The following is a 144,179-nucleotide window of genomic DNA, read 5'->3' as shown; positions in this document are numbered from 1 at the left end:
CTCGGTTGTGTAAGAAACTCCGGTGTCTGAGATACATTTAGAGTTAGAGTCATTATTGCACCTCATTGTTAGGACAAACAAGCTCCAAGGCACAGGCGATTTAGATAAAAGTCTTTAAGATTGTATCTGTTCGCTTGTTGCCTTGGGAAAGTGACATGACTTTGGAGAAAATCATCTTCGCCCCTCTCATCTCTTATCACAAGGATCGCTTTGTTATGTACCTATCCGAGCACATCCAGACTTCCATATGTCTTCAACCATGTGTGTACAGCATATACTCGTACATCCATTACGTACATTCTAGCACACGGGAGATATTTTACTTTAAAGGCGCTTGCGGATTAACACGATACTGCAGTGCCTGCATGCATCTCCGAAGGAACATTGCATCATAATTCGAAATAAGAGATGCTCCCCAACACCGTATTAATAAACAAAAATAGTGATCGAGACGGTGTTTTTCATTCACTGTAGCAACGGAGATCACTACTTCCGGAGGCATGTCGTCAGTTATTGAAACTTCTTAATAGATACTGACAATTCGTTATTTGTTTCTAAGTGACTTTATTCAAATGTGTAAATAAGTGAGAGATTTTTTATCTACTTACAAAGAAAGGCATTCTGTAAGCAGAGGGCTACGGTCGCAGGTTCGAATCCTGCCTCGGGCATGGATGTGTGTGATGTCCTTAGGTTAGTTAGGTTTAAGTAGTTCTAAGTTCTAGGGGACTGATGACCACAGATGTTAAGTCCCATAGTGCGCAGAGCCATTTGAACCATTTTTTGTAAGCAGAGGGAAGGTAAATATTGCGTCTCAGGACGCCTATGGTCTAGGATCTGCTATATCTTGCTTGGTAAGGAATATACATACACGGTACTACAATAATAGAGGGACGAAATCTGATTATCGAGTTGTCTTACACACTCTTGCCAAGATAAGTGGAGCACCCATAAGACATGGTTGACTCGCAAAGTAACACCGTACACGTACACACCATCTGCGGTTATTTAAAGGATCAGATATGCAGTTGTCTGTCACGTGTCTGTAACGTCCAAAGACCTAGGCAAGGTTCACTTCATATCGAAATTGCGTTGACTAAGCACGGAATGATAAAACAAGCTCATTCCAATCTGTACCCGGTAATCCATTTACAGACGTCGGTCGAGAAGGTCTGACCTTAAGGTCTTTTTTTCAGGTGATCTTGCATTTTCGTCATCGGTACAGCGAGTTTCGAAGGGCTTTTACTTGTCGATTTCACAGGAGATTGTTCATTCTTAGCAGCGACGCCGACACACGTTTCTGCTCGTATATGTTTCCTTTCACTCCACCGTCTGTCTTTAACACTGCCAACAGAAAAAGCCTGTCTTTCCCAACCCAAAAGTGTCAAGTTTCGCTGTGGAGCGTTATTAAATCTTTCCTGGAATGCTGGCACAAAAAAAAAAAAAAAAAAAAAAAAAAATGTTCAAATGTGTGTGAAATCTTATGGTACTTAACTGCTAAGGTCATCAGTTCCACTACGTAACCTAAATTATCCTAAAGACACACACCCATGCCCGAGGGAGGACTCGAACCTCCGCTTGGACCAGCCGTACAGTAATGCTGGCACAATCTCTCATTGTCTGCCCTCTGTGTTGTCGTTGATGAACCCACAAAATTGTCACTAAGCGCTCCTCAACAATGTAACTATTACGGTTCACATCTGTCTGCCATGGCTACAAATTAAATCTCTGCCGCACCGCCGGCCGATGTGGCCGTGCGGTTAAAGGCGCTTCAGTCTGGAACCACGTGACCACTACGGATGCAGGTTCGAATCCTGCCCCGGGCATGGATGTGTGTGATGTCCTTAGGTTTAATTAGTTCTAAGTTCTAGGCGACTGATGACCTCAGAAGTTAAGTGGCATAGTGCTCAGAGCCATTTGAACCATTTCTGCCGCACCGCGAAAACATGTAAACTCGAATTCCAGTAATCAATAAGAAGTAGCATAGCTAGCAGCAAGCTGCATAATAACATTGCACGCTAAACAGCCGCGTGGGGTAGCCGCTCGGTCTAATTTGCCTTGTCACGGTCCTTGCAGCTCCACCTTTCGGAGGTTCGAGTCCTCCCTCGGGCATAGGTGTGTGTGTTCTCCATAGCGTAAGTTAGTTTAAGTTAAATTAAGGCTTAGGGACCGATGACCTCAGCAGTTTGGTCCCGTATGACCTCACCAGACTAAACACGGTTGCAGAGGTACAAGGACTTCATGCCAAGCCTGTACTATGAAACTTGCTTCAGAACTGATAATTATGATGTTTGATTTGTGAGGCGCCCAATTGCGCGGTCACCAGCGCCCCTAAAAAGTCCCAATTTTTACACAGGCCATTTTTTTTTTGCCCAATCCACTCTAGCCATTGTCACGAATGATGATGATGATGATGATGAAATGATGAGGACAACACCCAGTCCCCGGGAAGAGAAAATCCCCAACCCAGCCGGAATCGAACCCGGGACACCGTGACCCAGAGGCAGCAACGCTCGCCACTAGATGCTTCAGAACAGATAATAATAAACTATGAATCTCAAAGAAAAAAGGTACCATTTTTGTCGTTGGATTTACTGTGTAGTGAGAAGCCACAAATAGCAGCATTTCCACAGAAGGCGAGCAGAATTTTCGGCTACCCGCGGGCACAGGCGTGACTAATGGTGAGGACCCAGCGGGTGCCCGCTGAGTGCGGCGCCGTCACCCGCTCTGGCTGGCTGGCTGGGGTCGACGTGACGCGGGGCTGGCGGGGAGCGCTCAGTCAGTGCGAGAACACGCCGTGTCGAGAGCTCTCGAGACAACCTGAGGAGCTTAAACGTCTCAGGGCCGTGTAATCCCCGGGAAGAAGTTTAAGCAGAAATTCCCCGCACGAGTGCAAACTGTGTTGCGGTATTTACGTAATGCTATTTGCCGAGTGCCTTGCATTCAGCGGAGATTACAGACAGCTAAAGCGGCTGCAGCGGCCCGACCCGACTCGACCGTAAAAGTAATTTCGTGAGGGACAAAGGGCTGCCAGCGCTCCCTCCCCTCTCGCCTTCCCTCCTGCGCCCCCCTTTCCCTTCCCCTCCCGCACCCCTCATGCTTAAAGCACGACGCACTGCATAAACGCCAACCCCTGAATAATTTCCACTCGCTCGATCGATGCCGTTTGTGAAACAGTTCATTACGCAGGGGCCTTTAACAGGTGAAAATCCTGATGAATGCATAAATAGTACATTTAGATTGACAGCTGTCTGCTTTAGTGATATTGTGAATAGAGAATACAGCAACCCATGCTGCGAAATGCAAACCCTCTTTAGCGAAAAATCCATCAAATACCTCGCTTCAGCACCTATGTGTCTTCACTACAGAAAAGCGGAATGAAAGAACTATTTACGATGCTGCCGACTTTGTAAATATTTTTTAGCCGAGCGATCAGGATATACTCTTTTCATTACACAATGTACTAAGCCACCACATATATTTTTAGATCCTGCATGATCAAAGGAATCTCCCATTTGCATTAGGTGCAACAGACTTCTTCCGTGACCATCCTTTTAATATTTCTTTTTCTGGCTCCCAGTCTCTGTTTATCCTCAGACAAGGCCCCAAAAGCTCTAGAAAACAGATCTCTTAAATAGGCGACTCACTGCAAAGACCTTGGCTGTAAAGTAGCTTACATTGATCTTTATATCTAACATAATCTTAAAAAAGTCATACGTGGAACACAAGAATGCTTTTTAGGAATAAGACTCAAGAGACAGGAACGTACTCTTAGAAAGTGATGTCTGCGTCAGTTTTGCTGTATGACTCAGACTCCAGAGATCTATGGAAAACTGCATGAGATGGATTAATTTATAAATAACGATGGCGGAAAGAACAATATTTTAAAACAGGATATCCATTCAAAGAAAATAAAGGATGACTGCTTTGACAGATCAGCGGAATGAAAGAAAGAGGAATGTGGAGAGCAATTTTATCTAATAAATCAAATGATAACGGAGTCTTCATATGACCAACCAAACGCTGATGTAAACTTCCTGTGTGAGAAGAAGGTGCTGCTTACGGTACTTTAGCAAACATATTTGTCTCAACCTAATAGTTTGACAAAATGCTGAATTTAGCATTTTTCCATTTCTGTGGACGTTATATAATATTTCAGGAAAATGAGAGACACAATGAAAAGCCGGCCGAAGTGGCCGTGCGGTTAAAGGCGCTGCAGTCTGGAACCGCAAGACCGCTACGGTCGCAGGTTCGAATCCTGCCTCGGGCATGGCTGTTTGTGATGTCCTTAGGTTAGTTAGGTTTAACTAGTTCTAAGTTCTAGGGGACTAATGACCTCAGCAGTTGAGTCCCATAGTGCTCAGAGCCATTTGAACCATTTGAACCACAATGAAAATGGAAACGAATGCTAAATCAAAGATTTTGCTATCTTTTATTTGAAGCAGTAATGGTCAGATTTTGTCATTTCTTATGGTCATTTCTTTTAAGTACTGGAAACTGAAATCATTCTTCCTGAATTTTCCAAAATAAAGCAGTAGTCCCATTGAACCATATTTCATCGTTATAATATTGCAGACTTGTACCCATGTATAACTGGACACTCAACACAATTCACTCCTTACAACTGCTACAAGATTGATTGCGCTTTAGCATAACTAGTACTTAAGTACCTTGTGGTACTAGATTATTGATTTACACTCTTTCTAAATTATGTGTTTTTAATTTTTGTTTGCATTTTAAATGCCATGAATTTTAAAAGATACTAAATGCTTTTATATTTGAACGATTTTATAGTATTACTATTAAATTTAATTCTCGTTCTTCTAATTATATTTGAATAACATGTTACAGATTATAAAATCATTTAAATATTGACTAAATACTAGAAAAATATTGTGTGATGTTATGTACTATACTAAACCATCGAAGTTAATTGTAAAATGTTTTCCCTTAAATATGACAGTTACATTGCTGAATGGCGTCTAGAAGAGGTAACTGGAAACATTGTTACTCGCCATTTACCCAATTCGTACGCAACTACTGCTCTGGACGAAAGACTGAATGAAGACGCTTCACAGCATTATGTACCAATTGTACTAATAGCAACGTTTTGATTACTGTTGTATGCTCCGCATTTCCTACACTAAAGAGGACGAAGTGAATATTTCAGAATTCGAATCAAGAACAGGTGCCAGGATCAGTAACGTACAAGTAGATTCCGTCTCTGCGGTGAATCCACTTAAATAACTTAATAAACCCAAGTCTTCTTTCCCAGATAATATAACAACTACATTCATTTCAGAGTATGCTGACACAATAGCCTCATACTTAGCAATCATATACAAACGCTCGCTCGACGATAGACCCGTATGTAAAGACTGGAAAGTTGCACAGGTCCTACCAATACTTAAGAAAGGAAATTGAAGTAATTCGGCGAATTAGAGACCCATATCACTGACGTCAATTTGCAGCAGGATTTTGCAACATATACTGCCTTCGGCCATTACTCATTACCTCGAAGGAAACGCTCTATTGACACACAGTCAGCGCGGTTTCAGAAAACGTCGTTCCTGTGGAACACAACTAGCTCTTTATTAGCATGAACTAATGAGTCCTTTCGACTGAGAATCTCAATTTTTTTTACATTTCTAGATTTTCAGACGGGTTTTGGCCCGTTCGTAGCAAGAGACTTCGAATCAGACTTCGTGCCTACGGAGTATCCCTTCTGGTGTGAGACTGGGCTCATGATTTCCTCTCAGAAAGGTCACAGTACACTGTAATCGGCGGAAAATCGTGGGTAAAACAGAAGTGATATCCTAAGTTCTCCAAGCAAGTGTTATAGGACCTCTGGTGTCCCTAATTTACGTACATTATTTAGGATACAGTCTCAGCAGCCCCCCTAGATTGTTTGTAGATGGTACTGTCATTTACCTTATAGTACAGTAATCAGGTGATCAAAACCAACTGCCAAATGATTTGGACACGGTATCTATATGGTCTGAAAAATGATAATTGTCTCAGAATGAGTAAAAATGAGAAATTATCCACATGAGTACGAAAAGAAATTCGTTACATTTAAGTTATACGGTCAATGAAACAAATTTAGTGGCTGTAAATTCAAATACAAGCATAGGAATTAGAATAACAAACAACTTGAACTGGAAGTCTCACATACGTAATGGTGTGTGGAAGGCAAACGAGAGATTGCGTTTTATTGGCAGAAAACTTAGATGGTACAAGAGACCAAATAAACTTTTCCGTCCTCTGCTAAAGTATTGCTGAGTGGTAAGGCATGCTTACATGACAGAATTGACGGAGAACATCGAAAAAGTTCAAGGAAGGGCAGCTCGTTTTCCGTAACAGTATCGCCAAATGGGGGAAAGAGTGTCACGGGTATGATAAGATAGCAGGGGTGGTAATCATTAAAACAAAGGCGTTTCTCTTTCCGTAGTGGTCTTTTCATGAAATTTCAACAACTAATTTTCTCTTCTGAATGTGAAAACATTTTAATACCGCCAACCCACTTAGGGAGAAATGATCATCCTAATAAAATAACAGAAATTAGGGAGCGGAGCGGAGGAGGAACAGGTGGTTCGAAGATTTATCTGCCAGCCATTAAGTGTGAATTGTAGAGTGATAATGTACAAGTAGAAATAGAAGCAACTTCTGCAATAAAGTTCTTCTGCATTTTTGTCCCATACACAGAATTAAGTTTAAAATGCAGTAACTTACACACTTCTTAAAGAGGAGAACGCAACAACTGAGGTGACGGTCGTTGTTTGTTGTCATTTCGGAAACTCGAAGATGCTTTTTTTGGATTCAAGTTGGAAACGCTGAATTCATGAGCAGGTGAAGAGCCACTGTGATCTGAGAGAATTTCGTGATGTCGTCAGGGAGTGATGACCCACATGTGACTGGAGATGCAGACATATCAGGCCGGTGCAAAAGTTGGGATTTTACAGAAATGGATAGAAGACAATTTATTTCATAAAAGTTATCAAAACATAAAGAAATATCTTATCTAAAATTTAGATGACGATGTTGTTTTTTTTTTTTTGCATCTGTACTTTGTTTCTTTGTTTGCTGTACATAGAAGTAGCTTTTACAGTCTCTCAAACCGAAGTCAAAATCCAAACGAAGCTTAGGAGAACAAAAGTGACTAGAGAAAGCTAATAAGTTGTAATTTTAAATACAAGTGACAGTGACCATAGTAATGAATGCTGTAAGCGAATTGAATGGACGTTAACGAAAGCCTAGACCAGAGTACTGTATACATATTGTTGGTAAGGTAAAAAGAAGCGCTGGACCAAAGAGAGTAATGGACACGCACTCTATATCTAACGGGCCTTAAGTTCCTTGGAAGACTAACATTTCTTAGACAAAGCGTTGCTTGCAGTGGCAGTTTTACATTGTGACAATGGTTTTATGAGGAACAGGGTGAGTCAAGCGATCGCTTTGCGAGTGGAGACAATCGGGAAACTGAGTTCTCCTGTGAATATTAAAAGTGATATAAAAGCAGCGTAAATGGAACAGGAAGAAGAATATTAACAACAGAATAATGAGGAAAAGATACCAATAAAAATTATGGGAGTTGCTTTGGAGTAAAATGTGGCTAGAGGGTTTGAGGTTCATAGTAGAGTGAGAACGATAAGAAACAGTAATTGCCCTGTACGATGTTGCACCTAAACTCTTATAACTATCACTGGGAATTTTCTCGAATGCCTATAAACACTGTGACTGCGAACGGAAGTTTGCTAGGATTGCCATTTTTGCCTAATAAACAAATTTTGTTCATCAGAGTAATTAAACAGAAGCCATGCATAGTCTTTTATTTATTAAATTGCGGTTACCTATAATGAAACCGTATAAAAATGAAAACCTTCCCATGTTTATTTGTACATCAGTAAGTAAATAACTTTGGCCTGCCTTTAATTAAATTGGCGATCACTCTATTTATTGAAATATAGGCGACAGACGTTGACAAAGTACATTCTGTTGCAAAAAGTCTAAGAAGAAAAATGTCTCTCAGCATCAATAATCTACAAACGGTTAGAGATGAATATGGATTTGCCAAAGAACGGCGGTTCGATTCCCTGTCGGGCCATAGAGATTTACATTTCTGCGGTTTCTCTAAGTCTAATAATCCAAATCACTAAATATAATTATACCAATCTCGAAGAAAACAGGTGCTGAAAAGTGTGAAAATGACCATACTATCAGTTTAATAAGTCACGGTTACAAAATACTAACACGAATTCTTTTCAGACGAATTTAAAAACTGATAGAACTCGACCTCGGGAAAATCAATTTGGATTCTGTGGAAATGTTGTAACATGCGAGGCAATACTAACCCTACGACTGAATGGAAGTGCGAAAGGGCTAAGCAGGAATGGTTAGAGAACAAACCTAAGGATGCGGAAGCTATATCACTAGCGGTAAGGTAGATTTAAAGAGACCTTTCGAGAAATGATAACAACACATATGAATAACAAAAGCTCAGATGGATAACCAGTCCTAAGCAAAGAAGGGAAATCAGAACTGAAAGAAATATATGGAGGGTCTGTATAAAGGCGATGTATGTACTTGAGGAAAAAATTATGGAAATGGCAGAGTACATAGATAAAGATGAATGGGAGATATGATACTGCATGAAAAATTTGACAGAGCACTGAAAGACCTAAGTCGAAACAAGGCCCCGGGAGTAGACAACATTCCATTAGAACTACTGATAGCCTTGGGTGAACAAGCAATGACAAAACTCTTCCATTAGGTGATCAAGATGTATGAGACAGCGAATTACACTGATAGCCTTGGGTGAACAAGCAATGACAAAACTCTTCCATTAGGTGATCAAGATGTATGAGACAGCGAATTACCCTTACACTCCAAGAAGAACATAGTTAGATTACATTAGATTAGTACTTGTTCCATAGATCATGAATACGACACTTCGTAATGATGTGCAACGTGTCAGATTAATAAAAGGTGTCTATACGTGATAGTGGATTACAGAAAGTATTGCATGCCACTTATTATTTTAAATTTTTTTTCTTTTTTTGTGGGGGTTGGGGAAATTACCCACTTACTATATCCAAAAATTCATCTAATGAGTAGAAGGAGTTGCCATTAAGAAATTCTTTTAATTTCCTTTTAAATACTATATGGTTATCTGTCAGAGTTTTGATGCTATTAGGTAAGACACCAAAGACATTTGTGGCAGCATAATTTACCCCCTTTCTGAGCCAAAGTTAGATTTAACCTTCAGTACTGAAGATCATCCTTTCTCCTAGTGTTGTAGCCATGTACACTGCTATTACTTTTGAATTCGTTCGGATTGTTAACAAAAAATTTCATAAGTGAATATATATATCGTGAGGTTACAATGAAGATGGAGAGAATACCCAAAACTGTATTTGTTGGGCTGACAGTGCTGAAGATTGGTGTAATGGATGCAATAATATCATTCAATGATGGTGCGACTTCAAGGATCAATTTTATGATGAATTTGATCATCCAGATGGGAAGGAATGTGCCTTCAGCTCTAAGTGCTATTGATAAGCGGCGGGTAACTGAAGCAGAGACAGCTGCACAAGCTGCTACCAAGGAGGCAAGGATAAGGAAAAGAATGAAGAGAATTAGTATGGAGGATAAGGAAACAGGAGGACAACTGGAGTATGCAGCTGGAATGTTCTAAACGAGCTTAGTGGTAAGTAAATAAATCTGTAAACCCTCTTTTGCAATTTAGCGAAAACTTGAATTTTGGTCATTCAAGTACACTTTTCTCATAAATGACTGAAGTTAAACTCACAAAAATTGGAACAGACATTTATAAAGACCTCCTCTACCTCCCTTGCCTACTATTTCCTGACAAATTTATAACATGATGATGTTGGCTGTGAAATTTGAACTATATTTTTAAATATTTTGTTGTACTATAATAAATCACTTGTATTTTTCATAGATCATCATCAGGGAAGGAAACTGGAAGCATAAAACACTTATGTGAATGTTGTCTGCACTCTTACACTATTTCCAAGCTGTGCAATCAGTGGTTCCAAAGAAAATAGTATCGCAGTGAAATAGTGTTCCGTTTTTATACTATTATAAATATTGTTGTCGTACCAAAATATTGTGGACTGATAAGGTAAGGAATGAGGAGGTTCTACGCAGAATCGGAGAGGAAAGGAATATGTGGAAAACACTGATAAGGTGAAGGGACAGGGTGATAGGACATCTGCTAAGACATGAGGGAATGACTTCCATGGTACTAGAGGGAGCTGTAGAGGGCAAAAACTGTAGAGGAAGACAGAGATTGGAATACGTCAAGCAAATAATTGAGGACGTAGGTTGCAAGTGCTACTCTGAGATGAAGAGGTTAGCACAGGAAAGGAATTCGTGGCGGGTCGCATCAAACCAGTCAGTAGACTGATGATAAAAAAAATATATATATATATATATATATATATATATATATATATATATATATATAATACGTCTCTCAATGATTTTTTGGGATATGCTTCGACTAAGGACCCTAATTATGTGTAAGAATTTTGAGCTATCTCTCATTTATAGATCAGTTGGATTGTGAGGGTGAAAGTAATGCTAAAAATGCAACCCGTTCATGGGCGTGTCTCCTTAAGGCACAGTATACAAACAGATCTTTAATTATTAAGTTGACCACCCAAACAATTTCTGAAACATCGGCATTTTGTACACAGTTCATTCATCGAATCCATTACAAGAAACGGTTAGTACGGAGATACGTGCCATGATTGTTTAAATGGAAAAGGGATGTTCTCTGCTTGTGGACTGTAACAAAATCGTACTGCACACACAAAAAAAGAAATGAAATAAAGGGGAAATTATACAACACGCAAAAGTAAAGAGTGCGTAAAGTCCAGAGCTCGCCGTTTACTTCTTTCTAGAGATATAATGAGAAAAAAATTAAAGAAAAAGCACAGGACACATTCCGCTTCGTGCGCATGGAGCATCTGGCTGAAAAGCTGAAAAGCAAATATAGGGAGAGTGGAGCTGTTAGAAGGTAGAGCAGGGTCGGCGTGGGATGAGGTTGGCGTGAGGAGGGGAAGCAAAACACGGGTTCCTAAATGTGCACTACACAGCCAAATGGAAGTTAAAAGGCCAGAACATTACCTAACTGCACTCGAGTTAGAGCGTCAAAAGAACGAAACACGCTGGCGCTGCTAGTATGAATAGTCAGGAAACGGGAAGTAATGGGTTGATCTACTGTATTTTGAACTTTAAATCTGGCGTTACAGATGTGAAGCCAATTTTTCTGCAGCGGAAGAAGTTTAATGAAAATCTCTCCTCGTTCGTACTAATGTCCATAGAGAAACCACCAGCAGGTTACCGAACATTTCAAGAGTGCCTTCCAACTGTGACGTAGTCACACAGAAAGCCTATGACCATACTGAAAATCAATGGGTGCAGAGCACAATTCCTGTACTGATCAACAGCTCATAAACCAATGACTTTATTTGACGCGTTTCGGGTAAAAACCATCCTTAGACCGTCATGAACATCTTGGTTATCAAACATATATAGACAATGTGTAAAAAAGCTGTAACGACGGCTCTATGTTAATTGCATACTGTTTCTATACATCTGATCACTGAGGCGTTCATGACAATCTGAGGATGGGTTCTACCCGAAACGCGTCAAATAACCATTGGTTTATCAGCTGGTGGCTACGCATTTAGTGACTAATGCAGCAACCGTGCAGTTCTTCTGCAGCGTTCGACAATGCGGAAAACTACATCACAGTAATAGCAAATAAATTATTTTTGAATATGGGAGGATATCAAAAAAGTAGTACAACAGATAGTCACTGAATTACGGTACTGGTCAAACATTTGTACTTCTGCTGAAACAAAACCTGCCTGGAGGTTTTATCGTTGTGTGCTGCTAATGATATTCCGTCTGCACTTATGTCACCGAAAATCGAGGTACCGTATAACGCTGTTGGTTCCTACAGCTACCCACAATAGACTTCTTAGTTGGCTACCAAAACGCCTTCATTGTAGTTAACCACCGCCGCCTAAAGAAAAAAATACGCATCTACGTAACCTCCCATTACATATGGGATCGGAATACAGTCTTCCTAAGAAGCAGAACAGTATGTCGTTCGTAATGGACAGGCATCGACAAAATCGTGTGTACCGTGTGGGATGCCTTGATGTGATGTGACTGCTGTTGTTAGCGATAGATACCGCTAACAGGTATTAGAGATGATACTGTTCTGGTGTAACCACGAGCACCGGAACCAAGACGAAGAACGAAAGACCAGAGAAGGCGGTGAAACGATGTCGGCCAATGGTTTGCTGATTAGGACAGTGCTGCGACAGGAGCGTCACCTGCAAGAAGTGAATCCAAGAGCCGCTCCTGCCAGCCTCGGCAGCTCAGATCGGACCCGTATGCGAGGCATACGGACATTAGTACTCAGCATCAGCTCAGTGCCGGGACTTCAGTGGACGGGATTCGCTGAGTACTAGCCCGGCCTAACAGAGAGTGCTGCGGTATCAGATTGTTGTGATCCATATCCATTGCTTGATTGAAAATTTTGTACAGCAAGGACTCGAATTTATGTTGCATGTCACCACTGTAAAGTCAAGTTTATAGAAATAAAACTACTAATGTTATTTGCTTGAATTGTTGTGTAGCTTTCCGGAAACGTAGCATCCCTTGGGCACCCTGTATGAAACGAGTGGGCAAGATCCAACAACTGGAGACGAGAATCCTCCAAACCCAGTGCCCGACGGTCACAAACTTTTCATTTATTTTGTGTTTGCAGGCACCTTAATTCTATCTTTCTTTACATTGCAAGGGCGCTTATTGCTTTAACAGTTTCTTATCGTGTTTGCTAGTCAATGTTTTCAGGTGGGCGCTTTCAGAAAATCTCTTTGTACATGTTTTTGCATTTTTGTTGCATTTGTGTCTTCCAACTCTCTCCCCCCCCCCCCCCCCCCCCCCCCCCACCTGTTCCAACCCCTGCATAGACGCCACAGCTACTAGAAATGTTTCAGTTTCAGACGCAGCTAATTTCCCACTTTTCGACTGTTCAAGACGAAGAATCGCATCTCATCCCCCACAATGTACCAGGTACTGTGAAACTTCGCCATCTATTATCAACGGTAGGAAGTGCAGTGTTCAGACTTATCCAGAAGTTAATTCTTAACGTCACTCCAAATGAACTGTCTAATGACCAAGTAGCAAAGTCCCTAACGGACTATTATGACCAACAAGTGAATGTGGTAGGCTCTGAATCAATTCTTTAATAGCAAAAAATGGTCAGAACAAACTTATCACGAGTAGGTAACAGATTTTCAGAGTATAACACCGAAATATCAACTGAACTGTGCTTGCGGTGCTTTATATTCAGATATTATGTTGCGTGATGCGATAGTGTACAATGTACCTGATATCAAACTCCAAGAAAAAATCTCGAAACAGTCCAATCCATCATTTCAGCAGGTAGTGCAAAATGCTAGATCAGTACGATTCTGGTGCCTTCTCGGCTCATACACTTGAAACGCCCGCTAAACCCACTGGGCACAACAAGTGATTAGGATTGTGGAAAGAGCCAAATAACGTGTCGTCGGTCAGGTTCACTCAAAATTGTAATTTATTGTTATTTAATAACACCTTTAAACCAAAATGGCACATAACCGAACCTTTAGAGCTACGAGTTTGAGAAAGACAATTATTTCACGGCAGAATGCCTCCAAACAAGAAATCTTAAAGCAACAAGATAAATCTCATATGGTATAAACATGCAGTTAAAATTGCAAATAATATATATATATATATATATATATATATATATATATATATATATATATATATATACTGAGGCTGAGAGCCTCAAGGGAAGGGTGTACGGCTAAAGGCCCACAATAAAATTTTCAAGATTTTAAAATAAATTATCATAACCATTCAAAGGCAGAAGGCCGCTATGTTTTTTTAAGTGAAGTGACTGAAGGCCCACAATTGATTCTCCAAAATTCAAAAATACATAAAATCCAGCAAAGCAAGAATTTTTTAAATCATTGGCTATGATGGACTATAAACAGACAATTAAACACCGGTGAGAAGCACAATAAAGAAAACGGCATTCAGAAGCCTCCAGGGCGGCCGGTCTACCCTCGGTCACTTAGATCAGACAGGTGGTGAGCCTAACTACACTTGATCCGTCGGAACCCAACCAGGGGACAGCCACGGATCGACCGACAAAACGACTTCCTTCCCACAAATCGGTACATGAGAACTCAAACACCAAAGTTTTGCGAATGTGATTATCAACAAGGAAATATGTATTAGCTGCCAAAACTACACACCATGTTGGACAGCGACAACAGGTGAGGAAAGGACGCTGCCTGAAATTACGTTAGTGGCCAGGGCAGGTAACCGGATCACTAATGGCCACAAGGCAGAAAATTCCGCTGGTACACTTGAATTTGAAATCGGTAATATAGTTAACTCCACCCAAAATTTACGTCAGTGGCCAGGGCAGGTAACCAATACACTAGCGGCCACAAGGCAGAAAATTCCGCTGGTGCACTTGAATTGTAGTGAACAAATATAGTTAATTGCACCGCATGGCGGCTAAATTTCAGCAATAGAAACACTCGGGGTTGCTCACAGGGAAACCTCCCCAACCGCGAACCACCAAAACGAAGCACACAACATAAATGGACGTAGCTTGGGTATTTGAAACCACTACTCAACTTTCACGTCCTGGGTGGGTGCACCACGAAGCTCGTAGCGATTGGACAGCTCCACACACGCTCTGACACTGTGCAGGGGCCTCCGGTGGACCCAGCCGACTGCACTGCGCGGAGATAAATTCCCTGTTCCGCAGCAACCGACCGACTGCCCTCTGAATGCCGACGACTTCTAAAATAGTCGTCAGTGTAAATAACGCGAACTACACACACAACCTAACAAACACTTCCACAAAGACCTGAACGATACCGAACAGTAACTAAGCACACATGAGGACAAATTGGGAGTCGATGCACACACACACACACACACAGCCGACTCATGAACGATTGGCGAGCCAAAACGCATCGTCCAGCAGGATGACCGACCGACGATCCACCAAGACCGTGGCCTGGCTCAAGTGATGCGTGGCGGCAATGGTCGGGCGAGCCATGTCGACGCAGTCCTCAGTGCTGCTCGACCCACCTGCACTAGTGCCGCAATACAACTCCCCGACTGGCAGGCCGGACTGCGCTCCAGACGCGTTCCAACTGACTGGCAGCGCGAACTCGCAACCCGAACTGCCTTACGACAGACAACGACCGGGAAGTAGCAGCAGTCGAGCAAAGATACTACGAGAAGAGATATATCGTTATGCACTACTAGCGCCAGTCACATTCAGGTAAATCAGCAACTCATTGACAGTAGTAATTAAAATTAACGTAGTGAAGTGGAAGTACATTAAAAACCGGGTGTAAAATACATGATTGTGGGAACATGAGCAACGCACGGCTGAATACTATGTGATCAAAACTATGCGGACACCCCCAAAAACACACGGTTTTCATATTAGGTGCATTGTGCTGCCTCCTACTGCCAGGTACTCCATATCAGCGACCTCAGAAGTCATTAGACGTAGTGAGAGAGTAGAATGGGACGCTCAGCGGAACTCACAGACTTGGAACTTCGTCAGGTGATTGGGTGTCACTTGTGACATACTTCTGTACGCGAGGTTTGCATACTCCTCAACATCCCAAGGTCCACTGTTTCCGATGTGATAATTAAGTGGAAACGTGAGGGGACACTTACAGCACAAAAGAGTACAGGCCGACATCATCTGTTGACTGACAGAGACCACCGACAGTTGAAGAGGGTCGTAATATGTAATAGGCAGACATCTATCCAGACCATCGCACAGGAATTACAAACTGCATCAGGACACACTGCAAGTACTATGGCACCTAAGTGGAAGGTGAGAAAACTTGGATTTCATGGTCGAGCAGTTGCTCATAAGCAACGCATCAAGGCAGTAAATGCCAAACGGCACCTCACTTGGTGTGAGGAGGGTAGCCATTGGATGACTGAACACTGGAAAAACGTTGTGTAGAGTGACGATTCACGGTACACAGTGTCGCGATTCTACGGCAGGGAGTGGTTATGCCGAATGCCCAGTGAATATCTGTCAGCGTGTGTAGTGCCAACATTAAAATTCGGAGGTGGTGGTGTTATGGTGTGGTCGTGTATTTCATAGAGGGGGTTTACACCCCTTGGTTTGCGTTGTACTATCACAGTACAGGCCTACATTGATGTTTTAAGCACCTTCTTGCTTCCCACTGTTGAAGAGCAATTCGGGGATAGCGATTGCATATGTCAGCACGATCGAGCACTGTTCATAATGCACAGCCTGTGCCGGAGTGGTTTCACGACAATAACATCCTTGTAATGGACTGGCCTGCACAGAGGCCTGATATGAATCCTATGGAACGCCTATGGGATGTTTTTCAACGCTGACTTCGTGCCAGGCCTCACCGACCGTCATCGATACGTCTCCTCAGTGCAGCACTCCGTGAAGAATGGGCTGCCATTCTCCAAGAAACCTTCCAGAACCTGATTGAAAGTATGGCTGGGCCAACACCATACTGAATTCCAGCATTACCAATGGGGTGCCACGAACTTGAATGCCATTTTCAACCAAGTGTCCAGATACTTTTGATTATGTAGAGTACATTTGAGCAGCCAGCTACTTGTCGGGTTGAGTCCCTTACCTGCGATCGGCCCATTCAGCTGCGGCTTGCACTACCCAACCCGAATAACCAACGCTACACGCCGCATAAGCAGTACGGAACGATCATAAGAATTCGGCCCACTCGCAAAATTCTAGTCGCTAGGCCCAGGTCTTTTTTTTTTTTTTTTTTTTTTTGGTCATCGGTCTACTGACTGGTTTGATGCAGCCCGCCACAAATTCCTTTCCTGTGCTAACCTCTTCATCTCAGAGTAGCACTTTCAACCTACGTCCTCAATTATTTCATTGACGTATTCCAATCTCTGTCTTCCTCTACAGTTTTTACCCTCTACAGCTCCCTCTAGTACCATGGAAGTCATTCCCTCATGTCTTAGCAGATGTCCTATCATCCTGTCCCTCCTCCTTATCAGTGTTTTCCACATATTCCTTTCCTCTCCGATTCTGCATAGAACCTCCTCATTCCTTACCTTATCAGTCCACCTAATTTTCAACATTCGTCTATAGCATCACATCTCGAATGCTTCGATTCTCTTCTGTTTCGGTTTTCCCACAGTCCATGTTTCACTAACATGCAATGCTGTACTCCAGACGTACATACTCAGAAATTTCTTCCTCAAATTAAGGCCGGTATTTGATATTAGTCGACTTCTCTTGGCCAGAAATGCCTTTTTTGCCATAGCGAGTCTGCTTTTGATGTCCTCCTTGCTCCGTCCGTCTTTGGTTATTTTACTGCCTAGGTAGCAGAATTCCTTAACTTCATTGACTTCGTGACCATCAATCGTGATGTTAAGTTTCTCGCTGTTCTCATTTCTACTACTTCTCATTACCTTCGTCTTTCTCTGATTTACTCTCAAACCATACTGTGTACTCATTAGACTGTCCATTCCGTTCAGCAGATCATTTAATTCTTCTTCACTTTCACTCCGGATAGCAATGTCATCAGCGAATCGTATCATTGATATCCTTTCACCTTGTATTTTAATTCCACTCCTGAACCTTTCTTTTATTTCCATCATTGCTTCCTCGATGTAATGATTTAAGAGTAGAGGCGAAAGGCTACAGCCTTGTCTTACACCCTTCTTAATACGAGCACATCGTGCTTGATCGTCCACTCTTATTATTCCCTCTTGGTTGTTGTACATATTGTATATGACCCGTCTCTCCCTATAGCTTACCCCTTCTTTTTTCAGAATCTCGAACAGCTTGCACCATTTTATATTGTCGAACGCTTTTTACAGGTCGAAAAATCCTATGAAAGTGTCTTGATTTTTCTTTAGCCTTGCTTCCATTATTAGCCGTAACGTCAGAATTACCTCTCTCGTCCCTTTACTTTTCCTAAAGCCAAACTGATCGTCACCTAGCGCATTCTCAATTTTCTTTTCCATTCTTCTGTATATTATTCTTGTAAGCAGCTTCGATGCATGAGCTGTTAAGCTGATTGTGCGATAATTCTCGCACTTGTCAGCTCTTGCCGTCTTCGGAATTGCGTGGATCATGCTTTTCCGAAAGTCAGATGGTACCCAGGTCTTTAGTGCAGTATATTCCAAGTCTGCAACTAGTAAGCAAGCAGTTTCGTTAGTGATATGCCAGTCAAACAAACTTTTTGTTCATTTACTTATTTGTGGGCGACATGTGAGATTTCAATTGGGCATGGGTGCCTCTGACACATTGCTTAATTGTCACACATATGAACTATTGGGCTCCCGATGCCTGTCTAAAACTAGTACGCAACTGACAGCTTAAAAAGGACGAGACATTCTCGTACTCGGAACATGTACTTTGCCTGCTATTTATCGCTTGCATAGGCGAACAGTGACTTTTACGGTGCTACAATCACGCGATTGTGAGAACTTTTTTGTCTTGATTCTTTTGATTTCTTCGGCTTTAACATTCAGTACAAGGTGTTGTCCATGTCTGCATTCAAGGCAAAAGACAGTGTAGCTATCTTGCTAAAAGAATTCCTGAAACTCTTTTCTGAAGGTTTTGGCATAGCTAAGAATTTTGTTGCACATATTACGCTGAAAGACAATGCTCAGCCGAAATTATGCTGTGCCACACCTGTTACCATTGCACTTTCTGCAAGTAGACCGAGTCCCTTCATCCAGGCATGTATTTCTTCATCATTACTAACTTTTCTACAGGAAGGGGTAAACAATGTAAATGGCATATTACTATACACGTAACTAGGTCTACCTTGAGTCTTCAGGTCGATACCACAATGTTACGTTTTGTAGGCGATGACATCTCGATCGACGAAAGATTTCAGTCCAGGAAGTGATGCATTTTCGCAACAGACAATGGCCAGTGTAAACCAACCACTACCGGAATTCCACGTAGCAACGTCCAAGGTAAAATTAACCCGGCATCCTTGAAAGAATCTGGGTCCATTCAGTTTAACAGCTTGTGCAGTTCCATTTCCTCCAAGTTTATTTTCCAAGCTAATAATATTTTTGGACACAGGCATGCAGTGGCGACGTTGACGATACATTCGTCGACGAGGCATAGTGCTTCAATGCTGTTGCAGATAGATCTCACAGCGGAATGGTTCCCTGGCGTGTACTGCCCGCTTTTATATAGAGCGGGTGACCTTGGTTACGTAAAGCTCTGATAACGGACTTTGCAGGCACTGACCGGCGATGCCTATCCCGTATGCGCGCAGTAGGCATACTAGCTCCGCACGCCAGTTGGTGCGCCGGCCTCGTTCCTATAATTTATAATAAAGTGTGATCCTTGACCTCTGTAACCGGGGAGCGTAAATGAACCGGGGAATCAAGGATGCAACAGTTTGAAAAACTTCGAAAGCATAGTGCCTTACAGCCCGCTCGCGCCTGGCGAGTCGGTGAACGCAACCCGCCAGACTTGGCTGGGCGCCAGGCCAGCGCACCAGCTGGCCCGCGCAGCTAGTATGACTACTGCGCGCGTACGGGATAGGCATCGCCGGCCAGTGTCTGCACGGTCTCAGTCACCTAGGTCACCGGCTCTACATAAAAGCGGGCAGTGCACGCCAGCGGAACCATTCTGCTGTGAGCTCTATCTGCAACAGCATTGAAGCACTATGCCTCGTCGACGTGTGTATCGTCAGCGTCGCCTATTATCTTGGAAAATAAGCCTTTAGGTCACATTCGCCTCTGTGTTGACTTTAAATCTACAGTCAACCCACAAACTGTGATAGTTACTTATCCATTGCCAAGCCCATAGGACATCACGGACAAATTAGGTGCTGGACGCCACTTTTACAAAACTAGACTTGCGCGATGCATATCTTCAAAAACCGCTCCATGAAGAATCTCAAACGCCGGCCGGAGTGGCCGAGGGGTTCTAGGCGCTACAGTCCGGAACCACACGACCGCTACGGTCGCAGGTTCGAATCCTCCCTCGGGTAAGGATGTGTGTGATGTCCTTAGATTAGTTAGGTTTAAGTAGTTCTAAGTTCTAGGGGACTGATGACCTCAGATGTTAAGTCTCATAGTGCTCAGAGCCACTTGAAGAATCTCAAAAAGTGTGTGTAATAAATACCCATTTGGGCTTGTTCAAATATTTACGTTTGCCTTTTGGTGGTGCTTCCGCTACCGCCATTTTTCAACGGTATTGGGAACAGCTGACTGCGCGAGTACCAAACTGTTCAAACTATTTGGACGATATTGTAGTAGCAAGTCGTACATCTGCAGAACATATTGCAACTTTACGTGCTTTGTTTCGTGTGTTGTGTGATGTAGGACTAAAGTGTAGACTGGACAAGTGTGATTTTTTAAACCTGAGTTGCAGTATTTTGGTCATGTGATAAGCAGTCTAGGTGTACATCCTCTTCAGTCACATTTGTTAGCCATACGAGATTTGACACTTCCTCGCAATGTTACAGAATTTCAGTCAGTCTTAGGGAAAATGAACTATTATATTCGGTTCATACCAAATGCTGCACAAACAGCGACTCCGTTGCACCGTTTGGTTCCCAAAAATGTCGCCTTTGTTTAGACCTATGGGTACCAAGTTGCTTTTCAAAAACTTAAGGATGCTCAGTGATCGATGCTTAGTTCACTTTGATCATGACAAACCAGTGGTACTGAAAGTTGAGGCTTCCTCGTACGGAATCGGTGTAGTGCTTTCGCACAGAATTGGTGATAAAGACAGACCTGTTGCTTTCACATCAAAAGTGTTGTCCAAAGCTCAGTGTAACTATTCATAAATTGAGAAAAAGGCATTGGCTATGGTGTTGCCAAATTTCACCACTATTTGTATGGCAGAAAATTCTATTTAGTAACGGATCACAAGCCTTTGGAGTCCTTGTTTCATCCGACGGAACCTGCCCAAAAATTGCAAAGATGGGCTTTGTTGTTATCTTAAGACCAGTAAGAGATTTCGTATTGTCTGAGAGCTCGACATGGTAATGCGAACGCGCTTTCACTTCTTCCGACTGGCTCTGATACAGACTTTGACGCTTCTGTTGCATCTTGTTGTCACATCGATGCTCATGATTCTGAATTGCTTCAATCCTTTCCGCTGAACTATGGAAAAATCGCACAGGCCATGGAAGCTGATTCAGATTTGAACATTGCGCTAACATACAAGGTTCATTCAAGTTCTAAGGCCTCCGATTTTTTTTCTCCGGACTGGAAAGAGATAGAAACATGCGCATTGTTTTAAAATGAGGCCGCGCTCATTGTCAATACGTCTCAGAGATGGCAGCACCGTACGGCAGATGGAATTTTACCGCCAGCGGCGAGAATGAGAACTGTTTTAAATACTTAAAATGGCGACGTTTTCCTTACTTTAACAGCGTGCAATCATTCGATTTCTGAATTTTCGTGGTGTGAAACCAATTGAAATTCATCGACAGTTGAAGGAGACATGTGGTGATGGAGTTATGGATGTGCCGAAAGTGCGTTCGTGGGTGCGATAGTTTAATGAAGGCAGAATATCGTGTGACAACAAACCGAAACAACCTCGGGCTCACACAAGCCAGTCTGACGACATGATCGAGAAAGTGGAGAGAATTGTTTTGGGGGATCGCCGCATGACTGTTGAACAAATCGCCTCCAGAGTTGGCATTTCTGTGGGTTCTGTGCACACAATCCTGCATGACGACCTGAAAATGCGAAAAGTGTCATCCAGGTGGGTGCCACGAATGCTGACGGACGACCACATGGCTGCCCGTGTGGCATGTTGCCAAGCAATGTTGACGCGCAACGACAGCATGAATGGGACTTTCTTTTCGTCGGATGTGACAATGGATGAGATGTGGATGCCATTTTTCAATCCTGAAACAAAGCGCCAGTCAGCTCAATGGAAGCACACAGATTCAACGCCACCAAAAAATTTTCGGGTAACCGCCAGAGCTGAAAAAATGATGGTTTCCATGTTCTGGGACAGCTAGGGCGTAATCCTTACCCATTGCGTTCCAAAGGGCACTACGGTAACAGGTACATCCTACGAAAATGTTTTGAAGAACAAATTCCTTCCTGCACTGCAACAAAAACGTCCGGGAAAGGCTGTGCGTGTGCTGTTTCACCAAGACAACGCACCCGGACATCGAGCTAACGTTACGCAACAGTTTCTTCGTGATAACAACTTTGAAGTGATTCCTCATGCTCCCTACTCACCTGAGCGTGCTCCTAGTGACTTTTGGCTTTTTCCAATGAAAGACACTCTCCGTGGCCGCACATTCACTAGCCGTGCTGCTACTGCCTCAGCGATTTTCCAGTGGTCGAAACAGACTCCTAAAGAAGCCTTCGCCGCTGCCATGGAATCATGGCGTCAGCGTTGTGGAAAATGTGTACATCTGCAAGGCGATTACGTCGAGAAGTAACGCCAGTTTCATCGATTTCGGGTGAGTAGTTAATTGGAAAAGAAATCGGAGGCCTTACAACTTGAATGCACCTCGTACATTCTCACAGCTAGGCCTCGTTCCTTCCACAGTACAAAGAACTTGTTAGTGCACAGGTACTTTGCACGTCGGCATAGCCTCGCTGTACAAAATGGTGTGATTCTTGTTCAAAATGAGAGTGGACAGTCACTTGTGTTGATTCCTAAAGATTTGCTAAAAGAAGTGTTGCAGTTTCTTCACCAGGGGCACATATACACGTCACATATTTTCTTAGCATAAACATAATACAGTTACACATAAACATGTTTACATCATCATTACATAGCTATAAATTATTACATTATGTCACATTTTATTACATGAATTGCAGATATTTACGTTCTCTTTAACGGTTTTGCTGGGATTTTATCGATGTTAAGATAGGTTAGACACAACATTCATTACATCAGTAGGCAAGACCAGGCGTTTTCACTACTCAATAAATATTCAAAATAATAAGAGACGGAAAACTGTTCGATTCCTCGCGTTTTGTGCGTGTGTGTATAGTGTCTGTGTGGCCTTGGCTACTGGTAGATGCTTTTCTTGCTGAGAGATGTGCGTCTAATCTATTTCTCAAAGTAAAAGATCGCTTCGCAGATGACGTCTGTCGGTTCGTCAGGTGTCATACCAAGTCAGTGGTACCTACAGTCACAAATGTTCCGTGAAAAATTAATATATCATTCACTGCTACGTAATCATAAATTTTACTTTAATATTCAGTCTTCTCGGTGGTGCCGCGGCGTTGAAAGAAAAGATCTTCTGTCTTCAACTGCGTCACTGGAACCGCTGAAATGAAAATTTCTATACTACTTATTATCTGTGTTGTAGCAAACAGAGTTTTGCGAGTTGCTTAGCAATGTTTTCATGGGTATGACTTTGACATTATTTAGCATGAAATGCTCTAAGATCTCGGTGTGCGTATAGCCCAATAATTTTGTTAGTTCTAGGATGTTGTAACAGATACGCACCAGGATGCGGTATGTTAACAATTATATAAGGTCCTTCATATAGCAGACGTCACTTAGCGTTGCGTCGTTTGCATTGCGTCGGGGATTGTTCGTACCAAACAATTAGCGCTTCGATACTGTACTTGGCGGGGTATGGACACCTAAATAGAACAGATGACGTCAAGTGTCACGCGTGTGCGGAAAATCAGTCCGCTCCGCCACAAAAACCCTCTACTTGGCATAAGTCACAATCGTCATGGCAACGTGTGCACATAGACTTTGCGGGACATCTCTGGAACTCTAGCTGATTGATAGTGGTTGACTCATACAGCAAGTTTCCTTTTGCTGTGCCAATGAACTCGACAACGTCGCGTAGCGCAATTCAGGTATTGTCATCGATTTTTTGCCTAGAAGGCTTACCTCAAGTAATAGTGCCAGGCAATGGCTCTCAGTTCACGTTAAATGATTCTGAAACATTCTGTGAACGCAATGGCATACAGCAGCTAACTAGTGCACTGTCCCATCCACAGTCAAACGGCGATGCGGAACATTTTAACAGAACATTCAAGCAGCAGATGGCCAATCTCCGCTTCGCACACTCCAGGGATCAAGCACTACAACGGTTTCTCGCATCATATCGTTCGCACCCACGAGATGGACCATCGCCGGCGGAATTGCTTCACGGCCACCTCCATTGGACACTGCCCCGTCTGCTCCACTCTCCACAGCATCCGGCGCCGAAGGAAGACCGCAAGTATCGCTTCGCGTCGCATGATATTGTCTTTTACAGGGGTTATAGCGGCGGCAGACGGTGGGCGCGAGGCAAGATCGTCCGTTGATTAGGCCATTGCACGTATCTTCTTTCAGGTCCCGATGGCTTGCAGCGCAGCCATTAAAATCAACTTCACCTCTGTCATGTACACGATGATCTTTCAGTCTCTTTTCCCCTTGATTCACTGATCCCGAGAACAGGGCGCCCACAGCAGTCGCCAAAGGGTATCATTACGACACCACGGGACGACCCCATGGAGCCTTCGCTTCCTCCGCCTCCTCTCGTCTTACCGATGGAGCTGGATCCGCCCACAGCTCAGCAGACGCCGCCTTCTTCTTCTGGTTCATGGCAGCAGGAGGTGGAGACGCGAACCCTCCTGGTCGTTTCCCAGGGTACGTTTCCGCCAGAGCGCAGGCCGGATGGCGGAGTAAGGCCGGAAGCTTGACGTCCCCTGCAGCCACAGCTTCCGACCCGACGTTGCACTCCCACTCCTGCATCCCCTCCCGTGGTCGCGTTCCCTACACGATGATGATCCGTTGTTTTGAGGGGGAGTAATGTTCTGGTATAACCACAAGCGCCGGAACGAAGACGAAGAACGCAAGACCAGAGAATGCGGTGAAACGACGTTGGCCAATGGTCCGCTGATTAGGACAGCGCCGCCACACGAGCGACACCTGCAGGAAGTGAATATAGGAGCCGATCCTGCCAGCCTCGGTCGCTCAGATAGCTCCGTATGCGGCCATTAGTACTCAGTATCGGATCAGTGTCAGGACATTAGTGGACAGGATTCGCAGAAAACTAGCATCGCCAAGCAGAGAGTCCTACGCTATCAGATTGTTGTGATCCATATCCATTGCTTGTTTAAAAACTGTGTGTAGCAAGGACTCGAATTTATGTTGCAAGCTAACACTGTACATTCAAGCTAAGTATTGTCATTGTCAGTGTCGAACTCTTACAGGACTCAGTAAGATTGTCTGCCGCGAGTAATGAGTGTAATGGACAGGAGCACTACGAAAGTAGTGGGTGGACATTAAGTTGGGAATGTGGGTCTCACTGGGAGCTTGCAAGGGATAAGTCCCTGCAGTCTCGCTATCCTCTGTGCCCTCAGTGGCTCAGAAGAGCCTGCCATGTAAGCAGGAGATTATGGGTTCGAGTCCCGGTCTGGACACACATTTTCAACTGTCCCCGTTCATGTATATCAATGCCTGTCGGCAGTGTAGGGTTTTGATTCAATTATCATTTCATTCCAGTCATTACTAAGTGCTCTGTGAGTGTTCTGGGAATAGCTCATCAGAACTACAACATATGGAACATTAGTTCACTTTATTATGAGAATAGTAAAAAGATTCACTTAGTCTTATACAATCCATCGCCACAGAAGTGAGTCAGATATTTATAACTGCCTTTCAACATTAAAGCATCACTTATACCAATTACAAACTCCTCTCTTGATGTACAAGTTCAACATTAAATAAAGTAAGATTCCATCTGAAATTTTAATAATTTTGGTATCTTAAATAGGTGATGCTGACTGCATCGTCGGAGTTCATGAATTGTGCTGAGCAAGTCCATGCTCGGCTCTATATTCACCCGGTGTGATGGTGCTGAGACAGTGTGTTTTCAGAAGCGCCTCGCATTCGTCGTTGCAATTGCAACGAGACATCGCTAGCATCTGTGGTATCGATGGACTTGCCGATTTTAGTATGCACTGCGATCTTTGGACAATACCACACTTGAGGATCTGCAGTGTATTGCATTTTAAGTGTTCAAGAGGAATGATGTTACACATAATTTTAATAGAGAGCCAAGAATGGCAGGAAAGGGGTGGATTGCAGGATTACACAAGAGGTTGTGGTCAAGTGTCCAGGATGTGCAGTGCTGCCCACGAACAGAACGCAGCAACTGGTGATGACAAAAATGACTGTTCACGTGAAAAAGTGTCAATTTTTTTAAATCGCCTTAAGTTATTTTTCTCAGTAGAAATTTATTCTGAAAAAAATTATGTATTCCATTTATTATTCTCAACATCTTCAATTTATTAGTTATGTGACCATTATGCGCTCCCCATGTGCACAATGGTGACCCAGGAATTTTTCAGACTATTATTTTGGCACTTCGATTTTTTCCAACAAGACTGAAAGAAATCACATCCGGTGATTTTTGAGTCTTAACTAGGTGATGCTGATTGCATCGTCGGAGTTCATGAACTGTGCTGACCAAGTCCCTGCTCGGCTCTATATTCAACCGATGTGAGTGCAACTTAGGTAAGGAAATAGTCAATGCTTAAGGCGGGCACTATGCCCGCCATACCCCTTCCTTAAAGGTGAACTATGGGTGAACTTCGTGCAACTGCGATGGTTAGTTTTTCACGTGCATTTTCCTATTTTGTATGTAGATGTTCGCAGTGTTTAGTCTTTCCCACTTGTGCAGATTCTTGTGAACTAAATGTGCAGTAATTGAATTCCTATTGCTGTTATTTCGGTAGCTAGTTAACCTTCGTCACCCCTAGTTTATGGACTAGCCAGGGCCATCAGCCTTACTTATATATGAGGCACATCAGGTTTTCACCACGCTGTTGAACAAACGACTGACAGGTTTCAATTATCATACAGGCTATAGAATAAATTTATTTTTAGTCAGTAATTAATGTTCAGGAGTCTGGCGACTCTTCATCATAGTGTTAGTAGAATAATGCATTTAACTAATCTTTTACATAACATTAGGCCCCTTTCAGCTCGTTTATCCTGCCATTAAAGTTTGTCTTCGTAGATCCCCCCCCAAGAATTACAAGGTACATTTCCACTAGAGGAAACAAGTTTCAGTACACCTTGCAATGGTGCTACTCTGTAGTAACATTGGCTGCCTTAAGTAAAACAGTCTCTGATCATTATGTGACGTTAGAACAGACAAGCTTTTGAATATTTCCCGTGTAACTCGTATTATTATACAGGTTGTTGGGGCTAGAGACATACAAAACAAATCCTTATAACGAAAGAACTCGATATTTTGTGTTAAATCGGTAGATACTGTCTCCAAGACGTGATCCGCACCATTTCGTGCGCGCCAGTGACAGGGCGCAACTATCTCGAACCTGCCGTTGTGGCCGAGCAGTTCTAGGTGCTTCAGTCTGGAACCGCGCGACCGCTACGGTAGCAGGTTAGAATCCTGCGTCGGGCATGGATGTGTGTGATGTCTTTAGGTTAGTTAGGTTTAAGTAGTTCTAAGTTCTAGGGGACTGATAACCTCAGATGTCAAGTCCCATAGTTCTCAGAGCCATTTGAATAATTTTGAACCAACTATTTCGACATGTTGGCGAACCATGCAGTTCCACAGATGACTCCTGACGTCATTTTCCAACAGGATGGTGTCCCTTCCCCTATCCGGCCCTCCTTTCCCCGAATACCATGGGATATTACCCCATTTCTCAATGAGACATTTCGTGAGAATTGGATTAGAATGGGAGACCCATTGCCTGGCCCCGCCAGTTTCCAGATCTCACTGCCGCTGGATTTCAGTGCATGAGAGCTTATCAGGGAAGTTTTTTGTGGAATTAGGGTTCTAAATCTGAAGAGGTTGAAAAAAATCGGCCAAGCAGTTGAAAAACAACGGTTAATTAGCCGTCAACCTAAGTTTCGATGTTTCTAAAAATACCTTCTTCAGAAGGAGTGGGCCTTGTTACATTACATGACGGTACATTAGATTATCTGAAGCCGAACGGCTCTTATAATATATAAAACGGCCAAAACAAGAATTATCCGAAGCCATGGCTTTAGATAACAGCCCGATTACATTTATCTTACTTCAGAATGAAATCTCATTAGTTAACGCCCACAGGTAAGGGCTCTTTTCGGTATAAAATTGTAACAGGAGCCACAGTCAAAAATATTTACGTAAGTTACATGCATATCATGCCAGAGACTGGCATGTTGATCGGATAGGTTTAAGACTAGTAGATATAAGTCGCAGTGGAGGCCATAAGGTCTGGCATGCTTGTGAACATGTGGCAATATGTGGAATACCGTTTCAATATCTGTCGAGCTGCTAACGGTGCCCGCGTTGAACTATACCAACGTGCATAAAAGTTTTTGAGCTCCTACGTACAATGTTGGACAAATAAAGTTATAAGCCTTAATAATTACTGAAATGCAAACAAGTGATTTTGTGGATTTTGTGAACCCCTAGGCTGGACACCCTGTATACTATTTTTATGTATATGTTAAATCTGTAATCATAACAAAATATGCTATGGAATATAGTGACAGTGGAATTGCTTTAAGATGTGACACAGTGATACAAAAAAGAAGTATGAGTATTTTAAATCTAAATTTACATAAAATTGGTATGATACGCCATAATGATGGCTTATATTACTACGAAATGGAATGAGTCTACTAAAATATTAGAAATTAATGCACCGTCGGGCTCTCGTGTTAGGCGGGATGTAGCCGTCGGACACCCTCTGCAGGACGGGTAAACATCGCTCTGCTGCACTCGCAGTGTTGCTGCACCAGCAAGTCTTGAGAGATGTTTCTTTTGTGCGTATACTTGTTCAAAGATTAAAGTAGAACGTCTAATCTGCTCACTCCTTCGAATGCAAGCTTCCGTGCAATGTAGCAGAGTGTCTGGGAGGTGAAAGGTAGATCAACCTCAAAACATGACCCTGCTCCCAACGACGATGAAACCGGGAGAGAAATTTCCAGAGCACGTGTGAGGTGGATGCCGAGCAATAATTTCGCAGCGGTGCCTGTTTCCCTAAAGGAGAAATGAATTTACGTAACTGGAGAGGGATGGCAAGGACTGAGCGTGCAGCAGCTGTCAGAGCAGCACCCGTCTAATTAAATGTGGCGAGAGATGTGGGGGCGGAGGCAGAGGTCGTGGGAACCGAGTAGACACGGGCAGGCGGCAGCCGGCTGCATAGGTAGCGAAGCAGGGCGGAACATGGCAGAGCGGGGCCGCTGCAGCGACTGCGCCTCGCGATCGGAATTCGATCCGTGCGCGCCCCAAGACGCCCCCCCCCCCTCCAGACTGTCCGATGTTTTAATTGAATTCCTCAGGCGGCGCGCGGCGCGGCTGCAGGCGTTCCCACGGCCCGCCGCTGCCCCCGCCGCCTGGGGCTGAATAAATTGCCAGCCACTTTGGCGCGCTTCCTTCTCCTGCTCGCGGCGGATGTTAACAGGCCGGCACTTTGCCGCAGCCGCTCTCACGCTTAATTTCCTCGGGCCGGTGCCGTAACGCGACAGACCACATCCGCTTGTGTTCCGTTACTCCGGCCGTCCAGCCCGCCATTAGCACTGCGAGGACCGCCTCCGGAGGTACTGCCAGGCTCAAAAGAGATGGAAAACACAGAGTGGCAGCACCGAGACGTCATTTGAGAAAATTGAACAACCTTCCACAGTGCTTTATGTCGTCGAAGCCACAGGGCTTGATGTTGGTTATTAACACACTGACGCCCATTAAAATTGTAACACCGTGACGATTTCAGGCTATTAGGGGCAGTCAAACGAAAACAAGACTGATGAAGGAAAGTAAGTAAACTGTTGACTGTGTATCTATGTTGACTAAAGCGACGCATGAAAATTCTAACTCGGATCTCGCGCTCACTCGTCATGTGCTGTAACCAATACGACCCTAGTGCAGCGGCTTTGCACAAGTGCACGGGCTGCTCTATCGCGCCTCCTTCCTCAGTCCAATTTCCCATTCACAACTTATCCCACTTGGTATCCCATCTAACCTGGAACAGCATTGCAGAGACTCCTAGCTGCATTGGGATAGCACGTAACCATCGAACCAAATGGGCGATCTTGCCTGAAACCCAAACATAGGTGCTTCAATCAAATGAAACTATATGGTTTCGTAGACCTTTACAATTCTCAATGCTGTTTGAACCGTGAATTTACTTCCAAAACCTTTTCTTACTTTATTTACTAGCGATTCATCAAGAACAATAACACATTTAGTCACATTATGTGAGCGTGGAAGTAGTTGCCAGTGGGTAACTGATGAAAACAAATTAAGTTTCTTTCAACAAATGGAAATTTTATTCCTGAAACACCCTTTTTTTTTAAACAGATTTAAAGTTATAATCAGAAAGCACCCTCAAAATATCAAGTTAGAATTTTGTTCAGAGGCAGAAAGAACAAATATTGACAGTATGAGCTTTCGGTTCAAAATGGTTCAAATGGCTCTGAGCACTATGGGACTTACCTTCTGACGTCATCTGTCCCCTAGAACTTAGAACTACTTAAGCCTAACTAACCTAAGGACATCACACACATCCATGCCCGAGGCAGGATTCGAACCTGTGACCGTAGCAGTCGCTCGGTTCCGCACTGAAGCGCCTACAACCGCTCGGCCACCGCGCCCGGCGCCATTGTCAAGTGGTGACTGTCTTCTTGGTGCTGCTGCCGTTCGTATACAGCCGCGCTGCATTCCGTGACGTTACTGATAACCGCTCCGGCACCAGATATGGGTGTCTAAGCCACAGCGTTTACCGGAAACCCACCCACACAGACCGATATCAGCAGGGTAACAGCTGTCACCATTCGTCGCAGAAAAGTTCTGAGGACTTTAGTGCATCGAGCCGAAACCGTCTCAGATTCCCATAACTTGCAGAAGGAACTGAGTCACACGCAAAGTATTCAAGTAAAACAGCTACAACAACCGCCAGGTTTCGCAAGCTATCTTTCCGAAAATACGTAAGCAGAAATACTCCAAGGAGGACTCGAAGGAGATAGCGTTCTTGCCGTTCTGTGGCAAGCCGGCTCCTAAAGAGGCATAAAATCGATTCGGTCTTCAACGCTCCAGCAAAAATTCAACTCTTGAGGCCTGTGAAAGACGACGTAGGCCTCAGAACACCAGGAGTATATAAAATACCATATGGGTGTGGACGGTTCTATGTCTGACAGACTGTGCGTACCATTGAACAGCGCTGTGTAGAACACGAGATATGTTTTCGAAAGTCTACGGTACCCAGAGAAATCAGCGGTAGCAGCGGATGCATTAGGAAACGGTCATCCTATTGCTTTCGACGAGAAATCTAATATCACATGGACTAACAGGTTTTGGGACAGCGTAATAAATGAAGCTATCGAAACAAAAATTTGTGACAACACGCCCAATAAAAACGGTGACCTGCAGCTAAGCAGAGCGTTGGACCCGGCCATCGGAAGGTTGAAGCGGGCGCGGCGACCGTACAGCGCAAACATTACCTTATACGGTGCCGGAGCGAGTACCAGTGACGTCACGGAAGGCAGCGCGGTTGTATAAGGACGGCAGCAGCAACCAGAAGACAGTCACCACTTGACAATGGCCGAGGAGCACTCAGCAGAAAGCTCGTGGATTTTAAACCACTTGAAGTGGCTGGAAGCTCGAGAAACCTTTATTATGAGTGTACATTATTGCACTGTGAGACACGATGGTCATTTACTTCATGGAAAAATGGTCGAGGTTGGCTACGGAACCATGATTGTATCCAGGCGGGCATTTCTTCGTTTCAAGCAAATCGAAGACTATGAATGGTTTTCTTCAGGGCTCCAAAAACATGGATATCGCATGGATAGAGACAGGGACTCTACCGAGACTATGTAAGAGCTTCCCAGCGAAACTTCTGCAGCGTAGTAGAAACAACAGGCACGGCAGCTGCGGGAAAGATAAGGTCACATTTTTCGTTGACTACAAGGGTCCGCTTCTCATTGACTTTCTGGAACATAGCTAAACAACCAAAACGTAATAAATGACAAACGTCTTTTCCTTTCACTATTACGTGAGTGGTGTCACAGTGAAAATGTTTCGTTTTGATTTGAAATTATGAGTAAGGTTTGATGAAATATGCGAAATAGCCTTGCTGTCAAAAACTTAATGAAAACGTTTTTGGTATTTACGCATGCCGAGTTGCGCTGCCTCAAGACATATACGCAGTTACTAAGTAATACATAAAAAGACAAGATTTTAAACATGGCTCAAACAGCAGCTGTTGAACTTCTTCACGGAAATGATGACAGCCAAAGCAGTTGCAGGATAAAGATTTATTAAAATTCTTGAGCACGGTTTTGGTACATATCTAAATATACCTTCATCAGAAGTAAAAGACACTAAAATCACATCCTGCAATGGAGATTCATAAAACAATTGTGCCAAAGCCGTTGTCAGTAGTGTACTTCACAAAGGCATATGACTCCATCGACAGACAGACTTTTGTTAGGATCCTGAAGAACAGAGGACTTGATGGAACTGCACAAGAACTCATAAAAGAAATTCTGACGGACACAAAAACAAGGGTGAGATTCACAGGAGCACTGTCAGAAGAATTTGAGATCAAGACTAGTGTTAAACAGGGAGATGGATTGCCACGATTGTTGTTCAATATAGCACTGGACGAAGTGATCAGGCAGTGGGGAGCAATAAACGAGGAAATGGGAATACCAAAGACCCATGTCGGGGACAAAAAGGACAACAGGGCTCAAGTGGGCTGCCTAGCCTTTGCAGATGACATAGCAATAGTAAGTGAGACGGAAGAAGACGCAGAGACACAACTCGACATCAAAAGTAAGGTAGCCAGAAAGGTAGGACTGATGATAGCCTATAACAAGACATAGACATTAAACACCACTGCAGGTTGGTAAACACCGCAAAGTACTGTGGAAATGGTGGACAGATTTAAATACCTGGGAGAATTTATAACAGGAAGGAACAGGAGCAAGGAGGGAATAACAGAGAGGATAAAGAAGATGAGGTCAGCCTTCTGTATGACGAGAGAGATATACAATAAAAAGATGATATCCACAGAGGCAAAGATAAGCCACTAGAAGGCAACAGTGAGGAATGCAGTATTATATGCTGCTGAGACGATGACACTAGGAAGAAATGGGGCAGAACAACTAGAGAAAGAAGAGGGAAAGATACTAGGTCCCAAAAGAGGTAGAGAGACGTGGATGCGAAAACCTAGGGAAGCATTGAACCGGAACATGAGAGCAATATCCGGGGAAATCAGACTCAAAAGGACAAGGTTTGCTGGGATGAGTATCGACAGAATGACGAGGAGAGTGCGGCACACAACAGGGAGGACAAGGGGAAAGACAGGAACCAAGTGGATTGTTGAACTTCGGAAGGACTGGTTGGAATTGGGGATCGAGGTCGAAGGAAAGGAAATATGGAGGAACAAATATACACCGACAAATATGCCGGAGATCAATGACAGAAAAGAATACAGGCAAATGTTAGAATGTCACCAGTGGAGCCGCCAGGAGAAACGGAAACTGAAGATCTCGGGAGAAGAGCGGGAGAGAAGAAGAGAAAGAATGAAGAGGTTCTGGGAGAAGAAGAGGAAAATGCAGTCCACGAAGGGGCTACCCGTGGTCCTACAGAGGCCGATACACAAGAAACAGAAGAAGAAGAGATGATGTTTTAACTACTGACGAAGCCTTTCGCACAATTGTTTTATGAATCTCCATTGCAGGATGTGATTTTAGTGTATTTTACCTCTGATGAAGGTATATTTAGATATACCGAAATCGTGGTCAAGAATTTTAATAAACCTGCTACTATTTTGGCTGTCATCATTTACCGTGAAAAAACATAAAAAGACGCCGCACCATCAGCGAATTGTTCGAATGGGATGGAACTCGTAAGTGTGGTGTACATATACAGCCAAATTACTGCAATTTCACAAAAATTCAGTGAATTAGTCGAGAGAAAGAGCTTCACAGATCCAGCAAGCCAATAACGCATCGGTCCATCTCTGGCCATTACGTAAGCTGTTTTCAGCTTGGCATTGATTTATAGAGTTGTTGGATGTCCTCCTGAGGAACATTAGGTCCAGTTCTCACCAACTGGTGCGTTAGATCGTCAAAATCCTGAGCCTGTTAGTAGGCCCTGCCTGTATTGCTCCATGTCCTCCAGATACTTCTTCGGCCTGGAGACCCATTCGCTGGAATAGAATTGTCTTCAGTGATGAGTCCCGCTTCGAAATTTGCCCCGATGACCAACAAAGACAAGTTTGACGACCTTTCGGACAGCGGTGCAGTGCCAACCTGATTGTTGCCCGCCATACGGCCCGGATTTGGTGGTCTGGCTAGCCACTTTCTTTTACAGTTAGGGCCCAATTGGTTGCCATCCACGACGCCTTTCCAGGACAGTGGCACGTAGACGATATTCTACGCCCCGTTTTGTTGACCTTCGTGGCAAGTCACCGTGGGCTTGCGTTTCAGCAAAATAATGCCCCGCCTGTAGACGAAGAGAGTTTGTACTTGTCTTCGTGCTTGCCAAACCCTACCTTTGCCTGCAAGGTGGCACGATCTCTTCTCATTTGAGAAAAAGATAGACCAACGTGTTATCACCTTGCTCAACTTGTATTCCTCTTTCTCTTGAATAATGAATAATCAAATTTCTCTGAAACTGTAATCATATGTTTGCCTGTACATATACAACCTATTTACCGATCTCTATCCCATTTGTATAATTGTTCCATCGTGCTGTTATTTTTAAGAGTCTGCCTGTCTTGCTGTGTTAAAGATTTAACACAATTCTGAACCCCTAAATGAGTAGTTTATGACAGTATCAGTAATTGCGTGAAACACTTTAAAACAAATTTTTGTTGCCCCTGGAAGCCATTAGATAGGTGACCTGCCACTGGGACTCGGTGCCATGAAATAGGTGAGCTATTTGATTATACAGGGTGGTCCATTGATCGTGACGGGGCCAAATATCTCACGAAATAAGCATCAAACGAAAAATCTACAAAGAACGAAACTTGTCTAGCTTGAAGGGGGAAACCAGATGGCGCTATGGTTGGCCCGCTAGATGGCGCTGCCATAGGTCAAACGGATATCAACTGCGTTTTTTTTAAACAGGAACCCACATTTTTTATTACATATTCGTGTAGTACGTAAAGAAACATAAATGTTTTAGTAGGATCACATTTTTCGCTTGGTCATAGATGGCACTGTAATAGTCACAAACATATTGATCACAATTTTAGACGAACAGTTGGTAACAGGTAGGTTTTTTAAATTAAAATACAGAACGTAGGTACGTTTGAACATTTTATTTCGGTTATTCCAATGTGATACATGTACCTTTGTGAACTTATCATTTCTGAGAGAGCATTCTGTTACAGCGTGATTACACGTAAATACCTTATTAAAGCAATAAATGCTCAAAATGATGTCCGTCATCCTCAATGCCTTTGGCAATACGTGTAACGACATTCCTCTCAACAGCGAGTAGTTCGCCTTCCGTAATGTACGCACATGCATTAAAAATGCGCTGACGCATGTTGCCAGACGTTGCCGGTGGATCACGATAGTAAATATCCTTCAACTTTCCCCACAGAAAGAAATCCGGGGACGTTAGATCCGGTGAACGATGACCAATCCACCTGTCATGAAATATGCTATTCAATGGCGCTTCAACGGCAAGCGAGCTATGTGCCGGACATCAATCATGTTGGAAATACATCGCCATTCTGTCATGCAGTGAAACATCTTGTAATAACATCGGTAGAACATTCCGTAGGAGATCAGCATACATTGCACCATTTAGATTGCCATCGATAAAATGAGGGCCAACTATCCTTCCTCCCATAATGCCGCACCATACAGTAACCCGCCAAGGTCGCTGATGTTCCACTTGTCGCAGACATCGTGGATTTACCGTTGCCCAATAGTGCATATTACGCCGGTTTACGTTACCGGTGTTACTGAATGACGCTTCGTCGCTAAATAGAACGCGTGCAAAAAATCTGTCATCGTCCCGTAATTTCTCTCGTGCCCAGTGGCAGAACTGTACACGACGTTCAAAGTCGTCACCATGCAATTCCTGGTGCATAGAACTAGTTGGTTGGTTGTTTGGGCAAGCAGACCAGACTGCGTGGTCATCGGTCTCATCGGTTTAGGGAAGGATGTGGAAGGAAGTCGGCCGTGCCCTTTCAGAGGAACCATCCCGGCATTTGCCTGGAGTGATTTAGGGAAATCACGGAAAACCTAAATCAGGATAGCCGGACGCGGGATTGAACCGTCGTCCTCCCGAATGCGAGGCATAGAAATATGGTAAGGGAACAGTCGATGTTGCCGGCCGGAGTGGCCGTGCGGTTCTAGGCGCTACAGTCTGGGCCCGAGCGACCGCTACGGTCACAGGTTCGAATACTGCCTTGGGCATGGATGTGTGTGATGTCCTTAGGTTAGTTAGGTTTAATTCGATCTAAGTTCTAGGCGACTGATGACCCCAGAAGTTAAGTCGCATAGTGCTCAGAGCCATTCGAACCATTTTTTGCAGTCGATATTGATGTAGCATTCTCAACATCGACGTTTTTGAGATTCTCGATTCTCGCGCAATTTGTCTGCTATTGATGTACGTATTAGCCACGACAGCAGCTAAAACACCTACTTGGGCATCATCATTTGTTGCAGGTCGTGGTTGACGTTTCACATGTAGCTGAACACTTCCTGTTTCCTTAAATAACGTAACTATCCGGAAATAGGTCCGGACACTTGGATGATGTCCTTCAGGATACCGAGCAGCATACATAGCACACGCCCGTTGGGCATTTTGATCTCAATAGCCATACATGAACATGATATCCGCAATTGGTAAACGGTCCATTTTAACACGGGTAATGTATCACGAAGCAAATACCGTCCGCACTGGTGGAATGTTAGGTGGATTAGTCGAAAACTCCAGTGCTCGTAAAAGGAAAGGTCCTGGTGGTATGGGACACAGTCATAAGCTCTATTCTTCTTGCAATGTCCCATTTCGAAATTTTAGCAGTAAACCTCACTTTGATACACAATGCCTTCTTTGTAGCGTCTGCCATAGTAGTTTGGTGTGGATCACAGTTACATTTTCTTGCTTACTTACGTTTGTGACTATTACAGCGCCATCTATCACAAAGTTAAAAAGGTGGTCGAACTAAAACATCCATATTTCTTTACGTACTACACGAATATGTAATAAAAATGGGGGTTCCTATTTAAAAAAAAACGCATTTGATATCCGTTTGACCTAAGGCAGCGCCATCTAGCGGGTCAACCATAGCGCCATCTGGTTTCCCCCTTCAAGCTAGACGAGTTTCTTTCTTTGTAGTTTTTTCGTTTGATGCTTATTTCGTGAGATATTTGGCCCGGTCACTATCAATGGACCACCCGGTATAGATTCATTACATGATGTAAGATTAGGCGTAGGGTTTCTCATTCAGAAGGAATATCTCAGTGTGGTTTGTTTATGAAATGATAATGTTACGCCTCGTGTCTGTATGAGGAACGTCTACCTCACGTGTCTGAGTTCGACAGGGGCAAGATAGTGGTTGATCGAAACTATGATTGGTGGTTCCACAATACTGCTGCTCCACTAGTCAGGACTCCACAAGTGTTATGGGTTCAACCCGTTGACGGTTCCGAGCACCCACGCCCGAATAGCTGACTCGAGAGGACACATAGTACTCGCCCACCTGTGCAGGAGTGTACAGCCCGTTACACACCATCGGTTTGTAAATGGACTTGTTTTCTGAAAGACTAACATCCACATAAAATACGAGACGACTCCTGGAGCAGCACGGACTATCAGCGCGGCGACTTTTGTTGGGGCCTCCCTTGACGCGCCATCATAGACGGGCGCGTCGACAAAGGTACGGCCAGCGGGCACACTGGACACTGCAGTGGCATCACGTTTGACTTCCAAACGAAATTCAGTCCTGCGGTCCAATCACGGTTGACGCAACCGTGTGCGGAGCGTCTGAGGAGAAGGAACGTTGTGGACCTCTATTCTTCATAATTATGTTGCCCTTGCATCTGATATGATGGTGTGAGGTGACACTGCGTGCACAATACTTCCGACTGCGGTTCACTTAGCCGGTAATCTGGACAGCAGCAGTTACTATTCTGACGTGTTGTAGCTCGTGCCTGTGCCCTATCATCGAAGTCCCCATGACGTTATCCTTCAATAATATTATGTCAGACAGCATATTACCTGTGCTGCCCTGATGTAGCTCGGCACGGAAAGGATTTTACAGTGGGTACGATCAGCATGTTCTCTAGATATATCACTTAATGAAAATATGTAGTTTTGGCTAGCTCTGACTCTGGCACAGGACCTAAGTTTCATGCACACTTTCGTACACTTGAAGCAGGTTGGCAGGTTGGAACGAAGTACTCGTCTCCCTCATCGAAACTCAGTTCTACCCATGGCAAGCAGGGTTGGAGCCCTTTCTGTTGCCAGAGGTAGTAGCCGTGTGTAGCAAATTTCCCACCTTGGCTGTCCCAAAAGCACGTATTATTCCTATGACACCTCACGTAGCGTCTGCCACAGTAGTTTGGTGTGGATCACAGTTACATTTTCTCGCTTACTAAATGTGTTTGTAAACATCCACTCATTTTTACATCGCCCTTATCGTCTTTATTAAGCTAACTGGAAAGAGTCTTACATGAACGAACAATACTCTAAAATCAATTGAATGTAGGTTTTGTATGTCAGTTTCCCAAGGATAAATTAAAGTGGTTACAATGAAGCACGGATTAACATCTATATTCCCTATAGGTAGTATAATACATTCCACGAAAAAAAAAACGCATCACGAAGAAATTATCCGAATGGGATGTACATGTTATGTACATGTACCGACAAACAAATTATTACAATTTCACAAAAATTTGATGATTTATTCAGGAGAAAGAGCTTCACAAAAGGAGCAGATCACTAAACCGTTGGTCCACCTCTGGGCTTTACGCAAGCAGTTATAGAGATTAGTATTGATTGATAGAGTTGTTGAATCCTCTGAGTGACGTGGTTCCAAACCCTACTCCATCGGTGTGTTAGACCGTCAAAATCTCGATCTGGTCAGAGGGCTCTGGCCATAGTGCTCCAAAACTTCTCAATTAGGGATGGATGAATCTGATCACTGCCCTTTATCCTTCCTTTGCACATACAGCAACAAGTTCTTTCGATTACCAGAGCTGCTTTAACTCGCAGGACATACACAAACGGCAGTAATTTTCATACTGAATTTGAGGTTATCATAGTCAAACGAGAAAAATTGTCAGTGACTAATTTCAAGCGAAAGCCGTCGTGAAATTGTCAGAAGAATAGGGTAAAGAACAGAGTACATTTCTTTTGTGATTTATTTTAGTATAGAAAGCCAACCATGATCTAAACGTTCTCTTTGATCGTACAGATCTATAGAAAGAGAAACAGCATCGAGACTGGAATTGACAATGTGTATTTCACGAATAATTTTTAAGTCAGGATAAACGACTTTGGTAAATGAAAGTCGAGATGAGACTTGGAGACTAGTAGGAAAAGATGATAATATGCGATGAATTTGATGACAGACGTTTCGTAATACAACGCCTAGACGTGGAAAAGTACCGGTAAATACAATGATTCCTCAACCGAAGCGTCTAAATTTTTCTTGCTAGCGGTAGTTAATAATGCGTAAACTGTGCTACATGGGCTTTATCTCCAAGAAGCTACTTCTGTAAGGGAGCATTAACTGTCATGTCAACATAATGTACAGCTCAAGTTAGCGAAGCCAAGAGACGCTAATCTCAAAAGTCCTTTATTAAACGATAAGCTGGAAACTTTACCAGCCTTTATGTGTGCGCCTTTGTTCTCGTGACTTTTTTCTTGCTTACTGTAGCAACAAAGATGTGTAAGAAATTTATTATGACACATCTAACAATAAGTGCTTTGCATCTTCTGAAGTAATGTGATAATGTCCTCATTTTGAACAAGGTATACTAATTACTATCTTCTTCGGTTAATATTTCACTTCAAAACAAGACGCTCACAGTGTACTATTCACAATGTAGCGAAAAGCGGACTGTCTGCAGCGTTTATGAACATCCATCCTTCAGCAAGAGAAGTTTCTTTGAGGTACTGATGATACTGCAGGTCTAAGCCCAAAATTGTCAAGAGGAAAGGTGTGGTTGTAAAATTCCATCGGTTGTTTTAAATTTTTAACTATCAACTACGAGATTATCAGAGCTCTTATTAAAACTATCATTCACATCTTTTTCTACTGCATATCCACTAACGGATGTTTGCGAGCACATTGGCTCAGTCTTCTCTATCTCTTCCAGTATGGATCAAGTTCCCCGCATTTCTTATTCCCGTCCACTGTCTGACGTTGCGGAGTCATGACATCCTCCTCCTACCAATTCCTACCTTGCCTTCAGTCTTCTCCTCTATTATCTGTTGAAGAAAGTGATGCCTTTCATTTCGTGTTATATGACCTAAATAAAACGCTTTCTTACGTTTGATTGTGGTTAGCATCCCTCGGTGTATTTTTAATATTTTCAAGATCAAATAAATGTGACTGACACCCAAAAAACAGGACTTACATGCATCGAGAATAGAAAATAGTGCATTGAGAATGGCTAGCCACTAGCTAAAATCTGGATTTGCGTAATAAAATCTAAAAAACGACGACTGATTGCTGCACTCTATAAGTTATAAATCTCTTAAGTTGTTTTCTTTGCAGTCCATGATATAGCCACATCTCTAATGCTTCCAAATTGTTTATAGTGTTTACTTTCATGTCCAGCTTTCTACTCCATACAAACGTACTGACTACCCATAGCTCTTTATAAATCCAATTCGAGATTAAGATCAAAGTCAGTGCTTGTAAACACTTCGATAAAATTCATGAAGGCGCTGTGGGCCTGTTCTGTTATACATCTAATTTCCATGTCGAACGACCAATTTTCGTATAACCACGTCCCGAAGTAGTTGAATCTAATCTCCTGTTCTATGGGTTGATCGTTATGCATTAGTTCTAGATTTTGATGTTCGTTTGAATTGCGAGTGACTATCATAAATTTTGCCTTTTTAGTGTTGATACTGAGGCCCATATTCCTACTGTATCAAAGACATGTGTGGTTAAAAAGTGTAAAGTAGAAAAAGAAGAAACTTATCAGGTGAAATTTCACTTAATATATCGTAAAATAATTATACTGGCCAGCGCAATCCCTCGCAAGTAAAACAGAATCGATGGCCTCCTTAGCAATCTGTTATGCAATGGGACAGAATGATTGAGTGAAGCACGGAATGCAAACAGAATTATTTCATCTTAATCATTCGAACAATTTTCGTTACTGCCCATATTAGTACTTTTGAACATCTGTTTTGTAAACTGATCTTTCATTTATTATGTATGAATGCTTACGCCTGAATTTCTAAAACCGTAGCACCTGTTACACACCGCTGTTCAAAGCGTAAGGACGAAAGTAGCTTGCGCATGATGTGACACTGGCAAGTAACGTAGCTCGACGAAACTTGAACGATACATAGAAAGAACTTCTACAGTATAATGTTGTACCTGGCAGACCATTTAAAGTGAATTCGCGCTGTTTACAATAATTCCAGCATACGTAAACAGTTGTGCTATTATATACTATGTTTGTGTGATGCAACACGCAACTGTGAACAATGCGTATAGGGACATCGACTGTTACACAATGTGTTTAATGTTTTTAAATATTTTGGAGATGGCAAACAATGCCGGACATCTTGTGCATGAGGTCAGCTTAAAATGAGCGTACTTTACAACATAAGATTTGAAGACCTGAAAATAACAGCTTACTCTGTTGAACTCAGTTGTCTTATATTAATTCGATCTTTGCTGTTCAGTAGTTTTTAACAACTGAACACGGCGCCCTTCATTTCCCGCAAAATGAGAAGTTTCAAACTGTATCATTACCTACAAATGACTTCCCTTGGGTATCGAAATGTAAGATAACGGAGTGTTTTTTTTTTATTTTTTATTTTTTTTTTATTTTAAGGGAACTAAGAGGACTGCGTCGATTCAATCAGTTTACGTCTCCTCACGTCCATCGTGTCCGTCGCAAACAATAGTAGATACGCACAAATTCCTGGGACAGGAAGCTAGATGACATGGCATTGGGAATGGGATATCTAAGAATGAGGGTGTCTTCTTTACACTGAAGAGAACGGGCTTTGTCTGACGTCTGATTAGCGTCGTAGGAGAGTCTGGTTGCAGCCAGGTCCAATACATGTCTTGGGCATGCAGTCCAACTGGTTCAAGAGGGAGATGGGTCACTTTTGTGTTTCGGGTCGGTATTTTGTACTAATATCTGACACCTCTCATCTGCATAGAAGGTTATTTACTGGATTTTCAGTAACGAAACGGAATTCTACAAGCTATTGCCCAGCACTACAGTTAACATTTAAGTGACTAATATATTCATACATGTCTCACGTTATGTTACCCTAATGTTACAATAATTTTATGTCTCGGCCGAAAACCTAAGTCTACAATTATTATTTATGTGATGCGCATAGAGACTACAATTTTACTATGGTTAATTTGTCTGCGAATAGTTTATACTTTAAGAGTTTAATTATTTCAATGAATCGGGCCATAGACTGATACTACCGGGCAATTAAAACATGATACAGAGTGTATACATTCGTGAAAGAGATATGATGGATGTGTGATACATGTAGGTGGGGCCTTAGGTATTGAGACATTAATGTTGGTAATTATTGAAAAATTTCAAATACGAACAAGATACATTACAATATCTTCGCAATCGAATGATGACGGATAAAATGAATTCATGGTGGGTAGGAAAACAGGATTAAGTGGCAAGGTGCAGGTCGTTAAAAGCACAATCGCACAAACAATTTCCTTAGACTTTTCTAGAAAAAAAATGAGAACATAGAATTTCCCAAGAAAGAAATCTCAACAATGAATAAGAGAAAAACATTTCATAAGCAATGAAGGCCTGCAGATAACTAACTGAATTAACAATGCAGGTTTAACTTGTTAGCATAACCTTGCACGGAAATGATATTCCGATGAAAAAACAAATCTCCTTTAATAAAAAAAAAAGTATTTAACAGTCAAGGAAAAGATCGTAGTAAATGCATAACCCTTACTTCAGAACAATTGTGAGGCTTCGACATAAAAAAGCCACTGGAGCCTTTAAATAGTAATAACAATTACTCAGGATAAAAGTTCTGCCTACAAGAAACAGGGGAGAAGTTATGAATGTCACACCTCCCCCCCCCCCCCTCCCAGTTGAGGTGGTAAACTAAAATGTTAAACGTTGTTCCCGACAGTTAGCAGCCGACAGAAAGACAGGAAGATGAACACATAAGTAAAATATTAACCACGACGGGCAGAATAAGTAAACGTTTAGTGTCAATTTTCGGGTGAGATCTGAAGCAATTTTATTATTAAGTTCTCAATTATTATTCTGTGATCGTGCTGGAATAACTGAGTCACAGCCTTTCATGTCGTGTGCCAAACTTGAACGGTTAACCTACCCTGCTTCTCAAGGCCCTCTATCTTTGCAAGACGATTCTCAGTTGTTTTTAGGCACAAATTGCACATACGCAACGATGTAGCATATACAGCGTGAATCAACTAAAACTTGCCGCGCAAATATCTCCATAATGGAAAGCGCTATTGATATGCGGGTTTCACAGCTTGTACTGACAGTCAGATGCTGTGTTTGCAGTACGTACACAGTGTCAAATGTGTACTTACTTAAAAAAGGTACAAATATTTTAAAGGAACAATGGCTATTGCCAGTACCACAGTCAGAGTAGTTGTAGGACTCTAGTGCAAGCTATTTACGAGATACCGCAGTTTGTGCTGTAGCACAAACGAATGTTAATTTCACTTGGGTGTGTATATGCAGCCCTACACAAATATTAAAGTCTCCAGAGGTGTGACTTTGTTAAATGGGAAAAACAAAAGAAGAAGAAAGGCAAATTCAGTGCCCCTGTGGGATCTGACAGGTAAAGAACCAATGTACCCTCAAAGCCTGTGCTCAAAGTGATCACCACCAACGTCAATATAAGCTTGCAGTCTGCCATGCAACGACTGCTGCACGCTGTCTAGCATTTCAGCGGAAATTGTAACGTTGGGACCAGTAATGCGCCTTTTCACATCACCAGTGACTGCCTGAAGAGGTTGAAGAGATTGACGTCTGTTGGGGTATATTCCGGCGAGCAAAATACACAAACAAACGGCAAGCTTCCTACATATTATATACCATGAGCATGTCCGATTTCTTCGCATTGGAAAATACCATCTTCTTACTACGTCCACGGTCGCCCAGTTAGTGACAGAACCGTCGCAATGCAGTCTCAGTGCACACAAAGTACAATCTCAAACACAATATCGTCGACTAGTATCTATACAATACGAGGAGACAATCAGCTGTTGGTGTTTACAATGTTCACGGTACAATGATTCGTAAACTATTTGCACTTGCTTCCTGAAACATACATCACTGAGATTCTGACTTACGCTACTTCTAGAATTTTACTGTCAGCAGTCCCTGTCCCAGTCAAAAGTATGTAACTGTTGTAATTTTTTTTTAAAAAAAAGCAGTTTCGCTGTCTCAAAATCTGTGTACTAGTTACAAATACGCGCCCTTCCCAAAAAATCAGTTCTGTGGAAACCGTGTATTGATAGCGCCTTCCATTATCGTATATATTTGTGGTTCAAGTATTAGGTGATTATAAACTTGTGTAGATGGATGATGCAGTCCACATTTGCACGAAAATAAAATTTATCGGGATCAAATGGGATTCAGGTAGCAGGGGTAGCTTGTATGTTAGAGAGACAAGGCAAAACAAGGCAAAAGTGCGAAACAAGGCAAAAAACTGTGGCCCAAAAGTGTCGTTACGTGGTAGAGAATGGGATTTTCACACATTCTATAAGGAAATCGAGGAAGTGGAATCTGCATTTTATTAATGTTTTAGAAAGTCGAAGCACCAATTTTTATTGAATTTCTTACTCCAAACTACACCCACAATTACTGAAAGGAACAATGTTAGCAGCTGCCATAACACCCCACGAAAAACTGGTTAGTTTAAGGTTAAGTTTACTTTCCAGTCCAGTGCAAATTTTTGGACAATAGCCATATATCCCTTAATACCTTTCCCTTTAAGATTTATAGATTTTCTTTAGATCTTGTGTTTGGCTTTTAATAGATCAAGAGCCTTATTTGTACCACTTAAACAGTGACCACTAAAGCTTACAAAACTGTTTCAGAGCTACTTAACAATAAATAAACCTTCCACGAAAGCATATTTAAACTAACAACTCTAATGCATTACTTGATGTAAACTTCACAGAAATGTATTTTACCAGTGCTGTTGTGTGTGCCCCTAAAAATCGGAGAATAAGCAATAATCAAAGGCGTGAATATGCAGAAGGCAATGAAAACAACTGCATTAAAAATACTTCCATTTATCTATGGCACATCAGGCATGTGACCGATAAAGTGTCACGATGATCTCTCCATTACCGTAATATTCCGGAATACTCACCTATTCGAATATCTGGAAGAGGACTACCAAAGTGGAAGTGATCATGAGGAAAAGATTTCATAACCAACCAAAGGATAGTGTTCTACGCGGAGAGTAGAATATCAGAAGTTTTAATGTGGTGGGGAAACTATAAAATTTTAAACTGGAAATGCTAATGCGAGTATTGATGAAGTGAATCGTAAAGAATACCGGTGAGACAAGTGTAGGGTAACATCAACCGTTCCTACCCCATAGACTTCCTTGTGGATCTGAACCATAGGCAGTAACTACACTACTGATTGAAGTCAAATATCACAAAAATATAACGGCTCCCATATCTAACCATGCACCTATATATATCCCACTACATACACCGACTTATAACGGGGCAAATCACAATTGCTATGCTCAGCAATTAACAAGGATGTATGTACACTATTATGTAACATTGTAGTGTCCTCTTTGAGTTTAAACCTTTAAATACAGTGTACTTGTTATTTCAGCCTTTTAGGAAACACGCTATCATGTTTGATTTGTTTGCACGCAACATTTATATTGCAAATCGTCCTTAGGTTAAGTGTAGTAGCTCTACTACGTTGCACTGTAGAGTTACACGTGTTTCTACAGATAGTTTACATTGGTATAATAGTTACAAATGCTCCCATCTACGTCAATAATTTATTTTCATTGTAATGTTCTTTGTGTGTACTGGATCACTGATTTCAAGAAATAACTTCGAGCGAGGTGGCGCGGTAGTGAGACACTGGAATCATATACGGAGGGTGACAGTTCATATCTCCGTTCGCCCATCCATTTTTAGGCTTTACGTGATTTCCATAAATCGGTTAAAATTCCAGCTTTACTCATTTGGAGGGGCACTGTCTGTTTCCTCCCCCATACTTCCCCAATCCAAGCTTCCGTCTGTAGTGACCTGGCCTCCGACGGGACATTAATACCTAATCTTCCTTTCGTACTTTCGAGAAACATCTAGACGTAATGAAAAACGAAAAGGTTACATTATTGCGCAGCTCGTAATTCATATGAATCTCTGTGAATAGAGGCATATAATGATAGTAGAGAGGGTGACGATGTATACTATCAGTAGCTCGTTGTCGATCGTCGGATCCAATGAGCCACTCACTTATTTCGAACACACAGAGAGATGCTCGCTAATGTTTCTTCTCAATTGTTTTCCACTTACCACACTCCGCTCACGATAGCAGACGCTAAATGGTAGCTCGGGAGTTTGATCAGAATTTGTGTAACTAGCCCAACCAGGTAAGCCGGGTAAACTAGAGATGACAACAGACAGTTAACCTTCATGTTTTGAAATGTTGTTCATGTGAGAGTCTTAACGTGTAAGTGAATTCCCTTACAAATAAAGGCGTTAGAACCCTTCTGCATGATCAGCAGTAGTCTTGCATCTGTAGTCCGCAAGTTGCCTCACGGTGCCTGGCCCAGGGTACATTTGTATCACTTCCCCTGTTTCCAGGATACAACCCCGAATAGCTCGCGGGAAGGATTATTACCAATAAGCCTCCATGTGAGCTCTAATGTCTCTGACTTTTCGCGAGAGAAACGTAGAAGGTAGCATTATTTTGGTTGACTCTTCCAGAAACTTTAACAGTAAACCACGCTATGACTTCCAGAAGGCTTTTGACACCGTTCTTCACAAGTAAGTTCTACTCACATTGTGTGCCTATGCAGTTTCCCCTAACTTGTGCGATTGGATTCGTGACTTCCTATTGGAAAAGTTTCGTAGTAACTGACGAAAAATAGAATACAACAGTAGTAGTATGTGGCATTCATCAAAGAAATGTTATAGGTCCTCTGCTGTACTTGATCTACATAAACGATTTTGGAGACAATCTGTGTAGCCCTCTTAGATTGTTTGCAGATTAAAATGGTTCAAATGGCTCTGAGCACTATGCGACTTAACTTCGGAGGTCATCAGTCCCCTAGAACGTACAACTACTTAAACCTAACTCACCCAAGGACATCACACACATCCATGCCCGAGGCAGGATTCGAACCTGCAACCGTAGCGGTCGCGCGGTTCCAGGCTGAAGCACGTAGAACCGCTCGGCTACTCCGGCTGGCTTGTTTGCAGATGACACTCTTATTTACCGTCTTATAAAGTCATCAGATGATGAAAACGAATAGCAAAACGATTTAGGCGAGGTATCGGTATGATGCAAAAAATGGCAATTAGCTCTAAGTAATGAAAAATGTGAAGTCATCCACATGAGTACGAAATGGATCCCCTAAATTTCCGTTACACAGTAAATCATACAAATATAAAGATTTAAATTGAGCTCAATACTTCGGAATTATAATTACGAATAACTTCGACTAGAAAGATCATATAGATAATATTGTGGATAAGGCAAACCTGTGACTGCGATTTATTGGCAGAACACTTAGAAAATGGGACTGCTAAAGACACTGCTTAGACACGCTTGTCCACATGCTGTGCTCCATGGGATTAGCAACAGATAGGAACGACGGAGGACATAGAAGAAGTGCAAAGAAGGCAGCTCGTTTTGTACTATCGCGAAACAGGGGAGATATGCTAGGCTAATTGGTGTGGCAGATATTAAAACAAATCCGTTTTTCGTTGCGGCGAGATATTTTCGAGAAAGTTGAACCTCCAACTTTCTCCTCTGAATGTGAGTATATTTTATTGCTGCCACCCTACATAGGAAGAATTGCTCATCAGGTCGTCCTGCATTTCGCTACAATCCTCCAGCGTTGCGACTTCTCTGCATACAACAGCATCAACCGCCTAAAGTCTGTGAAACTTTCGACGTTATTCACCATGTCCTTTACAAATATTGTGAAAAGTAATGGTCCGATAACAATTCCCTGGGGAACGTCCAAGTTACTTTTATAGCAGCAGACTTCTTTTACATTTGCAGACATCTACCCTTTGAGAATGACATAATGTTTTCTGTCCGCTAGAAAGACCTCACTGCAACCACATAGTTGTTCTGACATCTCGTACGCTCGTATTTTATTTTCATTAGGTACGAGGCGAAACATTTTAGCTTTTACTAGACAGTGGCATTTTGTTGAAATGTTTACAGCCCGCATCTCGTGGTCGTGCGGTAGCGTTCTTGCTTCCCACGCCCGGGTTCCCGGGTTCGATTCCCGGCGGGGTCAGGGATTTTCTCTGCCTCGTGATGGCTGGGTGTTGTGTGCTGTCCTTTGGTTAGTTAGGTTTAAGTAGTTCTAGGGGACTGATGACCATAGATGTTAAGTCCCATAGTGCTCACAGCCATGTGAACCATTTTTTTGAAATATTTACACATGTTTTACACACACCGTTACCACTCATAGTTCTTTGTCATCTTGATTAAATTATTTTAGGACAGGAAGGTCAGCATCGGTTGTTATGTAGTCTGCCTTTTTTATCGCATAGCAGATATATATTTCAACTAACAGTGCATCTATCATCAGTACTACAAATACAAATAATACAAGAACCAGACATAGAAGCACCATATTTATCAAACGCCATGTCACGGGTCTGCTCAGTTAGAATTACACAATTACACACCAGTACAAGTAGGCACGTAGACTGAACGTAATTCTTATGACACACATTCTAATCTGAATCACAAATGAAGAAGCATTAGTCGAACTAAGGTGCTGTTTACAAACCCATAAGGTTAACCTCGGCTTACGTCATAACGAATATACAACGCCTTCTACTTTTATTCTTCATATGAAAAGAATGGGTTACGATAAAAAAAAAATCCGACATTAAAAGGCAGGGTAATCAAATAGTAATTACTATAAAATACAGTGTTGGTTAAACGTAAAAGAGCAATTGTCATAATGATTGTTTTGGATTTATATGCATTTGTATGTTGTTATAATTACTAAGCGAACTCTCTGTATATTTATGCATTTTTTGAACATAACGCTTTACCTGACATCGGGCGACAGAGCCAGTCCGTATATACACTACTGGCCATTAAAATTGCTACACCAAGAACAAATGCAGCTGATAAGCGGGTATTTATTGGACAAATATATTATACTAGAACTGACATGTGATTACATTTTCACGCAATTTGGGTGCATAGATCCTGAGAAATCAGTACGCAGAACAACCAGCTCTGGCCGTAATAACGGCCTTGATACACCTGGGCATTGGGTCAGAGCTTGGATGGCGTGCACAGGTACAGCTGTCCATGCACCTTCCACACGATACCACAGTTTATCAACAGTAGTGACTGGCGTATTGTGTCGAGACAGTTGCTCGGCCACCATTGACCAGACGTTTTCAATTGGCGAGAGATCTGGAGAATATGCTGGCCAGGGCAGCAGTCGAACATTTGCTGTATCCAAAAAGGCCCGTACAGGACCTGCAACATGCGGTCGTGCATTATCCTGCTGAAATGTAGGGTTTCACATGGATCGAATGATGGGTAGAGCCACGGGTCGTAACACATCTGAAATGTAACGTCCACTGTTCAAAGTGCCGTCAATGCGAACAAGAGGTGACCGAGACGTGTAACCGATGGCACCCCATACTATCACGCAAGCTGATACGCCAGTATAGCAATGACGAATACACGCTTCCAATGTGCGATCACCGCGATGTCGCCAAACACGGATGCGACCACCACGATGCTGTAAACAGAACCGGGATTCATCCGAAAAAAAGATGTTTTGCCATTCGTGCACCCAGGTTCGTCGTTGAGTACTCCATCGCAGGCACTCCTGTCTGTGATGCAGCGTCAAGGGTAACCGCAGCCATGGTCTCCGAGCTAATAGTCCATGCTGCTGCAAGCGTCGTCGAACTGTTCGTGCAGATCGTTGTTGTCTTGCAAACGACCCCATCTGTTGACTGACGGATCGAGACGTGGCTGCACGATCCGTTACAGCCATGCTGTAACGATGCCTTACATTTCGACTGCTAGTGACACGAGGCCGTTGGGATCCAGCACGGCGTTCCGTATTACCCTCCTGAACCCACCGATTGCACATTCTGCTAACAGTCATTAGATCTCGACCAACGCGACTGCAATGTCGCGATACGGTAAACCGCAATCGCGATAGGCTACAATCCGGCCTTTATCAAAGTCGGAAACGTGATGGTATGCATTTCTCCTCCTTACACGAGGCATCACAACAACGTTTCACCAGGCAACGCCGGTCAACTGCTGTTTGTGTATGAGAAATCGGTTGCAAACTTTCCTCATGTCAGCCCTCGCAGGCCTGTACGGTTAGAAGCAATTTCTCAATAATCGGACATATGTCGGCGTAAGGTCTGTTTACATCATTTGCCATTGTTGACTAACGCAGTTATTCATCATCCAGCATCCAACATTCCTCCTTGTAACAACCACGCCTTTATCTTGGTGCTTTATTCCGTAACAGGTGTCTGGTCTACAAACTGAAAATGTTACAGTAAACTGGACTATCAGGTGAGAAGACAAGGAAATTGCTGGAACAATCTCCTAATTCTGAAAATACACCTAGTGAAAGGGACTCTTCCAGTGATGTTGATAATGAGGCAGATGTCGCTGAAAACTCGGAACTACACTACGGTGATAATCATGAATAATCCCTTACAAAGGAGCAGAAGAACAGTTTGGCGCAAATTCTGTTGGGTATGGCTTATTCTTTTCTCGTATTGGCACAGAAATCTGTGCTACAGCTCCTCAAGCTTAATTTTCTGGTAGGCAGAGCAGAACGGATCAAGTGTGAATCAATACGAGGTACCTACACCTTATTCGTAGGAACTTTGATAATGGAAAATCTTGTTTTATGTTGCTCTTTCGTGTACCTCTCGTTGACAAAGTGTGTATGTGCAGAGGAAGAAGAAACCAGAGCCACGCAACATGGAATGTTGTGAAAACCCTGATGATTGAAGTTGGAAAATCTTGACGTATTATCACTTGTGATTTCTTTTTAACTCTCAGTTTAGCTCATTATTTGCTGTCAAAAGATCTGATACTAGGCGGTATTATCCGCAAAAAAAGGTGAAGTGCCTGCCGATTTTACTACTCATAAAGGACATGAAGTTTACTCTACATTACTTGGTTTTTAACCAGATTTGATGATAGCCTCTTATGTTCCTAAGAGAAACTAAGTTGTTACCGTCCTTAGCTCTAAGCATGACCAACCAACGGTATCATCAAATAAAGAATTCTGAAGCTATAGTAACATACAACGCCACAAAAAGCGTCTTTGACACCACGGACGAAAAATATGGAGAGAAAAACAAGGCGCTTGCCGTTGGTGGTTTTCTTCAACATGATCGATATAACTGCAATGAATGCATGCATAATTTGGATGCTGGATACCAATAAAAAAATTAGATGTAGGACTGTCATCCTCAGTTTGGGAAAGTAGCTAGCAGGGGTAAAGAAGTCAATGAATTCATTAGTAGCAGCGGATCTAGGAAGGGCGGCGCATCCACCAGCTTTTAAGAAGATCCGCATATTTTGTAGAGGAGAAAGGTATGATAAATCAAATTACATGTTATAGCAAACCGGCATGCTTGGAACGTTGTGCTGTTGTTTGTAGACCCTGTGCAAATTTGCAACAAGAATAAAACCCAGCGGTAGAGGTATAAATATCGTGTTTTTTAAATGCAAACTTTAAATAAATAAAATTATTTTAAATGTATTTGTACCTGAATAGCCCTCCACATCATAGGTAGTGAAAATAGTGTCAATTTAGGTCAATTCAAACAACACGGGCCTCAGATGCCCAGTTGTTAGGCAATGCTAAACAGAGGATTAACCCAGACTTTTACATAAAAGCAATAAAAACAATGCGTCGATATCTAGAATGGCGTTAACTGAGGTTAGATGTATCGATCTGTATACAGCGTCCTCAGTTGGATTAATGCATATACATGCCTGATTTACATTTGAATAATCGTTATAACACAGTTCAGTCTACATGACTACTTATAACGGTATGTAATTGTGTAATACATTATTACTTACAACTGTGACATGGTATTTGATCAATCTGCTGTTTCTATGTCTGATTCTATTTGTATTTATAACACTGATGATAGTTGTACTGTCAGTTAAACTCCCGCCGCGCGGGGTAGCCGAGCGGTCTTGGGTGCCTTGTCACGGTCCTCGCAGCTCACCCCGTCGGAGGTTCGAGTCCTGCCTCGGGCATGGGTGTGTGTGTTGTCCTTAGCGTAAGTTAGTCTAAGTTAGGTTAAGTAGTGTGTAAGCTTAGGTACCGATGACCTCAGCAGTTTGGTCTTATAAGACCTTACCACAAATTTCCAATTGAATTCTAGATGTCCACTGTAATAACAAAGACAGATGACGTTACGACCAATGGCGACCATCTTTCTGTCCTGGATTATACCGCGGTCGTGGAGCACAGTCATTCCCATGGAATCAGCATGACAAACTGATTTATTTACTGTACGACGTTCCTAGATGTGAGCCCCTCAGGCAAGAATGACACTAAAAAAGCATTTCAAAGAAGCATTTTACTTGTCTACAGGTCGACCTTACTGCAGCAGGGTTTACTTTTGGCGTTTGTTGTGAAGTACCCTGTTTATTACAAATAATAAATTGAGATATGTCTGTGTCTGTATTTCGTTGTCGGTTTTGTCCCATGATGAGTCATGCTTAGAAGCATAAATTAATTTAAGTACGTTAACAAAGAATTCTTGCTGCCAGAGCTCTCCATCAAACCTGTTTATGAAGGATAGCCACGTTGCGAGTTTATAAGATCCCATCTTTAATGACAGGCCTTGTATAATGGAGACCCTAGGTGCCTCGTCAGCACGAAATTCCGCGACGCCTGTTTGCTGTCAGTTATTCCCGCCCCAGTGAGGCAAACCATTCAGGTCGCAGGGCATCGCTGTGACCGACGACGGCGAGTCAAGAGCTGTGACAATTTAATGAAGGGACGGGACACGCTAGGCAGAAGGGAGGCCAGGGCGCAGGCAGCGGGGACCCTCCTACGCGACGCCCTTCCGCGTCGCTGACGTCTGTTTGCCCACCCCGGCTTCGCTCGTCTCGTCACATTCTGTTTCTCGCAGTGCAGCTCGGGTAAGACGAAAGCATATTACACAGGCGGCACCCTGAACGTAATGCATTCTTGATTGTGCGCCAATGAAAGAATTTTTATGCTATTTAAGCCTGTAAGAAAAATTACTTAATTCCCAAGTCCAACAACATGTGTTTCTTCTTAAAACACAGTAATTAGGATGACTACGTCAGATTTTCAGTAGCGGAGTATCTGTCAGCAGTAACTCCAAAAACTATGGGATAGTCACTACCTATAAAATGTTCAGAATTCACTTAAAAATTTAGAATTAGTTATATACAAGTAATATACTTTATAGTGGGCACAAAACTGATTCGCGTAGTGGTCGCAAGTAAGTATGGTATAGAGCATTGTAAAACATTCAGATTTAACACAGTAAGTGCTGGTCTCATAGATAGCTGCCACCGCCTGTGTACTGCCTAAAGTCTCTGGTTATTTTCGAGTTATAATACCTGTGTACAATGTATCAGACTGGCGAAATACTATCAAACTTCCCGGTAAACATCATCCACACATTTCATAAGAATGCAAGAGCCACCAAGTGCGTGAATTATCGCACAATCAGCTTAATAGCTCACGAATCCAAGTCACTAAAAACAATAATCTACAGAAGAATGAAAAAGAAAGTTCAGGATCTGTTGATTGACAATCAGTTTGCCACCAGAAAGGCAGTTCTGAAGTTTGGGTTGATAATGGAAGCAAGACTGGAGAACAACAAAGCCACGTTCATGGGATTTGTCGACCTGGAAAAAGAGCTCGACAATGTAAAATGGAGAAAGATGCTCGAAATCCTTAGAAAAATAGGATAAGCTATAGGGGAAGGTAACATACAATATGTACATGAACCAAGAGTTAACAATAAGAGTGGAAGATCAAGAACGAAGTGATCAGATTAAAAAGCATTGGGAGGTTCCTACCCCATTCTGTGGCACTTAATAGTCAGGCGTAATATATGAGAGGCTTGCCAAGCGAGTGCAATTATTATCCGTCCATCAGAAATATTTTCACGATTATCATACCCACTGCAATTATGCTTGAAATATGAGTCCTAGTGCCAATCAGTTAAGCTATAATTTATTCTCGTCCTTTTAATGCAACGAAATGGATAACGCATCTGACTAATAGGTAGTGCACATTTCTGATGGATCACTCCACACTGGAAAGGCCTCATTTCCTTCCTGTGGTACATATTCTATCCAAAGCTTGGACATCCCACCAAGAAAATTGAGGTTATGGTAAAATACCTCAACAAAATGGCTACCCACAACTCAATAATTAAGACCACTATTTGTCTCACATATCTCCTCATTTATTACAATAAATTCTTTCACGCTAATGTTGAAAAACATCTTGCATTACACTTAAACAAAATAGTTAAACAAGGGATTCTCCTCCCAATGGGCATTTTACTATTCTATGGTCTCGTAATATTTCTGTCTATTGCTACAGTGCACTTTCTGTATTGGTAAGGAATCATTCGCTACTTCATTCTCTCCCACACTCTCTTAACCTCATTCATTACCAACATAACGAATTTACTGACTTTCGTGCAGTACTAGGAAAAATCGTGCTTGTCCCACTGTATTTGAAACTAATTTTCTACTGTCTCATGTTAATCACACAGATTAAATACACATAATAAATCACACTGCAGTATATAACACATCTCAAAAACAAAATGTTTGATTTTCTACTCGTTCTGCTTTCCCACGACCAACAATAGTCATCCCAGATTCACACGTCACTGACCCACGTAATAATTTTCCTGCCACAAACGCTGGAGGATTTATGCACAATTCCCTGTGCAATGCATCCCACATGCAGTTGTCGATTAGATGGCTGACTCACCTTAATTCACTCTCAGAGTAACAGAATATAAAGCTGGCGTCACACGAATGTATCTTATAATGGAAGTTTCGGTATCTTATTTTATCTCACGCACGGATTTTCAACTGAATACTAGGACAAGCACTTCTAATTCTTTTTATTGTCTCATAGTCAGGTTGAGACTCACACTGTACTCACCACGTGGAAGTGCTTGTCTCTAATTCAAGTTCTGCCCACGGATATCTTAATTATTTTCAACTTAGATTTACACACGTAAGTATTTCATATTAATACTACCACACGCTAGTATTTCGTGTTATAATTACAACACTTGGTTTCTTTGTCACTTATGAAGAATCCTATGTTCCCCATGAATTTTTTTAGCTGCCTATCTTTTCCGAACAATTTATGTGAGACTCCCACCAAAAGTTTCTGAAAAGAGATATTATTAGTTCATCTGCTCCTAAATATTCCACATGCATACCATTTTCATTTAAATTTATTTTCTGGAGCACACATAGAGCACGTGTTCACACCTCAGGAACCAGCGACAGAGTGCTGAAACATGGCCGTTCATCCGGTCATCCCGCGCTCCCGCAGAAGTGGGGGAGGACCAAGCCACCGTATTTGTCAGCCACATTCCAGGCCCTCTGGTGCTCTGGTATACTTCCTCTCTATGGTTCGGCCAAAGGTGACCAGTGAACCGTCTCAAAGATGACTATAGAATCTACCTTCACTATCTGTGGTCATCAGACGACCAGCCATTCATTCAATTCACAAACATTACCAAACTGGATTCTGGGATCTATTATAACGAAGTGTACATCTGAATAATTAAACATACAAATTGCCCTTCTTTCCTACATTGTTACCTGGCTTCGGTTTATTAAATAAAATGGTGTTATTCCACAAGAAACGCTGTTCTGATAAGAACAACAAAGTATGTTGTTGTACATATTTTCTATGTCGGGAAGTACTGTACCATTTCAACATGTATGCCAGGAAGGTAGTCTTTCACCGCTACAGTTCAGTCGAAGAAGCAACAACGAAAAAAGAAGCTTCAAGGATGGGACTAAAATTCAATAGCGGAGGATATTAATGACATGATTCATTGATGAGATTGTAATTCGCAGTGAAAATTAAGAAGATTTATAGAATCAGTTGAATGGAATGAACTTTCTAATGAATACAAAACACGATTTGAGAATAACTCGAAAAATACCGAAAGGAATGAGAAGTAGCAGACCTGAGAAGAGCTAGAAACTGAGCATCAGTATTGATGATCTAGAAGTAGATGAAGTTGCGGATGTCTGCTACCTATGCACCAAATTAGTCTATGGAGGAAATAGAAAAGAGGACCTAAAAAGCAAATTAGCACTGGGGAAAAAAGGCATCTCAGGCCAAGAGAAGTCTACTAGTATCAAACAGGCCTTAATGTGAGGAAGAAATTTCTGAGAACGTGCGTTTGGAGCACAGCGTTGTATGCTAGTGAAACATCGACTGTGGGAAAATCGGAACAAAAGAGAATCGAAGCATTTCAGTTGTGGTGCTACAGAAGAATGTTGGAGACTAGATGGGCTGATAAGGTAAGAAATGCGGAGGTTCTCCGCCGGATCGTCGAAGAAAGTAATATTGGCAGAGTTAAATCTTGAATGCTCATTTCAAAGTTCAGTTTAACAGAAATCATCACTGCAAAAAGATGAAATGGTGTACTAGTTTTCAAGTATGTAACCACAGACGTGATTTTCTTTTTATATTTCTTTTACAGCCATATTACCTTTGAAGAATGACACACAACACAAGTTCAACGTAAAATTTTGCATTCAGATACATAGTCCAAAATTACATTTGCTGGACTCAGATGTTCACTTACATTTCCTAATGTACGTGAAGGAGGAAACTTTATAACAACGTAGTCTGTGAAAAATAATACGATAAACATATGCAGCAACTCATCAATTGTCAGATGATGTGTAATCTGAAGCTACATCAAATACTTCGTTTTCACTATTTTTAAACTCGTCAGGGCCTTTATCAATCAATTTCTCGGAACCCCTCTGTTTTCACTGCACATTTTGAACATAAAAGCACACAAAAAGTCCGAAACAGAGTAAACTCGGCCGTCATCTAACGCCTACGAAGCAAGAAACCATACTCATGTGATACTGCTGCTGCCGTCTGCAAAACATGCGAACCGCACAGACGATTCCGAATGTAAAAATACGTTTGACACCGAGGAAAACCATTGTAATCGGCTCAACGTAATATTCTGCCTACCACATATTCCAGTTTCTTGCAACACCGTAATATTGCGTCGGCCGTACGCTCATTATTAACAAAGTCAGGTTGACGTAGGAAGGAAGGAAGGAAGGAAGGTAGACAAATTGGATTTTGACGTCCTGTCGACAGTGCGATTGCTAGAGGCGGAGCAGAACTTCATATTACGAAATGGGGAAGGAAATCGGCAGTGCCCTTTCCAAAGGAACCATATCGGCATTTGCCTGAAGTGTTTTAGGGAAATCACGGAAGACATAAACCTGAATGGCCGGACGGCGATCTGAAACGTCATCTCTCGACTGCGCGTCCAGTATGCAAACCACTACGTTACCTCACTCGGTATGGACGCGGGGATCTATGTGCTCATGTCAGTAGGAGAATTTTGTGCAACAGTTGCTGCCAAAAACTGACAAGGAGAGAAAAATTAGCTAAATCTGTAAGATATTTACAGAAAAGCATTTTATACATCAGCTTTAAACATTATATTTTTTCTTGACTGGTTTCGATAATTTCAAACAACAATCTGTTGGTTTAAAAATGCATATTTCTTGCAGAAGACACTTTGGTAAAACAAATGCGACAATGACAATACTTAGTACGCAACATAGCCATAATTTGACAACATCTTGAAGAACGTAGGTAACTTACATATACACCCCTGATAGTTAACTGTTGCTGTCCACGTTTTGTCATTGTTACATTTGGAATATGAAAGTGTCTTCTACGAAAAATGTGAGACAAGAAGAAGTGAAATTGGTAAACATTCCATTACAAACGCTCACTGACACACACATACACACACACACACACACACACACACACACACACACACGATACTCCCGCAAAGGTGTGAAACAAGTATTAAAACTGATGGCAGGTAGTGTAAATTAGGCAATGTGAAGGACTGTCCAACGCAATGGACGTTCGTTTGGTGTTGGGTCAACTATATATCTTCGCTCCTTTAGCAGCGTAGTGTATCCATTATTTTATTATAGCTGAGTCTGGTGTCTAATATTTGCAAAATGTTAATATGAATGCGAAGTTTCAGCATTCTACAAAATTTAAATATTTACTGAAAATTTGTATCATAAATGTTATATACCAAGTCAGCATCTCTTTTTTTTCAACACACACTATCGTACAGGAATGAATAAGGGAAGAATGAGGTATCGTTAGAAAGGATTTTTAACCGGCTTCTGGCACTGCATACCGATGGAAGTCTTTACCAATTCGTCTACCCTCTTTCGTCTGCGATGATTTTTCCCTACAACACCATCCCTTCCTCATATTACGCACAATTCTTTCCCACTCAAATCTGTTACTTTGTTTCGTTACACGTTCCAGTGGCACAATATCAGACTCTGCCCGCCATCGTCTCAGCGCATATTTAATGTGTTCACAATTCCAATAAAACTTTAAAATGCACATTCTTTGCCCCAAGGACAAATTTCGAACCCTCCCCTTATTCACACCTAGGTGACAAAAGTCATACTGTACCTCCTAATATCACGCAGGTCCTTCTTTTGCCTGGCTTAGCGCAGCAGCTCGGCGTGGCATGGACTCAGCAAGTCGTTGGAAGTCCCCTATGGAAATATTGAGTCATGCTGCCTCTATAGCCACCCATAACCGCGAAGATATCTCGTGCATGGGATGACCTCTCGACTATGTCCTGTAAATGTTCAACGGGATTCATGTTGGGTGATCTGGGTGGCCAAACCATTCGCTCGAATTTTCCAGAACCTTTGAAAGACATGCATTTCATTCTCATTCACTATGCACGCATTTCATAGTTTATGCTTTTTCTCTAACGAAACTATTTCCCCTCAGTCTCTTATAAAAGAAGCTGAATGTTTGTATCACTGGATAATTTATGTTAATATCAGGCTGATTATTGAAAGAGGATAGGTGCAGGACTTTTTTTTTATTTGTGCAGTCAACTGATATTTGTTCTAGAGGAGCACATGGGACCAGTTTGAATGATAGGTGGTGGCCAAAATTGTCCCTCTTCTTAGTCTCTCAAGTGGTTACACCAACTGAAATTTCACTTCTCACTCTCCTTTAACGCCGCAAAGTAGCCTCACTGGGAATAGCGGACCCTCTGTTTGGGCTGCGTAGGAGCGCGTCACAGTTCGCTACCTAACTCTCCCAGCTCTCCCCTGGTCACAGGAATCTTCGGTCAATTCTAGTCTGCTGTAACTCATGGCTCGAGACGCCATTTCGAAGTCCCGTATCAGTGAGCATGACTATTCTTTGTGAATTCCAGCTTCGTTGGTTACAATACGATGAATGAGTCGGGAAATCCTTCATTTAAGGAGGGTTCGTAGTTTGAATTTTCTTGTGATATTTATCCCACAAATCGAAGCATTTCTTTGCCATGCTGGGTTTGGTGGCTGACCTCTGCCCGATAGACATGAAACGATAGTTATAATTCACATTGGGGTAAAGGTTTTCGGTCTCAAGGTTACAACTGCTCCTTTTGCATTCTTTCTCAGTTTTCTTCCGTCTTATGAGCAGAGAATTAAGATTCTTTAAATTGAAACCTTTGTGAAATGAGCTTGGTCCTTAGTGCTACACCACAGGACCACGTGGCGAGCGACTGGCCTTACGTCATGATGATCCCATAGCAAGTGCTCTTAGTATTCGAGGTAATTTGACTCTATTTGCTCAGACGTAAGTTATTATCAAGGACATTGATGACTGTTACCTGATTTTCGGACGAGAGGCCGCTTTGTAGTCATCTTGTCCTTGTACTGATCACTTGTTCTGTTTAGTTTACAATAGTGGCGGTTGCATGCTGGTAACTTCATTGTCTTGTTAAGATGTAAGGTAACTTTCTGTCACGAAGATCAGGTTCCTTGCTTCCTTGATCGCTGTCCTTTTGGCTTCTCGTCATTGGTGAAAAGGCAGGCTGCTGGTTCAAATCCACCCCACACCACCCCTTTAAGGCCATGCTTAACGCTAAAAGAGTGAGTGATAATATTGAGGTTGACCTTCTGCAGAAGATTTTGTTCATCTTTTTTGTTGATAAATATGCAATGTAAAGGTCCATCTACTTGTTTTCACTCACTAGAAATTCAAAGCATCACATAATAGCTTGGAAAGTCCCCTGTAAAATCATTCTCATCAGCAAGGTAAGTAAATAATAAATCCATTACGTGGCCGGTCTCGTAAGGTCGCGCGGATTTTGCGTCTTTTCATGTTGGGGGCTAAGGTGATTTATGCAGGTCCGTTATGACCATTGCACTTGCCGTACCGCCAATAGTCAAAGCATAATCTTACCCTTCATAACAATGGAGAGGTCATGATTCACTGTGACTCATGAATAAAATTCCATTCGATTTGGTGAAAGTAGGATAACTTATTCTGAACAGATGATAATTAGTGTTAGGATTCCTGATTCTGAAACATTTTTATAGAATTAATTTTCCATAGTTGGAAAATTGGGTGTCAGTGACATGGCGCATTGTCATCCACCAAAATTAAATCACTGTTTGGGAACATGACATTGATGGATGGCTGCAAATCGTTTCCACGTAGGCGGACCTGCAGAGAACCCGGTCCACTCAATGTAAACACAGTCCACACCATTATGGAGCCATCACCGGCTTCCACATTACCTTGTTGACAACATGGCCCCACCGCTTCGTGGGGTCTGCACCACACTCGAACCTTAGCATTAGCTCTTACCAACTGAAGTCGGCACTCGTCTGACCAGGCCACGGCTTTCCAGTCGTCTAGCGTCCAACCGATGAGGTCACCAGCCCGGGAGAGGCGCTGCAGGCGATCTCGTGCTGTCAGCAAAAGGCATTTGCGTTGGTCGTCTACTACCATAGCGCATTACCGCCAAATTTCGCCGCACTGTCCTAATGGATACGTTCGTCGTACGTCCCACATTGATTTCTGTGGTTATTTCCTTCAGTGGCCGGCCGAAGTGGCCGTGCGGTTAAAGGCGCTGCAGTCTGGAACCGCAAGACCGCTACGGTCGCAGGTTCGAATCTTGCCTCGGGCATGGATGTTTGTGATGTGCTTAGGTTAGTTAGGTTTAACTAGTTCTAAGTTCTAGGGGACTAATGACCTCAGTAGTTGAGTCCCATAGTGCTCAGAGCCATTTGAACCATTTTTTTTCCTTCAGTGTTGCTCGTCTGTTAGCTCTGGTAATTATAAACAAATGGCGCAGTCCAAGTGAAGGCCGTAGGCCACTGCGTTGTCTGCAGTGAGGGGTAATACCTGAAATGTGATATTCTCGGCGCACACTTGTCACTGTGGATCTTGGAATACTGAATTCTCTAGCGATTTCCCAAACGAAATGTCCTTTATCTCTAGCTCTAACTACCTTTCCACGTTCAAAATCCGTTAAATTCCGTCGTGTCGCAATAATCACGTCGGAAACCATTTCACAGGTCTGCCAATGCGCTGCCCTTTCATACCATGTGTACGCTATACTACCACCATATATATGCGTGTATATCGCTGTCCGACAACTTTTTATCAGCTCAGTGTACGTATCGTTACTGGCAACTGAGAATAAACCAAAGAAAAATAAATGACTGGCCACAGTCACTAACCATGAGAGGACCGTATAAACACAATTGCAACAGGTTATCATTAATACCTCCTCAGTTAAAGTTCAAACATTTAAACCTCTTCGTTGAACACCCTGTATATAAGTGAAACGAAGACGAATGAGGAATGTTCTAGTGACGAAGTGGCCTGCATCTGCGGATCTACAGTGTGTCAACGTATACAACTGGTTGTTAAAGCCCTCCGCCCGGGAACGAGCAAATCGAAAACGGCTAAGCTGGTCTACTGTTTAGATGCTGCTATCATGAGCATCTACAGGAAGTGGTTGAAGGGCGGCGAAATCATGAGTAGACGTGAAGCTGTTGGACGTCGACGCCACATCGCAGAACGTGGGAACGGGTGGCTCGGAGGCTTACCAGCGCTATAAAACAGGTTAGGCGGCGTTATGTGTCAGCTCTGGCGACAGAGTGCGATACTGGGGCAGACATACAACACAGTGTTCAGCGATTGTTGTTGATGTCATTATTTAGAGAACTTGAAAACTGCTTCCTTTTTACTAAAAAGTTCTTATGAATTGATAGTAATTGTAGTGGATTAAGACTCTTGAAATCGCTTTAGCTGTTATGTAATCTTTTATTAGGGACACCACCAGTTTCCCATCTTTAAGTGTGAATCTTCAGGTGATGAACTGTTAAATAAAATGCAGTTTTTTAGAAGAAGATTTTACAAAAAGGAAATTATTCTTTATACAAATTCTTGAAACTGTTTGTCGAACGTGCATTACCTGAAAGTACGCGACCGCACCATAACACCACCGCCTCCGAATTTTGCTGTTGGCACTGCACACGCTTGCAGATGACGTTCAGCGGGCATTCGCCATACCCAGACCCTGCCATCGGATCGCCACATTATACACATTGGTTCGTCACTCCACACAACGTTTTTCCAGTGTTCAATCGTCCAATGTTTACGATCCTTACACCAAGCGAGAGGTTCAAAATGGCTCTGAGCACTATGGGACTCAACTTCTGAGGTCATTAGTCCCCTAGAACTTAGAACTAGTTAAACCTAGCTAACCTAAGGACATCACAAACATCCATGCCCAAGGCAGGATTCGAACCTGCGACCGTAGCGGTCTTGCGATTCCAGACTGCAGCGTCTTTAACCGCACGGCCACTTCGGCCGGCAAGCGAGAGGTCGTTTGGCATTTACCGGCATGATGAGTGGTTTATGACCAGCCTCTCGATCATGAAATCCAAGTTTTCTCACTTCCCGTCTAAATGTCATAGTACTTGCAGTGGATTCTGATGCAGCTTGTAATTCCTGTGTGATGGTCTGAATAGATGGCTGCCTATTACACATTACGACTCTCTTCAACTGTCGGCGGCCTCTGTCAGTCAACAGACGAAGTAGGCCTGTACGCTTTTGTGCTGTACGTGTGCCTTCACGTTTTCAATTCACTATCACGTCGGAAACAGTGGAACTAGGGATGTTTAAGAGTGTGGAAATCTCGCGTACAGACGTATGACACAAGTGACATCCAATCACCTGACCACGTTCGAAGTCCGCGAATTCCGCGGAACGCCCCTTTTTGCTCCCTCACGATGTCTGATGACTACTGAGGTCGCTGATATTGAGCATTTAGCAGTAGGTGGCAGAAAAATGCACCTAATATGAAAAGCATATGTTTTTGTGGGTGTCCGGGTACTATGGCCACATAGTGTAGGTTGAGGAAAGACAAACTCACATTTGAAGCACGTATACAGTAAGAGAAAGCTTTTGACAATTTTCACAGGAAAGCTCTCTTCGAAATTTTGAAGACAGTTGGGGTAAAACAGAGGGAGCGAAAGGCTATTTACAGCTAGTACTGAAAGCAGACGGCAGTTATATGAGGCGAGGGGCAGGACAGGGAAGCAGTAATAGAGAATGGAGTGTAAGCAATAAAGCAACCTAAAGAAAAGTTTGGAGTATATGTTCAAGGAGAAGTAATAAAAATTTTGAGGGTTTGCTTAAGACATTCTAATTTCGTCAGGCATAGTAAACAACTTGCGAGAGCAATTGAACGCAATCGACAGTCTCTTGAAAGGAGGATATAAGATAAACATCATCAAAAAGAAAGCAACGATAGTGGACTGTAGTTGAATTAAATCATTGATGTTGCGGGAATTACTTCAGGAAACGGGTCGTTTAATGTGGTAGATGTCTTTTGCTATTTGGACAGCAAAATAACTGATAAGAATCGAGGTACGGAGGATATAAAATGCGGAATAGTAATGGCAACGAAAGCGTTTTTGAAGAAAAGAAGTTAGTTAACATTGAATGTAGACTTCAGCATTAGGAAATCTTGAGATATTTGTATGGATTGTAGCCATGTATAGAAGTGAAACATGTACAAGAAACGGTTTAGATGCGAAGAGAATAGAAGTATTTGCAGTTTGGTGCTAAAGAAGAATGCTGAAAATTAGATGGGTAGATCACGTACCTAATGAGGAGGTATTAAGCAAAATCGGGAGACAAGAAATTTGTGGCTCAACTTGACTAAAAGAAGTGATCATTTGATAGGGATAACAAATTTAGTATTGGAGGAATGTGTGAGTATCTGGGAGGCGGGGGTGGGGGGGGGGGGGGGGGGTTTAAAAATCGCAGAGGGAAACCAAGAGATGAATGCAGTAATAAGATTCAGAAGGAAGTATTTTGCAGTAGTTATTCGCAAATGAAGATGCTTCCACACGATAGAGTAGCATGAGGAGCTGCATCAAACTAGTTTTCAGACTAAAGACCACAACAACAACAACAATAGAATTTGCTTGCACTACTAATATAGAAATGAAACATGTTTCAAGCGGTTTGCCTCTGGGACACGTCCCCGACTGCCTTACGCCAGTGGCGGACTGTGGTAGTCAGCAAGCTCTCTGGACGCGGCGTTAATTAAACTTGTCCGCAAACAGGGGGACGGCGAATCGCGTCGTCACTCCCCGCCTCTGGCCTCGCGCCCTATTGTCTCAGCTGGCACGTGCTGGCCGATCCGGTAAGTGGGGGTTTCCGGGGAACTCTTCAAGGGCTGCTCTCAGATTCGGGTATGACGCGCGCCTCACGAAGCAGCTCTGAGAACACACCGCAACCACTTATACAGCACGAGACATCAGGCTGGTATCTTCGCATTTCTCTTTCATTTTGAACCAGGAAACTGAGTGCGAACTTCAACCTGTGATGTTCTTAAAAGAATCCGCAACGAAATTCCAATTCTTGCAGGAAAACCAAACAGAATCTGGTTGAACGTAAGGCACTGTAGCCGACGACACATCCTCTAAATCAGCCTTCTTAGATTTCAGATGATGCTGTCTCTTACCTTTTAATAAAGTCATCACAAAATCGAAAAGAGTTGCAAAATAATTTAGGCGGGACATGTGGATGATGCGAAGAGTCGCAACTGACCCTGGGCAAACAAATGTGTCACATAAAAACGATTCCGTCAAGTTTCAACTACAGGCTACAGCGGAAAAATGTAAAGGTTGTCTGTCCAAGTAAATACATAGAGATTAAAATGATGAACAATTTCAACTGGATCCATCACATACAAAATGCTGTGCGGAAGGCGAACAAATAACTCCGTTTCATTGGCATAATACGTGTAAGGTATAACAAACTTACTAAGGAGACTCCCTGTACTACACTAATCCATCCTCTTCTGCGCAGTATGGGACACTTACGAGATGAAGTTGATGGAGAAAAATGGAAAAAGTACAAAGAAGGATAGTTTGCTTCTTTTTTATCAAGGAATAGGGGAGTGGGAAAGGAATGACATTCATTCCATTCATTCGGTGCAGCACCATGTAAACATCAGCGTCATTGGAACTAAACTTTTGGCTTTATGTTCTGGAGCGCTGCAGTCGTCGTATGGCGAGCCAGCCCGCGAGCTTAAATAAGTATGTGGATCAGGCCCGTGGGCCCCAAAGGTTCATAATGCCTGGCTTAGCAGCTCTGCCAGCCAATCCCACTCTCACGTCCATGAAGGTAGGCTTTGAGCAATGCACTCCCTTATTAGGAGTGAAGCAGACGGGAAAGGGTGACAGGCTAGATCTCGCGGCCTTAACTGGGACCTGCGGTCTTACAGAGAAGTGTCCGACAGAAATATCATTCGGGTCAGGAAACCTAAAGGTAGAAGCCCTCTACTCGTGAGAAAATTTGTCCGTGATTGACAGGTTACAGTGGTGGTCTGCAGTGCTGACAGCGTGTAGCCAGCCAAGCTTCACAAGACGCTGCACGTACCTACAAAACATTCAACACAGCAAGCAAACGGCGCTCGAGAAAGAACTACAACTGGATGGCGGTTGGCCCCGACCACTGGTCTCGCTGGAACATCAGTCACAAACTAATTTTAATGGGTATATTCCACTACGCTAGAAAGAAGGAAGGAAGCTGGTGTCTATTTTTCTTTTTTGAATGGTTTGTATCGTATTTAAAAGCATTTAAATAGGTACCGTCCGTTCAACATTTGCAGATCATCTAAAACAAGAATACCATAGCCAAACAATATTGAAAAAGATATGGACATCACAAGAATCAATAAAGACAGACACTTTCTCCCTTCCCAAGAAAATTTCTATACACACAAAGCATTAACACAACATAAACAATTGCTCAATTACCAAATAAATATTAGAAACCGGACACTATGTAACATAACTGAAGAAATTACATGAAAAAGAAAAGAGCCTTTTCCATCCTTCACGCTCTTCCACTCAACTCCTCCCTCCCGATATCATTTCACTTCTTGCTTCTCACCTTCTACTCCAACCCACACTCCATCACAATACTACACACTTACGTCATCATCACTTCTCCCTCCCGCACAAAAAAATATCAATGCTCTTTCACTACTTTTACACAGTATATAAGTACACAGTAACATTATTAAATAGAATTACATATGTACAATTAACTAAAGAGAGTATATGTCAAAGACAAACTAGCGGCAATGTTCTGTTGGCAATGCTACAACACAGAAACCACAATACATGCTTAGAAGAATAAAAATAAACAGAGAGCGGTGCTGTGCCAAAAGGTGTGCTGTGTAAAACGAGAGAAATGCATACTTCAGCAGTCCAGCTAAAAATTAGGCTACAAGTACGGAGAAAAACATCGAAGATGTGCTAGCAATTCCCGACGTAGGCGAGAAACCACGCGCAAATCACCATTATCAAAAGGCAACATGTTGTTACCGAACTGTTTTTAGAACATAAAAGCAAATCAAATTGTAAACATATTTAATTACAGGCAACTGATGACGCTTTACCTCAATAAAGCGAAACGTGTCTGGTGCAAGAAAAAGCATTTGCTTGTATTTCCAACGACAGAAAGAAAACACCCTCAGGAACTATTAGAACATTGTACAAACCAGCAAAAAACTCGGTTTTCACAGTGAAGATATATATTTTTCAATGAGCTAATAGTGGTACTTGGACGGTTAAGTAATATTTTTCATTAACGCTTCATTTTCATTAATCTTACCTACGAGGAATTTCTTGAGTACGAAGTCGCAAAAGACCGACGATGTATACGGCACTTGATACCCCACAAATTGTCTAGCACGCAACCACAATATATTTCATTCTGGAAACATCCCCCAGGCTGTGGCTAAGCCATGTCTCCGCAATATCGTTTCTTTCAGCAGTGCTAGTTCTGCAGGGTTCGCAGGAGAGCTTCTGTAAAGTTTGGAAGGTAGGAGACGAGATACTGGCAGAAGTAAAGCTGTGAGAGCGGCCCGTGAGTCGTGCGTGGGTAGCTCAGTTAGTAGAGCACTTGCCCGCGAAAGGCAAAGGTCCCGAGTTCGAGTCTCGGTCCGGTACACAGTTTTAATCTGCCAGGAAGTTTCAAAACTACGGATGTTCACTTGTTACAAATACATATTCACTTGTTACAAATACCGGTGTTTGGGCGTTTCAAGGATGCTCGGAACAAGTTCCAAGATGTGCTTGCTAGTGACCTGCTACGTTATGCACATCAGACTGTGAACGGCATAGATTACAGTGATTTGAGGGAAAACAGCGGATCGTTGCATAACTTCAGTGTTATAGAATTGGAAGACGTTAAGATAAAGAAATTTCAAACAAAGCGTCAACTTGACGATGCACATCAAACTGTGAAATTTGCTTGAAAATTTGTAGATGACTTAGCTGGCCTGGGTGGCCGAGCGGTTCTAGGCGCTACAGTTTGGAACCGCGCGACCACTACGGTCGCAGGTTCGAATCCTGCCTCGGGCATGGATGTGTGTGATATCCTTAGGTTAGTTAGGTTTAAGTAGTTCTAAGTTCGAGGGGACTGATGACCTCAGAAATTAAGTCCCATAGTGCTCAGAGCCATTTGGATTTTTGTAGATGAGTTAAGTGAACTTATCCCTCCGTGCAGCAGAATTTCTTTTCAGTTCTGGAGGATCAGTATTTGAAGAGAAATCGCATAAGAAAGCGAATCAGGAAATTGCACACATCCATGCCTCGGGCATGGATGTGTGTGATATCCTTAGGTTAGTTAGGTTTAAGTAGTTCTAAGTTCGAGGGGACTGATGACCTCAGAAGTTAAGTCCCATAGTGCTCAGAGCCATTTGGATTTTTGTAGATGGGTTAAGTGAACTTATCCCTCCGTGCAGCAGAATTTCTTTTCAGTTCTGGCGGATCAGTATTTGAAGAGGAATAGCATATGAAAGCGAACCAGAAAATTAGAGGTACGATGAGACTTGTATCAAAATCAATAACATCAATGACTTAATGCATTCGTATACATTAATGCTGACTGTTAATGTGGGTGGTAAATTGCCTGGGAAAATTTATTATGCTACGAGAAGTTGGAGGTGTTCTGCTCTCTACGATTCTTTCTCGTGTGCATGGTCTTTCAAGGGCATTAGGAAATACGTCACAACAAGCAAACGTGGGAAAAATGGGCGTAAGAAAATTTTGAAATTTGTGGTAAGTTCCTACGGGACCAGACTTCTGAGGTCATCGGTCCCTAGGCTTACACACTATTTAACATAATTTAAACTAACTTATGCTAAGGACAACACACACACACACACACACACACACACACACACACACACACACACACACATGCCCGACAGAGGACTCGAACCTCCGACAGGGGGAGCCGCGCGAGCCGTGGGAGGACTACAACTATGGTATGAGCACTGCTTGTGGTCAATAGCTGGTCAACATAATTTGTTTTGCTTGATTCCTTCTCTGTGCATAAAATTCGTATTCCTTTAGGGTGTGAAATTGTAATTCAAACCACCTGGAACCACTGGACAAATGCAGCCTCTGGATATTTCTTTTTCATCACACTATCCGCAGATGCACCCTGAAGGATAGTCAGTGTCACAACAAACTCCATGACAGACTGATTCGCATTCGATTGCATACCTTCACATTCCATCAGTTCTCATCACTCGGTTACACCAATATGATTCTGGATGCATTCTTTAAGAATGTATAACTTGCTCTACATTCTGCACGGTTCGTAAGTCCCAACAAGTTCGCCTTCCATCTCGATAGTGCGAAGCTTTACGGTCAGTGTGGTGGACCATTTTTCATTATTTGTTTGTGCTTCAAGTTAATTTTTTGTTTTGAACATTTTTTTAATGTCGACCAAGTCCATTTTGTGAAGTGTAATACCTATATCACGAAGAAAGCTGATCTGTGCGCCTGCATGCACTCATTAGCACCTACTATTTTTCCTGTCATAATTGTTAACATAATACTTTCAAAGGGTTGAACTAACGACCTCTAACTCAAGGGGTAGCCTGTTAGAATATAATGCAAAATCTCTACAGAAAAAATTGCAGATTGGTCACTTCTTTGGTGGGGGAGAGGCGGGATGGGGGTTGCTGTCTTTGTGGTTCTGCGAGGGCAAGGCACTGCACCTTGTTATTCTCATCATTCGCTCGATTCTCGGGGCGCGGTTGGTCCACAGCCAAATTTGCTTCTGATCACCTCACCACATCCATTCTGGCTAAAGGTAAATTCAGCACGGGCTAACTCAGTTGACAAACGTTCAGGGTCTGATGTCCATGAACCAAGGTGAATGGTGACAACTATCTCAAGTTACTAGAATCAAATACACTACTGGCCAGTAAAATTGCTACACCACAAAGATGACGTACTACATACGCGAAATATAACCGACAGGAAGAAGATGCTGTGATATGGAAATGATTAGCTTTTCAGAGCATTCACACAAGGTTGGCGTCGGTGGCGACACTTACAACGTGCTGACATGAGAAAAGTTTCCAAACCGACTTATCATACACAAACAGCAGTTGACCGGCGTTGCCTGGTGAAACGTTGTTGTGATGCCTCGTGTAAGGAGGAGAAATACGTACCATCACGTTTCCGACTTTGATAAAGGTCGGATTGTAGCATATCGCGATTCTGGTTTATCGTATCGCGACATTGCTGCTCGTGTTGGTCGAAATCCAGTGACTGTTAAAAGAATATGGAATCGGTGGGTTCAGGAGGGTAATACGAAACGCCGTGCTGGATCCCAACGGCCTCGTATCACTAGAAGTCGAGATGACAGGCATCTTATCCGCATGGCTGTAACAGGTCGTGCAGCCACGTCTCTATCTCTGAGTCAACAGATGGTGACGTTTGCAAGACTACAACCATCTCCACGAACATTCGACGACGTTTGCAGCAGCATGGACTATCCGCTCGGAGACCATGGCTGCGGCTACCCTTGACGCTGCAGCACAGACAGGAGCGCCGGCGATGGTGAACTCAACGACGAACCTGGTAGCACGAATGGCAAAACATCATTTTTTCGGATGAATCCAGGTTCTGTTTACAGCATCATGATGGTCGCACCCGTGTTTGGCGACATCGCGGTGAACACAAATTGAAAGCGTGTATTTGTCATCGCCATCCTGGCGTATCACCCTGGGTGATGGTATGGCGTGCCATCGGTTACACGTCTCGGTCACCTCTTGTTCGCATTGACAGCAGTTTGAACAGTGGACGTTACATTTCAGATGTGTTACGACCCGTGGCTCTATCCTTCATTCAATCCCGGTGAAATCCTACATTTCAGCAGGATAATGCACGACCGCATGTTGCAGTTCCTGTACGGGCCTTTCTGGATAATGTTTAACTGCTGCCTGGCCAGCACATTCTCCAGATCTCTCAGTAATTGAAAACGTCTGGTCAATGGTGGCCGAGCAACTGGCTCGTCACAATACGCCAGTCACTACTCTTGATGAACTGTGGTACCGTGTTGAAGCTGCGTGGGCAGCTGTACCTGTACACGCCATCCAAGCTCTGTTTGACTCTATGCCCAGGCTTATCATTGCCGGTATTACGGCCAGATGTGGTTGTTCTGTGTACTGATTTCTCAGGATCTATACACCCAAATTGAGTGAAAATGTAATCACATGTCAGTTGTAGTATAATATATTTGTCCAATGAATATCCGTTTATCATCTGCATTTATTCTTGGTGTAGGAATTTCAATGGCCAGTAGTGTAATACTCATGTCACTATTACATCTGATGCGGTAGGATATCCCCAGGAAGAACTTGACGGCAAATAATAATTGATTAATATCTATTTTTTGTTCGTAAATCTGTATCGAGATGTCCCGCATTTTACTGGGAACCACATGGCCACGTGTGACCACACCAACTTTATATAGATATATATGTATTTTTATACATTCTGACATTCGGTAATGCTGGATATCGTTTCTGTCTTCAGGCACGCACTGCCATCGGAAAACGTTTAATCATTGCGGGCAGAGTGCGGCGGACGGGACGGCCCGGCGCAGTCCGGTGGCGCAGAGTTATGGCCGGCGGCGGCGGCGGCGGCGGCGGCGGGGACAGCCGAATGGCAGTTATCGGCAACAAAAATATGAGCGCGCTTGCGGGCCGGACGAGAGCTTAATTACGGCGCTATCGCTCGTGTGGTATGTGCTTGCAGCAATTCCATTTGATTGAAACTTCTTTGATGTGGAGTGGATGCCATCCAAATTTGCCACAGAAATCACCCAAAATTGCCGCGATAATGACACGGCAGCACATTCATAACAGGAACCAAAAAAAGGAGGAAAAAACTGAAACAGCTGGAATATGGAAATTTCGAATAGTCTTTCACCCCGTTTCTCGGCTGACGGTACTATTGAGTTAAATCAGCAACATCATCATCCACTAAAGCCAACGGCTTATTGTTGCAAATATCCTTTCATGCTATCTTCACCTTTCCGGTTCTTAGGTAGATCTGATAATGAAATTTAATGTTACACTTTAGGATTAGAAGTAGAGATGTTGTCAGCAGTTTACCTGTCGGCCGAGTCATAGTGATACCATCGCTGATCAGTAAGTTGGCAACCACGTGCATTTCCACAGTTACCGTCCGTACACACCTCCCACATCCGTGGAAATCACTAGAACAAAGGCAATACCTCACAGTTAAAAGGAGTAGTAATAAATTTTTAAGTATCACCTCGAAAACAGAAAACACCCACATGTGGCCATGAAGCTTAGCAATGGTGTTTTCCCCCTTGTACATACTCTCGCTCTGAAGTAGTTTATGCTATGGACCTAAATTATCAACAACGCATCGTGCAAGCTTTTCGTGGGTCCATAATTGTGTGGGCTGTGCATTCATGGAATGGATTGGATCCTCTGGTACAACTGAACTAATAATTGACTGGAAATGGTTATTCATGGACGTCATGTTTCCAAATAACGATGAATTCTTATAGATAACGATGCGCCACGCCACTTGGCAACAGTTGTTCGCGATTGGTTTGTGGAACATTCTCGACAATTCTAGCGAATTATTTGGCCACCCAGATCGTCGGACATGAATGTATTCGAACATTTATGGGATCGAGGGGTCAGCTTGTGCACAGCACATGGATCGGCAACACTTTTCGCAATTATGGACAGCTACAGAGCCAGCATGGCTCAAGATTCCTGCAGGTGATTTCGAACGACTTCTTGATTCCGTGTCACGTCGAATTGCTGCACTTCGCCAGGCAAAAGAAGATCCGACACGATTTTAGTAAGTGTGCTACGACCCACGTCCCCTCAGAAAAATTAATGAATTACTGTGCTGATAAACCTCTACGTTATTTTATTTTCAAACAGCTGAGCAAAACTGAACGTACTCAGACATTACTTTCTTTCTTATTCTGATCAACACTAAACTGACACACAATATTTTTAGCGCAACGCAATCTGACTTTCAAAAATACCTACAAAAGAATGGCCCTGATTAACAATAACCTATACCTTTCATGAATCACTTACCTCACAAAAAATCTTCGTTCTCGAACTACTGCAATACAGCGAGCGCCACTACTGCCAGCTAAATAAAAGATTCTAACTACTGAAGGCACTAACTACTGATAGGCGTAGTTAATAAATGAAAGAATTTCATACAGAACAAATAATGTATTTACCCTAATAGTGTTGAAAAGTCATAATACATATATCCGTTCACGACGTCCAGTCTTACAAATTTACTCTTTCTGGCAGACACACGTCCACATCATCCTCTCTCCAAACTCCGCCATCTCATCCCCACATCCACCACTGCTGGCGGCTCACCTCCAACTGCGCAACGCTAGGCGCTGTTCACATCCAACTGCCCAACACTACAATAGCGAGTATTCCACGCTACGCGCTGTTGACATCCAACTGCCCAACACTACAATAGCGAGTATAACAACAACGCCAACTAGTCTCAGACTGCACACAGCACAGCCAGTGATTTTCATACTGAGCGCTACGTGGCGTTACCAACATAAAAACCTAAACAGCCTACTTACATAGCCCCCACTCTCCCCACAAAAAATTTTACAAATTGTATTGGGCAGTGGCAAACAAAGATTTGAAAAAAAAAATCATAATTACAATAACAAAGAAATTAAATGCACACACTTATTGATACAATGTTGGTCAAAAGTTAAAATTTTCTCGGCCGGCCGAAGTGGCCGTGCGGTTAAAGGCGCTGCAGTCTGGAACCGCAAGACCGCTACGGTCGCAGGTTCGAATCCTGCCTCGGGCATGGATGTTTGTGATGTCCTTAGGTTAGTTAGGTTTAACTAGTTCTAAGTTCTAGGGGACTAATGACCTCAGTAGTTGAGTCCCATAGTGCTCAGAGCCATTTGAACCATTTTTTAAAATTTTCTCATAGTCCATAAAGGCAGACCTGATCATTCATCGCAGTAGTAATTCCATTGCACAAAGTCTGACCAGTAGAAGAAAATGTACACAGAAGAAGGCTATGTAGTCTTGAAGAAGTAGTGTTGTCCTTCCAACGGGAAGACCGTGCTGACTCTTGACATGTGGACAGGTAATGGGCCACAACAGAGCAAATCCACAGCAGAGTCAGTCGAAGTTTTAAGGAATATTGGTAGGTAGGTCATCACAGAGCAGACCCATTGTAGTCCTGGTAGAGATTATGGTACCGGTGGGCCATCAAAGGATCAGACCCACATGTCCTTGTAGAGATTGCTAGCAACCATCTGTTGCGACTATGCAGGTGCACAATCACCATCGAAGAGTTTTGCGGACAATATAGCAAGTCCATAAACCACCACTTGTGCACTCACAAAATTTTTGGAATTGTCCTTGGAATCAGCAATAGCAAGTCGATAAACCACTACTTGTGCACTCATAAAGTTTTTGGAATTGACCTTAGAACCGTCATTGCTGTTAACCAGTCGCTTGCTGAATTATCAACACACGTGCAAATGCTAACAGTCCCCTTTTTTTCTCGCATATTCTGCATGTACTATGACAAAAACGTGTGCAGTGAAATGAAAATTAATTTGAGGAACTGGTGTCTATACAATTACAAATTTACAACATAAGAATACAATTACAAAGGTACAAAATACTTCATTAAAGAACATAACAATACAGATAACATTTGTAGTAGTACAGGCATTACTAAAGAATAGAAATAAACAGATACATCAGTGTTACAGGAATTATGACATATGTAAATAAATAAAAGAACGGAAATAGTTTTCGAAACATTAATTTCACATATGAGCATTGAAACAAAACAGAATTAATAGTGTCTAAACATCTTTACAAAGTAAATAACATAGTATTAGAAGAAATTCTACAACATGTCTCTTATCAGATAAACATATAAAGGCAGGAAGAACACAAATACACAAGGGTACACAAACACCTAGCGGAGTAACACAGAAAGAAAGGACAGGGTTTGTTTTACTGCAGTATTTTGCAAACTAAACTTTCTTTACTTCTTGGAGATATCCCTTCATTCATCATTACTCCCAAAATGCAGTAAATCTAAATCGGCAAAGCAAATGCAACATTACAACTAATATGAGCCAATGTGCAGCAACAAGAAAAATAAATCAGTAGTAAAACTGGCTTAACAGAGCAATACAAACTGAAATTCAGTAGCACTATGCCTGGCAAACAGCAGCAGCAAATGCTATAACTTACACCTAATCATGAAAAAGCTCAAGCAGAAAAAATATTACAGTAAAGATGGCCATGTCTAATACCTATGTCACATCTTAACACTAGAGTGATGCATCATGATAACTTACTCTAGCACACAAGTTACCAAATTGTCAAAAGATTATTTATGCAATTCCTGTGAAGGGAAATATCTATTTGTGTTCCCTTCTTTTTGAGAAAGTAGATCATAAAATTATTGTTTAATGGATCTGTTGATAGAAAACATTTACATTAGTAGATCTATTAAATTTTATTTTAACCAATGCTGCAGTGCAGCTAGAAACTAGATATTAAACGAAATGAGCAAATATATACATAAAGCAAGGTGTGAAATGTCATTCACTAGCCATATGCCATTTCATAAGGCAGTAAAAAAAATCTCTCAACTAGCAAGACAATAGCTGTGAATTGTTTCTCATAATTTCATTTGTCATTTCAGTAAATATCAGAAAGTGTCCTATTTACGATGCTTTCTACAAAGGAATGTCAATATCGAGGTTAATGGCCTCTTTTTTCTCCACCTAATGGCTTTTTTCTCCAGGCGACATGCACAACTGGGTGTCCACAATTCATTACGTCAAGGTCACTTAGCTTTCTAACCGAAATATTTACGACAGCAGTTTGCACTACAGAGACAGTCTCATTAAAAAAAATTTAACAGGTCGAGAACATGCATTACAAATGTGTAGAAACTAAATCCTATAAATATAACAGTGGCCAAAAAATTTTCGCCGACATTGCGATACATTCACTCATGGACACAGAATTCATAACTCTTAAAGTACGATTCTTTGTTTCTAACATCCTTTTTCTCAAACCAGAGTCCTTAACCTCTACTTATTAGTCTTTACCTTATTACACATATACACATTCGTCGACACTTCTTCAATATTTCATCACAATAAATACGTAGCATAATCAAATTCCTCATATAGCATCAGATTATTGATCATAAACATACCTCAACAGCATAATACACATCGGCGTCGTAATAATAACATCATAACACCTCAGCCAAATCTCAAAAACGCCATAGCTTTCTGCAATAATTTCAAAACCTAAAAAAAATTTCTCTGCTCATTTCAATAGTGTCATCTACCTCAAACGCACTTTAAAAATCATGATCCCATACCAAATACATCATTCAAAGCTCTCATAGTATCACAGTGGTTCGGAAAGAAATATGAACACTTCAGAAAGTACAGACAAAATACAATTATGTAAGTGTGAAGTTCTCCAACTCTGTAATTGCGTAAACATGTGTCACTGACGTAGTAAAAAAATGTTTGCTTCTCTGTTAAATAAGCAGATAGCTGTGTAAATCTGTGCTGTATAATCAAATACCATATTAGCTAGGGCTCCTAGCGCTCGCTACACGCTTAGCACACAAAGTAGGCATGTACCCACTGAGGATTAATGCAATTATACCCCGAGGTGTTACAAATGACAGCAATGGAATTAAATATATCACGGGAAACCTTTGTATCTTTGTAATTCACAAATCTTTAAAAATAAATGTTTTAAGTACACAATTAATCACTCAAATACGTGTACTGTAGCGCTAAACTGTGAGTCTTGTAAGATAATTCTGTCGAAGTGTCGTAGTTATCGTCCTCTGTAAGCAAAGTTCTGGAGAAGTCAATGTACTTACCTCGTAATAAACAAGAGTGAAATGCTATGCGTATAGATATCGTAGTTATTATGTACGTTACCATGATCAAGAAAGTGCTGTACTGTAAAGTATTGTGGTACGGAAAAGACTGTCTCATTGTAGCTATACCACAAAAGTTACTACTAAAACATGTTGTACTTTCCAGAAGAATTCAGAAAAACTGTGCAGATATAAAACAGATACACCGCAAAAGCAACAATGTGAACTGTGTAACATACTAGTTGCGTCGTGATATAATAGTGTAGCTGTCAAATAAACTAATCACTGTGTGATCTGGTATCTCTCAAAAAGTGCTTTAAATCCAGAACATATTTTCAAGTAAACAAAAATGTTGCATTAAAATCTCATTACCAGTACCGGTATATGTTCTAAGTATGTAAGCCTTATAGTCGTTATGTAATCGTGCAACTAACAAGCAAGAATGTGCACACACAATAACACTGTGTCGTCTGTTCACTATCACAATGCATTCGTAATTACTGACTAAATATGTTCCCTAGGTTCTAGACTGAATAGTTAACTTCAAAACATTGTTGCATGTTAACAGTTTCTAAGTGTGTCAAAGCGTACTAGTAATGTGATGTGAAATATTTTATAGCAAAGACTAAGTTTAAAGGCAGATTATCTCTCAATAAATGGTTTTACATGTGAAATGTGGTGCAATCTTTTACCCTTTCTAGTGCGCAGAGTTTCAACTTCAAAGCAATTATCCTGTTGTATACGTCGGTAAGGAATGCTAAAATTTTTCTCAAGGTTAGCGTCTATGTTATTTTTCTCTGAGCCAGCCGGCATACGTGGCTGCCAGCGGTGCGAATCATTGTCTGTCTCTTTGTTGGCGCACGTCGTTATTAGGATTAGGAGACCTAACTTCTACAAATTCACCTTGTCGAGAGAGCCCTGCCCTGCTTGAATCCCGCCAGTTCTGATGAAATTCAAGTCTGTCATTACGATTATACGATTATATCATCTGTCATCATGTCAGTAGATTCCATAGTTTCTTTCCTGTCGGTCACATGGTGAAGAATTTCTCCCGGAATCGTAACTGCGTGGTGGACCATTGTGTCTGAAGTTATTCTTTCTCCCTTATTTTGGTTCCCATATTCTCTGTTTCTCTGTTTCTGATGAAATTCAAGTCTGTCATTACGATTATACGATTATATCATCTGTCATCATGTCAGTAGATTCCATAGTTTCTTTCCTGTCGGTCACATGGTGAAGAATTTCTCCCGGAATCGTAACTGCGTGGTGGACCATTGTGTCTGAAGTTATTCTTTCTCCCTTATTTTGGTTCCCATATTCTCTGTTTCTCTGATTGTCTCTGTGATAGTCATTACCCCGGAGATGTGATCTTTCCCTGTAATTATTACTGCTCTGCCAACGGTTGTCATACAGATCGTGTCTGTTTTGGTCACGATTTACGTTGTAAGAATAGCCTTGTCGTGTCCTGTTATTATTTCTTTCATCGCAGAATTGTGACGGATGTAATAGTTGTGTTCCTGTTTTCGCGTTCCGCGATTGTCAGGGTCAATTTCTAATTCTTGTAAGAGTCCCTGAAAAGCTTCAATGTCGTCTTTGCAACGTCCTGTCAAAATAATATGTCGTAAATGTTCAGGCAATTTGATTAAGCAAATGCGGATGAGTTCTGAGGGGCTGTATGGGTTTGACAGGTACTGATTCTTGTGCAACATGTCTTCAAAATATTTCACAAGACTGGAAAATTCAGATTGTTCGAAATGTTTCATCATTATGATGCTATGTTTTACTCGGTCTTGCATAGCTTGAGACCAATATGCTGAGAGAAAGGCATGATAAAATTCTCTTTCACTGTGACAATCGTGAATGACAGATCGCATTCTTACAGCTGGTTCATTCTCAAAGTAGCCACACATAAATTCTAATCTGTGCTCCAATGACCACATCCACCACTCAAATGGTTAAAATGGCTCTGAGCACTATGGGACTTAACATCTGAGGTCATGAGTCCCCTAGAACTTACAACTACTTAAACCTAACTAACCTAAGGACATCACACATAACCATGCCCGAGGCAACATTCGAATCTGCGACCGTAGCGGTCGCGCGGTTCCAGACTGAAGCGCCTAGAACCACTCGCCAACATCGACCGGCACATCCACCACTGCCTGACGGCTCACCTCCAACTGCGCAACGCTACGCGCTGTTCACATCCAACTGCCCAACACTACAATAGCTAGTATTCCAACAATGCCAACCAGCCACAGACTGCACACGGCACAGCCAATGATTTTCATCAGAGCGCTACGTGGCGTTACCAACATGAAAACCTAAACAGCCTACTTACACGACTTTCATCAGTTCACTGTACTTACTAATGCTTTTGATGCTTTTCACAGGAAAAGGACTATAATCTCTCGGAACTTCAGTAGTAGATCACACTGTCATTCAGAACGCTTCTCTCGCAGCATCTCCTACTGGAATTGACTGAGCATATCCGTGACGCTTTCGTGCTCAATAAATGAGCCTCTAATGAAACGCGCTGCTCTTCTTTGAATCTTTTTCTGTTCCCCTATCAATCCTATCTGATAGGGAACCCAGACTGACAAGCAATATCTCATTCAAGCGTTTTGTAACCTACTTCTTTTGTCGATGGACTATGTTTCCTGAGGATTCTTCCAGTGAATGTCAGTCTGGTATCTTCCCTACTCGCCGTTAATTTTATGTGGACGTTCCACTGAAAATCACTCCATATCCATACTCCTAGATATATTATGTAAGTGCGAGGTAACTGCTTCCAATGATTGTTCTGCAATTGTGTAATCATAGAGCAAAGAGTCTTTGTGTATGCAATACGTTACACTTGTTTATTTTGAGGGCAACTGACTCTCCCTGCATCAAGTGTCACGGGCCTCCTTGTATTGCGAACTCTCTGTAATCAACAGCATCATCCCTGGAGAGCCTCATGGAATTTACGACGTTATCTACTATGTCATTTATCTTGTGTTGGCTACTGCGGGCTGTCAGCATCGACACAAACAAGGAAGGAGAGAAAATGCAACGGCTGGTCGCAGGAATCTACAATGATCTGTACACAACACTTCCAGATTACTGTAACATTTTATTCATTTCCTCTGCCTCCTACATCAAGTACTTTTATACACTACTACTACTCGCAGGTTGAAGGCTAAATAACGTCTTCGTATTACTCAACACTGATGCTCTCGATGCCTGTGACCGAAATTGGCCGACCAGTCTTGGACGGCTGGTTAAATCAGCGTTGACAGGGAGCGCTAACTCTGTCTTTGTGGAGGTGTGGCGCAGCCCACTATTTCCATTGGCGCATGGGTCAGCGCCGTCTTGATGCCGATTCTCGAAGCTGCGCTGGACTGTGCGCAGTGGATACTTTATGAGTTCACAATTTTCACAATCAGAACACCACGGCAATCTCTTAATCTTTCTCAATGCTTATTGGGTCTTCACTTATTTCTTCGCTAATAGATCCACATGACTTCATTGCTCACTTTGCTTCGTTACCTCTGGGTGATCAGTAAGCGAAAGAAATCTTTTGGATTGCCTGACACAGCTGCAACATTTCTACTACTGTCTCGGTTCAGTTTTATATTTACTTCATCCATATCTCGTCGATTATAACTTGCGCAAGTCCTTGTCATGTGGAATGGCGGCTCAATTTTCAGCTGTTCTGCGCCCCTCCATTAGCTGCTGCCAGCCAACAAGAGCCTTTTCGAGTTACAGCTAGACGGCGAGAATCTCTTTCCTGCATGCTGCATTGTTGCCACACTTAATGCTGCATCATTTCTATACTTCCTGGCAACCGAATTATTCATTCCGCCGTCGGTGTATCTGTAGATGCTTGAATGCGACTTAAGAAAACGTCAGATGACGGGAAAAAACGTGAAGTGCTTCACTAGCGGACAAGAAGGACAGCACAAGTAATGGAAAGTTTGTTCGATTCCCGGCTCACCAGAGGGTGCCATGCTGAAAATACAGAATTTTTTAAAATGTGAATTTGACATCTGAAATCACAAGAACGGACTGAAGAAGAATGTGGTGCCGGCAAGAGAACTGTAGAGAGAACTGCAAATGAAAGTGTTAGAGCTGTAAAAAACTTAGGAAAAGTTGGCTTCAGGTAGCCTGGAAAGCACAGAAATCGCAAGAAATCTGTAACGCAAATAGATGGTTTTGAAAACGTTTTGAAGCGCTCAGTGTGATTGGTGGCGACCCGATATAACAAAAGGTTGTTACAATTATGCATAGAAAATTGACTTCAAAGGTATGGCTTCGTCAATGTAAGGAATCTTACGACATTGGTTTCAAATGAGTTAAGAAGAGAGTTGATGACTTAAAATATTTTAAGAGAGAGTTGAAAGAAGTGGCACAGGTGCAGAACGATCCACGTCCTTTATAAAGATGTACGATAGTAGAGTACGAGTCAGCGTATTATCTTGAACAAACATAATCAGAATTATTCCAAAAACACCTGTTAGAAAGTGAGTGATGTTACCGATAGTTTTAAAGTTCCCGTAGGAATAGGTCCTCGCATAATTATTCTGAATGCTGGCTGTTCTTCTGGTTTTGTTCCTGAGATTGAACTTGTATTTAGATGTAAGAAAAAGATCAGTGACTGCCATTTTAAAATGAATGCTGTCAGTTTCATGAAGTGATTCACTGAACAATTCTTGCCATACCGTGCATCGAAGTCAGTCATTGTAATGCACCATGCCAGTTATCATTCAGCTGTCACAGAGAAAACTCCATATAGAACCATCAGGAGAGCGGATATTGTATTCTGGCTTAAAAATAAAAATATTCCGTACAGTATAAAGCGGACTCTTGTCGAAACCTTGCAGCTCTTTAAGTAACGCAACTGAAACGGCCGACCGTACAAACCCGACTTTCTTTCGCGAGTCTGTGGTCACATAGTTTTGCGTTTGCCTACATATCTCTGTCACTATAGTCCCAGTACAATCCAGGGTCACAAACACTTACCAGACTCGTATACTTGTAGTTGGTGGTGACTCCAGTTTACCCTCGATATATTGGCGAAAATACATGTTTAAACCTGCTGTTCTGTTCACTCTTACTACACAAATCTAAAATTCTGTAAAAAACATATATTTACATTTCTTTTTGGTTCAGTTCTAAGTCGTCAACATTGTTGTTATAATACAGTAGGTTGTTAATGATCGTAGTGATAATAATAATAATAATAAACTCCAGTTTACCCTCGATATATTGGCGAAAATACATGTTTAACCCTGCTGTTCTGTTCGCTGTTATTACATAAATCTAAAATTCTGTAAAAAAACATCTACTTACATTTCTTTTTGGTTCAGTTCTAAGTCGTCAACATTGTTGTTATAATACAGTATGTTGTTAATGATCACAGTGATAATAATAATAATAATAACAATAACGATATAATATACCGAACTTCACTAAATAAAATTTATTATTTTAATATTCATGTAAGGTATATAAGGAACAACTCACATTTCTACCAAAAAGTCAGTCTCAACAACCATCTGTGCGTCCGCCCATATCTCTTTCTTTCCTTCTTACTCATTGTAATCTGGGCACAATATTTGACATGTGTTTTGCATACATGTTTATTACACTTTCCACACAACATGTTCGTTTTCCTTTCATTGCTTGAAAGACAGAACTTAGAGCGTGCACGTTTCGTAGACTTTCTTACTGTTATTGATTTAGCGGCACCTGCCATTCCTAGAGTGTTTTGGATTCTCCTGACCATTCTCAAAGAATCTCCTGTTCTTGGGAAATGCTTCTTTGATGCAACGTGCTGTGCAATCAGTGACTTTCCAAGTTCCTCCAAAAATATTCACCTTCTAGTCAATTTTTTTGCACTCCGGTAGGGTCAATCGAAGTCCACAAGAGGCATACATTACAAGCAGCAACATCATCAATATTGTAGATAACTATGATGGGAAATCTCTTGGTTTTTCGTTTGCATGTATATATACCTGTTTGCTGATGGAGAGTGTATACAGTCCCTTTGGTTCAATTATGATGAAAAATAATTTTTGGCTTTTTATCAGCCCTGTCACTTACTTTCCCACTATGGTGGAGAGTGTTCATGTGTAAAACATTCTCATTTCTGTTAGGAATATAATTGATCATCATAGTGCTATTTTTGAAGTAAAGTGAAGAGCTATGAATCTCCTTGTCGATCATATTTTGTGGAAGCTCTGGCTTATTTTTACGTGTGGTCCCTAACATTGTCCGTTTCCTTTTCAGGAGCAGCTGTCTCAAATTGTCTGACATCTCTTGTTACATTCTGACCTCGCAAATCCGAGGTAAGGTCAGCAACTACTCTCATTCGCTGATTTTTTTCTAGTCCTGCCCCACTCTTCTTTGCTGTATAAATTTGGGCTTTCAGTGCCAGTTTGCTTGCGGTGTACTGACTGAATGGTAGCGGCCTCTAAATGCTACCAGCTGCTCGTCAAGGGTCACATTTCCCGTGGATTATACTGTCTAGGCAGGACTTCTATTCACTTCTCCCAGTTTTGCGAATTGCGGAGAGTTTATCCGTACGTCGTCTTACCCCTCTTGTGGATTTCTTATCAAATCGCAAGAGGTGTGATATTTTAAGGAATATTTCTAGTCAAATGTCTGCTCTAAATATGGTAGGCCCAAAATCCCTACCGCACTAACTGTTCGTAGATTCCCCATATGAGCGATAGGCACCCGCAAGGAATAGGAGTCCTAAGTATGCATGAAAAAGAGAGTCATCACTGTCTGTTCTTTGTGTACCGTAAACTTGTTGCCCCTCAATATTTGATGTCTCTGTTGTTTCATTCTGAAGTGAAATAGAAAATAATACTTCCTATGAAATTTATACATCACTTCCTCAGCTGGTCCCATACCTGTTAACTCCCGGGGTACTCCTGATGACGTTCAAAGCAGGTAGACGGTCGTGTTGTGCTGGTGGTTGCAACCGCTATTCTACGTTCCCGCTGTACACTACTTTTAAAAGGCTCTGGACTGTCATCAATTCCGTCAGAACACTAGCTTTTCGATGCGTTACTGACGTGATTTCGTTCTCTGAAAGTGATCCTTCATCTGTTGAGCTATTTACAAATTCTTTCAACTTAGCGCCAGTCTACATCTACATCTACATCGATACTCCGCAAGCCACCCAACGGTGTGTGGCGGAGGGCACTTTACGTGCCACTGTCATTACCTCCCTTTCCTGTTCCAGTCGCGTATGGTTCGCGGGAAGAACGACTGTCTGAAAGCCTCCGTGCGCGCTCTAATCTCTCTAATTTTACATTCGTGATCTCCTCGGGAAGTATAAGTAGGGGGAAGCAATATATTCGATACCTCATCCAGAAACGCACCCTCTCGAAACCTGGCGAGCAAGCTACACCGCGATGCAGAGCGCCTCTCTTGCAGAGTCTGCCACTTGAGTTTATTAAACATCTCCGTAACGCTATCACGGTTACCAAATAACCCAGTGACGAAACGCGCCGCTCTTCTTTGGATCTTCTCTATCTCCTCCGTCAACCCGACCTGGTACGGATCCCACACTGATGAGCAATACTCAAGTATAGGTCGAACGAGTGTTTTGTAAGCCACCTCCTTTGTTGATGGACTACATTTTCTAAGCACTCTCCCAATGAATCTCAACCTGGTACCCGCCTTACCAACAATTAGTTTTATATGATCATTCCACTTCAAATCGTTCCGTACGCATACTCCCAGATATTTTACAGAAGTAACTGCTACCAGTGTTTGTTCCGCTATCATATAATCATACAATAAGGGATCCTTCTTTCTATGTATTCGCAATACATTACATTTGTCTATGTTAAGGGTCAGTTGCCACTCCCTGCACCAAGTGCCTATCCGCTGCAGATCTTCCTGTATTTCGCTACAATTTTCTAATGCAGCAACTTCTCTGTATACTACAGCATCATCCGCGAAAAGCCGCATGGAACTTCCGACACTATCTACAAAGTCATTTATATATATTGTGAAAAGCAATGGTCCCATAACACTCCCCTGTGGCACGCCAGAGGTTACTTTAACGTCTGTAGACGTCTCTCCATTGATAACAACATGCTGTGTTCTGTTTGCTAAAAACTCTTCAATCCAGCCACACAGCTGGTCTGATATTCCGTAGGCTCTTACTTTGTTTATCAGGCGACAGTGCGGAACTGTATCGAACGCCTTCCGGAAGTCAAGAAAAATAGCATCTACCTGGGAGCCTGTATCTAATATTTTCTGGGTCTCATGAACAAATAAGGCGAGTTGGGTCTCACACGATCGCTGTTTCCGGAATCCATGTTGATTCCTACATAGTAGATTCTGGGTTTCCAGAAATGACATGATACGCGAGCAAAAAACATGTTCTAAAATTCTACAAGAGATCGACGTAAGAGATATAGGTCTATAGTTTTGCGCATCTGCTCGACGACCCTTCTTGAAGACTGGGACTATCTGTGCTCTTTTCCAATCACTTGGAACCCTCCGTTCCTCTAGAGACTTGCGGTACACGGCTGTTAGAAGGGGGGCTAGTTCTTTCGCGTACTCTGTGTAGAATCGAATTGGTATCCCGTCAGGTCCAGTGGACTTTCCTCTATTGAGTGATTCCAGTTGCTTTTCTATTCCTTGGACATTTATTTCGATGTCAGCCATTTTTTCGTTTGTGCGAGGATTTAGAGAAGGAACTGCAGAGCGGTCTTCCTCTGTGAAACAGCTTTGGAAAAAGGTGTTTAGTATTTCAGCTTTACGCGTGTCATCCTCTGTTTCAATGCCATCATCATCCCGTAGTGTCTGGATATGCTGTTTCAAGCCACTTACTGATTTAACGTAAGACCAGAACTTCCTAGGATTTTCTGTCAAGTCGGTACATAGAATTTTACTTTCGAATTCAATGAACGCTTCACGCATAGCCCTCCTTACGCTAACTTTGCCATCGTTTAGCTTCTGTTTGTCTGAGAGGTTTTGGCTGCGTTTAAACTTGGAGTGGAGCTCTCTTTGCTTTCGCAGTAGTTTCCTAACTTTGTTGTTGTACCACGGTGGGTTTTTCCCGTCCCTCACAGTTTTACTCGGCACGTACCTGTCTAAAACGCATTTTACGATTGCCTTGAACTTTTTCCATAAACACTCAACATTGTCAGTGTCGGAACAGAAATTTTCGTTTTGATCTGTTAGGTAGTCTGAAATCTGCCTTCCATTACTCTTGCTAAACAGATAAACCTTCCTCCCTTTTTTTATATTCCTATTAACTTCCATATTCAGGGATGCTGCAACGGCCTTATGATCACTGATTCCCTGTTCTGTACATACAGATTCGAAAAGTTCGGGTCTGTTTGTTATCAGTAGGTCCAATATGTTATCTCCACGAGTCGGTTCTCTGTTTAATTGCTCGAGGTAATTTTCGGATAGTGCACTCAGTATAATGTCACTCGATGCTCTGTCCCTACCACCCGTCCTAAACATCTGAGTGTCCCAGTCTATATCTGGTAAATTGAAATCTCCACCTAAGACTATAACACGCTGAGAAAATTTATATGAAATGTATTCCAAATTTTCTCTCAGTTGTTCTGCCACTAATGCTGCTGAGTCGGGAGGTCGGTAAAAGGAGCCAATTATTAACCTAGTTCGGTTGTTTAGTGTAACCTCCACCCATAATAATTCACAGGAACTATCCACTTCTACTTCACTACAGGATAAACTACTACTAACAGCGATGAACACTCCACCACCGGTTGCATGCAATCTATCCTTTCTAAACACTGTCTGTACCTTTGTAAAAATTTCGGCAGAATTTATCTCTGGCTTAAGCCAGCTTTCCGTACCTATAACGATTTCAGCTTCGGTGCTTTCTATCAGTGCTTGAAGTTCCGGTACTTTACCAACGCAGCTTCGACAGTTGACAATTACAATACCGATTGCTGCTTGGTCCCCGCATGTCCTGACTTTGCCCCGCACCCGTTGAGGCTGTTGCCCTTTCTGTACTTGCCCAAGGCCATCTAACCTAAAAAACCGCCCAGCCCACGCCACACAACCCCTGCTACCCGTGTAGCCGCTTGTTGCGTGTAGTGGACTCCTGACCTATCCAGCGGAACCCGAAACCCCACCACCCTATGGCGCAAGTCGAGGAATCTGCAGCCCACACGGTCGCAGAACCGTCTCAGCCTCTGATTCAGACCCTCCACTCGGCTCTGTACCAAAGGTCCGCAGTCAGTCCTGTCGACGATGCTGCAGATGGTGAGCTCTGCTTTCATCCCGCTAGCGAGACTGGCAGTCTTCACCAAATCAGATAGCCGCCGGAAGCCAGAGAGGATTTCCTCCGATCCATAGCGACACACATCATTGGTGCCGACATGAGCGACCACCTGCAGATGGGTGCACCCTGTACCCTTCATGGCATCCGGAAGGGCCCTTTCCACATCTGGAATGACTCCCCCCGGTATGCACACGGAGTGCACATTGGTTTTCTTCCCCTCTCTTGCTGCCATTTCCCTAAGGGGCCCCATTACGCGCCTGACGTTGGAGCTCCCAACTACCAGTAAGCCCACCCTCTGCGACTGCCCGGATCTTGCAGACTGAGGGGCAACCTCTGGAACAGGACAAGCAGCCATGTCAGGCCGAAGATCAGTATCAGCCTGAGACAGAGCCTGAAACCGGTTCGTCAGACAAACTGGAGAGGCTTTCCGTTCAGCCCTCCGGAATGTCTTTCGCCCCCTGCCACACCTTGAAACGACCTCCCACTCTACCACAGGTGAGGGATCAGCCTCAATGCGGGCAGTATCCCGGGCAACCACAGTCGTAGTCCGATCAGGGGATGCGTGGGACGAGCTGGCCGTCCCCGACAAACCCCCATCCCGACCCCCACAGTGATGCCCATTGGCAACAGCCTCAAGCTGTGTGACCGAAGCCAACACTGCCTGAAGCTGGGAGCGAAGGGATGACAACTCAGCCTGCATCCGAACACAGCAGTTGCAGTCCCTATCCATGCTAAAAACTGTTTTGATAAGAACGTCTGAACTAATCTACAGAGAGCGCAAACAAATCGACAAAATTTAAACGGTTATTAAAATACAAGATTGCCTAGTAAATGCAGTAATGCTGCTACTTGCGCACTGCTGACACTGCTCGGCGGCGGAAGGAGACTAAGCGAAATTACACTATTCAGGTACTAAAACACGATGCTACACTCTCAAATACTATAATACGCCCTAATTTATGAATTAAACAATGCAAGAACCAAAAACACGCAAAGAAATTAAGAAACTATGTAACAAATGAGTGAGCTAGGAGTATACGACTTGCAGCTCAGCTGCTTATCCAACGGCGGCAGGGAGCACACTGACTGCGACCAACCGACACTGGCCGTTCAAAACAAAACAGTAGACAAACGACTACGCGAATTTACACTATTCAGGTACTAAAACGCGATGCTACAACTCTCAAATACTATAATACGCTCGAAATTTATGAATTAAACAATGCAAGTACCAAAAACACGCAAAGAAATTAAGAATTAAACTATGTAACAAATGAGTGAGCTAGGAGTATACGACTTGCTGCTGCAGCTGCTTATCCAACGGCGGCAGGGAGCACACTGACTGCGACCAACCGACACTGGCCGTTCAAAACAAAACAGTAGACAAACGACTACGCGAATTTACACTATTCAGGTACTAAAACGCGATGCTACAACTCTCAAATACTATAATACGCTCGAAATTTATGAATTAAACAATGCAAGTACCAAAAACACGCAAAGAAATTAAGAATTAAACTATGTAACAAATGAGTGAGCTAGGAGTATACGACTTGCTGCTCAGCTGCTTATCCAACGGCGGCAGGGAGCACACTGACTGCGACCAACCGACACTGGCCGTTCAAAACAAAACAGTAGACAAACGACTACGCGAATTTACACTATTCAGGTACTAAAACGCGATGCTACAACTCTCAAATACTATAATACGCTCGAAATTTATGAATTAAACAATGCAAGTACCAAAAACACGCAAAGAAATTAAGAATTAAACTATGTAACAAATGAGTGAGCTAGGAGTATACGACTTGCTGCTCAGCTGCTTATCCAACGGCGGCAGGGAGCACACTGACTGCGACCAACCGACACTGGCCGTTCAAAACAAAACAGTAGACAAACGACTACGCGAATTTACACTATTCAGGTACTAAAACGCGATGCTACAACTCTCAAATACTATAATACGCTCGAAATTTATGAATTAAACAATGCAAGTACCAAAAACACGCAAAGAAATTAAGAATTAAACTATGTAACAAATGAGTGAGCTAGGAGTATACGACTTGCTGCTGCAGCTGCTTATCCAACGGCGGCGGGGAGCACACTGACTGCGACCAACCGACACTGGCCGTTCAAAACAAAACAGTAGACAAACGACTACGCGAATTTACACTATTCAGGTACTAAAACGCGATGCTACAACTCTCAAATACTATAATACGCTCGAAATTTATGAATTAAACAATGCAAGTACCAAAAACACGCAAAGAAATTAAGAATTAAACTATGTAACAAATGAGTGAGCTAGGAGTATACGACTTGCTGCTCAGCTGCTTATCCAACGGCGGCAGGGAGCACACTGACTGCGACCAACCGACACTGGCCGTTCAAAACAAAACAGTAGACAAACGACTACGCGAATTTACACTATTCAGGTACTAAAACGCGATGCTACAACTCTCAAATACTATAATACGCTCGAAATTTATGAATTAAACAATGCAAGTACCAAAAACACGCAAAGTAATTAAGAATTAAACTATGTAACAAATGAGTGAGCTAGGAGTATACGACTTGCTGCTGCAGCTGCTTATCCAACGGCGGCAGGGAGCACACTCAGTCCGTGGTGTAACTACCAAGATGTCACAATTCAGACTGATCATAGACAGTATAGAACACAAACTGACCAGAAACAATGGCTAAATCGAAAGTCGTAATGACAAGTCCGTTGTTGTAAACTCAGCGCCTTTATTGACTCGTTGAATGTTGAGTGTTACTATGAACAATGAAAGTCATTCCTGCTACAAAATATGAGACAACTAGAAAGTATTTGACTTAAGAGTAATGGTATTAATGTCGGGTCACATTGACCCGAATATTATGTATGTAACACATAAGGTTTATGAGACGATGACTTAAAATATTTTAAAACTTTGTTAACTACCTACCGCCCTTGCATTTTCAGACAAAGTCACCAAATTACATAAGGTTAATTTGATATTTAATTAATAACAAACGAAATTTATAACCATGTTGAGTCATACAGACCCGAAAAGAACATCAGGGTTCAATCCGAAGCTACGCGTAATACATCACCCGAAATTCTGCTAAACGTATTCTCTGATAATTATTTCGAGGAATTAACTCATGAGCCCACTCGAATGTAAACTGTTGTCAAAATACACTTGATCTTCTAGAAACAAGTAATCCCGAACTCATTACGAGCATCAAAACGAATACAGGGATTAGTTAACACTAGATTGTCGTAGCGAGATTGAATACCGTAACCCCAAAATTCCCCAAAAATAAACGAAGAATATATCTAATCAAAATAAGCATATCAAAATTCACTTGACGCTTTCTTGAGGAACAGTCTCCAATCCTTCCAAATTAAGAATGTAAGTGTAGACAAGATGCAGCTTAGATTCAAAGAAGTAGTATCGACAGCAACGGAGAAATTTATATCAAATAAATTAACAGACGACGGAGCTGATCTCCCGTGGTACACAAAATAGGTCGGAACACTGTTGCAGAAACAACAAAAAAATCATGCCAAATTTAAGCGGGTGCTAAATCGCTAACGTATGTGATATTTTACGGCAAGACGAAATTTAGCGCATACTTCAATGCGACATGCTTATAACAGTTCCCACGACGGAACTTTGTCTCGGAACCTGGCAGAAAATTCAATGAGATTCTGGTCGCATGTAAGGTATGCTAGCGGCAAGACACAATCAGTGCCTTCTTTGCTCGGTATCGGTGGAAATACTATCGATGACAGTGTTGCTAAAGCAGAGTTACTAAACATAGCCGTCTGAAATTACTTTGCCAAAGAAGACGAAGTAAACATTTCAGAAATCTACTCGAGAACAGCTGCCAAAATGAGTTACTTAGAGGATGATGTCCTCGGTGTAGTGAAGCAACTTATATCACTTAATAAAAGCATGTCTTCCGGCCCAGACTGTAAGGCAGTTAGGTTTCTTTTAGAATACACTGAAGCGATAGCCCCATACTTAATAATCATGTGCAACCGCCTGCTCGAAGAAAGACCCTAACACAAACACTGAGAAGTTACACAGGTCACACAAATACACAAGAAAGGCAATAGGAATAATCCACTAAACTAAAGGCCCATATAATTCACGTCGATATGCAGCAAGATTTAGGAACATGTACTGTGTCGGAACATTATGAATTACCTCGAAGAGAACGGTCTATTGACACACTGTCGCCGGAATTTGTGGCCGAGTGGTTCTAGGCGCTTCAGCCCGGAACCGTGCTGCTGCCACGGTCGCAGGTTCGAATCCTGCCTCGGGCATGGATATGTGTGATGTCTTTAGGTTAGTTAGGTTTAAGTAGTTCTAAGTCTAGGGGACTGATGACCTCAGATGTTAAGTCCCATGGTGCTTAGAGCCATTTTTTGACACACTGTCAACACTGATCTAGAAAACATCGTGTTTGTGCAACAAATCTAGCTCTTTACTCACACGAAGTGTTAAGTGCTGCCGACAAGGGATATCAAATCGATACTGCGTGTCCAACTTTCCGACACCGTACCTCACAAGTGGATTCTAATCACATTGCGTGCTTATAGAATATCATCTCAGTTATGCGACTGGGTTCATGATTTCCTGTCAGCGAGGTCACAGTTTGTAGTAACTGGTGGAAAATCCTTCATTGAGTAAAACAGAAGTCATTTCTGGCGTTCCCCAAGGTAATCTTATAGACCCTCTGCTGTTCCTTATCTGCATAAACGATTCAGGAATCTGAACAGCCGTCTTAGGATATTTATGCTATCATTTATCGTATAGTGAAGTCATCAGAAAATCAACACCAATTGTGAAATGATTCGCCGGCTGGAGTAGCCGTGCGGTTCTGTGCGCTACAGTCTGGATCCGAGCGACCGCTACGGTCGCAGGTTCGAATCCTGCCTCGGGCATGGATGTGCGTGATGTCCTTAGGTTGGTTCTAAGATCTAGGCGATTGATGACCTCAGAAGTTAAGTCGCATAGTGCTCAGAGCCATTTGAACCATTTGTGAAATGATTTAGATTAGATACCTGTATGGAGCTAAAATTGGCAATTGACTCTAAATAATGAAAAGTGTGATGTCATCCACATGAGTGTTGAAAGGAATCCGTTAAACTTCGGTTGCATGATAAATCAAACAAGTCTGAAGCCCACAAATTTAGTTAAATATCTACGAATTACTGTTACGAACAACGTAAATTGGAAAGTACTCTTAAAAAATATTGTGGGGAAGGCGAGCCGAAGACTCCGTTTTGTTGGCAGAACACTTAGAAGATGCAACTGATCTACTAAAGAATCTGTCTACTTTTGGAGTACTGCTGGGCGGTGTGGGATCCTTACCAGATAGGTTAACGGAGTTAATCGAGAAAGTTCAAAGAAGGGCAGTACGTCTTGTGTTATCGAGAAATATGGGGGAGAGTGCCACGGACATGATACAGGGTTTCGATAGACAGCATTAAAACAAAGGATTTTCTCTTTGCGACAGTACCTTCTGATGAAATTTGAACCACCAACTTTCTCCTCTTAATACGAAAATGTTTTGTTGACGTCGACCTAAACAGGGAGAAATAGCCGTCATAACAAAATAAGGGATATCATAGTTCACACGGAATAAGATAGGAACTAGTTTTTTCAGCGCAGTGTTCGAGAGATGAATAATAGAGAATTATTTTGAAGATGGTTCGATAAACACTCTGCCAGCTACATAAGTGTGATTTGCAGAATATCCATGTAGACGCAGATGTAGATGTAATTCCTTTACTGAGATATCAAGGAAATTCAGTTAAAAGGCTCCCCTAGACTTCTTAAAACTTCCATTAATTTGAGTGGCCGAGACACAAAATTTGTCGATACCGTTATAACTTATCGATGAGTTACGTTAACTATTTAATTATCGTCTGTTTACATGTACCTTAGATGTTACCGTTTCCTTTTCAACTGGAACACTGGAAAGGATCTGGTTCTACGTTCTATGCTTTATAAAGGAGAATTTCTATGAATCCATAAATTCATACGGATAATCTGATAAGTGACAAGTGTTCTCGAGTGTAAAATATTTAATGTTTTGTAGAGAGAAGTAAGCTGAATTTGGCATTACTTAAGGCCATCATGGACATTGAGTGCAATATGTAAGTGCCAGTTGTTTTGAATTCTGTATATTCACCCCCGGCGACAAAATGTTGAAATACCTCGACTCTGTATACTTGTAGTCATCACAGAAGTACAACAGCCATAGTAAAACATAAATTGTAATGTATTATAAAGCCATTCTCGTTGAAACTATGCCAAATGCATTTGTATCACTCAGGTCATCGACAGCGCGCTGCATTTAATCGGTAATATGCGTTTTTCCTGTTTTGTGGAAGACAACTACAGCAACCCTAGTAATGACCTGTTTTTCAGACACCACTGTAGTAATCTGATTCCGGCAGTGTGCATTATTGGGCAGCTAAATGGATAAATGACAGTCTGATGGACGAGGCACAATTGAGGACAGCGTGTAGTTATGACCTTAATTTGTTGTTCCAAAATAATCAGAAAACGACTCATTTAGCTTATTACAATATTAATTAAATACAAATACCGACGTTACTTCGTATAGGGGACACAGAATGTAGATTGTTTTTAAATATAATAACTGAAACTGCCAGCAATCTGAATACATCACGCCAGTCTTAGACCTTGAGGAGTACACACTCCTTCATGTAACTTCACAAGGCTTTCTTTAACAGCACAATGTCTAATTACATGTGCCGATGAAAATATAGGCCCACTTCACTAGCCTGCTCGTTACGCTCAATTGCCGCGCTAACAACTTTTATGGATTATGGTTATCTAGTAGATTGTTCGTTGAGGTCTTTTAAAAACTATTGTGGATGTGCTATGGATTCCTGTATGCCTGGAGGTCTGGCTGCCACGTTCAGATTTCCGCGGATTTATCACGGTTTTCACGGCTTGTGGGGACGTCCTGGGGGTTGGGGTTATAGAACTGGCCGGAATAAACTCGGAGGCCTTTTTTGCGGCTGAAGAAATTGGTCTGACAGCAAATAAACAGATTTTTATAAATCTTATTTAAAATTAACTTCGTTAGCTTTAAATAAAGGTCTAGTGACAAGAACGCTTATACGCTCTCCTACGCATACAGATCAATGTATATTTATTCAGAACAATGGGAAGCCGTTGACAGTTGGCAGTCCCATGCATCTGTCGCCGTGTCGTCCGCTACACTGATGGCGCAGATGAGAAACGTTTCACATCATACATCCATGCCGAAAACATGATTTGCCGGTATTGCAGTACATCGTCCTAGGTAAGTTTGTATTTATTAAACCTTTCTAATGTCATGGTTTCATTTTTATCGTAGCTGCTGATCGGTACGAGGCTCACATACTTGCGTTGTCTGCACTGAAATACAAACGAGGACACAGGACATCGGGCGAACAGAAAGGATGTATCCGGGGCAATAATCCGATTTGATCAAAATGTCCTGGGTTTTCGTTGTCCGGGATCAGCAAATTTAAGTGATAGTATGAACACCTATCTGTAACATTCGCAAGAATATATTCACAATAGTTTAATATTTCCATGTTACGACATTTCGGAACAATGACTGTGTTACTTGGGGGGCTACATAATATAGTGTAATCACAACACCAAACATCTTGTAAGATAAAGGTGTCATCAAAGCATCAGTTGGTCAGAACATCGAAGTCCTTTACTAGATATGACTGTAGCTATTTGAAATGATATTGCAGGTTGGTCACATTAGCGTCGTGCTTCAAAATTTTATTTTTGTGGGGTTCACAGCCTCAACGTCTTTTGGGAATGAAAACACGTTCCAAGTAAGCTGCACTCCTGTCATTATCTGTGTAGTTGGACAGTTACAAATATGGATCATTTTCAAGCACTTATGTTAAGCTACCACCTACATTCTATATCGTATTTCCTTACTGAAACGTAGCAGCTCTACAGAACTCTTCAAACAAATCCAAGTATTTGTCTATACATCATCCAGATTTACGGTATACATAATATCACGAGTATGTCCTATCTCGGGTAAGTGCTTTACTTTAAATTAACATGTGTTACTCGATCGAACTATCAGTTTAATAAGTCACAGCTGCAAAATACTAAAGCGGATTCTTTACAGACGAATGGAAAAACTGGTAGAAGCGGACCTCGGGGAAGATCAGTTTGGATTCCGTAGAAATGTTGGAACACGTGAGGCAATACTAACCTTACGACTTATCTTAGAAGAAAGATTAAGAAAAGGCAAACCTACGTTTCTAGCATTTGTAGACTTAGAGAAAGCTTTTGACAATGTTGACTGGAATACTCTCTTTCACATTCTAAAGGTGGCAGGGGTAAAATACAGGGAGCGAAAGGCTATTTACAATATGTACAGAAACCAGATGGCAGTTATAAGAGTCGAGGGGCATGAAAGGGAAGCAGTGGTTGGGAAAGGAGTGAGACAGGATTGTAGCCTCTCCCCGATGTTATTCAATCTGTATATTGAGCAAGCAGTAAAGGTAACAAAAGAAAAATTCGGAGTAGGTATTAAAATCCATGGAGAAGAAATAAAAACTTTGAGGTTCGCTGATGACATTGTAATTCTGTCAGAGAGAGCAAGGGACTTGGAAGAGCAGTTGAACGGAATGGACAGTGTCTTGAAAGGAGGGTATAAGATGAACATCAACAAAAGCAAAACGAGAATAATGGAATGTAGTCGAATTAAATCGGGTGATGCTGAGGGGATTAGATTAGGAAATGAGACACTTAAAGTAGTAAAGGAGTTTTGCTATTTAGGGAGTAAAATAACTGATGATGGTCGAAGTAGAGAGGATATAAAATGTAGACTGGCAATGGCAAGGAAATCGTTTCTGAAGAAGAGAAATTTGTTAACATCAAGTATAGATTTAAGTGTCAGGAAGTCGTTTCTGAAAGTATTTGTATGGAGTGTAGCCATGTATGGAAGTGAAACATGGACGATAACCAGTTCGGACAAGAAGAGAATAGAAGCTTTCGAAATGTGGTGCTACAGAAGAATGCTGAAGATAAGGTGGGTAGATCACGTAACTAATGAGGAGCTATTGAATAGGATTGGGGAGAAGAGAAGTTTGTGGCACAACTTGACTAGAAGAAGGGATCGGTTGATAGGACATGTTCTGAGGTATCAAGGGATCACCAATTTGGTTCTGGAGGGCAGCGTGGAGGGTAAAAATAGTAGAGGGAGACCAAGAGATCAATACACTAAGCAGATTCAGCAGGATGTAGGTTGCAGTAGGTACTGGGATATGAAGAAGCTTGCACAGGATAGAGTAGCATGGAGAGCTGCATCAAACCAGTCTCAGGACTGAAGACCACAACAACAACAACTCTATCAACAGCAAGGGAAACATGAAACTAAAATTCTAATTTGTGGTAAGTTCCTATAGAACCAAACTGCTGATGTCATCGGTCCCTAAGCATACACACTACTCAATCTAACTAAAGTAACTTACGCTAAGGACAACACACACACCCATGCCCTGAGGGAGGATTCGAAACTCCGACAGGGGGGTTGGGGGGGGGGGAGGGTGGGAGAGCCACGCTAACTGTGGCAAGGCACCTCGGAAAAGATGAATTTAGATACATTTACTGCATAATTTCTTCAGAGTGCACAAATTCCGTATTTCGTTGAAATACGTGTTCTTGTTTTTGTTTTCTAAAAGCGAACAAGAGAACGATACAACAATTCGACATGATCTGGTAGTAAGAATAGAACCTAAGCCAAAGGCTGGGTAATCTTGTGCACTATTCATCTACGCTACGCTAACAACCGAAACTAATTGTATTTGATGGGCAGCTTCAATTTGCAAGAGTAACTGCTGATTGACTTCGGTGCTAACAAATTCGGAAAAAGCGCATCGTATGGAATTTTTTATTGTTATTTCACAGCACAATCTACCCTTTAACACCTTTATGAGCTTTTCAGGCTGTTTCTGCCAACCCTGTATACAGCAAAATGTGTAGAACCTGTACAAGAACGGAAGATCTGGATACATCGAATTTATCCATATAAGGAAGAGACAAATATTCAGCGTATGTTTGACTTTTGAGAGTGTACTGTAAATACCGAATGCGCTTAAGCTAAAGACAGTCGAAAAATTACAGCTAATTGCCTGCGGGAATGGTCTTTAAAAAATTCAAAAGACCTATATGTTCTGTTCGGTCTGTAGAGCAACTGGCAGGAACTCGAACATGACAGCAAAACGAAACACATGATACATATTAACACAACAGCTGATACTGTGATGTTGCTTTTGCAAGTCGTAAATCAAATTGCCTTGAAAGATGTGGAAAAAATTAAATATTTTATACATATTTTTTATCACACATTAATAAATACACTTACTGCAAACATTTAAATGTAGACATATTAAAGCGTGTAAGAAATGGTAACCAAGCAGGGTCAAAATAGCAACTTAGCAGTACTTACACAGATTACTTTACTGCACTGAAGACGTCAGATCTTACACAGCATTTATTTTTTGTGTTACAGTTAGTAACTCAAGTAATTTAGTTGATTTTGCTAAAAGATTCACTAGCGAAACAGACTGGAGAAGTTGGTGACCTATCAGACCTCTAGTTGGTGACCTATCAGACCTCTAGGTCTTTCTTAAACTGTAGTTCATTAGCACTTTAGCGTTTGATGGATGCTGATAACTTATTGAAATTTGATTTTTGTACCCGCTTCTGCATAAAGTCTTAGAAGATGGTTTTCGCGTCTTGTAACATTTAAAGGAATGAACAAATAAAATGTTCCATCTGCGGGGCACTGTACAGTAATTTACAGACCATATCTCCATGGATGTCCAACATGACATAAATAAAAGGATCAGCAACTAGCGTCGAATTCACAGTTTCCATTTTCTGTCACAGTTGCGTGCACATTCAAATTTAATGGGTAGTATTTAGAAACTTGGTGTTCATTTTAAAACTGTTATATGTTATCATAATACATAATTAAAGTCAAAACGTGAAATAAGGACCATTAAAAATCTTATGAGCTCTGTCTGTACAACATTACAGTTCAGGTCGCTTTTACAATCAAAAACTTACTAGAACTTTAATAATGTGAAACGTCATAAAGTTATTTAAGAGATCGGTAATGTTATGAATACATTTGTGCCTTTCGTAAACAACGGTTTTAATTTAAATACAGTAGTTCCGTAAGGATTATTAAAAAAATTTGATAGTGTAATTAAAAAATTGGAATCGATATATGCACTTATATAAAATCTGACTTTAATTGTTGTTAAGTACCCAAACCCCAAGCGTAAATTGTTGTTTATGTTTTAATTAGTATGTTCAGCAGTTAGTGTAAAAGACTATGCAAGTGTCCCTCGAGAATTGTTAGAGGAGATAAAGACACTGTTCAATGATGACAGCGTGCGCGACTACACAGTGTAAACAAATATTCCTGCCCACATACCTTCGCCAGGTGGGTGAGGGCACCAAGAATCCATAAAGCTAAGTACACACATCAGAAAACGTTTTCCGTCACCTCGGTTTCGAGAGTTCCGGAACCCGCACAGAAAATTAGAACAGAGATCAACATAAAAATCATTTCCGCCCTTTTTATTGCTCATGAAAACCACACATTGCATATTGTGCCACCATACACCGAGACCTACAGAGGTGGTATTCCTGATTGCTGTACACACCGGTCGTCTAATACCCAGTAGCACGTCGTCTTGCGTTGATGCAAGCCTGTATTCGTCGTGGCATACTATCCACAAGTTCATCAAGCCACTGTTGGTCCAGGTTGTCGCACTCCTCAATGGCGATTCGGCGTACATCCTTAGAGTGGTTGGTGTCTCACGTCGTCCATAAATAGCCCTTTTCAACCAATCCCAAGCATGTTCGATAGGGTTCTTGTCTGGAGAACATGTTGGGCACTCTAGTCGAGCGATGTCGTTATCCTGTAGGAAATCATCCACAAAATGTGCACGATGGGGGCCCGAATTGTCGTAAATGAAGAAGAATGCCTCGCCAATATGCTGCTGATATGGTTGCACTATCGGTCGGAGGATGGCATTAATGTATCGTACAGCCGTTACGGCGCCTTCCACTACCACCAGGGGTGTACGTCTACCTCACATAATGCCTACCCGAAACAGCAAGGAATCTCTGCACTCGCTGGACAGTGTCTCTAAGGCGTTCAGCCTGACCAGGCTCCTCCAAACACGTCTCCGACGATTGTCTGGTTGAAGGCAAATGCGACACTCAGCGCTGAAGAGAACGTGATGCCAATCCTGAGCGGTCCTTTCCGCATGTTGATGGGCCTATCTGTACCGTGCTGCATGGTGTCATGGTTGCAAAGATGGACTTCGCCATGGACGTCGGGATTGAAGTTACGCATCACGCAGCCTCTTGCGCAGTTATTCATCATATGGCGTTGCTGTCACGTTTTCTCCGAGCCATAATCCGTAGGTAACGGTCATCCACTACAGTAGTAGCCCTTGGGTGGCCTGAGAGAGGAATGTTGTCGACAGTTCCTGTCTCTCTCATCCATATCCGAACAACATCGCTTTGATCCGCTCCTGAGACGCCTGCACACTTCCTTTGTTGAGAGCCCTCCCCGGCACACAATAACAATGCGGACGTGATCGAACCGCGGTATTGACCGTCTAGGCATGGTTGAAGTACAGACAACACGAGCAGTGTACCTCCTTCCTGGTGGAATGACTGGAACTGATCGCCTGTCGGACACTCTCCATCTAATAGGCAATTCTCATGCATGGTTGTTTACATATTTGGCGGGTTTAGTTACATCTTTGAACAGTCAAAGGGACTATGTATATGATACAATATCCACAGTCAACGTCTATTTTCAGAAGTTCCTTTATCAAAGTCTGAAACGTGACGGTACGCATTTCTCCTCCTTACACGAGGCATCACAACAGGCAATGCCGGTGAACTGCTGTTTGTGTATGAGAAATGGATTGTAAACTTTCCTCATGTCATCTTCGTTGTGTAGCAATTTTAATGGCCAGTAGCGTAATAGATGTTCAAGACGTCGCCGACTGCATTAAGCAGATCTCGATTGTTATTTTCTGTCTCTGAAAGAAATGAAATGTCATCGATAATCTTTAATGTGTTCATTTTTTCTCGTTAAACTTCAAACTCCTACCCTTATTTCTGCCTCCCTTCCTGAATGATCATTGGACAGGCTGAATAACGTTTTAATAATTTAGTTTTTCGAGACACTTTTACTTCAATCTCCGTCAGTTAGATCAAAAATTATTGATACAAGAAGAAATGTAACGTCTTTTAGTAAACTCTCCCACTTGAATCGGCACCTGTCTGCTACGCGAGTGTGGATGTATCGCTGCCGACCGGGACGTCCTGGCGCGTGTTCCTCGGGCTAGGTTTGAGACCGCGGGCTGATTGGATGCCGCGAGCCGCTTCTCCTGCCTTTGATGAGCGCCGCGACGGCGAACAGGTTGTTAAGCCGGCAGAGAGACTCGCGGGGCTTGCTTTGGGCGTGCGCAATGAAGCGTGCCGCCAGGGACGGGCTGCAGCGCTTCCTGGGCGCAAGTGCGCCCGCAGAGGCACAGCCAACAGTGCTGGGGAGCTGGAAACTCCGGGCCGAGCGGACCAAACTGGGCTGCCGCCCATACTACCTCAACACGCGCCTCGCAACCACATTCATCACTAACAGTAGCCTGTCTGTGAGCATTTATAGCGAGAATACTTTGCGTCTAAGACATTTAAATTATTACCTCAAAACTGTCAAGGTGTGCACATAAAATATGATCTGAGATCTGCTCAGCATGAAGATATATATCTTACTTTGGTTTAAAGGGCCTAACGCCGGCCGGTGTGGCGAAGCGGTTCTAGGCGCTACAGTCTGTAAACGAGCGACCTCTACGGTCGCAGGTTCGAATCCTGCCTCGGGCATGGATGTGTGTGATGTCCGTAGGTTAGATAAGTTTAAGTAGTTCTAAGTTCTAGGGGACTGAAGACCTCAGAAGTTAAGTCCTATAGTGCTCAGGGCCATTTGAACGTTTTCATATGTTTCCTGCTATTGCAAACAATTCACATTTTCTGTGCTGGCGAAAGTTGAATGATGCACTGCACTAGTGGAGTGAATAAGATACTTGACTCTGTGCTTAGCTTTATCTGTTGCTAGACAGTCAGTTGTGCAGCGCTGGAGCATTCTTAAAATGGAAATTTGTGGTAAGGACTATGGAACCAAACTGCTGAGGTCATCGGTCCCCAGACTTACGCACTACTTTATCTAACTTTAACTTAGGCTAAGGACAACACACATACAGACACCCAGGCCCAAGAGAGGACTCGAATCTCCGACGGTGATAGCCTCGCGAACCGTGACAAGACGCCTTAGACCGCACGGCTACCCTGCGCGGCGGTAAATTCTTATTTGAGGCTTAATAGCGAGCAGTTGAGCTTTACAGAGAGTGAGATCTGTTATTTGTGAATCCGGAAGATACTACCTGGAATACTGTATTATGGAGATGGAAACTCGTTTACGAAGCTATTTCATTCTTTGTATTGATGGAGAAGATTTTTGGAGAAATATTTGAAGGTAACCCATGAGTGTATAAGAATAAGATGTTCGTTTGTCAGAAGTATTAACTAATGCCAATCTTTGTCCCTCAGGTAACTAACATTATTTATGCTTAGTGTTAATTTGATCTGTTCCTTTCTATAATTGTTTGACATGTACGTAGTTGGTTTAGTGAGAGAATTTAGCAATTGTTAGAACCTTATATTGTACAATCCGTCTTTTCAATGAAAGAGCCGCGCGTCATGACCACGCGGTTTGAGGCACCATGAAAGGATTGCGCGGTCCCTCTCACCGCAGGTTCGAGTCCCAAGTCTTATCTGGGTCATGAGTGTTTGTGTTGTTCTTAGTATTGTTAGTTTAAGTAGTGTGTAAGTGTAGGGACCGATGACCTCAGCAGTTTGGTCCGTTGGGCATTCACACACATGTGAAAAATAACGATCAGACTCTAATTTTTCAAGAACAATTTTCTTCAAAATAAAACCATCTCCAACTATTATTAGTAAACTATTAAGTATTATGTCGTGTGTGAAGAGCATATTACGCCATATGCAGCAACAGATTGTTTCTGACAAGCAAAAACAAATCAGAGTACATTATTTTTCTTTAGCTGTTGCATCTGCTGACTTGCATTTACTTCCGAGAACGTCAGTATATCACACTCGCAAAATTACACTGTAAGCAAGTATTAAGTCACTTTTATGTCAGGGCAGATCCAACCTTCATTCTCATGAGGAAACAGTACATAGAACTATCATGTGTTGTGTTAGGCAAGTGCATTAATTTTCAGTGAACTGTGTTGGTGATTTGATACATTTACATTTTTTCTTGGTGGAGCAGTAATTTATTTTTGTGGTTACTCCTAGTCAAACATTGCACTTCATATCACGCAATTTTCATAAAGTACCTCGGAATCAAGTTTCAGGTGTATGGCTTTAATTGAGCGTACAAATAGTTTCTTTTGCCAGTTAATTAGATTCATTTTATTTATTTCGAATTCTGCGTTTCATTAAGTTTAAAGTTTTGTTTCACGGCGCTTTTCGTATACGCAGCACAGGGCCGACCAACGGCCAGTATTGCTCAACAACTGAACACAATATTTAAAAGACACATTACATGAAGAGAAAGTTTTGGAAAATAAAATATTTATTATTCACACGTACGGACAACTTTTTTTATATAAAACCTTATAACCATTCATTAGAAGGACAGATCACACGTTATCGAACGAACGTGCACCGAGTGAGTGATAATAATACCAAGTTTTCAGGCGAGTCTATCGACTTTCTGCCTTAAGCAGGGAGCATTCCCAACAAGACTGGTGATGTGGGATGCGTTTTCCAGTCTCCATGTAATATTAGCGTCTTTTTAGTTTCCATTAAGGCTGGGAACCGTTTGCGTGAGGCGGGTGCCAATCATATTCCTTGCGGTGGTGGCGTTGTAAGGCTTCTAGTTTATTGTTGCTATTCTAGGAACTTTTTATGTTTACATTGGATGTGTCACATTTCATATCTGTATGCTAAACATTTTTCAAACAGTAGTTTTCAATAATCCATATGTTACGCTACAGAGGTGCTGAATGTACAGGAAGTACTAGGATCTTTGGTAGGCACTATCACTGCCGTTGTTGTAGCGTTCAAAGAGAAGTTATTGCGAGAGTCCTGTGCCGGTTATGCTGTTGAGGGCAATGAAATAGCTTGAAGGAATTGAAATAGCTTGAAGAACACAGAGATAAAGATCAGAGCAGGATGAGTTTGAATACGTGAGATTCCCTGCTAAACCCGCAGGACAGGACAAACAGTAGGAATTGTGGGAGGGGGCCCGGAAGAGCGGCTGTCAGTTGCACTCCAAACATATGACTTTATTTAGTTGTCCAAACATAACAGCGCAACTTATAAGCTTGGCTATCGACAGAAAATGTCTCTAATTCTAAAACGGCTGAAGGCCCAAGAGTTAAATACAACTTATATGTATATATGATAAGTAAGAATACAAAATTTTAAAGCGGCTGAAGGCCCATCATTTTAAAAACAAAACAACTACGATAAATTTTCAACAGGCAGAAGGCCCACAGCTTTATCTTGAAAGCATGTAATACTTGACAAGTAAGAACATCAAAACTGAAAGCGGCTGAGAACCCATGCTTTTAAAAAAATAAAAGAACTAAAATTTTCAACAGGCAGAAATCCGACAGCTTTATCTTCCAAAAGGTAGTACTTGATAAGTAGGATCCTTAAAACTTAAGGCAGCTCAAGGCCGATGCTTTTAAAAACAATACACTAAAATAAATTTTCAACAGGCAGAAAGCCCACAGCTCTATCTTCAAAGAGGTAATACTTGATAAGTAAGATCCTAATACTTAAAGTGGCTGAAGGCCGATGCCTTAAAACAATACAATAAATTTTAATCAGGCAGAAAGCCCAACCTTTATCTTCAGACAATGTAAGACTTGCCCAATTTAGAAAAACTTACTTTTAAAATGTCTGAGGGTCTTTGATTTTAAAAACGCAATTACAAGCATACAAATTCCAACCATCGGCTATGAGCCATTAAAAACACAATTAAACGCCAACAAGAAAGGCAGTATAGGCAACAATGCTCAGAAGTTTCCACGGATTTCGGCCTGCCCCTGAAATCTTAACGTTCGCTTAGGTGAGACAAGAAGTTGGCCCAAGTATACTCGATCCGCTGGCAGCACAACCAAGAGACAGTCAGGGACCCACCGACAAGACGACTTGCTAACCACCGACCAGTATACGAGAATTCCAAATACAAAACGCTATAGACATAGCCGCCAACAACCAAAATTACATCAAGCTGTCAAAACTACACACCATGTTGGCAGCGACAACAGGTGAGGAAAGGACACTGCCTGAATTTACGTCAGCGGCCAGGGCGGTAATCGGAACACTACAGCCATAAGGCAAAAATTCCGCTGATGCACTTGGATTTCAAACCGACAAATATAGTTAATTCCACCACACAGCGGCTAAATCTTCACCAACTCGAACACTCGTTGTAGCTCTCAGGAGTACTGCCAACAGCGAACCACCAACCAAGGGGACAACGTGAACAGACGTGGCTTCAGTAATTAAATCACCACTCAACTTTCATGTCCTGGGTCGGTGAGCCACGAACCTCGTATCACCCAGAACAGCCCCCACACGCTCCGATAGGGTGCGTTTCTGGATGATGTATCGAATATATTGCTTCCCCCTACTTATACCTCCCGAGGAGATCACGAATGTAAAATTAGAGAGACTCGAGCGCGCACGGAGGCTTTCCGGCAGTCGTTCTTCCCGCGAACCATACGCGACTGGATCAGGAAAGGGAGGTAATGAAAGTGGCACGTAAAATGCCCTCAGCCACACACCGTTGGGTGGCTTGCGGAGTACAAATGTAGATGTAGATACTGCATAGAGACCGCCAGAGGGCCCAGCTGACTGCGCCGCTCGGAGACTTGCTTGCTGATCCGCTCCAACCGCCGACTCACTGCCAGTACGCCGACAACATTTAAATAAGTTGTCAGTGGAAATGAACCAACTACACACACAGTTTGACAAACACTTGCACGAAGACTTGAACGACACTCAGCAGCGGCTGTGCAATCACGAAGACAAATCGAGAGTCTCGACATACACACAGCCAACCCATAAACGATCGGCAAGCCAAATCACGTCGTCCAGTAGCTCGACCGACGATCCACGAAGACCGTCCCCAGCTCAAGTGATGCGTGGCGGGAACGGTCGGGCGAGCCATGGACACCCAGACTTCACTGCTGCTCCAACCTGACTGAACTAGTGCAGCTTTCCAACTCCACGACTGGCAGGTTCGAACTGCCCTCCTGGCACGTTCCAACTGACTCCACGATAGACGACAACAGGGAAGTAATAGCAGTGCAGCAAAGATAACACGTGAGGGCTATATTGATAGACGCTGCTGCTGCCGCCCACGGGTAGACAATGCTGCAACTCAGTGACAACAGAAATTGAAACTAACATAACGTGGTGGGAGCACGCAAAAAAAGATGTAAAACAAGAGATGGCACGAGCGCGATCCACGCACGGCTCAGTACTTAATATGGAAAAGATTAACTTCTGAATCGATGATTACCAGTGACAGCTGCTGCTGCTCTACATCCTTGTGCGTGATCATAATATGTGTGAACAACGGAAAGTTGTGGTACGATTTTTCCTTGGTAGTTTGCGTTACTTACTTTCATTGTTCACACGTGATTAAGTAAAGTTAGCACACCTTTAGCATTTTCAGTAATTAATCATTTGCCACAGTAAAATTTGCTATGTAAGAAAAATTTTGCAAAGATGATTAAAATAGTCAGCCATGAGGAATTTCAGTTTTTCCAATACAGTTTTTTAAAGGTCAGTTTTCCTTCAGTCATTTAGCAAGTTCAAATTCTACCACCGTCTCCTCATGAAGGAATGTCATTTTTCTGTGATGCCGCATTGTACAGAATGGAACACAGTTGCTTAAAAGGTGAAACATGATCTATTTAGAATGACTGAACGTCCTTACGATGCACTGCGCGTGGTTTTCATTCCTTTTAGCTTGCTTCCTACTGCATTGGATATCTTACGTAGCAGCACCGAATTTCCATTGCCACTTGCAAACCGTATGAAATATGTTGGGCCCCAGTTTCGTATTATAGTCAAGGTATTTCGATCATTCACAGGTACCTTTGTATCTCAAAATTATTATCACGTTCAATTTGGGCAAATTTCAGATCAGATTACTTTTCCTATGCAGATAGTTTTGTTCTCACGCATCAGTTTGACGTTCATGAGTGGATTGATTATTCAGAGTTTGGATTTCTATTTAGTCAGTTTGCGTGCATAAATTCACAGAGCATTTTGATAGAAACGATTTAGTTATTTATTCTTTCAAAACCCTTTTGGTAAATTTATGTAGCATTTTTATTCTGTTAGGATTGTGTGTTGGCAGTCAAAGCCAAGTATTGTGACGTCAGTCATTATATCACTTTTCACTACAATGGACAATACAGAGTTTCATACAACATCGTATGCAGTTTACAGTTCTGGCTTTCTGATTAATTTGGTTGAAGTTAATTAAAATATAGTTATATAATTTCAGTTTTGGCGAATCATGTAGCAGATAGCGTTTCCGTAACTGCACCACACGCATACTTTAATAATACAAGACTGATATATGAAGTTCAAGATAGGAAACCAGTCGATGTTCAGTTTGCAAGATTGAACAAAGAAAAGTTACAGCATGTCACGTATTAGTGAGACTATCAGGACCGTGGAGGATCGGCATACAGAATGTGTCACACACGCTTATAACAGCCGAGCAAATCGGCTACTGTAGACATACTCTTGGCATCGGTCATCCTATGGAGTATAAGACAAAGATTCCGGCATTATCTTCCAACTGTTCGGATAGTATTAATAAGGAGGTAGTTGAGGATAAATTAGCAAATAACATGGTAAATTCTGCGTGGAATCCTCCTCTCTCCCTTGTCAAAAAACAGGAAAGAGTTAATGCTACCTCACTCGTTGTTTAGTAATTTTCACTGTTGATAACTTCGTTCCTCATTGGTTGCGTGGTGGCGCTAGTGTTCTCATTGTATGTGATATGTTTTCGGAATGGCTCTGTAAACGAAGGTTTTATATTCCCTTGTACAGCGCTTACTTGCTGCAGTCTTGCCTTGAAAATAGGGTTTTCACCTGCCGAAGTATCGGCGGTTTTCGACGACCTCACCTGGTTGCATTCCCGTAGTTTATTTGATTGAACGTAGTGTTAACCCCTTCCTGTATATTCACACTTCAGTGTCCACATGTTTCCTGCCGATAGACCGCTTGGCTATTGTGCAACGCTGCAGGGTCCCAGTTCAAAAAACGTTCCGCCCCGAACCTCGTCGTCCTTCTGGAAACGCAGGGCAGTACTTTCGCCGTCGATGTCACGTCAAGAAGATACAGGAGATCATGTAAACTGATATCCCAAAGAAGCTGTTTTTGTGACTGTTTCATAGCGTTACACGGCGCTGTCCTGGAGCAAAAACATCCCTTTGGACAGCTACCCACGACTCCGTGTCTTTAAAGCCTCCGTAACCACGCCAGGAAGCTGTGGCAGATTTCAATCACAACAATACCACGTCATTGCAGCCCCAAAAAGAAACAACATTACCTTGCTCAATGATGGTTGGATGTTCGTCCTTTCTGCGGTCGCAGATTCTGCTGCTTCGTCAATGAGGAGTGCAGAAGTGATATTGACGATAAACTTAATATCAAAACTGAAGAACGCGAAGTAGACTGAGTGGAGGAATTCTGCTACCTTGGAAGCAAATTAACACATGCTGTACGAAGCAAGGAGGACGTAGAAATCAGTTTACCACTGCTTAAGACAAATCTATCAAATATCGGTCTCAATCTGAGGAAGAAATTTCTAAGAATGTTCGTTCGGAGCCCAGCATATTTGTTAGTCAATCATGGACTGTGTGACAATCGAAAAAGAAGAGTATCGAAGCGTTTGAGATGCGGTACTACAGACGAAAATTGAAAATTAGGTGGACTGGTAAGGTAAGGAATGAGGATGTTTCCCGCGGTGTCGGTGAAGAAAAAAAATATATGGAAAACAATGACAAGAAATAGGGATATGATGATAGAATGTGTGGTAAGACATCTGGAAATTATTTCCATGGAACTACAGCAACCTGTAGTGAGTGAAAACTGTAGGGGGAAACAGAGGTTGGAATAACCCAGCATATACAAGATGTAGGGTGCAAGTGCTACTCTGAAAGGAGGAGCATGGCGCAAGAGAGAAACTCGCTCTGCATCAAAACATTCAGTAGACTGATGACCCTGAAAGGAAATGGACTTGAATGAATTTTGATCGCTCCAAAAAGACTAAGACATCTGCTACAATGTCGTAAGAATTATCAACAGCTTAAATGGAAAGGTAAATTTTATAATTATGTGAATGCATGGCGTCTTTTTTCGAACAACACATCCATCTACAGGTGTGATATGTATCACATAAATTGAAGATGAAGTAAGGGTAAACGAAAGGAAAGGGAAGGATATAATGGTATCATTAACTCCTTTCCTTTCCTCTCTCGCTGCCCCCTCACCCCCCTAACTTTCGATTTGTACATTAAGTGTCTCATCCACCTTCAATTTACATAAATTTTATAAGTTTGCAGGTAATTCACCGCTTTTTCCACCAAAGGGTGCTTACTACTAAGTCTAAGTTTGTCATCCTTTCAAATTACAGTTTCTTTCAAGATAAACTGCCAACCAACAATTACTTTTCCGACTAAAAAATATTTTGGTGTTAATATATGATGATTATCACCGATCAGTAAGATTTTATGTTGGTTTTTACGTGCTGCTTCATAATAAGTTGTGCAAACTTGCTTCAATTTCGGGGTTACAATGTTCTAAGCAGTTTCGTTGAGTAAACTCCAGTTTAATGCATAAGGGTGAGGGCTCGGATTACCATCACAACGATCTGTAGTATATTACCTTATATTGTGAACGTTTTCCTGTAAGCAAACTTTCCTTATTTTGTTGTAGACAGTTTTCCATTTACCTTTAATTAATATATTCATGCTACCACTTTTTGAGGTGTCCAGCTCGTTCACAAATTCCTTTAGGTTTTATGCATTATGTTTGCATTAAACTGTCACTTCCGGGAATAGGACATGCGCACTGGACCCGAACGAATCCTCCTGGCAGGCTAACGACGAGGGCCGGTGGTCTGGCGAGCCTGGATGTGATTTTTAGGCGGTTTTTCTCATCCGGCTAGGTGAATACTGGGGTGGTCCTTAAGTCCCGCCACAGATATACGATTCACAATCTCTTCGAAAACGTTCGCACTCTTCAAACGCATAACATTAGAGGCAGGCAGTTGGGATACACACATTCCGCCAGCAGGGACGTAGGAGGGTGTGGTGCAACGTGGCGACACGAAGGGTATATTTCCAACCCTTAAATTAATTATGCCAGATCTCATAGTAACAACTCCAACCGTGGGTATGTGCAGAACAGAGGCACAACATAAAGAAGTAGTAACTATGTTTCTGTATCTATTAACCCCAAGGAATATGCTCACGGCGAGCTCACATATGCAAATGAAACTCCCACATAAGGGTTGCTCGAAACCCCTTAAACAGTTATGTCCTAACAAAAGGTGGCACACTTTCAGTAAAGCCAAATAACTCGCTGTGTATCTAAGAGGCAAACATTCAAGGCATATATAATGGGCCTTAAAAAGGTCTCCCTTCTAAGGATGCACAGTCCAGAATGCTAGTCATCAAAAACGCCGTGAGTGTTGAGGAAACCATCCCATCGACATACCAGGTCGAGGATACGTGTTTGGTAAAACACTTTGTCCCGTTGCGTGAACAAACTCGGAACTGCCTTCTGCACATCCTCGTCCGACAGTACCTGTCGACCATTCAGGGCCATTTTTAAGGGACCGAAGACGTAATAATTGCATGGGGAGAGATGAAGACTATAGGGCGGTTGCCTGAGTTCTCCCACTTTGGTTGGCGTAACTTTTGGGTTATGTCATTTGCGTTACTCTAAAGCAGCAGCAGCCCTAGTCGCAGTTTTCCAGAATGCTTCGCCTTGTGGATGCTTATATACCCTCATACGTGTAGCGCAGGGTTGCAGTCACTGAGGTGAAAAAGGTCATGGGATAGTGATACGGGTATGTACAGATGGTAGCAGTATAGCGTGAACAAGGTATAAAAGGGCGGTGCATTGGCGGAGCTGCTATTTGTACTCACGTGGTTCATGCGAAAAGCTTTCAGATGTGATAATGGCTGTATGGCGGGAATGGTAACTGGAGCTAGACGCATGGGACATTCTATCTCGTAAATCGATAGGGAATTCAGTATTCCGAGATCCACAGTGACAAGAGTGTACCGCGAATACCTCATTTCAGGCATTACCTTTCACCATGGACAGCGCAGAACTCGATGTGGGACTTCCGACGAAATTACCCTTTAGGACACTGTAGTGAAACTTGATGTTAATGAGCGATGGTGGCAGATGACCAATGCGAGTGCCTTTGCTAACAGCACGACTTCGCCTGGGCTCGTGACCATATAGGTTGGATCCTAGACGACTGGAAAACCATGGCCTAGTCGGATGAGACCCGATTTCAGCTGGTAAAAGCTGATGGTAGGTTTGGAGTTTGGCGCAGACCCCACAAAGCAATGGACCCAAGTTATCAACAGGGCACTATGCTAGCTGGTGGTGGCTCCATAATGGTGTGGACTGTGTTTACGAGGAATGTACCACGTCTTCTGGTCCAAATGAATAGATCATTGACTGAAAATGGTTATGTTCGGCTACTTGGGGACCATCTGCTGTCGTTCATGGAATTCAAGATCCCAAAGAAAGATGGAATTTTTATGAATGACAGTGCGCCGTGTCACCGGGCCACAATTGTTCGCGATTGGTTTGAAGAACTTTCTGGTCAGTTCGAGCGAATGAGTTGGCCACCCAGATCGCCCGACATGATTACCATCGAAGCTTCATGGGTCGTAATTGGGAGGAGAGTTCGTGCACAAAATACAACACCGATAACATATTCGCTATTGTGGAAGAGTATAGAGACGACATGGCTCATTATTTCTGCAAGGGAATTCCAATAAGTTTTTAAGTCCACGCCATGTCGAGGCGCTGCACTATGCACGCAAGAGGAAGCTCAACAAGATATTAGGAGGTTGTTGTTGTTGTGGTCTTCAGTCCTGAGACTGGTTTGATGCAGCTCTCCATGCTACTCTATCCTGTGCAAGTTTCTTCATCTCCCAGTACCTACTGCAACCTACATCCTTCTGAATCTGCTTAGTGTATTCATCTCTTGGTCTCCCTCTACGATTTTTACCCTCCACGCTGCCCTCCAATACTAAATTGGTGATCCCTTGATGCCTCAGAACATGTCCTACCAACCAACCCCTTGTTCCAGTCAAGTTGGGCCACTAACTTCTCTTCTCCCCAATCCTATTCAATAGCTCCTCATTAGTTATGTGATCTACCCATCTAATCTTCAGCTTGTCAGAGACAGCAAAGGACTTGGAAGAGCAGTTGAACAGAATGGACAGTGTCTTGAAAGGAGGGTATAAGATGAACATCAACAAAAGCAAAACGAGGATAATGGAATGTAGTCGAATTAAGTCTGGTGATGCTGAGGGAGTTAGATTAGGAAATGAGACACTTAAAGTAGTAAAGGAGTTTTGTTATTTGGGGAGCAAAATAACTGATGATGGTCGAAGTAGAGAGGATATCAAATGTAGACTGGCAATGGCAAGGAAAGCGTTTCTGAAGTAGAGAAATTTGTTAACATCGAGTATAGATTTAAGTGTGAGGAAGTCGTTTCTGAAAGTATTTGTATGGAGTGTAGCCATGTATGGAGGCATCCCATGATTATTTGTCACCTCAGTGTATAGGCTGCAGCAAGGCCCTCAAATGGAAACGTTTTGATCGTCACTTAGAATGATCGTAATCAGACTAAAAATCTAGAAAGAGTATTGCAGGGTAGTTAGTTTTGAGAAAAAATTGTTTAGAACAAAATTCGATATACTGCGCCGTTTCCGAGATGATTAGCACTGAAGGTAAACAATGAGGTGTTGCTTGCGCAAATTTAAGCAGCCAATCAGACAAGTGTCACCGGAGCAGTCTCTTGCTCTGTCGTCTACGCTGTGAGAACACCTGACACTAATTTTGAAGAGGTGAAATTTTTGTCAACAGTCGAACTTTTTCTTGACAATTATTTCTCACAACAGCGTATTCTGCAACATCCTTACAATCTTTTCACTCTCTCTGTTCTCGAAAAACTACGAGGAATACCTTAACTGCAGCACGACTTATCCGTATCGATAATTTCCAAGGGAATGGCACCATGGCAAAATCTTTGTAACTTGATCTTCTCTGCAGCAAATCAGGTCAAATATTTTCTGAGTGTTTGAATAACTCGTGGCAGTTCAGCCGGGTAGATGTGTCGCATGCTGCCGACACCTAGACACGTAAACACACCGCGATTTTCTAGCCACGTGCTGCAGCTCAAACTGCTGACACAGACCAACGGGGAACATGGATACGTAGGCGTGAAGCTTATGCAAGGCCATGTAGAATGGTACACAACACGGAACCGAAGCTAGCGCCACTACTTGCGAGAGAGAATATGCTGTGGACACTAAGATTATTTATCATTCAATTATTGACTGCAGGATACACTATCAGTGTTGCTCTGGGATACGTAACTAAATGTGTGTCTGGTTATTTAATAGCAGCTCGTTGCGATGCTTTCCTTATCATTTGGCTATAAGATCGTTAATTTGTTGCGTCAAATACCTAGAAGCGTCTGTTCGGAACGACTTACGATGTAATGATCACTGTAATCCAGCTGTCGTGAAGGCAAATGCCATATTAAAATTTATCACCGACATCTTAATAGGTGTAACTCTCGTTGACCGGAAGGTTGTTTTGAACGGTGAAGTGGTTGACCAGGTATAGTTCATTGACGTGGCAAGCTCTTACTTTTCTCTGAACTGACTAAGCAAGTCAGTTACAAAAGGATAGGGAGTTTAACGTGGATATAGGATGTGTAATTCACTTCCCAAAGGACTCACTTGCAAGACGCACGTAAAAGCAATTACTGAGTACATTTCATCAGCATGGGAGCCTTACCAAGACGGATTATGAGAAAAGTTTCGAAGAATAGCAGTGCGACTCAACACGAATTGGTCATCCTAGAGCGAAGAGATTACAAATGTAACGAACTTCACTGGAAGACTCTGAAAAAAGGCGTTGTCCCCAACTGAGACCTCATCCTCAAGGCAGCTTCACACAGGCAGCTAAAGTAAAGTCACAGCAAGTGGTATGACTTTTGGAACTTTAGTGATACTATGAGCTGCTGTTCCTATACACCACAGTAATTACAGTGTGTGGTTAACTTAAATCATGTGGTGAACCCGGGAGGGGGGTGGGAGGATCGGGGGGGGGGGGGGCATGGCGACATGAATATCACGTCGCAGCTTTTGGCAGTAAATGTCTGCTAAGAAGTAAATAAGTAGAGTGGGAAAAACACAAACGCTGTTCCAAATGTAGATGATCGAAGTAAGATTGGGGTACCAAACATGGATGAAGACAATGAATCATTATTTATCATCTACATAATACCGAGATGTAATGCTTAACGAATATTTAGAAAACTGAATTTCACTCATTAATTCCGTCATTAAATACATAATTTTTGTTTAGACTTTCATGACCTGATAACAACAACTTAAATTAAATATGAACTATTTTGCATCTACATCTAAGAAAGTTGTGATGACAGGTTTCTCCTCTTCAAGTGTATTTATGGAAATATCGTGATGCTGTCATGAGGCATTGAGTAAAGTACGAATATTAACTGTCTATGTTGAAGTGTATTATTTTGCTACCATTACTGCCAGTATGCTATTATGCAACAACAAATATTCATATTACAAACTAACGTGTATCAAATCCATACAAATTACCTCCTTTTTACTTTATTATAAACGACTGACAATTACTGATACAAACAAGACCCTTCCAGACTGGATTTCAACTTATTTTGAACAAATCATTATTTCACGTGATTATTATGGCATCCAGTAAAAATCAACACTCTAATGATGTTTCACAACACAGCCGTACAGGCGCCATTCGAGCGGCTCTAGCCGAAAGTTCGGTAAGACCATTGGCATTAGAAAGCTTCATTCAGTTCCTCGCTTTTGTTTTTCATTCCAACCATTCAACCATCAACTCAGTACTCCACTTTCATTCCTCTAACATGTGGTGAATGATATTATGGTATTAAGTTCAAGATTAGTAGATACTAACACCTAACCCTTCGCCAAAAATGTCACCCCTTCTTTTTTCTCTTTACTGTTTGGTCTTCCTGGTAAAAGTGTTCTTTGATCCGGATTTGACCGTAAGGACTATTGACTGGATACTGAACCATAATCCGAACCTGTTTGTTCTTAACTTGTTATTTTGAAAACACTGCTGTAGCTGCCCGTGGAAAGCTGGATTTGGTCTCAAAATTTCGGAAGCCCACTTTCCAATAGGAAAAAATATGCGGCTATTGCCATTTTGTTCAAAACTGTCATTTTGAGAGCGCGGCTGTGTATAAACAACAGGTTGATTATTTAAAAGAAGAAACAGGAAACAACCACTTTTGATAAAGTTATTTATTACTCAAAAGGGGCCAATACTGATTTCGAACCAATAGGTTCGTCTTCAGACAACTGTTAAAATCCAGATAAGCATTTTTGAAACTTGCATTAGCTTTCGATTCGTAACTCCTCCCTGTGATGGGGTGGTGCTGTTGAAACTCTCGCGTCATTATCCTGCAAGATTATGGAAGGCAGATAATTCTATTAACATAATGGGATATAGTAACTTGGAAGCTGTAATATTTGTTAACGAGTGGGTTCAGAGCGATATGAAATGTTACTTAAGGGCTGTATATTTATACATACAGAATGGAAGATTGATGCGAGTAAAAGCAACCTTCCAGACGTTAAGATTATTTTCCACTATTTAATGGACGTGTAACGAAACGAAGGTTAAGAGACCAAAGTGAAGAGTTCATTGAATGAAACGGTAGTAATAATTGTCATAATAGTACAAAGGAAGACGGGTGGACCCAAGGTGAAGCATATTTTGTACGCAGTTATCGACGGAAGGTGTAAAAGAATAATCGGTTCATAGAAAAAGATGTGAAATCACAGTACTTAATAGGACTCTTCATAATGTGTACACCTTAATTATTATTAATATTTTGAGCGGGATGTACTGCAAATGAAATGTCGTGCTTAGAGAAAAGTAAAGTAGACTTAATACTGCGGCAAAAATGTCTTAGGTGATTGGAGATTAGGGCTATAGAGGATAAGGTCAGGAACAACACCTGAGAAAGGAAACCAGAGTTAATACATGACAGCACAAGTGCGTCTGTAAATGATACACATAAAAGACGTAAATCCAATCGATTTCTATTTTGTAGGCGGACGTGAGTTAAGTAGAGAATGAAAAAATGTGGGGATATTTATATAAACATGAAAAGACGGTAACCAAATAACAGATAAATGAAACACACTAATACAGATACGTGAAAAAGTTGGATAATTAGATGTTTTTGTCATCAGTCTTCTGACTGATTTGATGCGGACCGCCAAGAATTCCTCTCCTGTGCTAAGCTCTTCATCTCAGAGTAGCACTTACAACCTACGACCTCAGTTATTTGCTGGATGTATTCCAATTTCTGTCTTCCTCTACACTTTTTCCCCTCTGCAGCTCATTGTAGTACCATGGAAGTCATTCCCTCATGTCTTAACAGATGTTCTATCATCCTGTCCCTTCTCATTATCAGTGTTTTCCACATATTCCTTTCCTCTCCGACTCTGCGCAGAACCTCCTCATTATTTACCTCATCAGTCCACCTAATTTTCAACATTAGTCTGTAGCACCACATCTCAAATGTTTCGATTCTCTTCTGCCCCGGTTTTCCCACAGTCCATGTTTCACTACCATACAATGCTGTACTCCAGACGTACATCCTCAGAAATTTATTCCTCAAATTAAGGCCGATATTTGATATTAGTAGACTTTTCTTGGCCAGGAATGCCCTTTTTGCCATTGCTAGTCTGCTTTTGATGTCCTCCTTGCTCCGTCCGTCATTGGTTATTTTACTGCCTAGGTAGCAGAATTCCTTAACTTCATCTACTTCGTGACCATCAATCCTGATGATAAGTTTCTCGCTGTACTCAATTCTACTACTTCTCATTGCCATCGTCTTTCTTCGATTTACTCTCAATCCATACCCTGTACTCATTAGAGTGTTCATTACGTTCAGCAGATCACGTAATTCTTCTTCACTTTCACTCAGGATAGCAATGTCATCAGTGAATCGTATCATTGAGGTCCTTTCACCTTGAATTTTAGTTGCATTCCAGACCCTTTCTTTTATTTCTATCATTGCTTCCTCGATGTACCCATGGTACAGTAGGGGCGAAAGGTAACATCCTTGTCTTAGATACTTTTTAATACGAGCACTTCTTTCTTGGCCTTCCACTCTTATCATCCCCTCTTGGCTATCGTACATATTCTATATGACCCGGCTCTCCGTATAGATTACCCCTACTTTTCTCAGAATATCGAACATGTTGCACCACCTTTCAATGTCGAAAGCTTTTTCCAGGTCGACAGATCCTATGAACGTGTCTTGATTTTTCTTTAGTCTTGCTTGCATTATTAACCAAAACGTCAGAATTGACTCTCTCGTGCCGTTACCTATCCTAAAGCCAAACTGGTCGTCATCTAGCGCATACTCAGTTTCCTTTTTCATTTTTCTGTATGTTATTCTTGTAAGCCACTTGGATGCATGAGCCGTTAAGCTCATTGTGCGATAATTCTCGCACTTGAAGGCTCTTGCCGTCTTTGGAATTGTGTGGATGATGCTTTTACGAAATTCAGATGGTATGTCGCCAAACTCACACATTCTACGCACCAAGGTGTACAGTCGTTTTGTAGCCACCTGTCCCAATGATTTTAGAAATTATGATAGAATGTTATCTATCCTTTCTGCCTTGTTTGAGATTAAGTTCTCCAAAGCTCTTTTAAATTGTTATTCTAATACTGGATCCCCTATATCTTCTAAATCGACTTCTGTTTCTTCTTCTATCACATCAAATCTTCCCCCTCATAGAGTCCTTGAATGGATTCTTTCCACCTATCCGCTCTTTCCTCTGCATTTAACAGTGGAACTACCGTTGCGCTCTTTAATGTTATCACCCTTGCTTTTAATGTCACCAAAAGCTCTTTTGACTTTCCTGTATGCTGAGTCTGCCCTTCCGACAGTCATTTCTTTTTCGATGTCTTCACGTTTTTCCCGAGGCCATTTCGTCTTAGCTTCCCTACAATTCCTCTTTATTTCATTCCTCAGCGACTTGTATTTCTGCATTCCTGAGTTTCCCGGAGCATTTCTGTACTTCCTCCTTTCATCGAGCAATTGAAGTATTTCTTCTGTTACCCATGGATTCAGAAATGGTTAAAATGGTTTAAATGGCTCTGAGCACTATGCGACTTAACTTTTGAGAACTAATTAAACCTAACTAACCTAAGGACATCACACACATCCATGCCTGGGCAGGATTCGAACCTGCGACCGTAGCGGTCGCTCGGTTCCAGGTTGTAGCGCCTAGAACCGCACGGCCACTCCGGCCGGCTTACCCATCGATTCTTCGCAGTTACCTTCTTTTTACGTTTGTTTTCCTTTCCAACTTCTTTGATGGCTCTTTCTAGAGATGTCCATTCCTCTTGTACTGTACTGCCTACTGAGCTATTCCTTATTGTTGTATCTATAGCCTTACAGAACTTCAATGGTATGTCGTCATTCCTTAGTGTTTCCGTATCCCACTTCTTTGCCTATTGATTCTTCCTGACTAACGTCTTAAACATCAGCCTACTCTTCATCGCTACTATATTGTGATCTAAGTCTACGTCTGCTCCTGAGTGAGCCATACAATCCAGTATCTGATTTCAGAATCTCTGTCTGACCATGATGTAATGTAACTGAAATCTTCCCGTATCACCCGGCCTTTTCCAAGTATACCTCCTCCTCTTGTGATTCTTGAACAGCGTATTCACTATTACTAGCTGAAATTTGTTATAGAACTCAATAAGTCTTCTTCTCTCTCATTTCTTGTCCCAAACCCATATTCTCTTAATACCTGTTCTTCTACTCCTTCCCCTACAACTGCATTCCAGTCTCCCATGACTATTAGATTTTCATATCCCTTTACATACTGTATTACCCTTTCAATATCCTCATACACTTTCTCCATCTCTTTATCTTCAGCTTCTGACGTCGGCATATATACCCGAACTATCTATGTCGGTGTGCTGTCGATTATGATAAGAACAACCATATCACTGAACTGTTCACAGTAACATACTCTCTACCCTACGTTCCTGTTCATAAAGAATCCTACTCCCATAATACCATTTTCTGCTGCTGTAGATGTTTCCCTACACTCATCTGATCAGAAATCGTTGTCTTCTTTCCACTTCACTTCACTGACACCTGCTATATCTATATTGAGCCACTGCATTTCCCTTTTCAGATTTTCTAGTTTCCCTACCACGTTCAAGCTTCTGACATTCCACGCCTCGACTCGAAGTACGTTATCATTCCGTTGATTATTCAATCTTTTTCTCATGGTAACCTCCCCCTTGGCAGTCCCCTCCCAGTGATGCGAAGTGGGGACTATTCCGGAATCTTTTGCCGATGGAGAAATCATCTTGACACTTCTTCAATTGTAGGCCTCATGTCCTGTGGATACACGTGATGTTTCTTTAGTGCAGTGGTTTCCATTGCCTTTTGCATCCCCATGCCGTTGATCAATGGTGCTTCTTCCGCATTTAGGGGCAGTATCCCACCTCCTAGAACAAAGTGTGCCCCGAACCTCTGTCCGCTCCTCCACCCTCGTTGATAAGGCCGATGATAGAATGAGTGTGACTTCTTATGCCGGAAGTCTTCGGCCGCCAATGCTGATTATTAATGAAAATTTAAGCAGCGGCTGGATTTGAACCTGGGACCGAAGACGCTTTGATTATGGATGAAAGATGCTACCCCTAGACCATGGGGATCTAAGGACGACGAAAACAACCAATTCTATTAATATACCAAGAAGAGGCGATAGCAAACAGTCTTTTTCAGTTAATAAAAGCGTACAGGTGAAGAGCTGACGGACCATCATCAACATGGACGGAGAGAAGAACGATCAAATAGTAATTAAGATCTAATAGTGCATGCACAGCTAATAATTAAGTCCATGTAGGAAACGAATACTAACAGAATGCAAATTATAACCCTGAACCCATGAATTATGAACAAGTTTCAGTTATAAACTATGAGCTAGGAGGATGAGGAAGCCTGATAGCATTAAATGATACTAAAAACTTGAAGAATCAGCCTACCTATGTATAAAGCCTAAAATGAAGGGCAAAAGGTGTAACTAAAAACTTGAAGAATCAGCCTACCTATGTATAAAGCCTAAAATGAAGGGCAAAAGGTGTAACAGACTTAAGTTCATTTAACAATTTTACGTGCAACCTGTTAAGAAACTCTTTGTTTTTCAGAGCGACTTGTAAATTAAAATTTGATTATCAGTTAGATAAGTATAATCTTTGTATTCAACATTGTAAAAAGGATATGCGGACACAAGCAGGAGGACAATGCAGTTGCGACGCCGAGGCAGGGATGCAGCAGTCGTGGGACAACAGAACGGAACATAAGGAGAAAGCGTAGGGAAAAGGTGGAGACATCGATGCTTCGTGATGGGTAGCAAATGACGTGATAGTTAACGAGCAATGAAATACAATCAATGGGTCAAGAAAGGGGTAGTACGAAGACGAATGAGATCAAGAATGAGAGGCATGGAATCTTGCTTCAAATAGGAACCACACCGGAGGACAACAGTCTTGGCAGTCAATGACAAATGATACATTAAAGTAACAGCAAATATGGGAATAGGAGAGCTACACAATAGCATGGTGTTGAGAAAAGAGATACCAAGATAACCATGAACATATTTTCAATCCTATTAAAATCCCGTATCAAATCTAGCAGTTATCCAATATCATTAACTCACATATTGTGGGAAAATGAAAATACAAGTAAGAAGAGCAGCAGTTGCTGCAAGAAGAGAAGAGAAGACCATGCTCTCTTCAAATCTCAAAAGTCAAATATGTCAAAATACCCTGAAAAAACTCCATAACCCTTCAACTTATTGCTCAGACAATAGTACGAACACTTAGCACTCTGACCGTCTAGTAGCAGTGTAGTACTGCTGCTGGTTTTCATACAACAAAAATGTGGGCAAATCATCAAGAATGAGGGCCTACGATTTCTAGCAAAACTGCGATTTGTTACATCAATAAACCGATGCCACTTGTAATACAACACTATCATGGGCGTCATGCTGATGCCTGTACCAACAATCATGTAACTGATCGCCCACCACGACACACTGCCAGCTACACTACAACTAGAATCATCGTCATATGTCATTACATACGTCTCTACCACATCAAAACAAGACCCTGCGATCTGTGACGACAGTGTGTGGTCCACACAGCCACTCAGCCTACAGACACTGTATACTGCAGTCCAGAAATAAATGTACTAGTATAAAGGGAACTGTAGACCGAAGTCCGCTAGTAATTGTAAGAGTAAAACACGATCTGCATAGTGCAATACACAAATAAGTGTGTGAGTACAATGGGAACTGTATACCACAGTCCACAAATAAATGTACGAGTATAATGGTAACTGTATATTGCAGTCCAGAAAAGAAGTATACGTGTATGATAGGAACTGTATGTTGCAGTCCACAAATAAGCATAACAGTGCAACTGTAGAATTGGAAAATGGTGTATTTCAGTACCAAGTCACCAAAGGAGAAAAAAAAACAGTCCTCTACAAGTGTCAAGAAACATTATCCCGATGTCACCTGCATATCAACGTATAACCTATTATCTGGTGTAATATGTACCACATTAAGTGTAATTATTTTGCGTATATGCATAATTTTGCAAACTTCAATTATTTCATGTCAATGTATACCATTGTAATCTTCAGTTATGTTATAGATGTATGTTCTATCAACCTTCAGTAATGATGAATTAAGTACTCCATAAGTAAACATAAAAAATGGTTCAAATGGCTTTGAGCACTATGGGACTTAACATCTGAGGTCATCAGTCCCCTAGAACTCAGAACTACTTAAATCTAACTAACCTAAGGACATCACACACATCCATGCCCGTGGCAGGATTCGAACCTGCGACCGTAGCGGTCGCGCGGTTCCAGACTGTAGCGCCTAGAACCGCTCGGCCACTCCGGCCGGCAAGTAAACATAAAGAGACAAATATTCCAAATGCACATGTAAAGTGAAGGGTTCAGAGAAAATCATACAACAGATTAGACAAAGGTTTCCTCAACTTCAGCCGTACACATTATCATTACTGATAAGTACAATGAATGTAGCCATTTATTTTCACAAATTTCGAACATAATTTTTGTTAGACTAGTTACAGGATGAGTGAGATACTGATTCAATTATGAATGAGACATTCTAGCGTGATTAATTATAAAGAATCACCAAAAAGCTAAACAATAATTGTGAACGCTTAGTCCATGAATATATAGTATTTTACTATAGTAATATTCAGATATACCGAAGTACATCGCCGATCACTTCTTTGAAAGTTTTACTTATTAAAGATTAATAATACTTTAAGATGACTCACCTTAACTTAAGATAAGGTGGTTGGACAAAGCGGAAGGTGGTTCAATAATTGCATTGAGAAACTCATCTAATTTGGTGTTGCTTTACTCAGTGCCTCAAACCTTGAGCAAACCGAGCTCTAAATGAAGTAGGGAGGGGGAGGTTATGCACGATGGCCGTCAAATTTTTACCACTGTCCATCAGTAACAGATAAGATGATTCGAATAATATGTCAAACACCACACTTTGGACATAACAGTCTTAATCTGCGTAGCAAATGATACTGAAAGTTTTCTTGGTTGATAGGTATAAGATACTAAGTAATCCCTTTTCCTATTTGTATGTACATATATTTCAGTAGTAATGCAGGCCTGGAACGTAGAGGAGATGGCGAGCCATTACGCAACATTTTTCTCTAAAAGCCTCTTTTCAGACCCATGTCGACGAACGGGGATGATCATAAATATCAAGGCCGCAAGGGCTGCAGAGCGTGTCTCGACAGAGTTGCATGGCATGTTTCGCAACAGAGAACGAATGGCATGTTTATTGCATGAGGCATCTCAAGCAGAGGCGACTGCGTAGTTCACACTAATTGGATGGGCTGCATTTTCGGAGGTGGAGAAGGTAAAAGCACCATGCTGCATTCAGGTGAAGAGTGCATGATATCTACATGCATATACACTATGTGATCAAAAGTATCCGGACACCCCCCAAAACATACGTTTTTCATATTAGGTGCTTTGAGCTGCCGCCTACTGCCAGGTACTCTATATCAGCTACCTAAGTATTCATTGGACATCGTGAGCGAGAAGAATAGGACGCTCCGCAGAACTCCCGGACTTCGAATGTAGTCAGGTGTCATATGTCTGTACGTGAGATTTCCACACTCCTAAACATTCCTAGGTCCATTGTTTCCGATGTGATAGGGAAGTGGAAACGTGAAGGGACACCTACAGCACAAAAGTCTACAGGCCGATCTCGTCTGTTGACTGACAGAGACCGCCGACAGTTGAAGATGGTCGTAATGTGTAATAGGCAGACATTTATCGATACCATCACACAGGAACTCCAAACTCCATCAGGAACCACTGCAAGTAATATGACAGGTAGGTGGGAGGTGAGAAAATTTGGATTTCAAGGTCTAGCGGCTGCTCATAAGCCACACATCACGCCGGTAAATGCCAAACAACGCCTCGCTTGGTGTAAGCAGCGTAAACATTGAACGATTAAAGAGTGGAGTGACGAATCAATGTGCACAATGTGGCGATCCGATGCAGGGTGAACGTCATCTGTAAGCTTGTTTGTAGTGCCAACAGTAAAATTAGGAGGCGGTGGTGTTATGGTGTGGTCCTGTTTTTCATGGAGGGGGCTTGCACCCCTTGTTGTTTTGCGTGGCAATATCACAACACAGGCCTACAATTATGTTTTAAGCACCTACTTGCTTCCCATTGTTGAAGAGCAATTCGGGATTGGCGATTGTATCTTTCAACACGACCGTGCATTTGTTCATAATGCACGGCCTGTGGTAGAGTGGTTACACTACAATAACATCCCTGTAATGGACTGGCCTGCACAGAGTCCTGACCTGGATCCTATAGAGTACTTCTGGCATGTTTTGAAATACCGACTTCGTGCCAGGCCTTAAAGACCGACATCGCTGCCTCTCCTCAGAGCAGCACTGCGTGAAAAATGTTCTGCCATTCCCCAAGAAACCTTCCAGGACCTGATTGAATGTATACCTGCGAGAGTGCAAGGTGTTATTAAGGCTTATTGTGGGCCAGCATCATATATAATTCCAGCATTAGCTTTGGAGGGCTCCACGAACTTGTACGTCATTTTCAGCCAGGTGTCTGGATACTTTTGATTACATAGTGTATACGAATGCTAGTAACGTCCTGGACCTCTCGTAGAATGCTCTCTCATTGGCAGAACAGTTTGAAAGTTTCGAGAGAGGGGAGATAGCACCCTTTTACGTCGTTTCTTTACAGAGGTGGAGTTAGTGGACAGGACGACTGAAAGTTATGTTTTGAGATTGGGAGAAATTATTACTGTATGTAGCCGTTTTGTTGGCAACTGCAATTTTGGAGGGAGGCAATGTTCTTCATAGGCAGGGGAGATGTAGTTCAGTATATGCAATCTGCAGACAAGAATGAGCTCTCTCTCTCTCTCTTTCTCTCTCTCTTTCTCTCTCTCTCACTCTCTGAACCGTTGCGTTGATACACAGAGTGCTTAACGCTATGTGAGGCATGGAGAGCGATCCATTCTGTGTTCACTTTGATCACAATGGACTCTGAATATATCATTGTTAAATAACCTGAGACTCTCGTATATTCTCCAAGTGGAGCGATCGAGAGGAGTTGTTTTAGTTAATATGTTCTTTTGAGAACTGCGAGAGCAACACTGTGCTCATTCTCCCACCAAGCAGTCTTCTGCTTCACACAAGAACTCGGTAAGAGTATATGACTGACACTTAGGTCAAGAATAAACAATTTTATAGGTTGACAGGCAGTGAGGAGCAGATGCATCATCCGGTATTACACAAATCCAAAGACACACCGTGCAACAAAGGTAAACCACGGATTAGAGTCATGCGGAGAGTTTATTATATATGATGTTGTCACAAGCATTCCTCATCGTCCAGTTCAGTCACTAGTTTGAAGTAGTGTACTAAACCCTCGGCCGGCCGGAGTGGCCGTGCAGTTGTAGGCGCTACAGTCTGGAACCGCGTGACCGCTACGATCGCAGGTTCGAATCCTGCGTCGGGCACTGATGTGTGCGATGTCCTTAGGTTAGGTTAGGTTTAAGTAGTTGTTCTAGGGGACTGATGACCGCAGAAGTTAGGCCCATAGTGCTCAGAGCCATCTGAACCAAACCCTCCTTTGTGTTGTGTTCAGCCAAGCAAGATCATAATGGTGAATGTCACTTGGAAACTATTGTCCCACCAAGTTAATTAACATTGTTTAAGTATGGTACATTTAAGAATCTATTTCTATAGCGTTTACTGCTGTTCTTACTTGTATGTTTTAACGTATTGGGTAACATAGCATTATCATGTATAACTAACTATCTGGTAATTATTTCAAGATCGTCTGTTCTTTTCTAAATTTAACTATCAGTAAAACATTTCAATCCTGAATCATTTTGCAAACAACATGATAATAAAAACAATATAACAGTACTGGGAACCGGTTGCTTGTCCTAGAGATAGGCTACTTAGTCTCATTAAATTAAATTAGCCGCGCGGGATTAGCCGAGCGGTCTCAGGCGCTACAGTCATGGCCTGTGCTGCTGGTCTCGACGGAGGCATGGGTGAGTGTGTGTGTTTGTCCTTAGGATATTTTAGGCTAAGTAGTGTGTAAGCTTAGGGACTCATGGCCTTAGCAGGTAAGTCCCATAAGATTTCACACACATTTTCTGAAATTAAATTACTTGTCAGAAAAACCCTTTCAGGAATCGAAAAACAACCATTATTCTGATGTCTGATCAATTCTGTGTTTCGTGCTCCCTACCTGGCAGAGCCAGAACATAAACACTTCTACACACACACACACACACACACTCAGAGCTATCCTTGCTTGCCAAGTGGTGTGGTGCAGACTGCCAGAATCGCCAGTATGTTAAACGTTCTTTCCCACATAGGAAAGTGTGCATGTTTTGCCTTACACCAGATAAGTGCATATACTATGATATTGATAGCTTAATATGTACCCACTTCAATGTTTTTTTTCCTGTATCTTATACTCTTCTTGCAAACACGACACATAGTTTACTAACTGATGTTTCCTGCAAAATCGTAACTGCACCACTAACTGGACTACAACTGTGAGTTTAGACTAAGAGCGTCCATTCAGCAACACTTCAGCACCTGATCTGCTGCCCAATAGCAAATAAGCATTAATGCGTTGCTCTTGCTAACCAATCTAAGAGCGTACCACCCTTAATAGCTCTAATTATTAGTTTGCAGATGAAGTCAGTGCTGATGCATTATTATTCAGTACACTTCCCTCAGTCAGCAGTAAAAATATGTGCACCTTTACCCACAACAGGCTGTATATTAAATCACATAATTGCTAAAATCCCGCGGCCCCCAATACATTTCTACACTGAGAATAAAAGACCGAAAACTAATGTAAGCTTCAGAAATGTGTATCAGGATGCGAACAGGCGTCTGAAGATGAATCTGTCGATTTGTGTAAATAAATAGTATTATCAATAGTACCTAGTTGTTTTGTTCTTGAAAGACTAAACCTACATATTGTAGTACTTCATTGCTACATTCTATTTGCTCTTATGTAATGATAAGGAAAGTGAATTAAAAAGACTGATATGTGTGCAGAAGCACGCTGTCAGTTTACCTCCCAGCATAAAATCCACCCAATGCACACGCAATACCAGTACTTCTGGTGTAGTGTTTTCAGATATTCATCGTATGTTTGTGGTAAAGAATTGCCTGAGTGAAAAGACTGGCTGATACTGAAGACGCTAAACCGTCAGCGATTGAAAGGTTTTGTGGGACAAGCGAAACTCTTGTACGACACTGAAATACACTATGTGATCAAAAGTATCCGGACACCTGGCTGAAAATGACTTAAAACTCCGTGACGCCCTCCATCGTTGACGCTTGGCACGACGTCGGTGTTCCAAAACACCCCAAAGGTGTTCTATAGGATGCAGGTCAAATCTCTGTGCAGGCTAGTCCAATACAGGAATGTTATTGTAGTGTAACCACTCCATCAAAGGCCGTATATTATGAACAAATGCTCGATCGTGTTGGAAAATGCAATCGCCGTCCCCGAATTGCACTTCCTCAGTTGGAAGCAAGAAGGTGCTTAAAACATCAATGTAGGCCTGTGCTGTGATAATCCCACGCAAAACAACAAGGGGTGCAAACCCCCTCCATGTAAAACACGACCACAACCTAACACCACCGCCTCCGAATTTTACTGTTGGCACTACACACGTTGGCATATGACGTTCACCGGGCATCCGCCATACCCACACCTCGACTACGGATCGCCACATTCTGTACCGTGATTCGTCACTCCACATAACGTTTTGCCAATGTTCAATCGCCCAATGTTTACGCTCCATACACCAAGCGAGGCGTCGTTTGGCATTTACCGGCATGATGTGTGGCTTATGAGCAGCCGGTATTCCATTAAATCCCAGTTTTCTCACCTCCCGCCTAACTGTCATAGTAACTGGTCGGTCGGAGTGTCCTAGCGGTTCTAGGCGCTTCAGTCTGGAACCGCGCGACCGCTATGGTCGCAGGCTCGAATCCTGCCTCGGGCATGGATGTGTGTGATGTCCTTAGGTTAGTTAGGTTTAAGTAGTAAGGGGACTCATGACCTCAGATGTTAAGTCCCATAGTGCTCAAAGTCATTTGAACCATTTGAATAGGAATTGCAGGAGTTGCTGATGCAGTATGGAATTCTTGTGTGATGGTCTGGATAGATGTCTGCCTATTACACATTATGTCTCTCTTCAACGGTCGACGGTATCTGTCAGTCAACAGACGAGATCGGCCTGTACGGTTTTATGATGTACGTGTCCCTTCACGTTTCCACTTCACTATCATATCGGAAACAGTGGACCTAGGGATGTTTAGGAGTGTGGAAATCCCGCGTACAGACGTATGACAGAAGTGACACCCAATCACCTGACCACGTTCGAAGTCCGTGAGTTCCGCGGGGCGCCCAATTCTGCTCTCTCACGATAAATGACTACTGAGGTCGCTGATATGGAGTACCTGGCACGAAGTGGCAGCACAATGCATCTGATATCAAAACGTATATTTTTTGGGGGTGTCCGGATACTTTTGACCACACAGTGTAGCAAAAGTGAGACCGACAGTCACGAATGGTCTGGTGTCAGTGTTGGTTGTGTGAAAAAGTAATAACATGCAGTGAAGGTAAATGTCGTGTTTCAAAAATGTGTTGCGTGTTTTATATATGTTTCGGTACATCTTTATTTATTGTCTAGCGTAGTATATATAGAATATAAAACATTATTTAACGAGCTGTACCTTTTCTACTCCACATAGCTCTGACTAGTGACGATACTCATAATTAAAAAATGGTTCAAATGGCTCTGAGCACTATGGGACTCAACTGCTGAGGTCATTAGTCCCCTAGAACGTAGAACTAGTTAAACCTAACTAACCTAAGGACATCACAAACATCCATGCCCGAGGCAGGATTCGAACCTGCGACCGTAGCGGTCTTGCGGTTCCAGACTGCAGCGCCTTTAACCGCACGGCCACTTCGGCCGGCTACTCATAATTACCTCGTAACTTTTCAAGTATGTTTTCAGCTGTGTTGGTTGTCACTTGAACATTGTGACTGCAAAAAGTCTTACGTTGTTTGGCTGCTGATGTTTCAATCTGGAATCAGTATCGGTATTAGATCGAAAAACGACATGTTTCTGTATTTCCAAAAGAATGTATGTAGCGTTCGCATGATGCGCTGTTGGAATTACGTTTTACGTGGCTGTATGCTACGAAACCTAATAACTCTCATGATGAGAGGGCAGCATCTGTGAATAAGATGGTTAGCGCCGTTTTACAACATAGAGCACCAGATCTCACCGTAATAGTGTACCAGATGTCTGCCGGATGTCTGTCTGAAGCATCAGTTCAGCGTCTCTGACTGCCTATGTGATTCTGAAATCAAACAGGTGATCACTACACCTACGCTAACGAAGCTGCTTTGGCAGACAAAGCTTCAATTTGCAGAGCTGTATCGGAATTGGAGCTCTACTGATTGGCGACCGATTGCGTTCTCCGATAATACCGGCCGCCTTGTTTCATTGAACGGATGGGCCGCCCCCATTTGAAACGAGGAGCATCACAAAACAAACGCTCCACGGTCTGTAGAGAGGACTGGAAGAAGTGAGAGAGGAGAGGAGCGAAGGAGGAGGAGGGTGGAGGCGGCGAAATTGAGAGAGGATCCATTCAAGCTGCCCTCAGCCACGTGGCACGAATTCCCGACTTTTTCTCCAACGTTTCTACGAACTGCCTCTTCCAGCTCATCTTGGGCCACTGTTGGCAATAGATACAGGGGTAACAACAGAAGTTTTACAGACCGATTACATTATTCATCGTTGTATTAGGCCTCTTTACACGGAAATCTCTTCCTCTGAACTGACAAAACAGAAATCTGTTGTTTATGTTGTAAGTATTCAAAGAAGTCATGTGACAACTGTAGCTATACTCGTATTTCGTGAAATTCTTGCACACAGGTTTGGTGAATGACCTTCAGAGAAAATTATTAAAACAAACTACCGATAAATACCTTATAACCAAAGACTTAAGTTTTAAGTGTCCACTTTTTTAAGGATTCCCTGCTTCAATCGGTAGAAACGGAACCGTTATACGATCACTTCGTTTTCTGTGTCTTTCTATATGCCTGTATTTATGTATGTGCGACTGTTTGGACCCCTTTTTCTCAGGAACTGGTAGAGATGAAAAGTTGAAATTTATATTGTGTACTAGGGACAACGGTCTCTTGCTTATGTGAAAAATGTAAGCTTCTGAGTCAATACGCCACATATTTCGATGATCGCAAACTCACTGGTCAACCCATAGAACCATGAAATTTGATACGAGGCAAGGTTTCATAGTACAAGCAAACGGAAAAAAAACAAACCTTCTTAATTTGTAATTATATAACATAAAAAATAACGATCATATATTGTTGTCCCTCTGTCAGTTCGTCCGTCTCTTAAGACCCCCCCCCCCCTTTTTGTTTTTCAGGCACTGGAATAATTCAGGCTGGAACTTCAGTTACGAAGATCTATGGCCCCTTCATGGTGTCAAAAATGTAAGTTTCTAAGTCAAAGCTTCAAGTCAATCGTAGGTAAGTACCCATATGCGTTGTCGAAATTGTTGTTGTTGTTGTTGTGGTCTTCAGTCCTGAGACTGGTTTGATGCAGCTTTCCATGCTACTCTATTCTGTGCAAGCTTCTTCATCTCCCAGTACCTACTGCAGCCTACATCCTTCTGAATCTGCTTAGTGTATTCATCTCTTGGTCTCCCTCTACGATTTTTACCCTCCACGCTGCCCTCCAGAACCAAACTGGTGATCCCTTGATGCCTCAGAACATGTCCTATCAACCGATCCCTTCTTCTAGACAAGTTGTGCCACAAACTCCTCTTCTCCCCAATTCTATTCAATACCTCTTCATTAGTTATGTGATTTACCCATCTAATCTTCAGTATTCTTCTGTAGCACCACATTTCGAAACTTTCTATTCTCTTCTCGTCTAAACTATTTATCGTCCATGTTTCACTTCCATACATGGCTACACTCCATACAAATACTTTCAGAAACGACTTCCTGAAACTTAAATCTATACTCGATGTCAACAAATTTCTCTTCTTCAGATACGCTTTCCTTGCCATTCCCAGTCTACATTTTATATCCTCTCTACTTCCGACCATCATCAGTTATTTTGCTCCCCAAATAGCAAAACTCCTTTAATACTTTAAGTGTCTCATTTCCTAATCTAATTCCCTCAGCATCAACCGATTTAATTCGACTACATTCCATTATCCTCGTTTTGCTTTTGTTGATGTTCATCTTATAGCCTCCTTTCAAGACACTGTCCATTCCGTTCAACTGCTCTTCCAAGTCCTTTGCTGTCTCTGACAGAATTACAATGTCATCGGCGAACCTCAAAGTTTTTATTTCTTCTCCATAGATTTTAATACCTACTCCGAACTTTTCTTTTGTTTGCCTTACTGCTTGCTCAATATACAGATTGAATAGCATCGGAGAGAGGCTACAACCCTGTCTCACTCCCTTCCCAACCACTGCTTCCCTTTCACGTCCCTCGACTCTTATAACTGCCATCTGCTTTCTGTACAAATTGTAAATAGCCTTTCGCTCCCTGTATTTTACGCCTGCCACCTTCAAAATTTGAAAGGGTGTGTTCCCGTCAACATTGTCAAAAGCTTATCTAAGTCTACAAATGCTAGAAACGTAGGTTTGCCTTTCCTTAATCTTTCTTCTAAGTCCTAGGGTCAGTATTGCCTCACGTGTTCCAGCATTTCTACGGAATCCAAACTGATCTTCCCCGAGGTCAGCTTCTACCAGTTTTTCCATTCGTCTGTAGAGAATTCGCGTTAGTATTTTGCAACTGTGACTTATTAACATGATAGTTCGGTAATTTTCACATCTGTCAACACCTGCTTATTAACTGATTAAACACTTAATTATTCTAATAGCATAATCAAAACATCTGCTGCTTCATTTTGATACGGACACTTACCTTGCTACAAGCATTGCTGGTGGGGAAGATATCAAGTGCGAACGAATGCAGGTGGTCTGCAATAATGTTCACGTAGTCTACAGCTGCCACGCTGCACTCGACCACTAGCCCAGATGCCACGGAGGCCCAAGTGTGTGTCTCCCATAGGATAATACACTACTGGCCATTAAAATTGCTACACCACGAAGACGACGTGCTACAGACGCGAAATTTAACCGACAGGAAGAAGATGCTGTGATATGCAAATGATTAGCTTTTCAGAGTATTCACACAAGGTTGGCACCGGTGGCGACACCTACATTGTGCTGACATGCTGACATGAGGGAAGTTTCCAACCGATTTCTCATACACAAACAGCAGTTGAACGGCGTTGCCTGGTGAAACGTTGTTGCGATGCCTCGTGTAAGGAGGACAAATGCGTACCATCACGTTTCCGACTTTGATAAAGGTCGGACTGTAGCCTATCGCGATTGCGGTTTGTCGTATCGTGACATTGCAGAATATGGAATCGGTGGGTCCAGGAGGGTTATACGGAACGCCGTGCTGGATCCCAACGGCCTCGTATCACTAGCACTCGAGATGACAGGCATCTTATCCGCATGGCTGTAACGGATCATGCAGCCACGTCTCGATCCCTGAGTCAACAGATGGGGACGTTTGCAAGACAACGACCATCTGCATGAACAGTTCGAGGACGTTTGCAACAGCATGGACTATCAGCTCGGAGACCGTGGCTGCGGTTACCCTTGACGCTGCATCACAGACAGGAGCGCCTGCGATGGTGTACTCAGCGACGAACCTAGGTGAACAAATGGCAAAACGTCATTTTTTCGGATGAATCCAGGTTCTGTTTACAGCATCATGATGGTCGCATCCGTGTTTGGCATCATCACGGTGAACGAACATTGGAAGTGTGCATTCGCCATCGCCATACTGGCGTATCACCCAGCGTGATGGTTTGGGGTGCCATCGGTTACACGTCTCGGCCACCTCTTGTTCGCATTGACGGCACTTTGAACAGTGGACGCTACATTTCAGATGTGTTAAGACCCGTGGATCTACCCTTCATTCGATCCCTGCGAAAACCTACATTTCAGCAGGATAATGCACGACCGCATGTTGCAGGTCCTGTACGGGCCTTTCTGGATACAGAATATTTTCGACTGATGCCCTGGCCAGCACATTCTCCAGATCTCCCACCAACTGGGCAGCTGTACCTGTACACGCCATCCAACCTCTGTTTCACTCAATGACCAGGCGTATCAAGGCCGTTATTACGGCCAGAGGTGGTTGTTCTGGGTACTGATTTCTCAGGATCTACGCACCCAAATTGCGTGAAAATGTAATCACATGTCAGTTCTAGTATAATATATTTGTCCAATGAATACCCGTTTATCATCTGCATTTCTTCTTGGTGTAGCAATTTTAATGGCCAGCAGTGTATATTACATAACAAAAGTCGATTTCAATGAGAGAGTGGTACCAGGACAAAGATATAGCAGAGTCTCACAATTAACTGAAGCGGCCGAGCGAATTGTATGTTCAGGAAGTCCAAGTGTACTACACCAGAAGGCATACTAGCCTAAGTGCATACTAAAATGTGCCAATCAGCCGTAGGACCGTAGCTATATCCCGAACTTTTAAACATACTGAGGAAAAACGCGCATCACCTGAATAGTTGCGAACGACTGTGAGCGTAGATGCATGGTTTTCACACAAATAAAATCATTGTATTAATCGTGGACGGTGAACTAGTACTGTGATTTAAATTGGCTATGTATCTGTATAAAATATGAAACCAGTTCCTTTTTTAATTTATGATTCAATTCAATTAGTGCACCATTAACTAGTTTGCGAGACACTGCAGACTTACCAGACGAAAGTGTTGCTGGAACATTATCTAGACCTTGTGCGGGAAGGCACTGTGGTCGCAGTGCTGGTGTAAGTAACGGAATTTAGTTATCAGTGAAAAGAAGTTTGTGAAACGAGAAGGTTTTTGTGTTTTGGCTACTTCCATTCCTCTGACTCTCAAATAAATGCTAATAATGTACGTTTTGTAGATTATACGCACACATGCAAACGGTGCTTAGGTACACTTGGTTCCACACTCACACAAACTGACAAGGGACCCTCCCCATCGCACCCCCGTCAGATTTAGTTGCAAGTTGGCACAGTGGACAGGCCTTGAAAAACTGAACACAGATCAATCGAGAAAACAGGAAGAAGTTGTGTGTAACTATGAAAAAAGAAGCAAAATATACAAACTGAGTAGTCCATGCAAAAGACACGCAACATCATGGACATGTGTGTGCTTAGGAGCGCCGTGGTCCCGTGGTTAGCGTGAGAAGCTGCGAAGCCAGAGGTCCTTGGTTCAAGTATTCCCTCGAGTGAAAAGTTTGTTTTTATTTTCAAACAATTATTATCTGTCCGTCCGTCCGATGCGAGATAACTGCGTCGTAGTATGGGGACGTTACACCTAAACAAACATCGAAACATCCACAAGAAAACCTAAATCGGGCAAGGTAGAAGAATCTTTTTACCCATTCGCCTAGTGTACTAGTTAGGTGGGTCGACAACATATTCCTGTCATGTGACGCAGATGCCGTCACCAGTGTCGTATAGAATATATCAGACGTGTTTTCCTGTGGAGGAATCGGTTGACCTATGACCTTGCGATGAAGTATTTTCGGTTCCCATTGGAGAGGCACATCCTTTCGTCTACTGATCGCGTGGTTTTGCGGTGCGGTCGCAAAACAGAGACACTAAACTTATTACAGTGAACAGATATGTCAAGAAACGAATGGAGAGAACTTTGCGAAAATGAAAAAGTAAACTTCTCACTGGAGGGCAGATTTGAATCAAGGACCTGTCGTTCCGCAGCCGCTCACGCTAACCACGGGACCACGGCACTCCTGAGCAGACACGTGTCCTTGATGTCGCCTATCTTGCGCGTGGACTACTCAGTTTGTATATTTTGCTTATTTTTTCATAGTTCCACACAATTTCTTCCTGTTTTCTCGATTGATCTGTGTTCAGTTTTTCAAGGCCTATCCACTGTGCCAACTTATAACTATATCTGAGGGGGGTGCGATGGAAAGGTTCCCTTGTGAGTTTTATGGTTATTTTATTCATGTAAGAACTTGGTGCTCTGATTTCTTACTCACATCTGCTTTGGTCTTTGTCATTTAAATTACCAACACCTATCGAAGGACGGCTCTGCACCAAATGATAGTAACTAATTTACTCTGTAATTATGTGGTAATAATTTACTCCATCTGTTTATCTTTTGTGCAACTTTTTGATCGATATTACCTGTATATTTCCAATGTAAGAACACACCTGAAACTTGAAACGTTGACATAAACGCTTTATCAACGCTTGTGAACATTTATTTTGTAATGCAATCCATCTCATGTCAAAGTTCGCGGCTTAGCAAACTGTGATATCTCTTGTATTCTCAAACTTTGTACTTTAGTTCAGTGTTTACTTACTGTGAATGACTGTCAAAGCAAGTTCAACTAAATACTGTGTATGTGTGTGTATAATCAACAAACTGTACATTATTGGCACTTTGTTGCCTACGATATCACGAGGCCATGCAATGTAAGCACTCAAAACAAAAGAAGTTTTCGTCTCATAAGTTCTCCTCAATGGTAACTAAATTTTCGTTACTTCCATCACTAACACAACCACAGCATCTAGCTGCACATAATCAAGATAATGTTTCTGCAACATGTCATGCTGATGATGAGCTCGGAGTAGCTCGAAAACTGACTAACGGTAAAGAAAATAAAATCGTATCAGAAATTTTTAAAAGTGACTGTCTGCGAGTTACCCAAATAAATCGCCAATAAAAACATTGGTTTATTGTGAAGTAAAAACAAAACAATAACCAAAGTAAACGTAGCTTGTTCGACAGTGCACTTTTTTTCACAACTGTGATAGTAAAATGTTTGCTGGATGACCACCAATACCGCTTCCTTACAATTCTTGTGGACTATAGATTGTGACATGTTGTAAAATGTGTCAGCTATTACAATTTGTAATATTTCGCGGTCTAGAACGCGCAAGAATTGTTTTGAAATTGACTTCGGCCACCAAAGCCTACGTACTGTCAATGCTGTGTTTCAACACGCTGTGTTCTGTAACGCCCTTGCGATCCTCCTGTGCTGCTCAAGTCGATCCCACGCTTTCACTGCGGTACTCCTCCAGTTTGCGAGGAGGGTTCCTCGAACGACGCCTTACTAGTTCTACCTGGTCCCAGACATAAATAGAGATGGAAACTCGTCCTACATTTCAAGTTACACTTCGAAACTAAATGTTTCTCTTGGCGCCATTTCTAAGTTGTCGGCTCATGTGTTTGCGGATAGGTGCTTCCCTGATGCAGATAGCTCGCTCACTCGTAGTTCATTATGCAGTGTGTGTCGAGTCAGTGTGGCTATAACGCAGCAGCAAAAAACGTAAAAACGTTTCATTATTAAATAGGACAGAGCATAACTGTACCAGCACCTGCGTGTACGACGATGCTACGTAGCAATAGCAGCGAATGCACAGACATGCTCCCAAAAATGTGCTACTGGTTTGACGACCGTCTGAACATTAAACTCATATGGACCAGAAATGAAATTTTGAGCCTAAACGTAATTGTAATTATTAACAGCCTACAAAGATTTTATGTACACCCATGTTGAAAATATGGGCTGGTACCTACGAAAAAAAAAAAAAAAACTTCGAATTTTTCGTATAAGTTAAAATTTACGGCAGTTTTCTACTCTCATTCGAGTAGAAGGTATGGTCTTGTGAAATGAGATGTATTTTTTTCAAACATCATGCAAAACTTGTCTTAGTTAATAGTACACAGAGAATTTACCTATTGTTTGCAAGTGCGAGAATTGGCAAATAGCTGGAAACTGTTTTAGTAACGATCGCCTGACTTTAGTGTGCTGGCAGCTGCAGTAGCGCAGATAAACAGTCCGCGGTGATGGCTAGTATCTCTGTCGATGCATTGCCTTGTGTTCTGGACCTCACCAGATCGTCCTCACCCTAAGATAAGATGGCACACCGTGGCGCTATTGTGAGCCTCTGCTTGGAACGCAATGATAGGCACTAGCCACATGGATGCACACGTAGAGATATTGCATCTTGCTCAAAGTACATCGTAGCTAGCATGTAGCGTCTCATTTGTTCTAAGGGCAGATATAGGACTAGAGGCGTACCGGGAGGGAAGAGCCGTACCAGTTGAAGTGGGCTTGGCGCGGCTGCTTCGCGAACGTACAACAACCAATCAAGTATCGCGATTTTGTTTCTGTTCCTATGGCAACACCTCACTGTTGCCAGGAAGCGTGGCTTTCAGGCGATACTGGCGGCAGGCGTTAGCACTTCGAAGCTTAAAACTAGCTACTGTACTTGCAACTGTCAGGGTTATTCTTTCGTCCTAGGGAGTACAGATGTTGCGGCCTCCAGCATAAGGGAGGTAATGGACTACCTCAAAATGCCACCTGGCAGGCCCAAAACGAACCTCAAATGTGCACTCGGTATGATTGCTAGAGATCATCACGAGGCGGGATAAGGATCTAAATGTGAATGAAGCTCTGGCGGTGACTTCTGAGAGCACTGACTGTAGTTGACTATGATTCGTGGCACCAATGACACCTGCTACCTAGGTTCAGAAGTCATGCAGATCTTCTTTACAGGCCTTGCAAAATGGTTGAGCACGGCTAGTCTACCTAGTTGAGTGGAAGAACGATTCATAGTTTGCAGCCAAGTACAAAGAAATGTACCAAGAATCAAACCTGCTCCATTAGTTTGGACACTGAAGAGAGGCTTAATCCACAGGCTCCAAATATTCCGCGATTATCTTGAATGCGCATTTCATACATTATGCTGAGGGCAGTGGAGTACGTTTAGCATCCACATGTGAATTTTCCAGCTTAGGAAAAAACCTCCACAGACAATAATGCTATCACCCAAACTAAAGAGAAAAAATCATCTGTAACTGTCTAATAATTCACTTGTTAGTGGTAATTTCCATGTAATTTTAAGGATAGGGACTGGTTTGACCAAGCAGTGAACAGCAACGAAATCCTAAATTCGAGGCAGAACAGATATCATAAGGACAGTATAAACTTCTACGGCAGCGAATGATGGTTTTTTTCCTGTTGTAGCGTATTTAACGGAAAGGCGTCGCTAAAATGGTGTGATATTCCTTACTTATTTACTCACTGGTCATACCGGACTCGAGAGTCCATTACCGCATCAACATATTTTCGCCATCTGTCCTTGTCTTGGGCTATTTCCCTCCAGCTCCTCAAATCAGCCTTCACATTGTCCTCCCATCTACGCCTCTGTCTCCCCACAGGACGTTTTCCTTCTAGGTGCCCTACCAGTACTCTGCGCGCTGCCCTGTCCTCATCCATTCAAGCTACGTGACCCGCCCATCGCAGCCTACGTGATTTAATAATACTGATTATGTCAGGACTTGAATAGAGTTCGTGAACCTCTTCGTTATGCAGTTTTCGCCACTCTCCGCTAATGTCATCCCTTTTCGCTCCGAAAATTTCCCTCAAAATTTTGTTTTCAAATACTGGTAACGGTTTCTCATTTTGCACAGTGAGAGACCAAGTCTCACACCTATACAGCATAACTGGTAGAATAATAGTTGTGTCTATTCTAATCTTTAAATTCCTAGACAATATCCGTGATGAAAGTAATCTATTCAGTGAGAAGTAGCACGCATTTCCCGCCCGTAATCTCTTCTTGAGTTCGGTTCAATCTCATTCCTCGAAGTGATGTCCACGCCCAAATACTTAAATGTGTTCACTTTTTCAAACTGCATGTCACCAACTCTTAACGTTTCCTGATCTACTGCTGTTGGCATTCTAGTAGTAACCAGGTATTTAGTTTTGTCTTCACTTATCCTTAGACCTACACCTTCACTAGCCATGATTAACGCATTCGCATTTGCTGTTACAGATTCTTTCCTATCGCTAATGATGTTTAGATCATTTGCACACCCTAATATCTTAATATTTCCATTTAACTCCACACCCTCCGAATTATCTGCTGCCATGCGTACAATATATTCAAGGACTAAATTAAAAAACAGCGGAGACAGGACATCTCCCTGCTTAAGTCTGTTCTTTATTACAAATTCTTCTGACTCCAATTTCCCCATGCGTACTCTACCTTTTGTGTTTTTCAAACTCGCTTCTATAAGTCTAACATACTTCTGTGGTATTCCAAGTTCCAAAAGAATTCTGTACAATTTTGATTGCAATACTGAATCATATGCTTTTGTAAAATCTATGAAAAGATTATGAACTGGTTTATTGTATTCCCATTTCTTTTCCAAAATTTGACGCAGGGTGAATATTTGGCCTATAGTTGATCTGTTCCTCCGAAAGCTGGCTTGGTAATTCCCCACAATTTCATCTGCATATGGTGCAAGCCTGCTTAGCAGAATATTCTAGAGAATTTTGGAACATGCAGGTAATAGCGATATCCCTCTATAATTACTACAATCCATTTTGTCACCTTTCTTAAAAATTGGGATCAGAATCGACTCCTGCCACTCTTCGGGTATCATCTCTCAGTTCCATACTTTAGTTATCACTTTGTGGACTACTTCCACCAATTTCTGTCCCCCATTTTTAACTAATTCTGCAGTTATGCAAGTTGATCCTGGTGCTTTATTGTTTCTCAATTTGTTGATTGCATCTCTTACTTCCTTTAATGTTGGCTCAGGTATCTGGGGTTCTGCTGTATGTAATTCGTACGCCTGCTCATTTCCTGCTTCCTGGTGTACATTTAATAGTTGCTCAAAATACGCCCTCCATTTACTTAATATAGCACTGGGGCCTGTCAGTATTCCCCCAGCATCCCTTCGAAGTGCATTTGTCCTAGCCCTGAAGCCCTTCCTATACCCATTTACGTCTAGGTAAAATTCCCTAATGTCTTTTTTTTTACTGTTTGTTTCCATTTTTGTCATTAGATTGTTCAAATAATCCTTCTTCTTTGCCCGTAGCCTACGACCAACTTCCCTTCTCAAGCTCAACAACTCCTCTCGTTTTCTGTCTCCCATTCTATTCCAATCTAATCGCGCTTTTCTCCTTTCCTCTACCAATTTTTTGCATTCCTCATCAAACCACGGTTTCCTCCTGTTCTTCTTAATTGTACCTATTGTGACCTTCGCTGCCTCTTTGATATTATTCCTCACAGTGAACCAGAGTTTATTTATATCCTCGTCTTGATTTTCGTGTGTCCTGAGAGCATCAAACCTATTTGAAATTTCTATCATGTACCTTCTTCTAAAGTGTTCATCATTTAGCTTGTCAATGTCGGACCTAACAAGTTCTGTATTGTGACACCTTGATGTTGCTGTAGATAGCCGCTGGTGAACTTTGGCAACTACAAGAAAATGATTAGAATCGCAGTCTGCCCCCTGAAAGTCCTTACATTTTCTATAGTAGTGCGTCATCTCCAATCTACAAGAACATGATTCTGGTGTGTCCATCCGGAGAGACCCAAGTTGCTTTATGAATGTCCTTTATTTTGAAGTATGTGCTCTCAAAAATCACGCCTTTTGAAACAGCAAAATTAACCACCCTTGTGCCATTATCATTCGAAATGTTATGAAAACTTTCTCTCCCAATTGTAGGCCGGAATGCTTTCTCCTTCCCTATCTTCGCATTAAAATCACCAATGATTGATTTTGTATCATACGAGGAGAACTCATCCCTCAGTTGATCTAGTTCTTCATAGAAGCCGTCTTTAACAACCTCTTCAGTGTGCACAATTGGTGCGTGTACACTAATTACTACTAACCTATTCCAGCTGCCGGAAAACACTATAACTGATAGTCGGTCACTAGTGAACCTTATATCTCTGATTGCGTGAAGCACATTTCTCTGTGCTGCGAAACCTGTTTCGAAACTGTTAGTTTCTGCACCTCCATAGAAAAATGTATAGTTACCCCTCTCCGTGCTACCCTCCCTCTGCCACCGAGTTTCTTGAATAGCTGTAATGTCTACAGCGTATCTATCTAATTCGTCTAATAATGTCTGGAACGTTCCTGGCCCAACCTAGTTTACCTCCGGAATATTTTACTTCAGAGGGACCCATGCCCATTAATGTTGCTGATTCTTGATGAATAAATTTGATAGTAACAGAAGAAGAAACAGGGATGGTTCATCACGCCATCGCTTGCTCCCCACCGGCTGTCCGCGACTGCTTATTTTTTTGTATTCGCAGCTACCTTTCGTATCTGAAGGCCGTATCCCCTGTCCGCAACCTGGGGACGCGCTGTGCCGTGGTGGTAGGGGCCCACGAGACAGGGTGTGATATTCTAGTAGTTTAGTGTTTGACCTAGTGTCAGGTGTTCAGCAAGGAGGCTTCGATGTAGAAGATGGGTTTTTCTCGAAACAATTATGCCTACTGGTCTGATATTCCGGTAGGCATAATTGTTGCGAGAAAAACCCATCTTCTAGAACGAAGCCACCCTGCTGAACACCTGACACTAGGTCAAACACCATCCACACAATCCCGAAAATTGCAAGAGCTGACAAGTGCAAGAATTTTCGCACGGTCAGCTCAACAGCTCGTGCATCCAAGTTGCTGCGAATAATAATGTACAGACGAAAGAAAAAGAAAATTAGGGCTGTGTTAGATGATCATCACTTCGGCTTTAGAAAAGGGAAAGAGACGAGAGAGGCAATTCTGATGTTGCGATTGATAATGCAAGCAAGACTGAAGAGAAATCGTGACATCTTCATAGCATCTGACGAACTGGAAAATGTTAGTTGGTGCAAGATGTTCTAAATTCTCAGAAAAATAACGGTGACCAGCAAAGAAAGTTGGGTAACATACAATATCTACAATAACCAAGAAGGAACAGTGTGACCTTGAACCAAGGAAGGCAGGATTGGGTTACGATTGTGGACTGGGCCGTAATAAATTGCTGTTGGCTAGTGCACTTTATTGGGAAACAACAACAAATAAAAGGTGACAATAAATTAAGAAGTATCCCGCGGCTGAAGGCCTTAATGACAGCAAATTCAAAACTATATCTCCGTTGAAGGCTCCAATACTGATAATTTAAATCTGTTTCACGGCTGAAAGCCTGAATAGCAATCTTAAGAACCAGTTAAACTACTCCAAGCTGCAATTACAGTCATTAAAATATTTTCAAAAGAACAATCATCAAAATGTCTCTGCTAGAATACAATGGTCTAATTAATTTTTTTAGACAAGTAACAGCCATGCCTGAAGGCCTTAGTAACAACGAATTCAAACTATTTCTCAGCTGAAGGCCCCAATAGCAATAATTTAAAACTGTTTCACGGCTCTAGGCCTTTAATGCCAAAATTGGCAATTATTAAAAAAATTCAAAAACATACAGTAAAACAGGAAATATAATAACAAAGGTTAATTCCAAAGGACAAACAAGTGATCGCGAAGCAGGTGAGACAAATGATGGTAACTTGGTAATACAATAATAAAATAACAACACAATTAAAAAACCACAAGAGCCAGTCACAGACGGTGTTCCAGGAATCGGCCTCTGAGTAGGTCAGGCCAAAATCAGAAAGGCAGCCAAGTGTTTCATTCACAAGATGGTAACTCAGACTAATGTCAGTCTAACGAGTGACTAATGATAATCTAGGTGAGGATACCTGACGTCCAATAAACCAAATGCAAAAATGAAAAGTATCCCAACGCCTGAACCGACAGTCTGGACTCCACCCACAGAATACTGGGCTTAGAGCACCCGGAACAAGAAAGGAATCACTACTACCAAGGTAGAAGAATCGCCAACCAACCTACAATCAAAAAAGCTGTCAAACCTACACCCCTCACCGGACAGCGGCGGCAAGGCGAGGAAACGTACACTACCGTTAACATACACTAACCCCCAGGGCAGGTAACTGCGGTGTTAGCGGCCACCAGGCATGAAAATACCGCTGGTTGAACTTAACAATTTCAACAAGCTGAAGGTAGTAAATAGTGATTTGGAGCCCTGGAAAGCTAATCAGATCCACCTTCCCCAAGCACTCCACTCGCTGCTCTTTGGCTCAGCAACACTATGAGAAGCAACATGAAAACAAGACACTGGAGAATCGCGAGATTACACAATGGTGGAGGTTGGTCTACTGGAATTGAAATGCACTCAACTTAAACTTACAGTATCCGGTTTCGACGAGGTCGTGCACTCTCGTGACTACAGCCCTTCGATCTGGCAATCCATGGGCGCCGCCAGCGGTCCCAGCATGTTCTCGTTCTGCGCGGACCTGGCTCCTCCTGCGTCCCCAATCCAACTCCCGACTCACACGACACGGAAACACTACTACGTCCCCCCAAATATAGTACCATCGTTACCAGATACAGATAACCGCCGCTGCTGCCACTAGTGTACAGACAACCCTTGCCAACGGAGTGGCGCCAATGAACACAAAAACAAGACGACAACTGCAACTATACCAACTAAAGGATGCCAACCTAGCAACGGCACCAAAGCGAGCTGCAACACGGCTCAACCTCCCCCCCCCCCCCCCCCTCAAATACAAACCCAGGGACAACCCATCTAGCGGTCTAACCAAACTTAATTTGATTAAGATAGACCCAATATTGCTTACTGGTATGGTTCTCATTAACGAGAAGATTGACTGGGCCTAAAATATCCGTAATTGTACATAGACACAGAAAGCGGAGAGTAAAATTACCAAGGTTGCCAACACGCATCTCCCTCCCGGGAAAATTACGGACATACACCTAATCTCCTGGCTTACCTATGAAGGCTCATCGATTACAATTATAACGATCAGCGTGTCTGTTGCGGGCCCTGAGAATATTGCGCCTAGCGCGATTCCAGTTTTCCTTGACGACCTGAGTGGTAATGTCCGCAGGAATTAGATCTTGAATCCCCCATAAGTTCGAAAGATAGTACGTCAACGAGTTCGCAAACAATTGCGTGTGCAATGGCTGTTAGTCACAATACCGTCTTGGACGTCCTGCATGAGCAACAATTACATCCGTAATACAAAGGGTATACGCTATGGGTCCAGCAAATTTTCCACAGCGCGTCGCCTTCTGCACATGGTTCGTGCACCGTTGCATCGTCGCGCCCCTGTTTCCACGTCGAGTTCTCTTCACAGATGAATGTTGGTTCACAAGGGTTTGTGTTCTGATTGCTCGAAATAGCCATGTGTGAGCGGTCGAAAACCCTCATGCTACGCATGTTCAGGGACTTCAAGACAGGTTTGGAATTAACGTTTGGGCAGGTATTCTGGACGGTCATGTGACTGGACCATACTTCCTTC

This window comes from Schistocerca americana, chromosome 6, assembly GCF_021461395.2.
Source record: "Schistocerca americana isolate TAMUIC-IGC-003095 chromosome 6, iqSchAmer2.1, whole genome shotgun sequence".
Classification (NCBI taxonomy): domain Eukaryota; kingdom Metazoa; phylum Arthropoda; class Insecta; order Orthoptera; family Acrididae; genus Schistocerca; species Schistocerca americana.
This window is presented reverse-complemented; position numbering follows the sequence as displayed.